At 43.3% G+C, this 144,179-nt stretch overlaps 4 protein-coding genes across 8 annotated transcripts in view; 1 reads left to right on the forward strand and 3 right to left on the reverse strand.

The window, feature by feature from the left end:
• Window positions 1-4,647: 4,647 nt before the first annotated feature.
• gnsa (glucosamine (N-acetyl)-6-sulfatase a) lies at window positions 4,648-16,000 on the reverse strand. The gene is made up of 14 exons (XM_034163160.1): window positions 15,699-16,000; window positions 13,493-13,552; window positions 13,093-13,299; window positions 12,740-12,805; window positions 12,435-12,533; window positions 12,094-12,261; window positions 11,898-11,980; window positions 11,683-11,801; window positions 11,393-11,496; window positions 11,216-11,317; window positions 10,413-10,523; window positions 10,073-10,183; window positions 9,816-9,976; window positions 4,648-5,716 (listed from the first exon to the last, which is right to left on the reverse strand). The coding sequence occupies exons 1-14, from the start codon at window positions 15,840-15,842 to the stop codon at window positions 5,650-5,652; spliced, it is 1,602 nt and encodes a 533-aa protein (XP_034019051.1). The 5' UTR covers window positions 15,843-16,000; the 3' UTR covers window positions 4,648-5,649.
• A 2,533-nt stretch (window positions 16,001-18,533) lies between these two features.
• tbc1d30 (TBC1 domain family, member 30) lies at window positions 18,534-79,990 on the forward strand. 5 transcript variants are annotated; one of them, XM_034163146.1, is made up of 15 exons: window positions 18,534-19,082; window positions 26,113-26,277; window positions 39,191-39,252; window positions 39,456-39,521; window positions 40,207-40,332; window positions 42,896-43,081; window positions 43,291-43,360; window positions 44,935-45,033; window positions 45,185-45,353; window positions 47,261-47,366; window positions 47,447-47,553; window positions 47,700-47,836; window positions 73,453-73,656; window positions 73,897-73,971; window positions 78,453-79,990. In XM_034163146.1, exons 1-15 carry the CDS (start codon window positions 18,659-18,661, stop codon window positions 79,619-79,621), a joined length of 3,165 nt encoding a protein of 1,054 aa, XP_034019037.1. In that variant the 5' UTR covers window positions 18,534-18,658; the 3' UTR covers window positions 79,622-79,990. The 5 variants fall into 5 exon arrangements, with proteins under 5 accessions (XP_034019037.1, XP_034019038.1, XP_034019039.1 ...); XM_034163147.1 differs by lacking the exon at window positions 73,897-73,971 and having other exon boundaries at window positions 18,537-19,082; XM_034163148.1 differs by lacking the exons at window positions 18,534-19,082; window positions 26,113-26,277 and adding an exon at window positions 31,646-32,021.
• Window positions 79,753-109,742, reverse strand: prkcq (protein kinase C, theta). Its single transcript, XM_034163158.1, is given in 18 exon segments — window positions 79,753-86,523; window positions 86,610-86,738; window positions 88,551-88,739; window positions 88,812-88,950; window positions 89,039-89,101; window positions 89,817-89,908; window positions 89,979-90,152; window positions 90,933-91,108; window positions 91,187-91,316; window positions 96,314-96,423; window positions 96,682-96,811; window positions 97,322-97,386; window positions 97,389-97,406; window positions 97,487-97,518; window positions 97,625-97,799; window positions 98,534-98,594; window positions 99,458-99,657; window positions 109,478-109,742. Coding segments are annotated over 18 exon segments (2,181 nt in total). The 5' UTR covers window positions 109,596-109,742; the 3' UTR covers window positions 79,753-86,343.
• Window positions 109,743-136,764: 27,022 nt separating this feature from the next.
• Window positions 136,765-144,179, reverse strand: part of sfmbt2 (Scm like with four mbt domains 2) — a 74,972-nt gene continuing 67,557 nt past the window's right edge. Inside the window, 6 exon segments of the mRNA XM_034163179.1 lie at window positions 136,765-137,620; window positions 138,819-138,941; window positions 139,108-139,359; window positions 139,520-139,689; window positions 139,823-139,998; window positions 140,586-140,695. Coding sequence (XP_034019070.1) covers window positions 137,480-137,620; window positions 138,819-138,941; window positions 139,108-139,359; window positions 139,520-139,689; window positions 139,823-139,998; window positions 140,586-140,695 — 972 coding nt within the window. The 3' untranslated portion in view covers window positions 136,765-137,479.

Below are 144,179 nucleotides of genomic sequence, written 5' to 3' on the forward strand. Positions count from 1 at the left end.
TTTAAGATTGTGGATTTTTTTTTTTTTTTGTTTAAGTATGATTATTTTTGTGTTGCCTGGAGCAAAAACATGTTCAAGGCCTTATCCCACTGGAGGGAAAATAGTTTACAGTTTTTTATGTTTAATTTCCGATCAAACACTGGCTGATATACGTAGTTTTAAAGTGATACAGATGTCTGTGTGAGGAAGCTGTCTGATGAGTCTTAAGTGTCTGATAATGATCCAGACACACACAGCAGGGCTTCGAACCACATTAGAGGTCTTCACAAGTCCAAAACTGTGGATCCATCCATCCTCCACAAAGATGTTTGTTCAGATAGATGTTCAGGAACCAAAGAACAGTTTAATCATAAATAACTTGACACTTAATTGGTCCAAATTCAAACGCGACCCAAGGACAGTTGGACCGGACCGGTAATGGACCCAAGACTAAGTAAGACCTGCTCCAAAAGGCCCAACAATGATCAGAGCCAACCCTCCAATAATTAGATAAGTAACACCTACTCTTAAAGGTGAAGCAGGTAACGAGGTAATCGGGTAAAGTTGGTAAAAGTGTTCAACTATGGTGCAGAAGGTTACTGGTTCAAATCCCACTTGGACATTGACTGAAAACCTCTCTGTCAACCCCGGAGCAAATGGGGACGTGGCCCTCTTTAGAGTTGGGAAGGTGGCGGACAGGTAAAGGAGATGGACATCACCCTTCATACATGGTGTCCTGCGAACGGTGGGACTTTAAACGTCCACCGCACCTACGACCATCAGGCTCTGGGACTGGACCACCTCACCCACCTGCTCTTAGAGACAGATAGCACTATGTAACAAATTTTTATTTTTGTTTTGTTCCTGGGTACACTGTGTTTTTCTAACCTGTTGTGCCTTAAATAAATAGAAAATAGCTGTTATTCCACAGAAACTTTGCTTCTGTGATCAGGACAATGATATTTTGAAATTTGTCTGTTTTCAAGAATATTCTCGATTCGCCTTCACTACTACTGAGTAGTCTTCTAGAATATTCTTGAACTACTAGAACTGTCCAGAATTTTCTAGAAGTTTCCAGAATTATCTAGAAATTTCAAGAAACTTTTAGAACTTTCTGGAATGTAAAAAAAAATAAAATCAAAGTTTGTGCTGAATGTAGTCATTTTTCCATAGACTTTAGACAGAAGCAGTTGAAATATAACACTTAGAAGCCAGGAACAAAAATTGTTACATAGTGTAATGATTAGAGGCAACTGGAGGAAAACTAGACCCGACTTAACGTGGACCTGCTTCAAAAGACCCAACTGAACCCAAAAGAGGGTTTGAGACTCGCTGAAACTCTGCGGTAACTAATTAAAAATCAAACCTAAGTGTGTCAAGTCCAGATTATGAACCAAGGACGAAGAGTGTCAGAAAGTCGCATGGAAATGATTGGACCTGACCTGATAAAGTCTTGACCCCGTTCAAAACAAACCTCGAGACTAAAACCCACCCAAAAGGGATCAAAGACCCGTCGAAGCCCACGAGAACCCAACCTACATACGTCTCTAATAAACACCTGAAACTGAATTAAACGGTCTACGACATGGATCTGAGGCAGCTTGGATCCTGGTGACCAGGAACCACTTGGACCTGTGAAGACCTCTAAACCAGATCAGTGGTATCAGTATATTTTGGGCACTTTATTTTGTGATTCAGGGAAGACGGGTTTTTGATTTTTCTTCTTGAGTTTCCGTGCATGTGCATATGTGCACGTGCACTCACACATACACACTATAATCCAGTCTTGGGTTGAAAGTTTTTCTGTTCCTGTTCAGTGTGACCGAAGTTTGTCTTTAATCTCACTTGATTTGATTTTTGTTTTTAGACTGTGAAGGTTTTTCCGTGTTCCAGTCTGTCTCGTGCTTCTCATTCACCTTCTGGCCTGTTTAATATTAATTTGTGTGATAATCGTGCGCGAACCCATCAGTCATGATAGAATTTGCAGATGTTGTAATAATAAATAATTCTTGGAGCCGCAGCCTGAGCGAGCTGCAGGATGAAAATGATGACATCATTCAACTTTGGACATCAGATTGGTCTGGAAGCAGAAAAAAAATTTTTTTTGCAAATCCTGTCAGTTTTTGTTCTAAAAGCTTTCAGGTCAGTTGTGTTTATAAAAGTTTTACCATGAAACCTGGTGTTTATTCAGATATTTAGCATTATCTATAATGTATATTTTCATCAAATCTATACAGTGTTCAAAAGTGCAAACTGGTGACTTAAGAGACCAAAGTTAAAAAATCTGATGTGATTAGTTTTTCTAACAGATAATCTGTCAGTAGACTTACACGTCCATCAGTTTGTTTTCCTCCTCTTCTTCTTTTTATACATTATTCAGTGAATCTGCTTGAGCTTAAACAAGAAAACCTAAATTCTAAATGTCAGACTTGTGACTTCAAAAAGTGATACATGCTGCAGTGCGTTTTCTCTTGTGGTTATAAAAGGTAAAATTTAATTTAAAGCTACAGCATGTAGGATTTAGAGCCATCTAGTGGTGACATGATGCTATCACGGCAATGATTTTGTTTCCCTTCCTGTTTTATCTTTGCCGAGCTTCAATCTCATCTTGTGATTTGATCCTGTTTCACAAAAATGAGGGTTCTCTGACTTGTTAGCTTTCGCTAGCAGTCAGAAGGTGGTGATTCCTATTTTTGTTTTTTATTCTTCAGAATTTCAGCTGTGCTTCCAAATCTGAAAGGCAAAGTAAATATGTCCCTTTTGGGCTACTGTATCAACATGGCAGCCTGTGTGAGGTGATATGAAGCGTTGGTTCTAAACTCATGAAGACGCGTTGATTTGGCGGTGTGAAGCTAATATATAATCCATTTAAGATAAATACCCTTAAATCCTACAGGCTGTAGCTTCAATTAATGACTTGTCGTTAGTTTAAGTTTTATTTGAGCTGTAATTCAACTTCAAATGAACACTGTTTCATCCCAAAGACGTTTGCTGGTTTTATTGATCTATTTTTTGGAGCGATTGATAACCTTGAAGTCCAAATAACGTTTTTTTTCATTTAAACTGACGTTTTCATCACATTTGGACACTGCTGTCAGTATCAATCACTTTGATCAGTTTTCAGGGGAAGATGATAAAGCTGAACTTTAGCCGTCAAAGGAACCAGAACCAGTCCATCGGGTCGGTTTCTTTATGAATAGTTACCAAATGTGGCCTTTTGTTGAAGCTGTGGCTATTAAAGGTTAAATTCAAACAAAACAAAGATGTTTTGTGTGTTTTCATGAATGTTTTACTACTTTTTAATTTTTTTCAGACTTTATTGATCCCAAAAAAGGACAATTATGTTTACACTCCAATTACCTCAGACAAGATACAGCAATTAATCCACAATTACTACTTGTTTACCGTAATAATGGCACACATCAAAATTAAAGACAACACATATACATTGACATTGTTTATGTGCACTGTACTTTTAAATTTTTTTTCTTTGATCAGTTACCTGAAGTTACACTGAACTAAAATATAAACACTTTTGTTTTTGATCCCATTTTTCATGAACTCAAAGATCTAAAACATTTTATCTATACACCAAAGACCTGTTTCTCACAAATATTCACAAATCTGTTTAAATCTGTGTTCATGAGCATTTTTCCTTTGCTGAGATAATCCATCCCACCTCACAGGTGTGGCAGATCAAGATGCTGATTAGACAGCATGACTATTGCACAGGTGTGCCTTAGGCTGGCCACTAATAAAAGGCCACTCTTGAAATGTTCAGTTTAATCACAGCACAATGACAGATGTCACAAGTTTTGAGGGAGCCTGCAGTCGGCTTGCTGACTGCAGGAATGTCCACCAGAAATAAGTCTTTGTGAGTTCAGCTCATGAAAAATGGGAGTGTTGCCTTTATATTTTTGTTCAGTGTATTAAACAGATTTTATTTATTCACATTTTAGGTTTTCTGAATTTAATCAAAATTTTACACTTTATTATTGTGAAAATGAAAAAAATGTCTTATGTAGATTGTTGTGCATTTTATAATATTTCTACAAATGTCTGCTTTCAGGCTGAAAGGTTCTGGTGACCCGTGCTGACGACCTGCCTCAGATCCAGGTGTGTTTACTGTGTCACCACAGCAGCCGACAGGTGTTTCTCGCTGTACGCTGATATGAACTTTAAGAACTCTGTGATCACTGAGGCTGTGGAGGAGCCAACAGGTCACAGGTTTGAGGACTGACGTGGTGAGATCATCATCATAACCCACTGTGGTTACTCTATACACACACACACACACACGTTGCTTAAAGGTGTCAGTTTGACGGGTTGGAGGTCGGCTGCTTTTTTGTCGAACCAGATTTTTCTCAAATTTACTAAGTAACTGAAATGTGTAGACGGTGACCAACAGGGGGCGCACTTGAGCTTTTTGGATGTGTGTGCCAAAAATTGCGGGCAACAACTTAAACTCTCACTCATCTTCCACCGCGTACTCCAATTGAGGGTTGTGGGGGGCGGAGCCTATCCCAGCAGTCACAGGGCGTGAGGCGGGTTCACCCTGGACAGGGTCACATACAAACACACACATTCACACCTACGGACAATTTAAAGTTTCCAGTCCATCTAACCTGCATGTCTTTAAATGTGGAAGGAAGCTGGAGCACCTGGAGAGAACCCACACAAACACGGGGAGAACACACAAACTCCACACAGAAAGGACACAGGTGGACCCATGACTTTCTCACTGTCAGGCAACAGTGCTAACCACTAAGCCACTGTGCTACCTACAACTTAAACAAACAAAAGGTAAAATTGATGTCAAATAATGAAACTGTTCATTTGAGAATCGCCTTGCTAAAGTTTCACCTCATTTAAATTAATTACTGTGTGTGAACGGGAGTGAACGGGCACGTTTCCTCATTTTTCTGTTTTAGTGCTGCGTGTACTCCCGTAGGATTTTCATGCTAAAATTGTTTTGTTGCTGTTTGGGTTTCAGACTGTCAGAAAGTAATGAGGTTCAAATTTTCAGACGCCTGGATACGAACAACTTGTCACCAGTTTCAACAAAATCAGAGCATCAGGTAATTTTAACCCCGGGATGACCTCGAACCATTGGGCTGTAACCGCTTGAACTGAAGATTGGAACAGAGGCAAATATATACTTTGTCCAACCCTTAAACGGAGACAAACACGTTAGTGTACATTAAAACACAATCTGACCTGATTTCACATATTCCTCTCTACTAACATTGTCCCCCCCCCCCCCCCCTTGAAGAAGGGGGGCAGCAGCTGAACCCCAGCTTCACAGTTAATACAAAAATACTTCTGTTTAAACAAACAAAATTTAAAAAGTGTGCAATCCATGCTCCACTCGACACAAACTGTTATTTTGATGTCATTCAGTGAAATTCTTGGGAGTTTGGTACTTTTTATTAAATTGGCACTGTAAACATCTAAATGTGTGTTTCTTGTTTTGTTTCAGTGCAGATGGAGAATAAAAGTGGATTTGAAGCTGTTAGTGTGAAATAAACTGCACATTTTCACAAACACACACGGGGCCCCACCCCCTTCAGTCTGACTCTGCCTTTTCCGCTTGAAATACAATGGCAGCAGTCAGGCGGAACACAAAATGCCATCCAGCTTCTGTTCCCTCGTCTGTGTGCAGACATGTGGTCACTTGGCTTGTCTGAGTCTGATGAGCCGCCGGCCAGAAAACATCTGACGAGGGTCAAACTTAAACCTGAGAAACAAACAAAAAAACTCCAAATCAACTCCTAAACACTCAAAGAGAATTTAGCATCAGTTTGCTCAGATAGACTATGGAACAGCACAGCCCCCCCAACATCACCACCACAAAGGACATTATCTAATGCAACTTTTTTCCTTTTATGCAGGATTTATCATTTTTAAAGGCTCTTTATATAATGAAGTGATGTAATTAATTATTTTTCCATTACTAATTAGTTTTCTGTCTAATTTATTGAATTTAAATTTACATAGTTCAGAAGAGAGGTGTCAATCGTTTCTTTGATGTTGTGGGAATTACAATTAAATGTATTTTTTGTATTAAAAAAAAAAAAAGAGCCAGTTGAGGTGGTTCGGGCACCTGGTGAGGATTCTCCCCGGTCATCTCCATAAGGAAGTCCAACTGGGATGAGGCCCCAGGGAAGACCCAGGACACACTGGAGGGATTATATTTCCCAGCTGGCTTAGAAACGCCTCTGAATGCCCTTGGAAGAGTTGCAGGACCTGGCTGAGGATAGGGAAGTGTAGGGTGAGCTGCTTGCTCTGGTGACACCATGTCCCAGACCCACGTAAGTGGTTAAAGATGATGATGATGACTTTATAAAAATTTAAGTTTCATAAGTTTAAAAAATCCTTGTTGCTCATTCATCTGTTTAACAGTAGGTTTAATTGGCAGAATGTTTACAAATTGCTGCTTTGAACCAAAACAGGAACTCTGGGCCACATGTGGCTCACAGGTCCCAAAGTGAGCAACTCTGGTCTACAAAACGAGTGGAAAAATTGGTCCTACAATTTCCCAAATAAACTGCAAATTATGTACAGTAAAACTCCAACATAATAGATTCAGGTGAACCTGTGAATTTTGTCCATTGTAATGAAAATTCCTCATAAGTATTTAACGGATTAGTTACAGTCAGGAGGCACTGAACGATCTTTGGGGAATTAGCCTTATGTATTTCTTTTATTAAAAGCCTGACCTTGAATCGGGACCTGCTTCATTTAATGGCCGGGTCAAAACTTTCATCTGAAAAAAAAAATTAACGCCTGCCTGAAATAAGCGCCAAACATTATGTGCATTAAAAATAAAACTACATTTGGCTGAGTCACTTTTTTTTTTTTTCAAAGTCCGCTGTGGAGTGTTACCTTAAAATCCTAAAGCCTGATCTTTGGCTGCTTTCAGTGATGCCGGTATTTGGTTAGACTCTTTCTCTCCGATTGTTCTGTCTGAGTTATTTTCATTAGTTACTTCATCCAAACCATCAACATGTTTATTAGACCCCATTCCTACCAGGCTGCTCAAGGAAGCCCTACCATTATTTAATGCTTCGATCTTAAATATGATCAATCTATCTTTGTTAGTTGGCTATGTACCACAGGCTTTTAAGGTGGCAGTAATTAAACCATTACTTAAAAAGCCATCACTTGACCCAGCTATCTTAGCTAATTATAGGCCAATCTCCAACCTTCCTTTTCTCTCAAAAATTCTTGAAAGGGTAGTTGTAAAACAGCTAACTGATCATCTGCAGAGGAATGGTCTATTTGAAGAGTTTCAGTCAGGTTTTAGAATTCATCATAGTACAGAAACAGCATTAGTGAAGGTTACAAATGATCTTCTTATGGCCTCGGACAGTGGACTCATCTCTGTGCTTGTTCTGTTAGACCTCAGTGCTGCTTTTGATACTGTTGACCATAAAATTTTATTACAGAGATTAGAGCATGTCATAGGTATTAAAGGCACTGCGCTGCGGTGGTTTGAATCATATTTGTCTAATAGATTACAATTTGTTCATGTAAATGACGGCATTGCTTAAATTTTCATTGTTACGCAGATGATACCCAGCTTTATCTATCCATGAAGCCAGAGGAAACACACCAATTAGCTAAACTGCAGGATTGTCTTACAGACATAAAGACATGGATGACCTCTAATTTCCTGCTTTTAAACTCAGATAAAACTGAAGTTATTGTACTTGGCCCCACAAATCTTAGAAACATGGTGTCTAACCAGATCCTTACTCTGGATGGCATTACCCTGACCTCTAGTAATACTGTGACAAATCTTGGAGTCATTTTTGATCAGGATATGTCATTCAAAGCGCATATTAAACAGATATGTAGGACTGCTTTTTTGCATTTGCGCAATATCTCTAAAATCAGAAAGGTCTTGTCTCAGAGTGATGCTGAAAAACTAATTCATGCATTTATTTCCTCTAGGCTGGACTATTGTAATTCATTATTATCAGGTTGTCCTAAAAGTTCCCTAAAAAGCCTTCAGTTAATTCAAAATGCTGCAGCTAGAGTACTGACGGGGACTAGAAGGAGAGAGCATATCTCACCCATATTGGCCTCTCTTCATTGGCTTCCTGTTAATTCTAGAATAGAATTTAAAATTCTTCTTCTTACTTATAAGGTTTTGAATAATCAGGTCCCATCTTATCTTAGGGACCTTGTAGTACCATATCACCCCAATAGAGCGCTTCGCTCTCAGACTGCAGGCTTACTTGTAGTTCCTAGGGTTTGTAAGAGTAGAATGGGAGGCAGAGCCTTCAGCTTTCAGGATCCTCTCCTGTGGAACCAGCTCCCAATTCAGATCAGGGAGACAGACACCCTCTCTACTTTTAAGATTAGGCTTAAAACTTTCCTTTTTGTTAAAGCTTATAGTTAGGATTGGGTCAGGTGACCCTGAACCATCCCTTAGTTATGCTGCTATAGACTTAGACTGCTGGGGGGTTCCCATGATGCACTGAGTGTTTCTTTCTCTTTTTGCTCTGTATGCACCACTCTGCATTTAATCATTAGTGATTGATCTCTGCTCTCTTCCACAGCATGTCTTTTTCCTGGTTCTCTCCCTCAGCCCCAACCAGTCCGAGCAGAAGACTGCCCCTCCCTGAGCCTGGTTCTGCTGGAGGTTTCTTCCTGTTAAAAGGGAGTTTTTCCTTCCCACTGTTGCCAAGTGCTTGCTCACAGGGGGTCGTTTTGACCGTTGGGGTTTTTCCGTAATTATCGTATGGCTTTGCCTTACAATATAAAGCGCCTTGGGGCAACTGTTTGTTGTGATTTGGCACTATATAAAAAAATTGATTGATTGATTGATTGATTTATGCTTCTGCAACTCCGTAACTCTGTGGACCTGCAATGACATCGACGTGCGCGTGACACCCTTTTCATGTTCTCTACCACGTCTTAATCCAATTTATAGCAGGAACAGCGGCTTTTTCTGGATCAATTTGTCCCTCAATAAGCTCCACCTCTTTATACAATCATCAACCTCCAAACCAGCAATATGGTATGAACAATTTCCTCCATGAATTCTGGGTTATTTGAGCGTCTTTCTTCAACTTCGTGTTGTGAAGGAAGGAGTGAAAACGTAAAAGTGAGAAATCGCAGCTCTTTGCAGCCTCTATCATTTAGCAGGTGCACGTCAGGCTAAGAGGAGGGTTCACAGCCCCACAGAGAGCGGTTCTCTGTGGGGCTGCGAACATATCCCACACCCAGGGATATGTGTGGAACTTAACACATATTACAGTGCAGGGAGCATTTTGTTAATAACTGTCAGCCTTGAATTAAGCCCTGCCTCGTTTAGGCACCGGATCTGAGTACAGTTTGAGGAAAAAAAAACTTTTAATCAAAGAAATACGGCCCCACTTTGCTGGAATTGACGAGTGTCAGTGCTGAACTTCATTTCATACCTCTGTTACTGGGCACGTCCAGACTCATCTGTCCGGTACAGGTGAGGGGTTTTTAAAGGAAATACATTATGATGCGGGGGGACGTTTTGTCCAATGTGAGCGAAAATCTGTTATAGAAAATCCAGTATATACGGTGTTTATCACATGGAAAACAAAACAAAAGCAGCGGGACTTTTGTTTTTGTCTGGTGAGTGTGAATATCCAGTTCATATGATGATGGTTTAGGTGACTTTTACTGTATTTTGTCCAAATAAACTTTGAATTCAGCCGAGCAGACAGTTCTAATTTGGCAGATCAGATTATGGACTTGGACCTGGCACAGGCCTGTGACAGTTTGAACAGTTGACTTCCTTTCCCACTTAAACAGCAGCCCCCACATTTATCTGTGCAGGAAATAATCTGCACCGTGCGTCGTAGGCGCCGGGTGTCCGACACGACTGTCCGGAGCACGACTGCAGCATCATCAGTCGGTGGTTCATCTTCTCCAGGACTTCCTTGTCGATGGTCTTTGCGATGTTGGTCAGCTGGTAAGGGTCGGCCGTTATATTGTAGACTTCAACAAACACCTACACAGACAAACAATATGTACACACAAGCTTATCAGAGTGGGGGGAGTCTGGAATCACTGTTATCGGAGTGGGAGGAGTCTCTAAAATAATTACTTCACTGTCGTCAAACTCGCAGTACTGCAGGTTGGCAGAGGGGGCGATGGTGCGCACACAGGCGTAGGTGTTGTTGTAGGCGTCCTCACACACGCAGTCCGGGAAGCACTCCTGCAGAGAGATGACAGACGCTAATGCCGTGTACGGGAGACGGCGAGAAACTTTAAGACATAACGTAAAATATGTCTCAGAGTACCATCGCTGACCTGCAAGAAAAAAGAAAATTACGAAAGACCTTTTAAAGCAAGTCTGATTATGAATTCTACGTTTCAGTATAAAAGACGAGTCGTGACAGATTAGACGTCATTTAAAGGAAACAGATGCTTTGGTGGCGTCTTACAGTTACTCCCGGGCCCAGCAGGGGGCAGGCTGGGTCAGACACGTTCCTTCCTTCACCTTCATACTCCACCAAGAGGTCGGTTCTCCAGCTGCTGATGTTGACTCCACCCTCCTGCAGACACAAAGTGCACATCCTGGATGGTGAACAATGGACACGCCCCCAGTGCCTCCACACACCGGTTTGTGCTGGAACGTTTCCTGATGAGATATCTGAGGCAGCGGTTGTTCATGATATTAAACATAACAATTTGGCTGCAGGTACAGCACACTTCCACACAGTGGCGCTCTGACACTGAGTGGCGACGAAAGAATCCTTTAGCGCCACGCAGTATTTATCTGTGTACTGCAGTAATGATCCATTATTTTTCTTATAAAAGAAACAAAAACTTGAATTTGTGCAGAAATCATGAGATCCAGAGATGATATGATCACCGCATGGCGCTACGGCAGCACTACGATAAACACACATTGTATTAGCGTGAAGCATGCCACGCCCAACATGTTAAAAAAAAAAAAAAGATGGTACACATATGAACCATAACCACATGCTGTAGCTAACTGTCTGAGCTAACCGCTAAGAAATAGAAGAACAGTTCAGACATCTGCTGCAGGCGCTAAAGTCTTAGAATTTACACTTTCGCTGATGTATGCACTTGGGGGCTCTTCGTTATTTATTTATTCAAATTAATAAATGAATTAATGGTTATTACTGAGTGAATTGAATTATTTCTTTAACATGTAAAGTGTTCCGTGAACTCGGGTCTCTGTGGAGATAAACTGTTTCTTTTAAAGGTGTGATCTCACCATGACGTTCAGGAAGGACATCCCGTCCATCTGGGTCTCGCTGACGTTGATGCTGGCGATGTCCAGGATGGTCGGGCCGAGGTCGACGTTGGCGACCAGCATCTAAACAGCACAAAGTTGAACTTGTGTCATGACACCGGTCCAGTTAAGCGGTCCAGATGTACCTCGGCCTCGTACCTGACTGGTCTGGTTGGGTTTAATCTTTGGCCCTCGGACCATCAGAGGAACTCTGATGTCAAACTCGTAGAGCTGCCTCTTGTCCAGCGGAAGTGAGAACTGACCTGTAACAAGAGGTCAAAAACCAGAAGGACTCAGCAGATGATTTGAATCCCTGTTAGAGAATCTGGGATTTTAACTCGTCCAACAATCATCAGCTCAGTGCGTCTGAAATCTGAACAGTTCATTTTATAAGACGATACGTTTAAGTTTGTGATATTTGGGGGGATATAAAATGTTTGTGAACACACCTGTGTGGTATCCGTTATCAGAGGTGAAAAAGATGTAGGTATTATCCAGTTCACCTCTGACCTCTAACCTTGTCACTAGCCTCTCCACTAGGTCATCTACGGACAGCAGAGTTCGCCACCTACAGGTAGTGAGGAAGAACAACAACCTGGCTGTTAACTTGTTCACCTGTCAGTCGCTGAAGCCAGACGTTGAGGTGAACGTGTGACGCACTGACCGCTTCCTGAACGCATCGTCCAGAAACTGGACCGATGAGTTGATCATCGGGGTTTTAGCCTGTCTGATCAACCAGTGTTTGTCCTGACGAACGAGACAAAGACACCCAGAGAGTCCAGACATCAACACTAGCTGGATGGAACGCTAACTATTCAGTCAAGAGTCCAGAACCTGGGATTTAAAAACTGAAGCCCCACCTTCCCGTGGATGTTAAAGTTGGGGTCGCGGGGCGCCTTGGTGGCGTTGAACCGGTCCTGGTACTGTGGGGCTGCGGTCCACGGGGAGTGGGGGGCTGGAGTGGACACCATCATGAAGAATGGCTGATAGCTGGATTTGTACTGCAGGAAGTCCAGAGACATGTTGGCCTGATGGAGAGAAAACCCCAAACCTGAGCTTTTCCCACCAGAACAGAAGCAGGTCAGTGGAGTCGGGTTACAATTAGATAAACAACTGGTTACAGCAAACTTTAACCAGGTTTGGGGGTTTTTCCCCCCCTTACAACAGAATAAGAGGAAAACAAAAATCTCAGGTTGCTCACCAGGATGTCTGTCAGATAATCTCTGCTGTAGTCGGCTCCGTGTTTCTGAGCGACTCCGTTCACAGACAGAGTGTAGTTGTAGTACTTTGAGTTCTTTTCCTGGTGCAAAGTTTAAAAAAAAAAAAAAAATCACAAAGTACCCATTTAAAGGCAGTAAAACTTCCTCATACCAGCACTGCGGTGTGAAGTACAAACAAGTTTATCTCTTTGAATCACTGCAAATTCTTCAAACCTGATGAAAACATTCAAACCAGTTCAACAGATAAAGTCCATGAGAAGTGGCTCAGATTCAAACCTGGTCTTACCAGTCCAACCCAGTAGTTCCAGCCAGGAGGAACATGTTCCACTCCGCCAGCAGCAGGGTGTCCATACTGAGGAAAAAAAAACAGGTTTTACATTTTAGACCTCGATCCATAACCAAACCTCAGGGATGGTACCACAGGCGTGCCAACTTCAACAAACAATTCAAAGTAACCCTTAGTTCTAATCTGATTATAATTTGAAAACAGTCCCTCTGCTGTTATGTGGGTTTGATTCCTGGTTTTGACTTCACATGATGATACAAACACAGGTGAATAATATTTTTTTTCCTCTGAATGGTAGTAAGACTGTATCCAGGTTAAAGTACTCTTGGTCTGGGATTCCCAGCGTGGCTCACTTGGTTCAGGTATTTCCCGGCGAAGAAGGTCTGGTATCCGGCGTAGGCCTTCAGCAGGGCGGGGAAGGTGTGGGCCTCCTGGCTCTTCTGCCAGGCCTTGCTGCTGCAGTTGCCCTCGAGGGTGTTGTTGATGACATGATGGTTGTGAGGGTATTTTCCAGTCAGGATACTGGCTCGGCTGGGGCAGCACAACGGACTGGCTACAAACTGCAGAAATGAGGGCAGGACACGGAACTTAACCAGCTGACCAGAGACAGAAAGTAGCTCAGATTTGTTATTTTTAAAGCGAGAACACTGACAAACTGTCTAGAACATCTTTGCAAGCTGCAAGGTTCTAAAGTTCTAGAAGTTTATACGTGTGTGTGTGTGTGTGTACAGGTTCTGAAAGCGGGAAACTTACTGCGTTAGTGAATGATATTCCTGCCCCACCAATGAGTTTTTTCGTCTTGTTCAGTGGACTCTGGAAGGAGCAGATTTTTTTTTCAACAACTTGTCAAATCCCATTTCAGGCAACTCTAATAGATCCTGACCAATATGGATTCCCACCCCCACCCCTGGGGGCCAGTACCGAGATTGGGGAGTAAAAAAAAATGTTCTGATAGAGATATATACATTTAAAAAAAAAAAAAATCAATGACTTAGAACATTTCTTGATCAAACCCTCTTTGAGTCTTTTGTTTTTACTGTGTAATATGGATGTTATAAATAACTACAAATATAACCAAAAACAGACAGACATCAGTCTGCCTTCAACTGAACTTTGTGTTGCATCACTCAGCATTTGCATTAACTTTTTGCCTATTTTGGCCCCCCCACCTAGTTGGCAGCATAGCAACCACGTGTCTGTCTCTGATCGAACATGAATGGCAGCTGGTCCCTTTGCCTCTGTTTCTTGTAATTAATGTGACCATGGGGTGACAGGGTCCCAGCCACGCTTAACAGCACTGTAAACAATGCAATTGGAATGTCCTCTACTGGACAAACTGTATTTTTTCTGCATTGTTTATTCAGTATTCATATCTTCAAAAATAATGCAGATGTGATGGAGGCCAGCAGGAGTCACTGTGCATGTGGTAATCAATAGACAACATGCACTGACATCACACGCAACATGTGGTTATGTTTAAGCAGCCATAATGGACGGCAAGCTCTGTGTACACCACAGCATGGCCGATGCAGGATCGTTAGTGGACGGTCAAGTTACTTTGCCTGATATAGCAAAAGCCCTCAATCCTGAATATCTGAAGAAGTATTTAGAGAAAATACAGAGAATGAATGTTGATCCCTACAATATTTCCCTCGAGAAGTTTGACAGTTTTACTGATTCTGAGCAGAAACCAGGTGTGTGGTATCCAGACATTTTCAACTACTTTATCAACACTCCATCACCCTACAGGAGAAGCCCTGAAGACAAATAAACATTTGGATGCCTACAGCTTCTTCCCGGCTGGATGGGTGCAGAACATGGTCCAAGGCTGAAATTCTACCTACTCACCCGATATGAAGTGTTTGCTGCATAGTCAGGAATACTGGGTCGGGTGCCAAGCCTCTCTTCTCACACTGCTCTTTATCAACGGGAAAACGATAAAGATGCCACTTTATTTATGCCACTCTGCATTTAATCATTAGTGATTGATCTCTGCTCCCCTCCACAGCATGTCTTTTTCCTGGTTCTCTCCCTCAGCCCCAACCAGTCCCAGCAGAAGACTGCCCCTCCCTGAGCCTGGTTCTGCTGGAGGTTTCTTCCTGTTAAAAGGGAGTTTTTCCTTCCCACTGTCGCCAAGTGCTTGCTCACAGGGGGTCGTTTTGACCGTTGGGGTTTTACATCATTATTGTATGGCCTTGCCTTACAATATAAAGCGCCTTGGGGCAACTGTTTGTTGTGATTTGGCGCTATATAAAAAAAAATTGATTGATTGATTGATTGATGTATCCCAGAGCCCTTCTTCTGACGGCTTGTGCGATCAGAAGCACAGCAATGAAACACCATGTTAATATAATTTGTCTAGACCGTCGTAAATAACGCAAAAAAGCAGAACTGATGAATATAAGGTTCAATCATTTTCTGTCCGGTTTGGCTGCATAAACACACATCACGTGATCCGTGACATCACCTGCACAGTATCTATAGGCCCCACTCCCCCACAGCCACTCGGGCCAGAACCCGGGTTTTAGCAGACTGGTCAGAGTATCCGCCTCCCGTGACGCTGTCAGCTCGTGTCCAGAGCCGCTACACAGACATGGAAAGGCCAATATTACTGCCCAGTCGATATATCGTATATATCAAAGTACCACAGCTTTTAAAGTTATTGGTCTGATCCTATGTGGTGGATTAAAGCGGCGCTGACGGATCTGGAACAGGAGCAAAGATTTTATTATTCCTGATCAATTCTTTCCTCCCACGCAGGTTTTCAGAGCTACCAGACGCAGGTTGACATCACGACTCATGAGTTTTGAAAAACGTTGGCACTGGTCAGAGGAATTGATAAGGTTTGAGTATAGATTTGAAACGGGTTCTTTTTGTAAATGGTCCTGAATAACGAACAGAATCAGAACTGGACTAATGTTCTCATTCTATGGAGACGAGATGGACAAAATCTACGTACCAGACCCCCGATTGTGACGTCCAGGTCATCGGTGAGGATCAGGACGATATTCGGTTTTCGGTTCGTTTCGGCAGAAACTCCGCTGAAAACCAAGATGACGCAGATAAAAAACCAGTCTGACACACGGAGGCCGGACCGGGCCATTTTTACACAGTTCTGTCACAAAACTTAAACTGTCCTCCGCGGACCTTAAAAAACATAAAAAGCCACAAAAATTATTATTTTTGGTTGTTGTTTTGTTTTATCTGCAGCCAAAGAAGTCACAGGCCGCCATGTTTGAAGCATCACTTCCGCTTTGACTGGTCATGTGACACTCTTGTACGTAAACATATTTTATATTAATACATTTTAACTGTCAGAACAATGAGTCATGCGTAAATATAACGCATAAAATAAATGTATACGTTTTAAAAAAGTGGATCACTTTGAGTTTTTTCTTTTTTAATTTCTCTACAAATTGTTTTCTAAATTTATCTCACATAGCTTTTGTGCATATGAATTCAATTTCAATTTATTTTTCCATTTATATAGCGCCAAATCACAACAAAGTTGCCTCAAGGCGCTTCACACAACTAAAGTCTAACCTTACCAACCCCCAGAGCAACAGTGGTAAGAAAAAACTCCCTCTGAGGAAGAAACCTCAAGCAGACCAGACTCAAAGGGGTGACCCTCTGCTTGGGCCATGATACAAACACAAATTACAAAACAATTCACAAAACAAATATACAGGAGATGTTGCCATGCACAGGACAAGAGGGTTAGAGAAAGAGACACCACACCCATCTCTGGATGAAGGTGCACCTCAAACAGAGAGGGAGAAAAAAATAATAATAATAAATGAATAATAATAATAAAATACATTAAAATCCATGATTTGCCTAAATATACCACTAGTTAAATTTTTTGTTGAAAATGACACTTTAAGTAATTTTTTTTTTTTTACATTTCTCACATTATTTTAATGAGTTTAAATAACTAAAGTAAATCCTGAAAATCTGACTACAAAAAAAAAGCAACCACTTTTAAATTTTATATTTAGTTTTACACTTAAAAGAGAAATCCTCAGTCAGCATAACTGTAGAAGATGATAATTCGCAAATAACCCAGGTGCCATTATGCAGGTGTGTCAGCAAAGTTATTCAGTTGGCGGGTGCTGCGATTGGTCAGCACAAACCCCGCCCCCACACACAACCAGTTTCTGTTTCATCTTGTAAACTGCTTTGCACACCTCTGGAAAAGAGCAGGTGTTGAATATGAGGACTCTTTGGTAGGATTTACACAGAAAACATTTTATGGTTTTACTTTAAATGTGAGCATGAAAAAGAGAAATTTGGATGTTGTCAGATGATCCCTAACATGTCCTTTAGTTGCAACTCAACAATGAGAAAATAAGTAAATGTTGTATGTTATGTGAGTGGTGGGAATTTACTCAGCTGATCCTATTGCACTTCATAAACAATAGCCTTGGTGTGCTATGGAAACTGAGGGTGCTGCAGAGCCACATCAGTCATAGAATGTTGTTTTTGATGCAAACTGAAGCTGAAAACATAAGATTTTGAAGGGCAAATATCAATTTTCTGGTGAGGTAATATTGAAGCAACTAAAAGTCTTGAGGGGGCATTTGAGGGACTTGCATTGTGAGGGACATTTTGGACATGTGGTGTGGTTATTTGTGCATGATTGAGCACATAGGTGCCTCAGTGTTGAGGACCCCAGTGACTGGAGACAGTCAAGGAAGTGCCCATGTTTCATCTTGCTGCGGCACACAAATAGCCTACTTTCAAGAGGTGGCACTGGATTGGTTGTCTGCTTATGTGGTTGCCATGCAGGACACAGGGTGGTTTCATGGTGTGGTGGGTGCAGTGATGCATGGCACGAGTGTATGTTCCAGGACTTGACTTGCAGTGAGCAGAGAGTATTGCTCTGTCACGGTGCAATGGGCCCTTCAACCACATAAGCACCAACTAACTTTGTGAAAATTTCCTCAAAAATTTCAACTATATTTGTATTGTCAAGTGTGTCAATAGCATGGCCCAAACAGACGGTCACCTGTCTGAGTCTGGTCTGCCTGAGTTTTCTTCCTCAAATCATCAGAGGGAGTTTTTCTTTACCACTGTTGCTTGTGTGCTCACTCTCAGGGTTGGTAAGGTTAGACCTTACTTGTGTGAAGTGCCCTGAGGCAGCTTTGTTGTGATTTGGTGCTATATAAATAAAATAAATTGAATAAAAATTGAAATTGAATTGTGAATCAAGCAGCAAAATGGCTTTAGTCACTTTGTTTAACCCAATCATGTCAGTTTTTTTTTGTTTTGTTTTTTTGGCCAGACCAATAAAATTCCTGGAAATCAGGGGGGCACAGCCCCTTTCAGTCCTACCCTGGAGCTGCCCATGACTGTACTGTAATCTTTATTTATTAATAATACAAACTTTACAGGATACTTTTTTATAACTATAACTAATATAATACAATATGCACAAATGTCACAAAACAAAAAAATATAGCAGTATTCAGGAAAATATTGTAATCAGTTTTATTTTTACATTTTGTAACACATTCCTGGTTTTATTGCTTTTTATATATTTAATTAAGGAAACATTTTTTAAAAAGCAACAGCAGCATGAAAAAGAAAAAAAAAAACATTTTGTCGAAATGGAAATAATGGTAAAATAAACAAATACGTAAATTGTAGCTGCTCTCTGATTGGTCAATCGCGCACCTGCTGCACCTGTCGCGCGAGCTGCAGAAAGTTGCTCATTGGACTGTTCCATTGTTCAGTGAGGGGGGGGGGGAGAAATCCAGACACCTCGAGGAAGGAAACGTGGAGCTACAGACAGGTTTCAACCTCCAGAGGAGAGGAATGGAACGCTCCAGGAACTCCATCCTCCTGCCGTGGAGCGAAGAAAAGTTTCTTAAAGCTGAGAAAAAGTCGGAAGAAATGACAGACATATTTTGAGTAATTATGGCGACGGCGGTCAGACTCAGAGGGAAGGAGCTGGGGGAAGTCGACATATGTGACGGCGCCGTGTTTGTCCACTCGGATGAGTTTTCGGGCTTCCAGCAGTGGACGAGTCCCTCTGAGCAGCTCCGCGGGGACACGTCCTCCCCTGCCGGCTCCTCCACGGCCGCCCGAAGGAGCGGCAGGGCCGAGTGGCCGGGGGATGACGTCACAGGTGGCCGCGCCTCCATCGTGGACTGTCTGCTGGTGGAACTTTATGAGACCTACAGCGGAGGCAGCAGGAGGAACCTGGACAGCTGGGACAGCTCCACGGAGGCGTCCGGCTCAGACGCCTTCCTGGGCCGGAGTAACTCCGGGTCCAGCTTCCTCCAGGAGCTCCAGGAGAAGCACACCAGGAGGCTCCAGGTCAACTACCTCGCCCAGAAAGGTGAGTTTCAGCCAGACTACTGGGGGCTCCAGGAGGAACCCCAGACAACATCAGCAATCGTTCCATCCGATTGCTGCATCAGTCAGGTTGGTGTTTGAGCCTCAGATCACTGGTGGATCTACAGCTGAGTTCTGTGAGCCTGTACCCCCCACGGGTTTACTTAATGCCCACCAGAAATTGGAGCCCCCACACATATCAGCTGACTAATAATATATCAGTCAATATGAGCCTATCTGCATTTTGTTTACTCAATAAACAATGCAGACAAACACTTTGACTGTTGGAAATTGTGTCATTACATTGTCTGTCCAGTTGAGGGTGTTACATTCCAGCTGCATTGTTTACAATGCTATCAAGCATGGCTGGGACCCTCATCACCCCTTGGTCACGTTAACTACAAGACAGCAGCTAATCAACCAGCTGCCAATCATGTTAACTGAGTTACCGTTTTACAGCAATAAGCGACAAGTGGTTGGTCACTGCATCACCAGTTAGGAGGGGCCAGAATAGAAGAGACATTTATTTTATGCAGTTGTGGTGCGATGCCACATGAAGGCAGCGTGACATACAGTGGTTGGTTATATTTGTCGTTTCTGATAATAATGTTCATGTTTCAACTATAAGACCTCGAATCTCCAATTACATTTCTTTGTCATAAGTTTTTAACACTGAAATGTGAGGAATCATTGGCATTTGTGTGTGTGTGTGTGTGTGTGTGTGTGTGTGTGTGTGTGTGTGTACATATCAGTATTGTAATGATTTATTTGTTTGACTCCCTATTTTTTTCAATTTATTTTCATTTATATAGCAAGAAAAACTCCCTCTGAGTAACAAACCTCAAGCAGACCAGACTCAAAGGGGTGGGCCAGGATGCAGACAAAAATTACAAAACACTTCACAATACAATACCCAGAAATTGTTGCCGGTGCACAGAACATCAGGTTTTCCAAAACAGATACCACACCCATCTCTGGATGGAGCTGCACCTCAAACAGACAGAACAAAAACAATCAGGCATCAGAAAGACAACAAATACAGTATAATTTGTCAGCATTAAACAACAAGAAAAGCAGAAGAAATACTAAGGTGATCATCGGCCGCCCTTTGTTAGATAAAGTTGAGGTCGCGGCCCGCTAAGGTTACTAATGAAATGAATTAAAAGAATCAAAAGCACAGTAACATACTATACCAGTATGCTGCCATACGAAAGGGAAAATAAGTGCGTCTTAAGTCTGGACTTGAAAGTCTCCACAGAATCTGTTTTGTTGACGCAGGGAGATCATTCCACAGAACAGGGGCACGATAAGAGAAAGCTCTATGACCCACAGACTTTTTATTCACCCTAGGGACACAAAGTAGTCCTGCACCCTGAGCACACAGAGGCCAGGACGGTACGTAAGGTTTAATTAGGTCAGGTTGGTAAGAAGGTGCCATTCTGTGAACAGTTTCATAGGTTAGTAGCAGAACCTTAAAATCTGATCTCACTGGGACATGAAGCCAGTGAAGAGATGCCAAAATGGGTGTAATGTGGTCAAACTTTGTGCTTCCTGTCAAAAGTCTGGCTGCAGCATTTTGAACCAATTAGAGAGCCCTAATGCTGGACTGTGGTAAACCAGAAAAATAGAACATTGCAGTAGTCCAATCTAGAAGAGATAAACACATGAACCAGAGTCTCAGCACCAGCCATAGACAGGATGGGACGAATCTTCACTATATTTCCCTAATATTTTATCAACCCCACAAAATTCCCAGTTGGTTGAACCGGTCCAGAAATTTGATCTGTGTCATTGAAAGTCCTGGTTTAAGCCTGATGCTGCATTCAAGATGACTCACAGCCCCCCCCCCAAAAGATAGATCTGCCCCTGGTTTATGCACCGCGGGGACTGACCACATTCACACCACTTACATAAAGTGCAAGATGAGCTTTTATTGTTTGTAATTTGTTTGAATGTCTTTGGTATGAAATGTGTCAGGAGGATTTTTGGGTAATACTTTGTGTCAAACAAACATCTATTTTCTCAGATTAATTAAACCAAAAGTCACTTACATGACCAGCACTACAACAGAGTTGAACTCTGTTTACAGAGACAAAACTACAAAAATCATCAGTCCAGTCACTTATGGGTCTGCTTGTATACCTAAAGGGAGGTTACATCCCCACTGTCCATGAGACCAGATCTGGTGCACCAGATAAGACACTATAATCTGTTTAAGTTGTTTGTGGTGTTATCGGTTAGTTTGCAGACCCTCCAGTTCAGGAACAGTCTTCCTGAGCAGCAGCCAGCTGTTTGGTTTTTTGACTCACCCGTAGAATCCAAACGTGAACTCTGAGACTGTTCTGTTTGCAGTAGAGTCCAGTTTAGAGGAGGAAACGGTGTTGGCGGAGTGTCGTAATCACATGCCATTCAAAACGCTGCAGCAACAGTGTGTGAGGAATCATCAATGAGTGAGCACAACATAACTACCCAGCATGCCTGGTTTTCTCTCCATATCTGACTGGCCCTGGTAAACGTGATTTATGTATTTTTAATTTAAAGAAGGCAAACATTCAGACTTATGGAAATGAGACATAAAAATGCATTTCTTTTTCTATGCTCTATTGTCAAACGTACACAAATTGACCGTGGAAGCCAAACAAGCGAGTAGTGCACATTGTGAAACATGAAGAGATGAGCACATCATTCTGCTAAGGCCAAAAACGCCTCAGATTTTGTCTTTGGAGTAAGAACGTTGTTACCTCCACCAATGAAGTTGGAGGAGCTTATGTTTTCACCCAAGTTTGTTTTTTGTTTGTCTGTTTTTGAACTGCCTGGAACCCACAGTTTTTCATGTATCATTATGAAATTTTTACAGAGGATTCATATCCTGATAGGCAAGAACTGATTCAGTTTTCAAGGCCATATGTCAAAGGTCAAAGTTGAGAAAATTGGAAAAATCCCTATCCTTTAACATTGAACAAATTTTATGAAGTTCATAACTCTGTCAAAAAAGATCAATTTCTTTTGTATTTGAAAGTGAGGTGCAGACTGGCACTCACTATCACCCGGCAAAGTTTGATCCAGATTATGGATTTTTATGGACATTTGAATTTAATCATGAAAACCCCATTTAATGTATATTTGACATTATATCTTAACCAAAAGTACCTCAATCACTCTCATTTTTATGGATTTACCTACACTGCCAAAATTGGACAGCGGTTCCAGTTTTATGCCTGTTTGTCTTCCAGTTATCAGTCGGGAACCAAGTGCCAAAAAGCAACGACAAACTGTGCACAGCAGAGAAAAACAATGTTCTGTGAAAATGATCTGAAAAAGAATTCAGAAACTGAAAAAGTTGAAAGGAAAAAAAAAAAACTGAGTATACTGCAAAAACTTTGATTCAAGTGCATGAACTAAATACATCCTGCTGATATTTGAAAGACGTCTAATTTAGCTTCTGAAAAGTCACTGACTTTGACCTTGAAATTTTTTTCCAAGGTAAAACATGGAATTAGAAACTAGTGTTGGCGGAGGTTTGTGCTCTACGAGCACGCCACTCTAGTTGTAGGTTACGTCTCTCGTGTTTACCACTCCACCAGATCTGGATTCTAATTCTGCACAATATCCAGATTTTTCACTTTGTCACAGGATGACTCCATCGAGGTCAGTGTAGTACGAGTACAGTTTTTATAGAATGAATCAAAATGATTAAAAGTAATCATTCTGTTAAAGTTTCTACATCTGGATGTTTCTTCCTGTAATTTTGACTGAGTTTGTCAGTTTGATCGTATCACCTCAGTGCTGCCTCTGTTCATTGGCCGTTTCCATGAGGGCCTAATTTAAACTTCTTTCACTGACTAAATAGATTTTGTTTTTTTGTGGTGTTGCATCGTCTCGTATCATTGTAGTTATAGTGGGTGTGGCCTTGTGTGCGGGCACGTACCATGTGATCCCTGAGGTTAGACCAAAAGAACAGCTACATCAGCCAGTCGATTATTGTGTTTATAACATTGGTGTCTTATTGTTTCATTACTTTTTTCATGTGAATCACTTTGTATGTGCAGTATATGTGGTGCTGAAGTACTGTATTATTAAATATGTTTTTGGAAGCTGGTCTGACTCCTGAATAATCCTCAGCATAAATTCCTGATCAGAGTAAAAATTGTAAACAAAGAAAGCAGATGTTACGGTACAAAATAGATCTACAAGTGAAGCTATGTGGGACCCGTCACTCAGGTTAGCTCTGGATCAAAGTCAGTGTTTCATTACATCACAAAAGTGAAAGTAATTTTGCAGTAGTTATTAAAGCTGCATGGCCTTTCAAATGTCACAAAAGTGACAACATTTAGTTTCTACTGAAATCCAAGCATTGTAATGTCATTTATTTTTGAAACATGTTGCAAAATTACAGCTCATTTAATGAAGAGAACATATTTATCTGGAGGGAATTCCATAATGAAAATTCTATTTCCCTTTTAGCGCCATCTACAGGAGGACGCGCATATGCGCATGCATGAGGTTTTGAGATTATCTTTGACCGTGCATGATGCACGTACACAGGGTGTGGATGCTAACATCCATAAGATGTCTGTTAATCTCTTCAGAGCTTTTATCTAGTTTTAAAAACAGAGTTTTTAGATTTAAAAGTGTTTCTTTCTCGCTAACTTTTTACAAATATATGAGAAATGGATTTATACAGAAATAAGATACTTTGAAGCATTTTCCGTCATCTTGGTTTATTTTATTCAAGTGAGCAGCCACCTGACGTCATTGGGCATCTCTACTCTGATTGGCTGTGATAGTGACATCATAGATCAAAACTCGCACGTGATCTATGATGTCACTGTTACAGCCTGTATGGGTCGCTATTGAATGTAGTTGAAGGGCGTTTGATCTTTTGAAATTTTCCCCTTCAGGGGAAATAATTATTAGGTTTTCCAGACAACGTGCACTGTGATCATATTATTAATGTCACATTAGTTAAAGACTAATAAATAAAATTATAGTGGTGCCAAAGAAAATTCTTTTCATGACTTAAGTCTTAAAAAAACCCAAAGGCTGTGCACCTTTAAATTAAACAATTTTTATGCATGCAAAGGTGCATCCCTGCAGTTTAATAACATTAAATCCTGAGTGATACTTTGGCAGTTCATAGATGTCACACTTGATGTCATCCAATGTTTCAAATTGTTAAATTTTCAGAGTAAGATTGAAGAAGACAATTTATTATCAACATAATTCAGGCTTATTTTTTTGAAAAAGAAAAGCAACAAAGCTGTGATCAGTTGTCTCTCAAATCTGTGACATTTTCTGTTTAAAAAAAAAAAACCTTGATTTTTAGATTGTGACTTTATTTGGGGCAGTGTGCTGGTTTTCATTTCCTATTTGCCTGCAGCCTGGAAAACAGATTAATGACGGAGATATTCTATGATCTACCAGTCAAGGACGGACAAATTTTAAAAAGTATTAGTTTAGAAGAGGACATGTTCGAAACTGATGAGAGTAAATGTCTGTGTGATAAGATCTGAAAAGCACAGATGTGGTAGGTGCATCATCGGGAGAAAAATGTCAGTTTCTTTAATCAAAGTTCAACTACTGTGTGTTTTTGCACTAACAGAACGGTGAGCAGCACTCAGATCAGAGCCAGAGGTCACCAACCCTGTTCCTGGAGAGCACCTGTCCTGCTGCATGTTTTCCACATCTACCTACTCAAGTCACACCTGATTTTTTTTTTTTTTTTTTTTTTTTTTTTTTTAAGTGATGCTTTCCAGTTCTTGATTGCAGTGAGCAGACGATCACTTTCGAGCTGGCAGTGAAATTTGTCTAAGTGCCCCCACGAGTGTGGTGTTGCAAAACAACATGTGTGGCATGCATGTGTATCGAGCCTTAACCCTATCCCCGCACCCTAACCCTAACCCCACATGTGGCGTGTGGGGGAGCACACTTGCATGACATGCTCATATGTATTTACAGCCATGATCACATGGGGGCCGGACAGCCATGTCTGAGCGCACACAGCTGGGCTGCAGCAGCTACACACAGCGCACGTTGACAGGCTGCTCCATGTGAAGCAGACCGTCAGATCACGCAGCAGGTGATCTGAATGTCACACGTGTCCGGCAAAACACGTGCCACAGGACTATGACAAGCCAACAGCGCCACAAATACACCACTTTCAGTCACGTATCATGAAAAATATGCCATTTGGTCAGTTATGATGTTGCTTTTTTCTCTTTTAAAAAAAATTACATTAATCTCCTTGTTGATTTTAGGCATTTTACGCTCCTGTTATAAGACAGTGATTGTAGCACAGTGGTAAAGTTTCCGTGTGATAATCTGAGCTTTTGTAATTGCAGGTTCATATCCTGTGAGTGGCTTTTTTTTTTCTTTTTTTTTACCAGGGTTATTTAACCATGGGGTTCTGTTTTGCGTCCCCTTTTATTTATTATTTATATCAACCCAGTGATAGTCACTAATTGTACAGCTGGTTTTTATTTTATTTTGTTCCACATCAGCGGTGCGATGTGGTCCAACATGTCCCAGCTGCTCGCATTGTGTTCGTGCACGTGCATGATGGTTCGTGGTTCCCCATTTTGTGTTTGGTTCATGGATTTTCTTCCGGTTTCTGCATCTTTCGTGTTGTGTGAAGGGGCCCGAAAGGACTATAAGTGGCATAAACACTTTGTTCATCACTTAAAACATTTCAGACAATTTAAACCAGTCTGTCCTCATGTTTCCACAATTTAAAGCCAGTTCAAACCAGTTTGTGCTTGGTTTAAAATCAGTTTGTTAATATTTAAAAAAGAAAAGGGCCTTATTATCAGATCTGAGAACATGCAGCAATTCAAAAAATATATTTTTTTATTGATAAATAACTTAATTGGTTATTGAAGTAGATGGTTATGTCTCTAAGATTAAATTTGTGGAACCAATCTTTCAGTATTTGTACCCCCACCCCGCCAACCCCAACACATTATGTTTTATATGAAGAACATAGGAAATGAGACCAAACTTTTTTGTGTGTTTTGTGTTTGTATTTGCTCTTTCAGCGCCCGAGGAGCTGCGGTCAATCATCCAGGAGGTCCGATACCGCACGGCCCTGCAGTCGGCAAAGCTAATACGGCATCTGAAGAGACGAGACCGACTCTGCCACAAACTGCAGAAGAATTATGACATTATCACAGCGTGTCTTCAGGCGGTCTCACAAAAACGACGTAAGAATAATGAGTTCTTGTTTTACGTTGACAGCTGATAGACTCATAGATGTTTGACGTCTGGTCAATACTGCAATGAAAATGTGCCCAAATGCACCTCATAACTCAGACAAACTGGGGGCAGTGCCTACGTCCTGTGAAAGGTTTTTCTGGGTGGGTGGGATTTGGTGTTCTGGCTCTTGATGCTGTTATCGAGGCAAATCCGGCTTTAGTATCTGGACCAGACGTGCCAGCTACACACAGGTCAAGGACTTTTTTTTTCTTCCCCCAGCAGTTTAGCCAAATTGGGGTTGACATCTTCTGATTGAGATGGAAATCAGGAGATTTTTGTGTGTGTGGGGGGGCACAGCTCAGTCCTGACTGTGCATGTCCTGGTTTTGTCTTTGTCTAGAAGGAGTCCGTATGGGTTCAACTCTTAACATTACACTAAATGGTGCAGAGTGAAATAGACTCTTAGTGTTAAATCAACTTGTTAAATTTTAGTGTCATTACAGTTCAAGGTTCCTTTTTGGCATTTACATGTTTAACATGAAAATGAAATTTGTCCTCAGGACCAGTGGCATTATGTCCTAATAAATTGTTAATACTAAAATCAATAATAAAATCATTTCTGTGCTAAAAAATATGAATGACACTTAATAAATTTCGTAATGAAAATATTACCAATATAAAGTCCACCTTCACTCTGTCGCAACATTAAAGAAGCAACAAGTTGTAAAAAGGCGGCTCAGCGGGTCACAGCAGTGGTTGTTCTTCCCCTGATGCTCCGCAGCCTGCTGCCCGAGGAGAGCGCTTCAAACATCCCCCATGATGCACTGCTCCTGCACCCACTGATGTAGATGTCCTTAGTGGAACGAAGGCTGCAGCGAGTGATCTTTTGGGCGGTGACCACCACCTTCTGCAACGTCTTCCTGTCAACAGCAGAGCGGTTCCTGTCCAGGTGGTGATGGAGAAGGTGAGCGTGCTCTCCACCACGCAGTGGGACTGAGGGGGCCTGCTTCAGCCTCCTCAGGAAACGCAGACATAGGTGGACCTTCTCAGTGATGTTAGTGGAGTTAATGGTCCGTGTCAGGTGCCTGGAAATAGGGAGTCTAAGGTATTTCAAACTTTGGACCATTTCCACCACTGTGAGGTGGCTGCTTCTCCTAAAATCCACAACCAGCTTCTTTGTCTTCCCCACACTGATGCACCAGATCTTCCACCTCCTGCTGATACGAGGGCTCATCACTGTGGGATGTCAGTCCCACCACCACCGTGTGGTCTGCAGACTTCACGATCTAGTGCAGTAGATGACAGAATATTTACAGAGGAATCCTTCAAATGGTGATGCAAGCACTAGATGTGGCACAAATCCTCCTTGACATTCCTCTTTTAAAAAGCAGAGTGTCCACTTGAATTTTCAGTAGGAGGCCAGGTAGGGGTCACTTGAAGAATTACACAGAGGTCAAAATTTAAAAATGCTCTAGTCCTATTGAAAACTGTACCACATTATTGTCTGATCATAAAGATTCCAAAAAGGTATAGTTTTTGATTGTTTCAGTTATCTGCTGCACTAATACGGTTGCCTTGAGTGTTGAGCTGTGCAGTTGAATTGTGTGAACAGCAGGGGGCTCAGTACACAGCCCTGGGGGAGCCGGTGTTGAGGGTGATGGAAAGTCCAGTACCTAATTTGGAAGGTGCTGGTCTGAGCAGCAGTAGTTTGTTGAATGATCGTATTAAAAGCAGAACTGAAGTCTAGGAGCAGCAGCCTGACAGAAGAGACTCCACTCTCAGGCTGAGTGAGCGCAGACTGGATGACTGATGACACCGCGCCCGATACAGAGCGGTTTTTCCTGTCAGCTTACTGATGTGGGTCCAAGTTGGCATCAGTGGTCTTTCAAAGCATTTCATGATTATCAGAGTAAGAGCTACCAGATGATAATTATTCATGCTTTTTACTGCTGCACCTTTGGACACAGGGGCAATGTTGGATGTCTTAAGACACACCAACACCACAGCATGGGAGAGGGGGGTGAGTTTACACATGCAGTCCCTTAGAACCCCCAGGAATGGTTCTAAGGGCTATGATGGGATTGACTTAACACTATGATAGAGTTTAACTCTACTTGAAGTGGGACTAAATGTAATCCTGACAGTCTGTTTTACTCTGCATTATTTACTCTAATGATCCACTTTAAGGAGGTGCAGCTTTTTGTGGCCAAGAAATTTAAATGTTCCCTCAAAAGTCTGCAGCAGGATGCTGTTGGTGGATTTTGATTGTACTTAAAGAAATGGAAAAATATGTTGTCATGAAACAAATTCAGCAACTTGTTAGGTATATACTGCTAAGACTTTATCCATTTTTCTACATTTCCCTGGGGGACAAAAACAGAGATGGATGTATGGAATAATTGTATAGTGTTATTAATTTCAAGACATTGACACAAGACCAAAATAAAAAACACTTCTATTTTGCAGCATTTTTTTAAACTGTAAATCAAAATGGATTGTAAATGCTAATAGATCCGTTTTCATGGAGTAACAAAAGAGAGAATAGAATAAAATAAACTGCAGAATATACTTTGCTGATGTACTTGTACTGTTACTGAATAAGGGAACAAAGTATTATTATTTTACAATAAGTGGCAAATTCCTCACATGGAATCTTAAAGATGAGTCATTGCTGAATATGGAAGCATATTTCAGTTAAATTTTCTTTTGACTTGTTCTGCCACTGAAATTAAATTTTGAAATGTAATTAATGGGGCTTGATTTCAGATTTGTGGAATTTAGTCCAAACAAAGGTGTCTTTGGTGAACCAGTTTCACATTGGACTATTCTGACAGACAGAAGCAGAACCATCCAGTGAAGTAAAACATAATGGGTCACAAAAAGTTATTATTTTAATCGGCTCTTTTTCTGTCGTCATGCAGCACGTTGGATCACAAGGGAGGTAGGTTGTAAAAACACAAAACATTTCAGTGCCATTACATTTACCTATCTGTCATGTAGTAAAACATAATATTTTTCATATATCTAAAAACTCTGGAGCAGTTGTTAATTTGCTGTCTTATGGAAGGCATCTGTGAAATTGTCCTGAATTTGTTGGCAATTTAAACATTATTCAGGACAAACTTAGACTGTTGTTAAAACACACTCTAAGAAATTTATTTAATCTAGTTATATCAGCTAGACCTCCAAAACCTGGTTGTTTTTAAAATGGAAATATAAAATTTATTGTAACAGTTTTGTTACAAATGTATGTTATGATTAGCATTTCAACCAACCAAGTTTTGTAGGCTTAGTTAACTAAGTTAAGCCACTAAATCATTTGAGCTGCAACAGTTAATCGATTGCTGCTTTTTGCCTCTCTGGCAGTAAACTAAATACACAAAACAAGGCATTTGAAGACGTCACCTTGGGCTCCAGATAACTGATCAGTATTTTTCACAATTTTCATTTATTTGTTTGTTTATTTGATGTTTTGTGGACATAACAATTTTGAATTAATTGAGAAAGTGATGAGTTGCAACCCCACACTTTTTTCTTTTTTTTTTTAAGTTTATAAAGACTCGTATTTAATCCATATGGTGGTGTGACATTTTGTAACAGAATCTACCTGAGATGAATGAAATGTCAACTTAGAAATGACATAAGTGTCAGGTGGTATCAATAATTGGGACAGCACTTAAGTGCTTGAGTCATCTCTAACATCTGACAACAGAAACTCAAAAATATGAGCTTCACATTTTGCAGTTTGCTTTTAGATCTGTTGAATTAGTCCAAACATTCCTCTCACTTCGTGTGTGTGTGTGTAAGTAAAAATCTAACCAGGAAAATCCCATTGAGCTAAAGAACCTGTTTTTCAATGGAGACCTGGCCAAGACAGGCAGCAGCAAATATAAAAGCACAGTTACACACACACACACAACGAAAAGACAATTAAAAAGATTAAAATTACAAGTACATTATAAAAAGCAAGTGCATGGTGTAGAGTTGGCCTCAATGAGTCTCAATTTATGCTGTTAATTTCCACTCAATGACTGATGCCTCTGGTGGCCAGAGGAGGCCCCCCACCCTGACAGTGTAACTCACAGTGGGGTGTCAACACTTTGCAGTTTGTAATGAACCTCAGAGAAGCTTGGTAAGCAGTGTCTCCTGTCAATCAGTGTAGATGTACGCACATCACCAGGTGCAAGGCTACTGCAGTGAACATGAAGCGATAAAAAGCCTCCACACTTTGTAAGAGGAAGGTCCAGTGGGATCGAAACGTGACGTAACAAAGGAGTAAGTGTGCAGCAGTGTCTACTGTGCCAAGACACTGAGTAGAAGCATTCATATATAAAAGATCTAGTTTCTCCACATGCGGCTTGAAAGTGAGGCAGTCATCAATCGAGACACCAGGTATTTATACCTGTGAACTGGGGGGGGTCACCGAGGGAATCGTTTGTGCCCACTTCTTAGAATTGGAAAGCATCTTAAGTTTAGTCTAATCCGCATTGAGAACTAGTTTCAGTTGGAATGATGTGTGCTGAATATATATTATAAAGTTGGCCCTGTTTTCATGATTAGATTAGCTTTGATTGATTGTTCCTGAAGGATCATTCAGCCACCTGCATCTTAACCAAAAGTGGGATAAAGTTGTTATTTTATGATATTGGAGCAGCCAAATAAGCACGTTTCATTGTAATACATGACTGCTCTTTGTACATTATCATCCAGCTGTGCAGATATTGATTGAAGCATTATGATGGAGTTTGTATCCTTTCAGGAAGCGCTTACTGCTCCTCTAAGATGGATTGGTAACATCGAGCTTCACTGCTTTGCAAAGCCTCTTCGAGCAATCAGTCCCTATTGGACTGGGTTGCTTGACACAAGGACATTTCGCTTCTAATTGCAGAATATTCCTCAGCTTCATCTGAAAGTCCAAATTCACTGAGACGTCATCAGTGACTTGAAGCAAAGTGTTTTTTCAACATTAAGGGTCTTCTAGGGTTTTTTTTTCGGACTGGGGGGCATCTTCTTATTTCCAGGTTGAAGTGTTTAATTTAGTGGTTTAGTGGTTTGCACTAGCAAGCAAGAAGACGGTGGGATCGATTCCCACCGGGGTCCTTTCTGTGTGGAGTTTGTGTGTTCTCCCCGTGTTTGTGTGGGGTCCCTCGGCTCCGCCCACTTAAGTTGTCTGTAGGTGTGAATGTGCTTGTCTGTAAGGGTTGGAGATTGGTAAGTGAAGTGTTAAGAAATACACGTTTTCTAAAATATTTAGTGTATGAAATCGGCCTTCCATCCCTCCAGCCTTGCGCCTCCTCCTGGTGACGTCATTCCGGAGGAGGAGGAGGACGCAGAGGAGGTGATGCAAAACCGTGTAGATGTTCTCGCGCCTCTGTGCTTTATTCTTCTTCCGTTAAATGATTTATCACCGTGTACTGTACGATTTCGACAAGTCGCCCTTGAACGGCAGCATCCGGTTGAATCGATCGTCGTGTTTTCTGAGGGAGTCTCCGCGGCCGTGGGGATGGTCGGCCCTCCGCGACCAGGGCGTGGATGAGGACCGTTTCTCCGGGACAAAAGGACGGAGATGAATCAGCGGGTTTGATCCCCGATGAGACAGGAGCGGTTCTCCTCCTCCGCGAGGAGGCCGAGGGCGGGCGGCAAGCAGCGGCAACAAGGTGCTGGAGGAGTGGGCAACATCATCAGCAACGTCCTGAAGAAACGCAACGGCATCTCCAGGAGTGCGCCCCGGCTGCTGTGCACCTTAGAGCCAGGTGACGCGCACGGAGGGCAAACCCCTCCGTGACAGAATATGATAAGATTCATTGCTTATTAATTAATGATTAATCAAATAGCATCTATAAAATGACAGGAAAAAAAAATTTAAATCATCATCATCAAACTTTATTTCAGACACAAGGTCCATAGTAACACAAAAGAACATACAAAAAAAAAAAACAACAATAATAAAAAGACCAATTTCATCCATGGCCATATAAACTGATACGCCAATGTTTCCACAGCCTAGAAGAAAACCTGACCGAGCTCTGTACAGGACTGGTCAGGATATGAATGATACTGTTTACACTATCTGTAAATCTGCACATACAGCTGTACATGAAGTTTCTGAGCACAGCAGCACAAGTTGGAACACTAACATTTACAAACATCTGACTGGCACTACTCCATCTCGGCACCTTAAGCAGTATTCTCATGCCATCATTGTATGCAACCTGAAGTTTGTGCATACTGCTTTGTTTGAAATGCCGCCACAAATGGGCTGTGTACATTGATGCTTTAAAGAGTGAAATTTTAACAGATACAGAGCACATAGAGAACTTACAAGGAAGCATATTTGCTTGTGCATATTGAATACACCGCTGCCTGTACATATCTCTATCATCAGACAGGTCAGCAGTTATGTAATGTCCCAAGTATTTTACTTCATCACACACTTGGAGAATGCTGCCTGACAGAAAGAAAGCAGGAAAACACGATTTCGAGTTCTCCTTACTTCTGGCAATCATGATGTTGCTCTTTTTTGCATTATATTTAATGTCAAAATCCAAACCATACTGTGAGCAAACCTTCAACAACTGCTGCAGCCCAGCACTACATGGGGAGAAAATTACAAGATCATCAGCGTACATTAGGTGGTTTATGGTTGTATGACCAACCCCACAGCCCGTCCTACACTGATTCAGCAGATTAGATAGATCATCCATATAAATGTTCATAATATTCTTGGTTTGGTCTGCTTGGTCATCCAAGGACAAGCGAAGGGCTGAAACTAATTAATATTACTTTTTTAATCTATTAAAAATGCCTATCTGTTTTTGATAACCTAAATGATACATCGTCATATTATTTAGGGCTATTTTAATGTATAATTTTGATATTCAGTCAAAAACTTAATCTTGAACATGTTACTACTAGTTTCAAGCTAATTAAAGCCAATTAAAGGTATTTCTAACTATTCAAACTATTTCAAACCCATTTAGAACATTTTAAAAGCATTTTAAACCAAGTTCAAATCAGATTAAAAGAGATTTTACTGGTAGTTTGCAGGTGCTTAAAGTGAAGAAAACAAGGATGATGTAACCAGTTTCCTTCTTTGCAAAACACCAAGAAAAACTGAAAAGGAAAAAATTCCGTGACAAATATTTGTCTTCTGAGAAATTATTAACCTTTGAATCAGTTATTTGTGTGTTCAGCACGTTTTGTCATATATTCTGTTATGTGTTCTGTTAATGTACATACAATATGTTATTCAACACGTTTATTTTTTTTTCTATTATTCCTTTATTTTCTTGTTCCTTTTGTTTTTCATTGCTTCTCTGTGTGCCCTTCTGGTCATTGCTTCTTTACATCCTTCCCTTGTTCCCTCTATTTCTTCAGCCTTCCTTTATTCATCATGCTTTTATTTCTGTCCCATTAATCTCACTCATCCTTCACAATCCCCTACTCTCTTTTCCATGGCATCCTTCAGTATGTCTTTTATTTCTTACTGGATTTTTTTCCCCTCCATCCTCCTCCTCTCGTTTCCTTTGGTTTCCTCTTTTCTTCCTAAAATTTCTTTCATTTCTCTTCAAAATAAATTTTCCTTGACTTTCCTCTCCATTAACATTGTCCCTGACTGCTCTTATTTTCACTCTTTTCTTTCACTTCCTCAGTTTCAAGTGTCTTCATCACTCTTTTTGCACCACACTTCGTCCTTGTCTTCCTCTTCGCCCCATCTCCTCTTTCTTTTGTTCACTTTCTTTCCATACTTCCTCAGTTCTTTCTTTTTAATATAACATTTTTCTTCCTGTCTTAATGAGCATTTTCTTGCTCTTTTTCTTAATTCTTTCCCTCAGCCCCTTCCTCTTGAGCATGATCGGTCAGTGCAATCCCTTCTTTCTTCCTTCCATCGTTGTCTTAAACTTCATCCCTCCCTTGTCTCCAACTATTCATCTTTTATTTCTGCTTTAAAATATTGCTCATTTGTACTGTTTTTCCTTAAATTCATTTCTTTCATCTTTTTGTCCTACATTTCTTCCTTTATTCATTACTCCTTTACGTCATTCCGTATTCTTTCGTTTTGGTTCATTCCTTCTCTGTTTGACTTAAACATGTCTTACTCTTTTCTTTCTATTCTTTTTTTTAATTTTCCATCTTTCCACCTGACTTTCCATCCCTACAATGTTTTCCTTCCTTTCCTCCTTCCCTCCACCTGTTTCTTCCTCACTAATTAAAAAAATTAAGAAATTCAGAACCGTTCCTACTTCTCCTTTCTTCCTTAGTGTCCTCTCGTCTTTAATCACGCGCCCATTAATTGGGTTAATTTGATCTCTGAGTAATGAAACTTTCTTTTCTTTTCTTTTTTTTTTCTTCTAACTTTCTTTTAACCCTAACTCAGCCACATGGGGTGTGCAGCCAGTACATTCTGAGTGCCGGTCCCAAGCCCGGATAAATGAGGGTTGCGTCAGGAAGGGCATCCGGCGTAAAACAATCCAACCCAACTATGCAGACTCAGAATCGAATTCCCATACCGGATCGGTCGCAGCCCGGGTTAACAACGTCCGCCACCGGTGCTATTGCCCAACAGGGTGCCGGTGGAAATTGGGCTACTGCTGGGCGAAGAGGAGGAAAACATTGCCACGAACAGCGGGAGAAGAAGAAAACTAGAAGGGTGGAAATGAGAGTGGGGACTTTGAATGTTGGTAGTATGACTGGTAAAGGGAGAGAGCTGGCTGATATGATGGAGAGGAGAAAGGTAGACATATTGTGTGTGCAAGAGACCAAGTGGAAGGGAAGTAAGAGCAGGAGCATCGGCGGTGGGTACAAGTTGTTGTACCATGGTGAGGACAGGAAGAGAAATGGTGTTGGGGTCATTTTAAAGGAAGAGTATGTTAAAAGTGTGTTGGAGGTTAAGCGAGTGTCTGACAGGGTGATGAGTGTGAAGTTGGAAATTGAAGGGGTGATGATGAATATCATCAGTGCATATGCCCCACAGGTAGGTTGTGAGATGAAGGAGAAAGAAGATTTCTGGAGTGTGTTAGATGAGGTGGTGGAGAGTGTGCCCAAGCATGAACGAGTGGTGATAGGAGCAGACTTCAATGGGCATGTTGGTGAAGGGAACAGAGGTGGTGAGGAAGTAATGGGTAGATATGGTATCAAGGATAGGAATGGGGAAGGACAGATGGTAGTTGATTTTGCAAAAAGGATGGAAATGGCTGTGGTGAATACCTACTTTAAGAAAAGGGAGGAGCACAGGGTAACATATAAGAGTGGAGGAAGGTGCACACAGGTGGACTACATTCTTTATAGGAGATGCAAGCTAAAAGAAATCACAGACTGTAAGGTGGTAGCAGGAGAGAGTGTCACTAGACAGCATAGGATGGTTGTTTGTAGGATGACTTTAGAGGTAAAGAAGAAGAAGAGAGTGAGAGCTCAACAAAGGATCAGATGGTGGAAGCTGAAGGAGGAAGACTGTTGTGTGAAATTTATTGAGCAGGTGAGAGAAGCACTTGTTGGAGGGGAAGCAATTTTGGACAGCTGGAAAAGTACTGCAGATGTGGTGAGGGAGACAGTTAGGGCAGTACTGGGTATGACATCTGGACAGTGGAAGGAAGACAAGGAGACTTGGTGGTGGGATGAAGAGGTCCAGGAAAGCATAAGGAGAAAGAGGTTGTCGAAAAAGTTTTGGGATAGTCGGAAAGATGAAGAAAGTAGACAAGAGTACAAGGAGATGCGGTGTAAGGTGAAAGAGAAGTGGCAAAAGCAAAGGAAAAGGCATATTGCGAGCTGTACAAGAAGTTGAATAGTAAGGAAGGAGAAAAGGACTTGTACCGATTGGCCAGACAAAGGGACAGAGCTGGAAAGGATGTGCAGCAGGTTAGGGTGGTAAAAGATGCACATGGTAATGTGCTGACAAGTGAGGAGTGTGTGCTGAGAAGGTGGAGGGAATATTTTTGAAGAGTTGATGAATAAAGAAAATGAGCGAGAGAAAAGGCTGGATGATGTGGTGAGAGTAAATCAGGAAGTAAGAGATTAGCAAGGAAGAAGTGAGGGCTGCTATGAAGAGGATGAAGAGTGGAAAGGCAGTTGGTCCAGATGACATTCCAATGGAGGCATGGAAATGTCTAGGAGAGATGGCAGTAGAGTTTCTAACCAGATTGTTTAATAAAATCTTGGAAAGTGAGAGGATGCCTGAGGAGTGGAGACGAAGTGTGCTGGTTCCTATTTTCAAGAACAAGGGTGATGTGCAGAGCTGCAGTAACTACAGAGGCATAAAGCTGATCAGCCACAGCATGAAGTTATGGGAAAGAGTAGTAGAAGCTAGGCTTAGGAAACAGGTGAAGATCTGTGAGCAGCAATATGGTTTCATGCCGAGAAAGAGCACTACAGATGCAATGTTTGCTCTGAGAATACTGTTGGAAAAGTACAGAGAAGGACAGAAAGAGTTACATTGTGTGTTTGTGGACTTAGAAAAAGCTTATGATAGGGTGCCAAGAGAAGAGTTGTGGCATTGTATGAGGAAGTCTGGAGTGGCAGAGAAGTATGTTAGGGTAGTGCAGGACATGTACAAGAATAGTGTGACAGCGGTGAGATGCGCAGTCAGAATGACAGACTCATTCAAGGTGGAGGTGGGATTACACCAAGGATCAGCTCTGAGTCCTTTCTTGTTTGCAGTGGTGATGGACAGGTTGACAGATGAGATCAGACAGGAGTCCCCATGGACTGATGTTTGCAGATGACATTGTGATCTGTAGTGAGAGTAGAGTAGTCAGTCTAGTCTGGAGAAGTGGAGATATGCTTTGGAGAGAAGGGGAATGAAAGTCAGTAGAAGCAAGACTGAGTACATGTGTGTGAACGAGAGGGAGCCCAGTGGAATAGTGCAGTTACAAGGAGTAGAAGTGGTGAAAGTAGATGAGTTTAAATATTTGGGGTCAACTGTTCAAAGTAATGGAGAGTGTGGTAGAGAGGTGAAGAAGAGAGTGCAGGCAGGGTGGAGTGGGTGGAGAAAGGTGGCAGGAGTGATTTATGACCGAAGAATATCAGCAAGAGTGAAGGAGAAAGTTTACAAAACAGTAGTGAGACCAGCTATGTTGTACGGTTTAGAGACAGTGGCACTAACAAAAAGACAGGAGGCAGAGCTGGAGGTGGCACAGCTGAAGATGTTGAGATTCTCTTTGGGAGTGACAAGAATGGACAAGATTTGGAATGAACATAACAGAGGGACAGCTCAGGTGGGACGGTTTGGAGACAAAGTCAGAGAGGCGAGATTGAGATGGTTTGGACATGTGCAGATGAGGGACCCAGAGTATATAGGGAGAAGGATGCTGAGGATGGAGCCACCAGGCAGGAGGAGAAGAGGGAAGACAAAGAGGAGGTTCATGGATGTGCTGAGAGAGGACATGCAGGTGGTTGGTGTGACAGAGGAAGATACAGAAGACAGGGTGAGATGGAAACAATTGATCTGCTGTGGCGACCCCTAACGGGAACAGCCGAAAGACGAGAAGAAGAAGTAATGAAACTTTCTTTCTATGCCATAGCTTCTGGACCTCGGTGATCCTACTGACCTCAGATAAAGGCCAATCTGATTAAAATCCACATTTTAGCTCGGCGTGTTTGAATAATGTGTGACGGGGAAGTGGGAGGTCCCCCCGTGTTAATCCTCACAAAGCTCCGTGCGCGCGGCGGGATGGCGCAGGAAACCACCGACACTGACCAAACAGGTTGAACGCACGTTTTCACTAACACTTTATTGTAGAAGAATGTGACTGATCATGATTATATGATCGACTGCCGTTTGAGAGTTTGATCGAGCCTCCAGAAATTCGGTCGGAGGATTAAATAAAAATGGCGCAGAATTGATTCATGCGCGTCCGCGTAGCGGCGTCAGGAAAACGGGCGGAAGTTTAAAGGAAAACGCTGAATTGAATTTTGTCTGCTGCTTCCCATGTGGCTTTGAGCCCCCTGCATTTCATAGTTTCCAAAAAGTCAGAAAAAGTGACCCGATTTTCTGTGGAGACTGAAAGTCGGAATCAGCACCACGCGGAAGTGGACAGCGACACTGACCTCAGGCTCTGAAAACATATTTAGGGTCAAACTGAACGAACGTTACTTTGTGTATGTGTTTAGCGTATCGCATTAAAACAGCCAGTCTTTCCCACTGTTTTTACGTTCAGCATTTACATTTTAACAGCGCATCTACAGGGGCGTGGCCAGAAGTATTCTGATGGGTGGGGCTTGCTCATAATAACCAATAACAATATAAATTAAAACTGAGGCAAGCACTCGGGAATGTCCTAAGACTGAAATTCAGTATATCTGATTTAACTTCAAAAATATAAATGTTTTTAGTATGAAACAGTTTAGTTCCCGATCCAGATGTGTTGTCAACAGTGTGTCAACCCTCCACATAACCCTCAGGAGTGTGTGTGTGTGTATATATACACAGAAATGCATCACTTCCAAAGCACAGAAGAACAGTCAAGAGTGCTGTTGATGCCCCAAAACACCCCATCACACAAGCAAAAATACATATAAAAAAAAAAAATCTGAACTAACTGACCCCTAAATGGCAGTCATCTCCAGGACATTCTCCATAAATGTAGATATTGTTGCACAATGTGTGATGAGATCATATTCTGCATCTGTTTAGCAGTGCAGCAGCAATAGAAATGCGCTCTACCTGTGGCCTTTGCTGCATGACTTCTCAACTCTAAATTGTCATAGACCCAAATTATTGGTACATAAGATCATTGCTCAACCGTCTCACATGATGTCAATGGGCACAGTACTTGATTTTCTCTTTCCTGGTAAAATCAGGGATGACTGAAATGTCAGTGAGTGCTTGAATGTCTGTCGCTGTATTCCACAGTCCAAGTTTGGTGGGAGCTTGTGGTTCTCCAGAACAGATATCTTGTTCTAACGGAGTTTCTCTGTGTGTTTGTAGGAGTTGACACGAGGCTGAAGTTTACTATTGAGCCATCGCTGGGAAAAAATGGATTCCAGCAGGTGAGAAATCTGAACCTAGTGAGATGGCTTTCAGTTTGACTTTTCTGTTATTTGACAGTTATTGTAGGTGTGGCCTCCATAGTATTGCTACACACATTTGTGAAAGCCATTTTTTTTTCAAATAAACAAATGTTAATGATGTCACGGCTGTACTTCTGCTGTGCTAGTCAACTAATTAGCATATAAATAACTTTTCTTTACAGTGGTATGATGCCCTTAAAGCAGTTGCTAGACTCCCTACAGGAATCCCTAAAGAGTGGAGGAAGAGGGTGCGTATCTTTAACCCGACTTAAACATGTGGCATTATTTGGACTATTCCTTCTTGTCAAAGTTTTTTACATCCAGTACCTTTTCTACTCCCTGATCCTACACACGTAGGGAATAGAACTACAGATTCTGTCTGGACCTTTAAAAAAAAAAAAAAAATGCATCACCAGCCTTTATTTGTTAGTTTTAAAAGTGCAACAGTGCCATTGCCTTGTTGTTTAGGAAACAGTTGTCAGTTGTGTTACATTGCCTTTGTTTGAGCATTTGAATAATTTTTATGAATGCGGCCTTTGCTGTGTCTGTACAAAGTCAAGAGGTCTTAAGAAAGCAATGACTCAAACAGGCTTTGCAGTAAATTTTAGTTTATTCCTTCTTATAATCTGACTTCCTGTAAGAACAAACTACAGAAGCACTTTATTGACATCACTCTGCTGATCCCACATCATAACTGGATCTCTTGAAAGGAAGTGGAAGTAATTATCTCTGTGGAGAAGTTGAACAGTGAAAGCTTACCTCATGTAACAGCTCACAAAACCTAATGAAGCACTGAGAAACGTGATAAAATACTTGAAGGCAAAAAAGGAAATATGTTTAGATGGAGTGTGTGAAAAATGCTGCAGTGTCTGAAAAGCTGAATGTCTTCATCACATCTCATTTATTTGTCTTCACTTGATTCTGTTGTTGTAGGTGTGGTTAACGCTAGCCGACCACTATCTCCACAGTATCTCTATTGACTGGGAGAAGACACTTCGCTTTGCGTTTAATGAACGCAGCAATCCAGATGATGACTCCCTCGGCATCCAAATCGTCAAGGTAACATGACTGCTCCTGTGTTTGGAGTGTGGAACGCTTATGTGCAGGAGATTTTAGTGTTGCATTTTATTTTATTTTATTTTTTTCTCTCTCTCTGTCCACATATTTTGAGGGTCTTTGTTTTAGTACAGTGAAGACGTGTTACTCATGTGGAGCATTGAACCTGGAGACATGATCATTGCCTGAATTCACCAGCACACCAGGTTTTGTTTTTTTTAAAAAAGGTGTAAAATCAGTGTAGCAGAAAGCCTCCCAGCAAGAATTCAGGATTTTTATGTTACTTACTTGCTTTTGAAGACAAAGAGAAACAAAAAGCATGAAAGCAAAATATTTAAAAAAATTGAAAAATTATGACAGCTAAAATATTTTAGGATGCTGCAGCTCCTGGTGTACTCCCCCACGTATCCTACCTTGTCAAGGTTGGGGGGCCTTGTGTGCCTCTGTGACCCGGAGAGTTATGCCAGCAGGAGCTTGGGCTCCTGGTAGGGTCTCCCATCCCATGTTGGACAGGTCAAAGGGTAGAGGCCTGATGAACAGGATCACCTCTCCTCAAGGTTAAAGGAGCTGGCATAGGGCTAACAACCCTATCTATATATAAAAAAAATCTGTTATAGAAACATTAACAACTTCAAGGCATCAAGACTTCAGAGAGGAAGAACCTTTAGACCAAGGGAATATGATTCAGTGAAAGCCGTCCAGAAGCTGTATTGCCGACTCCCCTTCTAACACCCAGGAGAATCACCAAGACAGCCATCTGGATGATGACAGCTCCTGGTGGGCTGCAAAGGTACTGCAGGTAGGCAGCGACTTCCATTATGGGGTGTGAAGGTACTGCAGGTCAACTTTTGGTCATTATTAAAAAAAAAAAAAAATTACCTGTTTCATTTTAAATTTGTAGTAAAGCTTAAATTTGCCTAAAATATTTAATTATTTCAACTATTTAACAAAGTCAAGGGACTGAATTTGCATGATGATCATATTTTTTTATGACCTAGTTTGACATAATGCATGAATGGAAGTACTTTGTCTTGGTCTCGTGTGTCAATCAAACATGAAATTAGAGCTTTGAGGAGGGGCCCAGGTAAGTTTCAGATTTTAAAGTGGGCCACCGGCAGCGTTCTTAAGTCTTAGAATAGCCGTCCTGGAATATTGTCTGAAGATGTAAGAGCATGCCTCCCTTATGGGTCGGTTTTAAGATCACGCTATGCATCAAATTACGGGATGGTATGATCAGGTTTCCCTCATACAGGTGTAAAATAAAAATACTTACACATCATTAAAAAGCTGGAATCACCTGAAATGTTCAACAATTTGTCTTTTTCATTGTTGTCTTTTTTTTTTAATTACATTTTGCATCATCATTTCTTAAAACAAGAATCTGAACATGATAAATATAAAGTCATTAGTCGGCGCTAATTCAGCCAATAAATATGAACACAAAAAAGTTCATTTACAATCCTATTTTCCCAGATCTCAGCATTAAGTGGAATGTTTTCCAACAGTCCTGATTCATGCCTGATTCTGTTTTTTCTCTCTGTTTAAGGTGCAGCTCCATCCAGAGATGGGAGTTGTGTTCGTGTTGGCGATCCTCCTGTCCTGTGCACCAACAGCATTTCTTGTATATTAGTCCATGAATTGTTCTGTGAACTGTTCTGTAATTTGTGTCTGTATCATGGCCCAAGCAGAGGGTCACCCCTTTGAGTCTGGTCTGCTTGAGGTTTCTTCCTCAGAGGGAGTTTTTCCCCTTACCACTGTTGCTCTGAGGGTTGGTAAGGTTAGACCTTACCTGTGTGAAGCGCCTTGAGGCAACTCTGTTGTGATTTGGCGCTATATAAAGGAAAATAAATTGAAATTGAAGTCTAAAATCTAAAGATGATAAATTTGAATGGACATAAAACAGAAAAGCAGCCGTTCCTTAAAATCTGATTTGTAGCTTAATGACTAACAACATACTGTATTTATTACACAAATGTCTATCAATGAATAATCTGTTTAATAATAATTTGGTGAAAAAAGTACTCTTAATACATTACTACTCAAAGTATATTGTAAAAATGTAACTATAAGGATATTTATTATGGTTACCATGATTAGGTTCAGAATAACAACACTGTCCTGTAGATAAAAATGACAGTCGGTGTATCAAATGCTGAATTATGTGTAGTTACACTTTTTTATATGTCATTTGGAGTTTATCATTTTCTCCTGGTGGGGGTTCATGACTATCTTTAGTTTCTTTAAACAAAACACTTTTGTTTTAAAGTTGTTATGCCTTGTGCTTTTTTAAGTGTTTTTTGGACACTGCAACTTTTTTTTTCCCAATTTTTTTTCCAATTTTTTTGTGAGCAGTGACAATTTACAGGATGTTTACACACTCTGAGAGACTGCATCACAGAATCCTGACATCTCATAGTTTATCATCCTGTTTCTGTTAACCGAGGAAGAAGTCCAAACATTTACTCATCTTCATTTGCGCGCCTCAAACTGTCTGAAAATTCAGAGAACTTAAATTATGTTGATTCCTCTGAGTGGTAAAGATTCTGTGTGTCCTTCTCATTCCCAGGACCTGCACAGGACAGGCTGCAGTTCTTACTGTGGCCAAGAGGGGGAGCAAGACAGGGTGGTGCTTAAGCGAGTGCTTCTGGCGTATGCCCGCTGGAATAAAACTGTGGGATACTGTCAAGGATTCAACGTGCTGGCTGCACTCATACTGGAGGTTACAGAAGGCAGTGAGAGCGACGCACTGAAGGTACAAAAAGAGCAAACTGCTGCCTGACCAGTTTAATGATGAATGACACGTTTAATAAATGAACGCACTAAAAAATCTCAAGTGCTTTAAATATTGTTTTCATATGACAGACCTGTAACTGTTGAGATGAACATTTTATTCCCTGTTTTTGGAGTTCCCATGTTGCTGTGGCAGATGTGACTATCTGATTGACAGCTCCTTTTGTTCAGGTGATGATCTACCTGATTGATAAAGTTCTGCCGGAGAGTTACTTTGCCAACAATCTGCGAGCGCTGTCAGGTAAACACAAGCTGGTTGAGGCAGTTTGAGATTTAAAATAATCCTGTCAAAAGATTACAAAACATGCAACTGTATATTATAGCTTTAATTTAAAAACACTGTGAATATCTTACTTTTGTCTATACCATATTTTTTGGAGTGTAAGTGGCTGCAAATTATTATTATTATTATTATTATTTATTAGGAGGTCCTGCAACTTGTCCTCTGTGACTTGTAGCTATACAGAAAAATCACATTCATTATTGATGCTGATGTTTCTCCATGTAATGTGGAGTTGCGTCAGGAAGGTGAGTCCGGCATAAAACTTGTGCCAAATCAACATGCAGATCCACGTGGGATCTGCTGTGGCCACCGTTGGTGCAAACAAGAGAACAGCCAAAGGGACTTTTTATTATTAATAATGATAATAGCGCATTTATGTTGGACTTTCTCAGGAATCAATGCACTAAACAAAATAAACTCTGATAATAAAAGAATAAATGGCAATAATAAAATTACACCAATGCACAAAAATCTCTTACAAAAAAAAATTTAGTGGGGTTAGATTTCTATTGTAGTGTTTCCACTGCTGTGGGCCAGCAATCAGCATTTATCTGTATCAAATAACATCCACTATGTTGTCCATCACATATTTACTTGTGCATGTTGCTTATTTTTAGAATTTAAAAGTCGTTGTGGTACACACCACAGGCTGAGGGCTTCCTGCAAAAAAGTCCACTGTTTACTTCTTTAGCTATGTCCATCGGACTACTTTTAATCAAACTGTTTCAAATAATATCACATATGTTGTCCGTCACGTGTTTGTCTATTTTGTTTTTTTGGGGGGCTTTAGAAGTCCTTATGTTAGCAGCACACGCTATGGTGTGCACATGTGCTACACTGAGTTCCTGTTCATTGTTAAATTGGTCCCCAGGGAAACGCTGTTAAAACCTGAGTCCTGCATACAAATCAAATCAAATCAATTTTATTTATATAGCACCGCATCACAACAAACAGTTGCCCCAAGGCGCTTTATATTGTAAGGCAAAAGCCATACAATAATTACAGAAAAACCCCAACGGTCAAAACGACCCCCTATGAGCAAGCATTTGGCGACAGTGGGAAGGAAAAACTCCCTTTTAACAGGAAGAAACCTCCAGCAGAACCAGGCTCAGGGAGGGGCAGTCTTCTGCTGGGACTGGTTGGGGCTGAAGGGAGAGAATCAGGAAAAAGACATGCTGTGGAACATACAGATAAAACAATGTGACTTATACTCCACTATGACATGTTTTTATTTATTTTCATCTCTCTTCAAGAGGCATTTTTTTGACAAGTGCCACATAAACTATGGAAAATATGTTAAACTCACTGGACTTCTTTGCAGGATTATTGCAGTAAAATTTTTAATTAATTAATCTGATGTCTGTAACAAAATTTATCATTTTAGAAAGGTCATTATCTGATCAGAAGGCCAGTTTGCATTTAAATGGTAGTGAGGCCACATTTTATTGATACCACTGATTATTTATTGAGTCTTGTGCCTGAGGTTCGATGGGAGAATGTAGCTTTTTATGTCAGTCCTTGTCTTCTGCCAGTGGACATGGCTGTGTTTAGAGACCTGCTGAGGCTGAAGCTGCCCAGACTGTCCCAGCACCTCCACCACCTGCAGAAAGCTGCCAACAGGGAGGCCGGAGGTAACCAGCTGGTGTAAATGCTTGAATTTGATTCGATCCCGCACCGCACCAGTCTCCACCATCCAGACTCTAAGAGCTCAGAATAAGTAAAATAAATACTGCACATGCTAAGGTCACTATGTGCTGCTATGATGGTGTTTTTGTCTTTCAGGCAGCTATGAGCCTCCGCTGATAAACGTCTTCACTATGCAGTGGTTCTTGACCATGTTCGCCACCTGCCTGCCGGCGCCAACTGTGCTTAAGATCTGGGACTCTGTTTTCTTTGAAGGGTCAGAGGTGCTGTTTCGGGTTGGCCTTGCCATATGGGAGAGACTGGGAGAGTAAGCAGGCTGTGACTTGCAAAGGCTAAAGCAGCTGTCATTAGAACCCATAACCTCACAGAACACCAGCAGTCAGCTGGAGCTGTGAAGTTTCGGGAAAAATAAGACTAAAAATAATCAAATTTATTTCTGTGAATATTGTAACACATGACTCCAGGTTAGGCTTGGGCAATATGACCTAAAATTCATATTGCAGGATAAATTGAATCCCTTCACAGTTAACAGTATATATCGCAATAAAAACTTAAGTATAAATATTATAATGGTAGTGTTTCTGAATGGGTTATGTAGTCCCTTAGCAAAGCTAAATTAATAAAAAATAAATAAAGCAACAACAAAAAACATAATGTAATTTTGGGAACATTTATTGTGCAGATCTCAAAACTCAAAATTAAAACTCAGCACTCTATGGTGCAAAATAGTGCAAATGAACACAAACACTATTTTTATAGTTTAGAATGCAAATATAACTTGTAAATAAAAAAAACATGAACAAATGTAGCAAAAAAAATAAGTTTTATATACAACTATTTACATTAAAATGCAGGAAATGCCACAGGTTTTTTGTAAGACTATGTACATGCAATAAGATGCCACACACATTATATTTCTGCCCCTCAGAAGAATAATTCCTGTCCAAAACAAGACCTCTCCAACTTGTGTTGGACATGTAATTTTGGACATTGGAATGACCTCACACTTTGTCATTCCTGCTTCTGTCCAGCTGGAGGCAGTGTTACCACTTTTATTTGCCTTTGGTGGCATTTTGTCCAGAAAGTCCTGAGAGCCCACCCCACTTGAGTTGATGATCCTGATTGGCTTAGGTTGTGTGTTTCCACAGGGGAAGGTGTGGGTTTTTTTTTTTTTTTTTTTTTCTCTGCTTCTCCTGCCCCAAGATGGAACTGAATAAGGAAATGAGACTTTTTGCTGTGGCTTTCTGCCAATACGCGCACTAAATGACGGTAAAATTAATGAAAAAACATGGCGGAAATTACTAATCTTCTTCCTGGCATCTGTCCATCTGTGGGAGACAATGGTGTAGTGTCCAGTTTGTTTTTTTGCTCTTTGTTTGTTTTTTGTTATATAGTTTTCAATTAAATTTCAATTCATTTAATTCATAGAGTGAATCGCTATAATTCATGTTATAGTTGGCCTATTAACAGAATTTAAAAACGGGTATAGAGCTTGAAATGCGCACTGTTTTTTTTTTAATCAGCTCCTCTTGCTCAGTGGTCTCTGTGCTTGCATCAACAAGCGTTATTGCGATTGGTCAGTGGAGTCCAAATCTCCATTGTAGGCCAAATTTATATCATTTATGCCATCTACCTACTGCATATACCATGTGCCCCTACTCTAGATTAAAAATATATTCCAATGACCAGATCTGGACTTCTAAATTAATGTAGTAAATTGAATTAATCCATTAAATTAATTAATATCTAATTGCACGCAGAACATTATTCTTTTTTCAGCCTATAATTATTGAGCTTTTGACAACATTGTTAAAGAAAAATGTCTTTGGTAAGAAAGTGTTTTTTTTTAAGTCTTTGTTCTGTTTTTGAATAGCTATTAAAATTAAGCCATTTTGTGCCACATTTCATAAAGCATTGGTAGATGACTGTGTTGTCTTGTTGGTAAATAAGAGACTCGCAATAAAATAAATAAGTAAAGACGAATTTGAATAAAACTTGGCTTGAAATTACATTTATCAATCATTTTGATCATTTTCATGCTGAAATATTTTAAAAGTTGTTGCTTGTGCTACAGAGTTCTACTTAAAGTCAAGAAACAGACTTGGACCACAGGACATTACGAGCAACATTGAAACTGTTTTTGATTGGGTGGAAAAAAAAAAAGCGTGTTCCTTTATTTGATGTGTTGAGTTTTAAGCTCCATGTCCTGTCCAGGAGAATTGAGTACTGTCAGACAGCAGATGAGTTCTACAGCACCATGGGCTGTCTGACACAGGAGATGCTGGAGCACAGCCTCATCGATCCAGCTGATCTCATGCAGGTAGTGGACAGAAAAATAACACTTTGACCTTTTTGAAATAAAAAAAGTCTAAACGTCATTTTCTTTCCTCACGCCATCAGGAAGTTTACTCCATGGCGGTGTTTCCGTTCCCCCAGCTGGCTGAGCTGAGAGAGAAGTACACCTACAACATCACGCCGTTCCCTACCTCAATCAAATCGAACGGAAGGTCAGTCACACATCCAGGAAGATGTTCATGGACAGAAATGCATTTACTTCAGGATTCAGGAGAGTTGTTCTCTGAGATGAGCCGTCTGTATATATGCGTGCCCGCTTGTCTGAGATCACGGTGGTGACGTTGTGTTGTTCCATCAGTGGTATCGGCAGCTGGGAGAGCGATGACGATGCTGAAATGGACGATGAAGACTCGTTTGTGACGGCGCTCGGGTGTCTGGGGCCCCTCGGTGGCCTGCTGGCCCCTGAGCTGCAGAGATACCAGAAACATCTCAAAGGTCAGTGCACACGTCCAGTCTGACCCCCTGCGGTCCTCTTGAAGTCACTCCTCTTTTTAGATATTATAACACAATTATGTTGTGCATATTTATATTTTTCTGACAGTTTTATTTTGACTTTGACTCCCAACCATTGTTCTCTGATTCATCTGGTTAGTTGTATCTTAGAAACGCTGGCCCTCTTGTTTTTGGCAAAAAAAAATTATATATATGTGTGTGTGTGTGTGTGTGTGTGTGTACCTCACTCACTCATCGTCAACTTCGTCAACGGCTTAGTCCAGTTAAGGGTTGCAGGGGACTGGAGCCTATCCCAGCAGTCGTACAGTGGGACGCGGGGTTCACCCCGGACAGGACGCCGTCTGTCATAGGGTCAAACACATTCACACCTACTAACAATTTAAAGTTTCCAGTCCATCTAACCTGCATGTCTCTGGATGTGGGAGGAAGCCGGAGCACCCAGAGGGAACCCACACAAACACGGGGAGAACACTCAAATTCTACACAGAAAGGCCACAGGTGGGAATCAAACCTGTGACCTTCTTGCTGTGAGGCAACAGTGCTATCTATATGTATATGTGTGTGTGTGTGTGTGTGTGTGTGTGTGTGTGTGTGTGTGTGTGTAAAAATTGAGCATATACGAGGTCTATTAGAAAAGTATCCTACCTTTTTTATTTTAAAAAAAAAACTATATGGATTTGATTCATATGTTTTTACGTCAGACATGCTTGAACCTTCGTGCGCATGCGTGAGTTTTTCCACGCCTGTCGGTGACGTCATTCACCTGTGAGCACTCCTTGTGGGAGGAGTGGTCCAGCCCCCTTGTCGGAATTCCTTTGTCTGAGAAGTTGCTGAGAGACTGGCGCTGTGCTTCATCAAATTTTTTTCCAAAACTGTGAGGCACATCCGAGTGGACACCATTCGACAAATTAAGCTGGTTTTCTGTGAAAATTTTAATGGCTGATGAGAGATTTTGGATTGTTTCTATCGCTGTAAGGACTTCCCACGGAGTGGGACGTCGCACAGCGCTCCGAGGTGACGTCGTCATCCTGTTTCAAGCTGAAAACCTCCAATTTAAGCCTCTGTTGACCCAGGACGTCGTGAGAGAACAAAGAACTTTCAGAAGAAGTCGGGATCAGCAGTTTATCTGGACATTCCACTGTTAAAGGAGATTTTTTTTAATGAAAGACGTGCAGACGGATTGGCGCGTCGGCTCGCAGCAGGCGCGGCGCGCCCGCCACAGGAAAAACACCTCCGTGTTGATAACCATTTGTAAAATCCAGGCGGCTTTTGGTGGCTTTCAGTTGAGTGAGTATCTGAGAAATTGTTTAACAGCTGGGCATGTTCCAACTTGTCCTTAAGGCTTCCAACGGAGGTGTTTTTCCTGTGGCGGGCGCGCTGCGCCGGCTGCAAGCCGACGCGCCAATCCGTCTGCAGGTCTTTCATTAAAAAAATCTCCTTTAACAGTGGAATGTCCGGATAAACTGCTGATCCCGACTTCTTCTGAAAGTTCTCTGTTCTCTCACGATGTCCTGGGTCTACAGAGGCTTAAATTTGGAGGTTTTCAGCTTGAAACAGGATGACGTTGCCTCAGAGCGTGGCGCAACGTCCCGCTCCGTGGGAAGTCCTTACAGCGATAGAAACAATCCAAAATCTCTCATCAGCTGTTAAAATTTTCACCGAAAACCAGCTTAATTTGTCGAATGGTGTCCACTCGGATGTGCCTCACAGTTTTGGAAAAAATTTTGATGAAGCACAGCGCCAGTCTCTCAGCAACTTCTCAGACAAAGGAATTCTGACGAGGGGGCTGGACCACTCCTTCCACAAGGCGTGCTCACAGGCGAATGATGTCACCGACAGGCATGAAAAAACTCTTGCATGCCCACGAGGGTTCAAGCTTGGCTGATGTAATCACACGTGATTCAAATCCATATGGTTTTTTTAAAAAAATAATAAGGTCGGATACTTTTCTCACAGACCTCGTATATAATTTTATTTTAAGTTTATTTCTGTTTTTCATTAGTTCATTCAAAAATAAATGGAGTTTGTTAATTAGTTTTGATTGTGCAGTAACTGTGTTATGACTTCATTTGACGTGTGCTTCTGTTTTTGATGCACTCAGAGGAGATGAAACCTTGTACCCCCTGCAGTCAGAGATTGTCAGTGTCAGGCTGAGAGGTAGTGAGGCACAGACAGAGGCTGGATACAACTTACAGACTCACAGGCTGGACGTAATAGTCTAAAAGGCTGCGTCTTTAATGCAGACATGGGTACAGTACACAGGCAAATAGTCCACGGTGCAACAGTACAGTTAAGGGCGAGGCGATACGTCGAGGCCCAAAACAAGCAGGTTTCAGTAAAAGAGCAAACAGGGCAATTGGAGCAAAGGCAAAAACAGGTTCCAAAAAACAGAGCAGGGGTCAGAAAACAGGACTCGGCAAACAACAGAACCATGACAAGAGCTGGTAAGTGACAAAGTCGACAAGCGAGCAGCGAGGAAGTGAACAGAAGTAGTTTAAATAAGAACAGGTGGTAATTGGATAACGAGATGCACGTGGTGGGAGAAGGACCTGGAAAGGAGGTGAGGTCAGGTGAATCCACGAAGGGAAAAGAGGCAAGAAAAGGCAGTGACAAGTGGGCAAGGAAATGACAAACAAAACGGGGTGTGGCCAACAGAGATGAGGAAGTACAGGTCAAGAGAGTGCAGTGATCAGAGGGAGACAACTGGGTATGAACACATGAGAACAGAGAGGAGACACGGGACAGACGAAGACGGGATGAGACAGACAGGTGTAAGTGAGCACTGTAAGAATACGGACGATGACAACTAATGACTACACAAATGAAACACAAACTGGTAATAAAAACTAGAACAGGACTGAAAAGCAAACATCTGAAAATAGTACTGAAACAAAATTATATGAGAACTGATAAGAGAACAACAAACACTAAAACAAAACCAAACTGGAACTAAGACTAATAAAACAAAGTGGTAACCAAACAATAAGTAAAACAGGGACTAAGTGATGAACAGAAAACAAAACCCGATACTGCAACATTACTGATAACATGAAAAATATAAACAAGTGATACGCTAATGATAAGCAATGAAAACACAGACTGGCTGAACAAAACCACAACGGAACTGAATCATGGCTCAAGAATGAAAAGTAATAAAGAAGCAAAGTGGCAAAACAAAACAGAGCAGAAAATAAACAAGTTTCAAAAAATAAAACCCAAATAAATCAAGGCTGGGGCAAACAGAGGGCATAAGAAAGGTGGGAAAAATCCCGACAGTCAGGGTATGCAAACAACTCTGTCATGAAAATAAAGGTTTCAACATAAAGGTTTTTCAAAATTATTCTCCAAAATTTTCATAATAAAGGATGCATATCATCGTACCACATGCAAGCCATAGCTGAAAGCTAAGGTCGATCTGACAGTCTGACAGGAGAGGAGATGGTCTAGTGGTTAAGCGTTGGACTTGAGACCAGAGAATCCTTGTTTCAAATCCCAACCTGACTGGAAAATCACTAAGGGCCCTTGGGCAAGGTCCTAGTTGCTCCCGGTGTGTAGGGAGCACCTTGTATGGCAGCAGCCTGACATCAGGGTGAATGTGAGGCATTATTGTAAAGCGCTTTGAGTGTCTGATGCAGATGGAAAAGCGCTATATAAATGCAGTCCATTAGATTACATTATGTGGTGTTTAGCAAATAAATCAGATTGAGTGTGAATCAGTGGAATGAAGGTGCCATCAGGTGAGGAAATCCAGACAGATAAACCTTCACAAAGTTCAGTTCCTGATTTTTGTCTAAGCTCTCAGTCCTCCAGATGTAGAAGTAAATCCTTCATCGGTGATTCATTGACTAACTATGACCTCTTTGCACTCAGATCGTGCACCATGTAAATAGCAAAGTGGACTTTGACACGCCCCAAAATGCACTTCCACAGTGCACCATCCAGTTGTTAAGTGTGACGTAACACATCATGTGATTTTCAACTTCCGGCTCCAAACAAAAAAGGCGCACTGTCATTAACATTGAGAACTGCACTGAGACGCTCTGATCAGGCTGCACACGGACAACAGCATTAACATCGCAACATAAAACTCTTTGTATATTGTGCCTAAAACTCTCCTGGATATATTAACTGGGTTTTTAGATGGTGTTACTGCGTTTGTTTTATGTAAAAATGTCAGACCCTCAGGTCGTTTCTCCGTTATTTTCAGTGGGAGTTGCTACGAACTGCGATTGCTTCCTGTTCATGTCACTTTCTAGGGAGAAAGTGAAGTTTGCAGTATAAAGTCCTGTTTATTGTTTATTAACAAACATACATGTATATTTTACCTGTGCATAATAAAATATGCAAAGTAAAAGATAAAGTTTTATTAAGTGTTCTGACCATAGAATCAGACGAATGCGGAAAACAGAGGTGGAGACGGAGAAGGGAAGGATGGAGGTTTGCGCACAATGTAAACACAAACTAAACTTAAACTGTAAATCCTTAAAATGATCAGACGTAACTTTAATTGTAAACTTGGAGGTCTTTGGACCCGGAAACAGATTTATCACGTGATGCGTTACGTCAGAGCTTAAAGGAGACCTGCATTGAAGTAAATGTGGTCAGATTTCAGAAAAGAAATAGCTTATATGTATTTATAAGTCCTTTGTGAATGCAGTAAAGTAAATCTGTAAGCCCAAATTTGTAATTCAGCGGAGAAATATTCATTTAAAAATGACACATTTGCAGCTAACATTTAGCCCTCTGTGAAAACAGTTTGTACATCCGGATCATTTCCATGACGTCGGTGACAAGACGACACGTTCCCGCCTTCAGTCTGATCCCACATTGAAATTGATTTTATCTCTTAGTAATGTTACTGTTATTTATACACATCCTGGTTTCAACATCCAAAAGTAAGCTGCAATGAATGTGAGATACAGCTCTGCTTGCTCAGATCTGGGGATCAGATCAGCGGCGGCATCGACAGCGGGCGACATTCCTGGACGCCTCGCTCTCACTGCCCCCGATACGCTTACCGAGTGCATGCGCTCGTTAAATGCTACCGCGGCACTCACTCCCCCGTGTCTGCTGTGCAGCCAGAACCACCTCTCTCTCTCTACTGAATGGAGTTGCAGCCAACTTGGCACAAGTCCAGAGACTACGCTCGCCGTTTTAATGCAGTGTGCGCGGTGACAACTGTTGCTCGCAAGGACAGATTTCTTGCTGCAAAATTCGCAGCACCGCACGTCTCGGTAATCGGAGCCACAGAGCTCCGTGGCCGCTGAGAGAGGTTTATATATTTTTAATGACTTGAATTCTTTGCGGGTCTCACCTCCGTAGCCCGCGACGGTACACCGGAGGTGAAAAACAGTAGATTTTCAATGCGACAACCACTCAATCAAACGGGCGTATGAGAAAGTCCACAAAAATAATTTTCAAGCACAAATAAAAGAAATGTGTACTCACCAAGCGTACCGCAAGACAATATGAAGTTTTAAAAAGTAGATCCTTCCGTATAAGACAAGAAAAAGGTGCAGATGCAAACTGACGTAAATCCACAAATTACAGTTGGCGCGCGCAATGCATGCTGGGAGAGAGTCTTTTCCCTGATGTCTCGGCAGCGTCCAGGATGTGATGACAATTTGCGGAGGGCTAAATGTTAGCTGTAAATTTGTCATTTTTAAATGAAGATTTCTCCGTTGAATGACAGATCTGGGATGCAGATTTACTTTACTACATTCAGAAGGATCTTATGTGTAAATATGTCATTTTTTGGTCCAAAGATCTGACTTCATTTATTTCAATGCAGGTCTACTTTAACAACCGGATAGAACCTCAAAATGGCATCATTTGCCTTCAGCAGCAGCATAAATGAGGCAAAATCTTCGAATTGGGCTTCCGATTCTGCTGCTCATGGAGTAAAGGGCCTTTCACACTGAATATGTCGGATGCATTAAAAACGCATCTTGACGGATTGGCCTGAAGTATGCAGTGTGAAAGGCCCATAAGACGCATGTGACTTGAGCTCCCACAATAACTTTTACTTCTTGACCCATTATCTATCACTTTAAGCCTGTTTACATGAGTTGTGCCCCCTCTGCTTTGTTGTGGAAGCGCAGTGTTGGAAAATGCCTCCGAAACCGACTAAAGTGGGTGAAAAGATGGATGGAGACGGTACTATCAACAAAGCGGACTCATTAGCCGCGCTAGCTGAAAACAAAAATGCGCTCTTAGTGGAGCTGAATGCCTCTATCGACGAACTCCATCGGAAACTAGACGGGTTTCAAGACTCTCTCGACAACCACGATGTGTGCCTGTTATCTTTGGAGGAAGGGGCAGTGGCTGTGGATCATCGTTTGGATAAGCTAGAAACCTCCTGTGCTAAGCTACGAGATGCTAATGAGAAGCTACGCTCTAAAGTTGTGGCTTTGGAAGGCCGGAGCAGGAGGTCTAATATCAGAATCATTGGTCTGGATGAGGACATTGAAGGGCCACAACCTAGCATTTTCTTTGCCAAAATGCTTCAGAAAGTTTTCGGCCCAAATGCTTTCCCGTCTTCACCAGAAATAGATCGTGCTCACTGCGGACCGGGTCCTAAGCCGGGGCCTGGTGGTAGGCTGCGCCATGTTATCCTTTGTTTTCACCGCTTTAAAAACAAGGAGAAGGTGATTCGTGAGGCTCGCAGCAAGAAGCAGTTTGACTACAGGGGCACACTTTCAGACTGTACAAGGACTATTCCCCCTGAGGTCGTCACTCAGCGGAGGGAGGACATGACTGTTATGACTGTTATACCGCATGGGGCTGAGACCAGCTCTACTCTACCCGGCATGGCTCCGTATTACTCAAGCAGACGGTAAACGTACGTGGTTCGGCTCAGTTGCAGAGGCAGAGAAGTACGTGGAGCGGGCTGTCAGTTCGTCATAATCTATCTGTCAGTACTCTGACTTAAAAGAAATGTGCATGGTTGGGCCAGGTCGGCGCTTGCTTTGCTGCTGGTCAGCTACAGTAACTCTCTTATACAAGCAACTTGGCCCTGTCTACTCATACCATACTTACAACAAGGTAACTTTTTTAATTTGAGATATTTCTATTTTTGCATAAGGCTTACTGAAGCCATTTTTCTTTATATACGAGGTCTGTCCGAAAAGTATCGGACCATTGGCTGGGAAAAAAAAAAATTGGCTTACCTGGAGGGTTGGAAACCTAATCACCCTCGAAGTACTCTCCTTGGGACTCCACACACTTCTCCCAGCGTTGTCGCCACTGTTGGAAGCATTCCAAAAATGCCTTTTTCGGGATGGCGCGCAGCTCCGCCGTCGTCGCAGCCATAATGTCCTCTCTTGTCTCAAATCGGGTTCCTTTTAATGGTATTTTAAGTTTTGGGAAGAGCCAAAAGTCACAAGGGGCCATGTCAGGGGAGTAAGGCGCCTGTTGAACCACCGGAGTCTGGTTTTTGGTCAAATAAGTCTGAATTAAATGAGAGGAATGAGCTGGCGCGTTGTCGTGGTGGAGGCGCCAATTTCCTCCGGCCCACAACTCCGGTCTCTTGCGCCGCACACTATCACGTAGACGACGGAGGACATCCCTGTAATACTCCTTTGTTACTGTTTGACCCTGTGGTGCGTAGTCGTGGTGTACCACACCACGGGAGTAAAAAAAAAAACAGTCAGCATTACCTTGATGTTGCTGCGCACTTGGCGCGCCTTCTTCGGTCTTGGCGACGTGGAATGCTTCCACTGTGACGACTGAAATTTGGTTTCCGGGTCGTACCCGTACACCCAGGACTCATCTCCGGTGATTATGGTGTCCATAAAGCTGGGATCAATGTCAATGGAGTCCAGCATGTCCTGTGAGACTTCCACACGGAGGTGCTTTTGCTCCGCCGTCAGCAACCTCGGCACGAACTTCGCCGCCACTCGTTTCATGCCCAAATCGTCCGTTATGATGGAATGTGCCGAAGTCTTGCCAATGTCCACTTCCTCAGCAATTTCTCGGACAGTCAAGCGACGATCCCGCATAACCACAGCGTGCACTTTGGAAACGATCTCGTCATTTCGGCTCGTTGATGGCCGACCGGAGCGCGGCTCGCTCTCCACCGTTACGCGCCCGTCTTTAAACCGGTTGTACCACTCCTTAATCCGTGTGCTGCTCATGGCTTCATCTCCGAAAGCTGTTTGGATTTTTCGAATAGTTTCTGCCTGGCTGTCGCCAAGTTTCTGGCAGAATTTAATGCAGTAACGCTGCTCCACGCGTTCAGCCATTTTCTCACAACAAAAAAATCCGATGAGGGGGGTGGAGCGCTCCTCCCACAAGCTGTGCCCACAGGCGAATGACGTCACCGACAGGCGTGGGGAAACTCACGCATGCGCACGAGGGTTCAACCTTGGCTGATGCAATCACACGTGATTCAAATCCATATGGTTTTTGCAAAAAATAAAAAGGACCTATAGTTTACGGACAGACCTCGTATATATATATGAAGAGCTCTTTTCCAAAACGCGATAAACGCCAATTAAAAAAAAAATGAGTTCACCACGCTATTCTGCTATGTACTGAGCATATTCACTGCCCCATTAATGTTTCATGCCAAATCACTATATTTCCTTGTTTATATGTGCTGCAAATTGTTGTTTCTTTCCAAACCGCGATTGTCGCTGCACACGGTTTTTGGCTGAGTGCGACATTTCCTCTCGACCAATCAGAGTTCCGTTAGCGATATCAAACATGGCAGCGATCTGAAGCGGGGAGTTTTGTTGCTGTGTAAGTTCTTGTGCCCAAACAACTTTCGGGAATGTTTGTTGTGAATACTTTTGATGGTTCCGACGAACCTGTGAGACCTACATCAGGTGGTAGAAGACGTCGTTTAAACGAAGACAACCATGAACGAGAGAAAATGAAGAAAATCCGCCATTCTGGTGGCGGGCTGATTCCCTCCGTTGGATATAAACACACTGCTGCCAAAAACTTTTGCCATGCAGATACATTAACACCGGATGACATCGTAATGAATTTTCAGAAGTTTTATGATAAGCCTGGTAAGGTTGAACAGGACAGGGCTCTACTTCATCTGATGACAATAACAGAAGTTAAACGGCAGCGTCAAAAGGTTGACGATGAAGACCGAAGAAAGGACAGGAACATCTCTGTGAAATACAGTCTGCTGTGTAATGACCATCCGCATAAAGTACCAGTTTGCAAACCAACATTCCTCACAGTGTTGGGTAAGTACAATTTTGTACCTCTTTGAATCAAGCAATCTCAAAGAAAGCGACCATCAACTCCACTCTCAGCCAGCCATCCACCACAAACGCAAGTAACTAATAATTTGTCATCATATTATTTTCGCTTCTTACCTTGTGTTCGTCTTTTGGAACTTTAAAACACGTCGAATCCGGCCATAAGTGGGCTTATTTGTTCGTGACACTCCACAGAAAAATAATATCCAGTTGTATTTCCCATAAAGTAATGCTGTATGTTGTTATAATCCATCAACGTCCATTTTTATTCCATGAAAAAGTAAAAATATGATGATAAAAACGCGTCTTTCCCGTGTTTCCGATACTTTCGGATTTTCCATGTGACTTGGCCTTATTCACTAACCTGTTTATAAATCCAGCATAAGCTCCGTTCTTGGTACGCGCATTCTTCTGGTGGACGCTTTGGAGTAAAACGTGCGTTCCAAGGCAGTTACGCATTGAAGATTTTGGCCATTCAGAGCTAACAAACCCAGTGACGTAATATAATAATGTTGATATTTACTGTAGAAATAGGAATGTCCCTTGTTTCCAAGAAAAATTCAGGGAAATTAGTTTTTTTTTAATTAATTGTGCTCGTAAGTTTCTTGTGTGGAAATGGTGTGTTTTGTATTGGTTTCAAAGTTGAAGTTAGTAAGTAAGTCTAAGCAAGGTAGATGACTGACAACCTAAATAATTTCCTTTTAATTTACTACAGGCATCAGGAAAGACCGTGCCTCCCGGGTTGCCCAGTATTATGCTGAGACACGTCTAGAGAGAAGAGGTGGTGCACGAAATATTCAGGAGAACAAACAGCGAAGGCAATTAATTGTTGAACACATACAGTCCTTCACATGCAGGGCCAGCCACTATGGACGGAGAGGAGCACCAGGCCGCAAGTATCTCCCTTGTGATCTGAATGTACGCAAGATGCATGAGCTCTTTGAGGCTCTCAACCACACACACACGAGCTACTCCCTGTACTATTCTGTGTTTGCCAATGACTTCAATCTTGGCTTTGGCCACCCAGCTACGGACACATGTTCTGATTGTGCCAAATACAAAATCAGAATTTCTGATCCAAACTTGACTGAAAGAGAGAATCAAATAGAATCTGCATCATTCATTTTGCATCGTCGCAGAGCTCGCATGTTCTATGACCTTTTAAATAGGGTTGCTAATGATTATGTAACAGTCTGCTTTGATATGATGCAAAACTTGATTCTTCCGAAAACTCCAATAGGACAGGCTTACTACTCACGTCAGCTGTATCTGTACTTATTTGGTGTTGTTAGACACTATGGAGAAAACAGTCACCAGAGAAAAGAGGATGTCCACCTCTACGTGTGGCAGGAAAATGAAAGCAGCAAGAACAGCAATATGATTGCATCTGCATTAAATGATTGCTTCAAGGTTCGCCTTGAGGGTGAAATCTGTAAATCCAAGGGGCTTCGGCTGTTTAGCGACTCTTGTTTTGGGCAAAACAAAAATCTGACTTTGGTGTCCATGCTCATGGAACTTAAACAGTTTTTTCCCAACCTTGGCATTGAGCACACCTTTCCAGTTAGAGGGCACAGTTATCTCCCAGCTGACTGTGTTTTTGGTAGGATTGAACAGAAGATCAGGAAAATTGACTCAATTCTGCTACCACAACAATATCATACTCTCCTGCAGCAGTTTGGCAATGTTTACATTTATGGCACAGACTGGAAGGCATTTGATTATAGGTCAGCCACAAAAGAATGTGTGAAGGCTCAGAGAAGCTTTAAGATCAGTGATGCACGTATGCTTGACTTGAGCACCAACAAGGTTGGCTTCAAGACGGTGTACAACGGGGAGTACTGCTTTCACAGTGTGTTGAAACGGGGCAAGCAGTGGGCTGACCTGAAACCTGCCATACTTCCAAAGCAGTCCACAGTGAAAGTCTCAAAGAAGCATGATGTGCTGGCACTTCTGGAAGCAATAGGTGTGTCTGATGGAGTGAGGGCTTTTTATAATGAGGCATTATCTGAGGTGAATGAAAATGCATACCAGAGTGATGAGGATGCACAGTAAATGCAGAAACACACGCGCGCACACACACACACACACACTGTGGTCTGTCAGACTTGTCAGACATCCTCCTTACCCCTCTGAGGATGGTGCACACACAAACAATCCCACTCAGTTTTTGGTCTGGCAAAGTTGTAAAATCATCCCTCTTACCTCTCTCAGAATAACACACACACACACCTGTGGTCTAGCAGAGTTGTCAAACATACAATTTACCCTAACCTCTCTCAGGATGGCGAGCACACACACAAATACGTACAGGTTCAACACTAAACTTACTACTGAATGTATTGATTATTGTTTTTAAATGGTGTTTTTGTCATGCAAATTTAGGTGGCACTTCAGTAGGTTCAAGATGTAAGAATTAATTTAATATTGAGCACTAAAGTAATTTCTGTGTGTTAATTTTTGTTTTATGTAGCAGGTAAATTGCTACTTTTCCTTTTCATAGGTTCAGCATTTTACTGAATAACTTGAATAACTCGACTACGTTCATAATAGTTTGCTGTTACAGGTTCAGCACTTTACTGAATAACTTGAATAACTCTACTGAATGTATTTTTTTTTATCAAAGTTCATAATAGTTTGGCGTTACAGGTTCAACACACTATTGAATGTATTTTGTATCAATATTGATTATTGTTATTTAACACACACACACACTTGAGAGTTGTCAGACATCCCCCTTACCTCTCTCAGGATGCCGCACACACACATACAGGTTCAGCACTTAACTGACTACTGAATGTAATCTTATCAATGATTATTGTTTTTAAATTGTGGTTTTGTTATGCTATTTAGGGTTGCGCATTGAATGGATTGCATTTAAAAAATGAACTGACTGTTTAGTTGTTTTCCATGGTGGATAGTCTTATAACGTAAGATTAAGCATGTGGGAATGAATGTTATGAAGTGTTACTTTATTATTGCTTTTATTACAAATTGTTTGATGAAATTTCCTGATATCTACAACATGTTCTCTTGTTTTAAAATCAGAAAGACAGAAAAACATGGATGGATTTATTGCATTTTGCATTGCATTTTGAAAAAAGAATGAGTGGATTTATAGCGTTTTGGAAAAAATAAAATAAACTTTGGATTATAAACAATAACATTATTGTTAGATTTGTCAATTATTGTTGAAAATGTTCAGACTGAACCAACCATCTATTACAACAGGACAAACTAAATATTTGCAAAATTTGTTGATCTGGATAAATAAGTCATTTTTCTCAAAACAATCAAAATGGATTTAAAGCATTTTGGAAAAGAGCTCTTCATATATATATATATATATATATATATATATATATATATATGTGTGTGTATGTATATATATAAGAAAAATAATATAGCACCTTCAACTGCACCACAGACTAAAACAGTTAAATGTGGTCTATTAAACATTAGATCTCTCTCTTCTAAGTCCCTGTTGGTAAATTTCTCTGTTTTGAGAAATGTGAAGTTAGCGACACCAGCAACCATTGTCAATTGTCTTCCGGGGGCCAGAGCAGGCGACATCGAAGGACATTTGAAATTGCTGGCTAAGGCTAAGCGTAAATTTGGTAAGATTGTAATTCACGTCGGCAGTAATGACACTCGGTTACGCCAATCGGAGGTCACTAAAATTAACATTGAATCGGTGTGTAACTTTGCAAAAACAATGTCGGACTCTGTAGTTTTCTCTGGGCCCCTCCCCAATCAGACCGGGAGTGACATGTTTAGCCGCATGTTCTCCTTGAATTGCTGGCTGTCTGAGTGGTGTCCAAAAAATGAGGTGGGCTTCATTGATAATTGGCAAAGCTTCTGGGGAAAACCTGGTCTTGTTAGGAGAGACGGCATCCATCCCACTTTAGAGGGAGCAGCTCTCATTTCTAGAAATCTGGCCAATTTTTTGGGATCCTCCAAACTGTGACTGTCTAGCGTTGGGACCAGGAGGCAGAGCTGTGGTCTTATACACCTCTCTGCAGCTTCTCTCCCCCTGCCATCCCCTCATTACCCCATCCCCTTAGAGACGGTGCCTGCTCCCAGACCACCAATAACTAGCAAAAATCTATTTAAGCATAAAAATTCAAAAAGAAAAAATAATATAGCACCTTCAATTGCACCACAGACTAAAACAGTTAAATGTGGTCTATTAAACATTAGGTCTCTCTCTTCTAAGTCCCTGTTGGTAAATGATATAATAATTGATCAACGTATTGATTTATTCTGCCTTACAGAAACCTGGTTACAGCAGGATGAATATGTTAGTTTAAATGAGTCAACACCCCCGAGTCACACTAACTGTCAGAATGCTCGTAGCACGGGCCGGGGCGGAGGATTAGCAGCAATCTTCCATTCCAGCTTATTAATTAATCAAAAACCTAGACAGAGCTTTAATTCATTTGAAAGCTTGTCTCTTAGTCTTGTCCATCCAAATTGGAAGTCTCAAAAACCAGTTTTATTTGTTATTATCTATCGTCCTCCTGGTCGTTACTGTGAGTTTCTCTGTGAATTTTCAGACCTTTTGTCTGACTTAGTGCTTAGCTCAGATAAGATAATTATAGTGGGGGATTTTAACATCCACACAGATGCTGAGAATGACAGCCTCAACACTGCATTTAATCTATTATTAGACTCTATCGGCTTTGCTCAAAAAGTAAATGAGTCCACCCACCACTTTAATCATATTTTAGATCTTGTTCTGACTTATGGTATGGAAATAGAAGACTTAACAGTATTCCCTGAAAACTCCCTTTTGTCTGATCATTTTTTAATAACATTTACATTTACCCTGATGGACTACCCTGCAGTGGGGAATAAGTTTCATTACACTAGAAGTCTTTCAGAAAGCGCTGTAACTAGGTTTAAGGATATGATTCCTTCTTTATGTTCTCTAATGTCATATACCAACACAGAGCAGAGTAGCTACCTAAACTCTGTAAGGGAGATAGAGTATCTCGTCAATAGTTTTACATCCTTATTGAAGACAACTTTGGATGCTGTAGCTCCTCTGAAAAAGAGAGCTTTAAATCAGAAGTGTCTGACTCCGTGGTATAACTCACAAACTCGTAGCTTAAAGCAGATAACCCGTAAGTTGGAGAGGAAATGGCGTCTCACTAATTTAGAAGATCTTCACTTAGCCTGGAAAAAGAGTTTGTTGCTCTATAAGAAAGCCCTTCGTGAAGCTAGGACATCTTTCTACTCATCACTAATTGAAGAAAATAAGAACAACCCCAGGTTTCTTTTCAGCACTGTAGCCAGGCTGACAAAGAGTCAGAGCTCTATTGAGCTGAGTATTCCATTAACTTTAACTAGTAATGACTTCATGACTTTCTTTGCTAACAAAATTTTGACTATTAGAGAAAAAATTACTCATAACCATCCCAAAGATGTATCGTTATCTTTGGCTGCTTTCAGTGATGCCGGTATTTGGTTAGACTCTTTCTCTCCGATTGTTCTGTCTGAGTTATTTTCATTAGTTACTTCATCCAAACCATCAACATGCTTATTAGACCCCATTCCTGCCAGGCTGCTCAAGGAAGTCCTACCATTATTTAATGCTTCAATCTTAAATATGATCAATCTATCTTTGTTAGTTGGTTATGTACCACAGGCCTTTAAGGTGGCAGTAATTAAACCATTACTTAAAAAGCCATCACTTGACCCAGCTATCTTAGCTAATTATAGGCCAATCTCCAACCTTCCTTTTCTCTCAAAGATTCTTGAGAGGGTAGTTGTAAAACAGCTAACTGATCACCTGCAGAGGAATGGTCTATTTGAAGAGTTTCAGTCAGGTTTTAGAATTCATCATAGTACAGAAACAGCATTAGTGAAGGTTACAAATGATCTTCTTATGGCTTCGGACAGTGGACTTATCTCTGTGCTTGTTCTGTTGGACCTCAGTGCTGCTTTTGATACTGTTGACCATAAAATTTTATTACAGAGATTAGAGCATGTCATAGGTATTAAAGGCATTGCGCTGCGGTGGTTTGAATCATATTTGTCTAATAGATTACAGTTTGTTCATGTAAATGGGGAATCTTCTTCACAGACTAAAGTTAATTATGGAGTTCCACAAGGTTCTGTGCTAGGACCAATTTTATTCACTTTATACATGCTTCCCTTAGGCAGTATTATTAGACGGTATTGCTTAAATTTTCATTGTTACGCAGATGATACCCAGCTTTATCTATCCATGAAGCCAGAGGATACGCACCAATTAGCTAAACTGCAGGATTGTCTTACAGACATAAAGACATGGATGACCTCTAATTTCCTGCTTTTAAACTCAGATAAAACTGAAGTTATTGTACTTGGCCCCACAAATCTTAGAAGCATGGTGTCTAACCAGATCGTTACTCTGGATGGCATTTCCCTGATCTCTAGTAATACTGTGAGAAATCTTGGAGTTATTTTTGATCAGGATATGTCATTCAAAGCGCATATTAAACAAATATGTAGGACTGCCTTTTTGCATTTACGCAATATCTCTAAAATCAGAAAGGTCTTGTCTCAGAGTGATGCTGAAAAACTAATTCATGCATTTGTTTCCTCTAGGCTGGACTATTGTAATTCATTATTATCAGGTTGTCCTAAAAGTTCCCTAAAAAGCCTTCAGTTGGTTCAGAATGCTGCAGCTAGAGTACTGACGGGGACTAGAAGGAGAGAGCATATCTCACCCGTGTTGGCCTCCCTTCATTGGCTTCCTGTTAATGCTAGAATAGAATTTAAAATTCTTCTTCTTACTTATAAGGTTTTGAATAATCAGGTCCCATCTTATCTTAGGGACCTCATAGTACCATATTACCCCATTAGAGCGCTTCGCTCTCAGACTGCGGGCTTACTTGTAGTTCCTAGGGTTTGTAAGAGTAGAATGGGAGGCAGAGCCTTCAGCTTTCAGGCTCCTCTCCTGTGGAACCAGCTCCCAATTCAGATCAGGGAGACAGATACCCTCTCTACTTTTAAGATTAGGCTTAAAACTTTCCTTTTCGCTAAGGCTTATAGTTAGGACTGGATCGGGTGACCCTGGACCATCCCTTGGTTATGTTGCTTTAGACGTAGACTGTGTTTCATAATTATTGTATGGCCTTGCCTTGCAATGTGGAGCGCCTTGGGGCAACTGTTTGTTGTGATTTGGCGCTATACAAGAAAAAAGTTGATTGATTGATTGATACTTATAAGGTTTTGAATAATCAGGTCCCATCTTATCTTAGGGACCTCGTAGTACCATATCACCCCAATAGAGCGCTTCGCTCTCAGACTGCAGGCTTACTTGTAGTTCCTAGGGTTTGTAAGAGTAGAATGGGAGGCAGAGCCTTCAGCTTTCAGGCTCCTCTCCTGTGGAACCAGCTCCCAATTCAGATCGGGGAGACAGACACCCTCTCTACTTTTAAGATTAGGCTTAAAACTTTCCTTTTTGCTAAAGCTTATAGTTAGGGCTGGATCGGGTGACCCTGAACCATCCCGTGGTTATGCTGCTATAGACTTAGACTGCTGGGGGGTTCCCATGATGCACTGTTTCTTTCTCTTTTTGCTCTGTATGCACCACTCTGCATTTAATCATTAGTGATCGATCTCTGCTCCCCTCCACAGCATGTCTTTTTCCTGGTTCTCTCCCTCAGCCCCAACCAGTCCCAGCAGAAGACTGCCCCTCCCTGAGCCTGGTTCTGCTGGAGGTTTCTTCCTGTTAAAAGGGAGTTTTTCCTTCCCACTGTAGCCAAGTGCTTGCTCACAGGGGGTCGTTTTGACCGTTGGGGTTTTACATAATTATTGTATGGCCTTGCCTTACAATATAAAGCGCCTTGGGGCAACTGTTTGTTGTGATTTGGCGCTATATAAAAAAATTGATTGATTGATTGATTGATATATATGTATGTATGTGTATGTATGTATGTGTATGTATATATATGTATGTGTGTGTATGTATGTGTGTGTATATATATGTGTGTGCGTGCGTGTGTGCGTACGCGTGTGCGTACGCGTGCGTGTACGCGTGTGTGTGTGTGCGTACGCGTGTGTGTACGCGTGCGTGTGTGTACGCGTGTGTACGTGTGTGCGTACGTGTACGTGTACGCGTGTGTACGTGTGTGTGCGTGCGTACGTGTACGTGTGTGTGCGTGCGTACGTGTACGTGTGTGTGCGTGCGTACGTGTACGTGTGTGTGTACGTGTGTGCACGTGTGTGTGTAATATGAGGTCTGTTAGAAAAGTATCCAACCTTTTTAATTTTTTCAAAAACTATATGGATTTGTGTGCTTCATGTGCGCTTGCATCAGACAAGCTTGAACCTTCGTGCGCATGCGTGAGTTTTTTCACGCCTGTCAGTTGCGTCATTTGCCTGTGGGCAGGCTTTGAGTGAGCACTGGTCCACCCCCCTTGTCGGATTTTCATTGTCAGTGAAATGGCTGAGCAACTGCCGCTTTGCTCCATGAAAATTTTTTCAGAAACTCTGCCAGACAGCCAGCTGGAAACCATTTGGAAGATTCAGGTGGCTTTTGGTGAAGATTGTATCGGTGTCACACAGATTAAGGACCATTAAAACTCGATTAAAAACGGCCCACAGCGCCGGAGGGCGCACTGTGCCCCGAGCGGCCATCGACAGGCTGAAACGAGCAGATCATTAACAAGTTTAAGGCTCTGTTGATGCAGGACGTCGTGTGACTAGCAGAGAAGTTTCACAAGAGGTCGGGATCAGCACTTTATTGGCACATTCCACTGTTAAAGGAGATTTTGTAATGAAAGACGTGCGGACGGATTCGCGCGTCGGGATGCAGCCACTCATGGCGCGGGACAAACAACACCTCCGTGTTGGAAGTCTCACAAGACAAGTTGGAACATGCCCAGCTGTTAAACAATTTCTCGGATACTCACTCGACTGAAAAACCATCGAAAGCTGTCTGAATCTTACGAATGGTTTCCAACACGGAGGTGTTTTTTGGCCCGCCACGCCATGAGCGGCTGCGTTGGGACGCGCGAATCCGTCCGCACGTCTTTCATTACAAAATCTCCTTTAACAGTGGAATGTGCCGATAAATTGCTGATCCTGACCTCTTCTGAAACTTCTCTGCTAGTCACACGACGTCCTGCATCAACAGAGCCTTAAATTTGTTAGTGATCTGCTCGTTTCAGCCTGTCGATGGCCGTTCAGGGCGCTGTGGGCCGTTTTTAATCCAGTTTTAATGGTCCTTAATCCGTGTGATACCGATACAATCTTCACCGAAAGCCACCTGAATCTTCCAAATGGTTTCCAGCTGGCTGTCTGGCAGAGTTTCTGAAAAAAATTTCATGGAGCAAAGCGGCATTCGCTCAGCTGTTTGCTGAGAATGAAAATCCGCCGAGGGGGCTGGACCACTCCTCCCACAAAGCCTGCCCACAGGCGAATGACGCAACCGACAGGCGTGAAAAAACTCACGCATGTGCACGAAGGTTCAAGCTTGTCTGATGCAAGCGCACGTGATTCAAATCCATATAGTTTTTGAAAAAAATAAAAAGGTCGGATAGTTTTCTCACAGCTTGACATTCAGCTGGAATGTTAAGGGCTTAAACCACCCAATTAAACGCAAGAAGGTCATGACCCATCTCAAGCAATTAAAAGCTAATATAGCGTTTCTCCAGGAAACTCACCTAAAAAAACTCAGATCAATTGCGATTAAGAACTGGATGGGCTGGTCAATATTTCACATCTACTGTACCTTTTAAGCCAAGTTGAGAGGCATGGCCATAAGTATAAGTAAGGATACACATTTCGTGCACTCTAGCTCACGGTCTGATGCCAACGGACAATATTTGGTGGTTACTGGTTTCCTATGTGGCATGAAGGTTGCACTGGTTAATATATATATGCACCCAATTTTGATTGTTCTTTGTTTTTTCAAGGAGTTGTCACATTGATTCCTGACCTAAATTCGCACTTGCTCATATTCGGTGGAGATTTTAACTTTTGTATGGACCTGGTGCTGGACAGATCCTCCTGTAGACAGGGCAGCAGGCAGTCAAATTCAGCTATCTGCATGCAAGCCTTTCTTTTGGAATATGGAATTTCTGATGTATGGTGCTTTTTACATCCATACAACAAAGAATACTCATTTTTCTCGCATGTCCATAACTCCTACAGCCGGATAGATTATTTTTTCCATTGATGGCAATCTCACCCAGTATGTGCAAGCTTGTGAATACAAAACTATCTTAATCTCGGATCATGCCCCATTAGTGTTGACCCTGAGGTTGCCCGGTGGTAGCAGCATTAAAAAGTGTTGGAGGTTCAACCCTTTGCTTTTGTCAGATGAAAAATTTGTTAAGTTTATTACAGCGGAAATAACCTCGTCTTTGGAGTTTAATGTGACCCCAGGGGTGTCCATCTCAATTGTCTGGGAAACATTGAAAGCCTTTTTAAGAGGCCAAATAATTTCATATGTAGCTAGTAAAAGGAAAAGCACTTTGACACAACAAGAAATACTGGATAAATAAATTTCACAGATTGACATTATAAACACCCAGACCCCATCTCAGAAGATGGAGAAACAGCGTCTTAAACTTAAGACTGAGTATGATTTGCTTTCCTCTCATTATATTGAAAATCTCCTAATTAAAAATAGAAGCACGGTGTACGAACATGGAGACAAAGCTGGAGAAATTTTGGCCAGACAATTGAAAGGAGCAAGGGCAAAGCAGCTTATAAATGGGGTACAGGCACAAGATGGGACAGTCCATACAGATCAACAGGGAATAAACAATGCCTTTAAGGATTTTTATACAAATTTATACACTTCTTGTAACCCAGATCTGAATCTAATTGCATCTTTTTTCAAAACTTAGACTTGCCTACACTCTCTGTAGATCAGATCGCTACTATGGATAGACCAATAACTCAGAAAGAGATCTGCTTGGCCATTAACTTGCTGAAAACTAAAATGGCTCCAGGCCTTGATGGTTTTACAAATGAATTTTATCAGACCTTTAGTGAACAACTATCCCCGTTTTTGACAAAGGTTTATGCTGAAGCCTACTCGTCTGGTCAACTTCCTCCTACTCTCAACCAGGTGTGCATTTCGCTTTTGTTAAAAAAAAAAAAGAAAAAGGGAAAGATCCAGTAGAATGTGGTTGCTACAGGCCAATCTCCTTGCTAAACTCCGATTATAAAATACTGGCAAAAATTCTTTCACTCCGCTTAGAAAAGATTCTACCTTGCATCATCTCGGATGATCAGTCTGGCTTTATAAAAAAAAAAGCCCCTTTTCTTTAATAATCGACGTCTGTTAAACATTATGTATTCCCCTTGTGATTCTGCCTGCCTTCTTTCTATGGATGCAGAGAAGGCATTCGACAGGGTTGAATGGGACGTCCTTTTCCAGACCCTGGTCAAATTTGGATTTGGAGCATCTTTCACTGCATGGGTTCGGCTGCTGTATTCATCTCCCTCTGCTAGGGTGTTGACTAATAATCTATATTCTGAGCCTTTTTTGTTAGAGCGTGGGACTAAACAAGGCTGTCCCCTTAGCCCACTTTTATTTGTTCTGGCTATAGAGCCACTCGCGGTTGCTATAAGGGCGAATCACTCTATTTCGGGTATCCTCAGGGGAAATCTAGTACATAAGATCTCTTTGTATGCTGACGACCTCCTTTTATATGTATCAAATGCTGAGTTTACAATCCCTCAAATTATTGATACTTTACATCGATTTGGGGAGGTCTCTGGGTATAAGTTAAATTTGCAAAAAAGTGAGTTAATGCCTCTAAATTTAGCGGATTCAAGTCCCATTTAAAGTTACCTGAGAATACTTCACTTACCTTGGTATTGTAATGACAAAGAATTTTTCTGACCTATTTGAAAAAGGTTTTGGGAAGCTTTTAAACAAAACTAAGCGGGACCTTTTAACCTGGTCTGCCCTTCCTATTTCACTTATAGGTAGGATTAATTCGATTAACATGACTATACTTCCAAAATACCTATACTTGTTTTAGTGTTTGTCCTTATTTATTCCTGGGAGTTACTTTAAAAAACTGGATTCAGCTTTATCATGGTTTATTTGGAATGGCAAGAATCCTCGTCTACGTAAGGTTTTTTTGCAAAAAAAAACAAAAACAAACAAAATGGAGGTCTAGCTCTTGCAAATTTCAGACAATACTATTGAGCTGCAAATTTGCATTCTATGATGTTTTTGGGTGCACTGCAAATTAGATGAGAATTGCCCCTTGTGGGTATCCATGGAAAAGCATTCATGTATTATGGTAAATTTATCTGCCTTTTTAGCTTCACCCATCAATCAATCAATCAATCAATTTTATTTATATAGTTCTTATGGATCAGCTCACTAAAGAGATGGCTGTTTTGGCTCCCAAGTGGTTCCTCAGATTTTGTTTGGTGCTTGAATTTATTTCTTATCAAAAATAATGTAAAATTATGTGTAAAATGAATTACTAATGTACAAAACATAAATCAAATCAATTTGATTTATATAGCGCCAAATCACAACAAACAGTTGCCCCAAGGCGCTTTAGATTGTAAGGCAAAAGCCATACAATAATTACGGAAAAACCCCAACGGTCAAAACGACCCCCTGTGAGCAAGCATTTGGCGACGGTGGGAAGGAAAAACTCGCTTTTAACAGGAAGAAACCTCCAGCAGAACCAGGCTCAGGGAGGGGCAGTCTTCTGCTGGGAGTGGTTGGGGCTGAGGGAGAGAACCAGGAAAAAGACATGCTGTGGAAGAGAGCAGAGATCAATCACTAATGATTAAATGCAGAGTGGTGCATACAGAGCAAAAAGAGAAAGAAACACTCAGTGCATCATGGGAACCCCCCAGCAGTCTAAGTCTATAGCGGCATAACTAAGGGATGGTTCAGGGTCACCTGACCCAATCCTAACTATAAGCTTTAACAAAAAGGAAAGTTTTAAGCCTAATCTTAAAAGTAGAGAGGGTGTCTGTCTCCCTGATCTGAATTGGGAGCTGGTTCCACAGGAGAGGATCCTGAAAGCTGAAGGCTCTGCCTCCCATTCTACTCTTACAAACCCTAGGAACTACAAGTAAGCCTGCAGTCTGAGAGCGAAGCGCTCTATTGGGGTGATATGGTACTATGAGGTCCCTAAGATAAGATGGGACCTGATTATTCAAAACCTTATAAGTAAGAAGAAGAATTTTAAATTATATTCTAGAATTAACAGGAAGCCAATGAAGAGAGGCCAATATGGGTGAGATATGCTCTCTCCTTCTAGTCCCCGTCAGTACTCTAGCTGCAGCATTTTGAATTAACTGAAGGCTTTTTAGGGAACTTTTAGGACAACCTGAAAATAATGAATTACAATAGTCCAGCCTAGAGGAAATAAATGCATGAATTAGTTTTTCAGCATCACTCTGAGACAAGACCTTTCTGATTTTAGAGATATTGCGTAAATGCAAAAAGGCAGTCCTACATATTTAATATGCGCTTTGAATGACATATCCTGATCAAAAATGACTCCAAGATTTCTCACAGTATTACTAGAGGTCAGGGTAATGCCATCCAGAGTAAGGATCTGGTTAGACACCATGTTTCTAAGATTTGTGGCGCCAAGTACAATAACTTCAGTTTTATCTGAGTTTAAAAGCAGGAAATTAGAGGTCATCCATGTCTTTATGTCTGTAAGACAATCCTGCAGTTTAGCTAACTGGTGTGTGTCCTCTGGCTTCATGGATAGATAAAGCTGGGTATCATCTGCGTAACAATGAAAATTTAAGCAATGCCGTCTAATAATACTGCCTAAGGGAAGCATGTATAAAGTGAATAAAATTGGTCCTAGCACAGAACCTTGTGGAACTCCATAAGTAACCTTAGTCTGTGAAGATTCCCCATTTACATGAACAAATTGTAATCTATTAGATAAATATGATATAAATACACCCATGCCAGTAAATTTGCCTAGTATTCCAGACGTAAAATCCATAGTTATGCATTCATGTAAAATCTACGTACAATTTAGAAAGCATTACAAATTACAGCAAGGTGCACTGTTTGGTTCAATAGCACAAAATCATCTTTTCCAGCCCTCACTGCTTGACAATACTTTCACAATCTGGCACAAAAAGGGCATTAAAACTCTAGCCGATTTTTATATAGAAGGGAAGTTTGCATCTTTCGAACAACTATCCCAGAAATTTACTTTACCTGCATCTAACTTTTTTAGATACCTACAGGCTAGAGACTATGTGAAGGAGACTGTATCAGAGTTTCCACACAGACCATCCATCCATCCATTAATTTTCTTCCGCTTTATCCGGAGTCGGGTCGCGGGGGCAGGCAGCTCAAGCAAAGCCGCCCAGATCTCCCGATCCCACACACCTCCCCCAGCTCCTCCGGGGGAACCCCAAGGCGTTCCCAAGCCAGCCGAGAGATGTAATCCTTCCAGCGTGTCCTGGGTCTTCCCCGGGGCCTCCTCCCAATGGGACGTGCCCGGAACACCTCTCCAGCGAGGCGTCCAGGGGGCATCCGGAAATCTTTTCCACACAAACCAATTAAAGGTATTTTGGATCATATTTTCAATTTTGGTGTCGAAAAGAAAGGGGCAATTTCTTTTATCATTAAGCAACTGGACTCTGTGTCCTCTAGTGACTCTAAAATTCAACATTCTTGGGGCAGAGACCTTCAGATACCAATTGATGATAATGTGTGGGCTGACATATTAAAACAGGTCAATTCTTCATCCATGTGTGCACGCCATTCACTGATCCAGTTTAAGGTTGTACATCGAGTTCACATATCCAAATCTAATTTAGCAAAAATGTTTCCGCAAACGGACGCTACATGTGATAGGTGCAAAGTTAGTCAGGCTACCCTCCTCCACATGTTTTGGGTCTGCTCCTGTCTTGAAAGATTCTGGAGGGACATATTTGAAGCATTGTCCATGGTACTGGGAGTCAGGATACCACTTAATCCTCTAATTGCACTATTTGGGGTCACTTCAGGTGGGGTACTGCCTGGGGAAGTACGGCTCCCAGCGGGTGGTCATAAGGTAATAACTTTTACCACTTTGGTGGCACGTCGCCTCATTGTTTTAAAGTGGAAAGACCCCGCGCCACCTTTATTGACACACTGGATAAGAGAGGTCCTAGTAAATCTTCGTCTCGATTAGATTAGATATGTATTACGTGGGTCAGAGCAAAAAATTTTAAAAGTGTGGAAATCCTTTTTTATCTTCTTTGATAACCAAACGACATCGGTATAGTCCTTGATGGCTGTTTTTTTTAATTTCTTTTTCTGTATGTTAATTTACTTTTCAACGTACAATCTGTTTTTGGAACACTTATCACTGTTGTATGTGATTTGACCTATCGGTGCAATATCTCTATATGTTTTTGTGGTGACAGCTGGGGAGGGTGGGTTTTGGGGTGTTATTATTGTTTTATTTTGTAATCATTCCTTGTATAATTATTCACTTCTCTGTTTTGGTACTGTTTTGTGATAACTAATGAAAATTAGAATTAAAAATATTTAAACACAAAAAAATCTTTGAATTGGTATGAAAACAGTTTCAAAGTTAACCATCAGATTAAATGAACTTTGATCTAAACAGCAAACTGCCATCAAAGACAGACTGATGTGGAGTCTGCTTACATCAAAGTGTTCCTGTGGCCTCTAAGTTGCTGTCTGACGTGGTCCCCTGAAATAAAAGCCAAATGTTCATCCTGTAACATCTTGGAAGCATCAAGAAGATTTTTCCCATTTGGCCTTCAGTGGTCACTTCAGCTTGTTTAGAGGATGAAAGTCCAGCTGGGTGAGCAAATCTGTACCCAAAGAAGCTTAAAGACTTGCAGTGGATTTGTTCTGATTTGTGTTATTCTGGAAAGTTTTTAAGTCAAAGCCCTTTACTGTAATCTTTTGAGGCTGCTCTTTTACGTCTGTGTCATTCTGTGTGTCTTGAAGCAAACAGCGTGACAGAACGAACCGAAGCAGGAAAAGAACGGCATTTTACATCCAAAAAAAAAAAAAACCACAACGATGGTTTAATGTTAAGTGAGACAACAGAACATTGAAAACCAAATGGAAGACCTCAGTACAAAAAACTGTTGGGAGTCTTTGGGTCCTGGTACCATCCCAGGGGAACTACTCACACTGTCTTCAAATCATAGAATTATCAGCTGTTATTGACTTTAATCCTTCCATTTCGCTCACACGAGGTCACTGTTGTCAGACTGCAACACGTCTTCTGGACCACCAATGAATCCTCATCAATGCTCCAGAACTCCTGCTGCCACAGCGAACTGCATCCTAACAATCTGACTCATTCACCGCACCCCGGACACCCGCGGAGGGGGCGTGTCTCATAACTGTGGGACTGAGACCATGCATGTGCTTTCTCACTTTTTCAAATCCAGATCAGAGAGGCGAGCAGGGGAACATTGCAGAGCTGAGCCCAGGAGCCGTGGGAGCTGTCGGAAGTGCAAAGGCGGAGCACCAAGCAGCCATCAACAGCATGATGATGGAGAGGATGAGCACCGACATCAGCGCGCTGAAGAAGCAGTACGCTCGCATCAAGAGGCGGCAGCAGCAGCAGGCTATGCAGCTCTACATCCACACAGGTGAGAGAAACCCTCAGCCAGGTGTGCGAGTCGATCTGACAGCGTCAGGATGCTGCTGTGGAAACCTTATCAGTAACCAGTGGAGGTGAAGTCCTAATAGTAACACGTGTGTCGTCTCTCACTCACACTCACACACACACACACACACTGGAGGAATGTTTCAAAGTGATAACAGATGAGCTTGTTCCCGTTTCATCCAAACACAAACCTCCATGTCTGACGGTCGTGTGTAACTTGTAGGACACAGACCTGAAGTGGCAACAAGTCCAGAAGTTCTTCAGGACCGTCGCATCAAGCACCAAGACAACGCTGATGGTACTGGGTTCAGACCAGCTGGCCTCTCAAACCAGTTGTTCTGGGGCCGACTTTAAACTTCTTACTGAGTCTTTCCTGTCTGAAAAATGTAATCAGATTACTTAAAGTCGGTGATGGTTTTCTCTAACGGTGATTTCTGGCCTGAAACCAACTTCCTACTTACACCATCGGTTCCCAAAGCAGATGGAGCTGACCTCATTTTTTGAGTATAAAGCACGAAAATCAGTCGTCACATGACTAATTTTCATGTTCAAGAATGTAATGTTGAAAATTTTTTTTGTTTAATATGGCTAACTTTAGTTTCACAGTTCCTATGTTAATGAACATGTTATACTGAAGAAAAAAGAAATCCTTAATTTACTGTATTCTTGAATAAATCACTTTAATTTCATATAATAATAATAATAATAATATATAAAATCTGGTGCTTTAAGTATTAAGTTTGAGGGAATCGATGGCTTCAGAAAATTACAGTCTGTCTATAGTTTGGCTCTTGCTTGAATTTGTACAATGCTCACAAGACGATGGACAAACGTGCATGCTAAATTAAATTCTAAACGAGCAATCTGGGATTTCTGACATCCGCCAAGGGTTAACGAGAAAACAAAATAAAAGATACATGATTCACAACGTGACCCGGACTTTACCTGGATCCGGATTCCACAATGTAATATCTGCGTACTCCTTAAAGGCCTATAAAGTGAAATCCTGAGCCAGAATGTGGACCCGGATCACCTCCAACATTCAGTGGAGACTTTCATGGCTTAATATCTATCTGTGGTGAAAATTACTTCAAAATTTGTGCAGTATTTTTGACGTAATCCTGCTAAAGCTCTGGTCCCACCAAATAATGAAGGATGAATAATGAACCATGCAACAATTTTTTTGTTTTTTGGTATGAGTCCGGTTATTCAACCATCGTGGGAGAATAGAGGCTCTTAGAGGCAGAATATTCAGCTAACGAGGCTCATCTCTGAGTGTGGCGCTAATTTGAAGAAGGTCAAAATTTAGCAACAGCGTGGGGCAGTTTGTGTACGAGGTACTGCGAGGACAAATGAGGATTTTAGAGGCGTGTGTGGTGAGGACGAGGCTGTTAGAAGCCCATTATCTGAGCACCTGGCAGCTACGAGGACAGGACAGGCTATTTTGGCTCCACCTTCTTACGCACTTCGTCATGACAATCCCACCCACTTACTGTGCTGGACTCGGTATATAAATTAATTATTTTGTAGTGGATTAATAATTTTCTCTGACTTTGGCTGATGAAAACACCTCTAATGGTTTCAGAAATCACAGAGGGCCGTTTAAGCCTTCTTGCTCTCGCTCTCTCGCTCACTCACTCTCTAGCTCGCAGCAGGAGAACATTTTTGGAACAAAAGGTAACTATTTGTAATGTTTATATTGTAATAGCTTGGTAAAACAGTTGCATGTTCATTCCTTTTTTATGAGCAGCTGTAAAAACATATTTATGATGGATTTAACATCTTGTAATCGATCAGATGAGCTGCGCTGTGTGTGCTGACGCACTCACTCAGTGTTTTTAATTGTTTGCACAATGTTATACGTGGCTCATTATTCTTGGCTTTATTATTCAGTGGGACCAGGGCTTAACAGACAGACAAATACATAAACACAATGGTTTTATTACATCCTTGGTGGATGTAAAAACCTGCATGGGTTGAAGAAAATTAAAACCTGATCAATTCAAATGATAATAGCAAATAAAGGACTGATCAGCTGCAGCATTTGGTGGCTTCTGGCATTTTGCTTGCAGGAGTTATTTTGAGAGCATTGTCATATGAGTGTTAAATTCTGTCTTAATGAAAGTTTTAGGTTTTTGCCCATATCTGTACTTTAAAGAATCCTGTATGTGACTAGTGAGGAATCCAGGTCGAATGTACTCGGAATAACGGTCTCCGTTTTGTGGATCTTATTCCCATCTTCATGTCTGAAGATTAATATTTGAGATTCTTACTCCTTCAGATAATGTGGTTGGAGGACCACAGTTTAAAGTATTGCACTGACTCTGGGCGCTCCAGTGACTACAGGAGAAGTCCTGCTGACAGCTGGACCTCAAGTCAGAATCCTTTTGGGGGCCAGTAAGACCAGCGAGTCAGTTTTGTCTGGGGTGGACAACTAGCTACGTCCCCTGCTGACTTAGTGGGGGGGGGCATAGTTATTAATAATTAGTAATTACTTGTCCTTATGATTTACACTGCAGCTGCAGTTAAGTGCATATATATATATATATATATATATATATATATATATATATATATATACATACAACCCTGGCAAAAATTATGGAGTCACTGGCCTCGGAGGATGTTCATTCAGTTGTTTAATTTTATAGGAAAAAAAGCAGATCACAGACATGACACAAAACTAAAGTCGTTTCAAATGGCAACTTTCTGGCTTTAAGAAACACTATAAGAAATCAAGAAAAAAAGATTGTGGCAGTCAGTAACGGTTACTTTTTTAGACCAAGCAGAGGAAAAAATTATGGACTCACTCAATTCTGAGGAAAAAATTATGGAATCACCCTGTAAATTTTCATCCCCAAAACTAACACCTGCATCAAATCAGATCTGCTCGCTAGTCTGCATCTAAAAAGGAGTGAACACACCTTGGAGAGCTGTTGCACCAAGTGGACTGACATGAATCATGGCTCCAACACAAGAGATGTCAATTGAAACAAAGGAGAGGATTATCAAACTCTTAAAAGAGAGTAAATCATCACGCAATGTTGCAAAAGATGTTGGTTGTTCACAGTCAGCTGTGTCTAAACTCTGGACCAAATACAAACAACATGGGAAGGTTGTTAAAGGCAAACATACTGGTAGACCAAGGAAGACATCAAAGCGTCAAGACAGAAAACTTAAAGCAATATGTCTCAAAAATCGAAAATGCACAACAAAACAAATGAGGAACGAATGGGAGGAAACTGGAGTCAACGTCTGTGACCGAACTGTAAGAAACCGCCTAAAGGAAATGGGATTTACATACAGAAAAGCTAAACGAAAGCCATCAACACCTAAACAGAAAAAAACAAGGTTACAATGGGCTAAGGAAAAGCAATCGTTGACTGTGGATGACTGGATGAAAGTCATATTCAGTGATGAATCTCGAATCTGCATTGGGCAAGGTGATGATGCTGGAACTTTTGTTTGGTGCCGTTCCAATGAGATTTATAAAGATGACTGCCTGAAGAGAACATGTAAATTTCCACAGTCATTGATGATATGGGGCTGCATGTCAGGTAAAGGCACTGGGGAGATGGCTGTCATTACATCATCAATAAATGCACAAGTTTACATTGATATTTTGGACACTTTTCTTATCCCATCAATTGAAAGGATGTTTGGGGATGATGAAATCATTTTTCAAGATGATAATGCATCTTGCCATAGAGCAAAAACTGTGAAAACATTCCTTGCAAAAAGACACATAGGGTCAATGTCATGGCCTGCAAATAGTCCGGATCTTAATCCAATTGAAAATCTTTGGTGGAAGTTGAAGAAAATGGTCCATGACAAGGCTCCAACCTGCAGAGCTGATCTGGCAACAGCAATCAGAGAAAGTTGGAGCCAGATTGATGAAGAGTACTGTTTGTCACTCATTAAGTCCATGCCTCAGAGACTGCAAGCTGTTACAAAAGCCAGAGGTGGTGCAACAAAATACTAGTGATGTGTTGGAGCGTTCTTTTGGTTTTCATGATTCCATCATTTTTTTTCCTCAGAATTGAGTGATTCCATATTTTTTTTTTTTCCTCTGCTTGGTCTAAAAAAGTAACTGTTACTGACTGCCACAATTTTTTTTTCCTGATTTCTTATAGTGTTTCTTAAAGCCAGAAAGTTGCCATTTGAAATGACTTTAGTTTTGTGTCATGTCTGTGATCTGCTTTTTTCTACAAAATTAAACAACTGAATGAACATCCTCCGAGGCCGGTGATTCCATCATTTTTGCCAGGAGTTGTATGTATGTGTGTGTGTGTGTGTGTGTGTGTGTGTGTGTGTATATATATATATATATATATATATATATAATCTTTTGTAGAGAAGTGTGGTTTTGTTAGCTTATTTTTATTTAAATATAGTAGATTTACATTTAAAGTCAGCTGTGCAGAAGCATCAACTCAGTTTCAGGGCTTGCAGGTTTTTCCTTTTTTTTTTTTTTTTTTGGAAGTTTGTGGGTCTTCACCTGGGCAGAGCTGTAAGACTGTCTGGAGTCAGAGACAGGCTGGTGTGGTGGAGGCGTGCACGCTCAGTGCCTCCTCTCTGGTTTGTATTCTGTGTTGTTGGACAGTTAAGTGTGGAATGTAATTAAAGTGTTGATTATTGTGAGGAGCTGGAGGCGGCCTGTTTGCCTGTGTGTGGAAGTGACTCTGTTTCCACAGATGATTCTTTCTCGTGTCACGTGGACACGGATGTGTTGGACCAGTGGAGGTGAGATAATGTTTGCTTTTGTCTGATCCCCTCCAGATAAGTGCCCTGCCACACGTGTGCTGGCCTCCCAGCTCAACCCTTCCAACACGGTCATCAACCACCTCCTCCTTGGTCGGAAGCCCCGCGGTGCTCCCGCCACTTCCAGACCCACGTTTGCATCTCCGTCGTCTCTCTCAGGGGCCCGAGCCGCTGCTTTCCCACACGCCCAGGGCTCCCCAGCCAGGCAGTGCACCGGTTCGGTGTCCTCCAACACCGGGCCACCGAGGAGCTCCGGAGGAAGCGCGGGATCACCCTGGCGTGCTTATGTCCGGGTTCACTGCCAGAATGTCGCCAGGGCCCGAGCCCAACTGGGCTTTGGAGGTCCTGAGGGAGCAGAAGAAGAGGAAGGATCTGTGATAATGAAGACTGGAGAGGAAGCAGAAGAGAAGAAAGAGGGTGAAAACCAAAATCGAGGCAGAAGTGACGCGTCGCTGTCACGTGGTTCGTCTCTTACGGGGTCAGCTTCTGAAGAACCTTCTCCAGAGGAAGAAGATGAAGCCATGAAGCGTTTGGGCTCTCTGGATCTTGATGCTGAGTCGGGCCTCACCTCCTCAAACTCTTCAGCATCCTCTCCACCGGCGCACCGGGTTCCTCTCCTCCTCCCTCCACCGCCATCTTCACACAGAAACCAAGAGTCCAACACGTCCGGTTCTGAAACAAACTCTGCCTCTGACGGACTGTGTCCCATCACTGCTCCGTCGTCCTGTCACTCCTGCATCATGTCTCCCTCTCAGTCCACCACCAGCCCGTCCCCGCTTCCCTCATCTGTTAGCCCCTCCTCCTCACCAACTCCGCCCTCCTCCTCAGCCCCAGAATCCACTTCCTGCCTCCAGACATCTGGATCAGCCAATGATGCCTTGACTCTTTCTCTCCCCTCCTCCTCCGCCTTACACATCCTGTCTTCACCCTCTGTTCCCTCACTCTCCTCATCCTGCAGTAAATCCTGCCTTGCCTCCTCTCAGTCCACTCCGGTGTCGTTGTCGTGCTCCTCCCCTCAGCAGCAGCAGCTCTTCTCACCGTTCCCGTGCATAAAGCAGCCCAAGAAGTCTGCAGCGGCGAGGAACCTCGGCCTGTACGGGCCCACGTCCAGAACCCCCACTGTGCACTTCCCTCAGCTCAGCCGCAGCCTCCACCGCAGTGGTGCCGCCGCCACCGGGAGGCGCTGAAACCCTGCAGCTGTATCTACAGTTGTGTCCATAAGTATTCGGACAGAAGTTACTGTTACTTTAGCTGCACATCATAGGAACATAAGAAGGTTGTCCTCAGAGTTGACTGTGTGTTTTTTTGGACCGACAGAGTTGAAACAGTAAAATGGCGTCGAATCAGAAATGTGTTAAAGCACAGTCATCAAAAACACTGTTCAGCCATCTTGACCACGCTCCGTTCATTTATACCTTCAAGTAGAGTTGACTTTAAATGATGATGCAGCTGATTTGATACTGTTTATTCATGGTCCATTCACTGATTTGACACTCTGTTCAGAGTTGATATAACACTGTTCTGAAATCACCAAATACAGTTTTTCTCCTTTTGAAGCTCTGACAGATTTCCACTGCAGCTGACATCACTTCCTGTTTGTTCTCCAAGTCCAGGTCAAGGGCATCCTCCCAGCTCCTATTATTAGTTTCTACCAAACTCTGTATTTCAGTGAAAGCAGGGTCACCAGAGGTCACTCACTGGGGTCAAATGTCAGACTGCTTCCTGAAGTTAAACCCTGCGTGTGAAAGTTTTCACTACTTACTCCTAACAGTAACTTCAGTAACTTTTGTTGCTGTGCAGGTCTTGCGCACGGACTGTAGGTGTTGCATGAAAATCTTAATGACCCCATGTTGCCTCCTGCATATAAAAACGCACATCCTGTCTGATGTTGGCTGAACGTTCCTGAAACGTAAAGATCTGCAGCAGAAAATGTTTGACTCAAGATGTGGAGATTTTTATTGACTCGATGAAGAACTTTAAAGGCGTTACTCACGCGCCCACGTGTGTAAGAACGGGTTCTGTCGAATGTGTCAGCTGCTGGTTTACTGTTCAAGTGCAGCCGGAGGGAAAATAAGACTTTGAGTGCAGGTTTCAGCTTTTCACAGTGAACTTTTATCAGCGGTTGTGGAGATAATAAAATGTGGAGCTGAACCGTTGGTTTTCTCTGCACCGTTTGATTCTTTGTTGTTTTGTCTGTTGAAAGTCTGGAATCCAGTTAATCAACCACTTTAGGCACATTATCAAACCGTGTTACCTCATAATTAAGACGTGCTGAGTCATAGTTACCAAAGCAATTTATGGAAGCAGTAACTATGAGATGCTGAGTCATTTATTTCAATAAGGTTTTGATCATCTTGGTTCGGGCAGTGATGTAGAAATGATGCAAAAAAAAGTGTTAAAAGAAAGTTGTACCACATACATGATGTGGTTACCATGACAACACAACACACTAAAAACATTTAGACGGAACCTGATTATTTGTGCTTAAATTAACCTCATAGTGTTTACATTTTAGTTGTGGTGACACTTTTATGCCGTTACCTCACAGGTTTGTTTCACCGCGTCAAATTCACCAGCAGCATCCAGTCTGCAGGACCGACCTGAATGTGACCATATGAAACACTCCGCAGCTTCATAATGAGATATATCAACTAAATGTAGCACGCTAAACATTGTATTCTCCCCTAGTTTAATTTGACTTTGTTTAGAAGTTGTTCTCTGATTCCTGCAAAAGGTATCTATTTAAATCTATTTATGTCCCCGGTGAACGAGTCCTCTGGTCCCCCTTTAGGACAAATACAGATTTTGTGTTTATCTTTAATAGTTTCTGCACAGAATAACGTAGGAATTCAGTCTTCTGTTCATCTGTTTGTTCACTTTGACACGTAAATGAACAAACACAACAGCCTTCAAAAATTTTTAATTTTTTTACTGTACAGGTCAGGACCGTGACATCACTAAAAGCTGTTCCACACAGTATGTTACCACATTATGTTAAAGAATGACAGGGTACAATAGGGAGAAAAAAAATGTTAACAAAATATGTCCTCTGCTACACATCTACAAATATCATTACATTTATTTACACAAAATGAGGTAAAATAAGTTCATTATGAGCACAAATTCAGTGACTAACATTCTGATGTACAAAGTTTAGTGGAGCATCTGCAGTGATCAGTGTACCAACACAAACAGTATGAGTCATATGTTTGCTGACTCATGAGGTACTAAGTCATCGTGAAAAAAAATACCATTGTAATTAGAGAAGCTAAATCACAGAAGAGGCTGAGTCATAATTGAGATGCTATGTAACAAAAACATGAAATGCTAGTTCGGAATTACAAAATACTGTCTTTTAATTGAGTTACTGTCTTAAATAAAAGCTGTAATATCACAATGATGATAAATCACTGAAAAAACTTGTAATTCCAAGTTGCTGTCTTAATTACAAGTTGTAATATGAGATGCTAAATTATAGTTACACAAAAACTAATTATTAGTTACTCTTAATTACAAGATGTTATGTCACAACAAGATGTTAAATTATAGAAAGGAACATCCCACAAGTCTGAAGGTACACTAGGCCAAAGGTTCAGGTCAATAAATGAATACATTTTGATGCCACGTTTGAGTAGGCTGCACAACTAGCTGTGTACTTACATCTGCATTTCATTACAATTAAAGACATTTCTTTCATCTGTGATGTGACAGTAAATTATTTTAATATAAAAAAAACATGTCAATTTATAACTTCGCTGGTTATAAAGATGCACCGTACAGTGTAAATGTCATAGGCAATAAGCAGTGTATATTTTGCCGGATACGGCAAATACGCACCTAGAGTTATTGACCGGATCTCCTCGCTGATTGACTAGTTCAAATGACGTCATCATAGAGTTTATTTCAACATGGTGGCGCCCTCTGCAAAGTTGAACTGGACAATATTTCGCCGTACACGGCACCAGCAAAACAGTGCAACCCGCCGTTTTGCTGGCTGTCTAAATTTATTGACGATGGAACGGAATGGCAGTGCTCAGCCGGGAACTTGAAGGCGATCGGAGTTTAAGATCTCCTTGTTTCACTTTCATGATAGTAGCTCGATATTGGTGATTTTCATTATTGAAAATTGGCATATTTTACCATTCACTATTTTCAGGGGTGGACTGATCGAAGGTTTTGCAGACATGACACTGACAGAATAAACAGGATAAACACACGTGCCGACTTCTGTATTTTTGTTTTTATTCTGTCTTGAATTTGCAGGTTTTGTAAATCACAAATCTAAGAGATTATTTCTGTTTACCATGGCATTTTGAATGTTTTAAAATGTTAGCTACACAAATTGAGGCCACTTAAGGCCAAATAAAAAATAAGTTGTTTATCATCCCCTTCTGACACAGAAAATTACCAAGACTGCAAAAAAACTTAATGGTGTCATTCTTGGGCACAGCTATGCCACGTTTTTGAGCTGCTTTTAGCGTCCGAGAATCCTCCGCCAGTAGGTGATTTTCTGTTCCGATTCAAACGACTTTATGGCACCTAAAACATTAAAAGAAGAAAAAGCACCAACACGCAATGCTAAGGGGCACCGCCATGTTGAAATACCCTCTACAATGACATCAATCCCTCCACCAGTCGGTGATTTTCTGTTCTGATTCAAATGACTTTATGACCCAAAATGGCATTAAAAGATGAAAAATTAGCACCAACACTCAATGCCGCGATGCTGAAATACCCTCTACAATGACGTCATTTGAACTATAGCCAATCAGCGAGGAGATCCAGTCAAATATTGCTGCGTGTTTGCCGTATCCGGCAAAATTTACGCTATGTACACAATATTACAGAATTAAGACTTTGGAATTTAATTCAAATGCCAATTATCCAACCTTCAGGATTGAGTCAGAATTGTGACAGCTTAAGTTGGAGTAAATACATACAGACTAGTGAACCTTTGGACGAGAAGATGCTAAGAGTTAATTACGTTATGCTGACTTTATTATTTTTTTAACATTTTTTTTTTCAATAGGCTAAGTGTTTTTTAACAATATGCTGTTTTTTAATGATATGCTAAGGGTTTTTTTTTTACAATATGCTAACGTTTTTTTTTTTTACATGCTAAGTTTTGCCTTTTTTTTTTTCCATATGCTAAGTCATCAGTACAAAGTGGAACAAGATGCTAAGACATGGAGGATGCAAAGTCATAACTGCAGTATGCTGAATCAATGAGAGTAAGTCAATTAGGAAATAAAGTGAATTGTATTTATGAACTACTATTAAAGAATTCTGTTGTATTGCAGTATGCAAAGTCATAATTACAAGCTAGCTCTAATTAGCAACTGCTAAATGTCATAAGATAGCGCTAATTAGCAACTGCTAAAAAGTCATAATTATAAGCTAGCTCTAATTAGCAAATGCTAAAGGCATAATTACAAGCTAGCTCTAATTAACAAATGCTAAAAAGGCATAATTACAAGCTAGCTCTAATTAGTAACTGCTAAATGTCATCATAATTACAAGCTAGCTCTAATTAGTAACTGCTAAATGTCATAATTACAAGCTAGCTCTAATTAGTAACTGCTAAATGTCATAATTACAAGCTAGCTCTAATTAGTAACTGCTAAATGTCATAATTACAAGCTAGCTCTAATTAGTAACTGCTAAATGTCATCATAATTACAAGCCAGCTCTAATTAGTAACTGCTAAATGTCATAATTACAAGCTAGCTCTAATTAGTAACTGCTAAATGTCATAATTACAAGCTAGCTCTAATTAGTAACTGCTAAATGTCATCATTAGTAACTGCTAAATGTCATAATTACAAGCTGGCTCTAATTAACAAATGCTAAAAAGGCATAATTACAAGCTAGCTCTAATTAGTAACTGCTAAATGTCGTCATAATTAAAAGCTAGCTCTAATTAGTAACTGCTAAATGTCATAATTAAAAGCTAGCTCTAATTAGTAACTGCTAAATGTCATCATAATTAAAAGCTAGCTCTAATTAGTAACTGCTAAATGTCATAATTACAAGCTAGCTCTAATTAGTAACTACTAAATGTCATAATTACAAGCTAGCTCTAATTAGCGACTGCTAAATGTCAAGTAATAATTATGTTAGCTCTAATTAGCAACTGCTAAATGTCAAATCATAATATAAGCTAGCTCTAATTAGCAACTGCTAAAGTCATAATTACAAGCTAGCTCTAATTAGCAACTGCTAAATTTCAAGTCATAATTACAAGCTAGCTCTAATTAGCAACTGCTAAAAAGTCATAATTACAAGCTAGCTCTAATTAGCAACTGCTAAATTTCAAGTCATATTTACAAGCTAGCTCTAATTAGCAACTGCTAAAAAGTCATAATTACAAGCTAGCTCTAATTAGCAACTGCTAAATTTCAAGTCATAATTACAAGCTAGCTCTAATTAGCAACTGCTAAAAAGTCATAATTACAAGCTAGCTCTAATTAGCAACTGCTAAATTTCAAGTCATAATTACAAGCTAGCGCTAATTAGTAACTGCTAAATGTCATCATAATTACAAGCTAGCTCTAATTAGTAACTGCTAAAAAGTCATAATTATAAGCTAGCTCTAATTAGCAACTGCTAAATGTCAAATCATAATTATAAGCTAGCTCTAATTAGCAACTGCTAAATGTCAAATCATAATTACAAGATAGCTCTAATTAGCAACTGCTAAATTTAAAGTCAATTACAAGGTGTAAAGTCATAAGTAAGTGATGCTAAGGCAAAGTCATAATATAAAGTCTGAGACATAATTACAAGGTAAGTACAAAAAGAAATTATAGTTATGAAATGAAGTTGTCATTAACAGTGACAAGTGCAAGATGCCAAACAAGATAGTAACTCATAATTAAAGATTGTAACTCCTAAAAATGAGATAAATGTCTGAATTAGGAAATGTTGACTGAGTCATATTTATGAGATGCTACGTCATAGTTCGAAGCTAATAATAATTACAAGATCTTAATAGCAGACCTGAAATCCTGCTTTTCCTGTTGGAAATGAAGGCTAAAGATGCATCAGGAGTGATTTTGTAAGAATATTTTAGTTTTTTTTTTTAAGCAGAAAACGGAGAATGGCAGCAGAGATGAAGCGAAGAGCCGGTTGCCGTTTGGGCCCGTTTAGTTGTAAAGTTGAAGATGTTTGGCGACTGTTAATCGGGTCGTGCCCGGGTTAATGGAGAAGGTGAGGTTGCTTGGCGACGGTTATTCGGGTCGCGTCCGGGTTAATGGAGGAGAAGTTGAGGTTGCTTGGCGACGGTTATTCGGGTCGTGTCCGGGTTAATGGAGGAGAAGTTGAAGTTGCTTGGCGACGGTTATTCGGGTCGTGTCCGGGTTAATGGAGGAGAAGTTGAAGTTGCTTGGCGACGGTTATTCGGGTCGCGTCCGGGTTAATGGAGGAGAAGGTGAGGTTGCTTGGCGACGGTTATTCGGGTCGCGTCCGGGTTAATGGAGGAGAAGTTGAGGTTGCTTGGCGACGGTTATTCGGGTCGTGTCCGGGTTAATGGAGGAGAAGTTGAAGTTGCTTGGCGACGGTTATTCGGGTCGCGTCCGGGTTAATGGAGGAGAAGGTGAGGTTGCTTGGCGACGGTTATTCGGGTCGCGTCCGGGTTAATGGAGGAGAAGTTGAGGTTGCTTGGCGACGGTTATTCGGGTCGTGTCCGGGTTAATGGAGGAGAAGTTGAAGTTGCTTGGCGACGGTTATTCGGGTCGTGTCCGGGTTAATGGAGGAGAAGGTGAGGTTGCTTGGCGACGGTTATTCGGGTCGTGTCCGGGTTAATGGAGGAGAAGGTGAGGTTGCTTGGCGACGGTTATTCGGGTCGTGTCCGGGTTAATGGAGGAGAAGGTGAGGTTGCTTGGCGACGGTTATTTGGGTCGTGTCCGGGTTAATGGAGAAGGTGAGGTTGCTTGGCGACGGTTATTCGGGTCGTGTCCGGGTTAATGAAGGAGAAGTTACTAAACATTGTCTGGTCGACGCTGTTGATGAGTGTCCGGTCGGCACATGACAGTCGAGGCTTCTCGTTGATGAACTCTTTATCGAAGTTGCTGCAGTCGCTGGGTGACGTCTGTGGGAGTGGAAGAGAAAATATTTATGTCAAGTGTGCGGATGGACGACATCATGCCGGCGCCTGGTGCTTCTGCTGGGACTTACTAAGGTTGGCCTGAAGGGTGGCTCCACCTGTCGTTTCTCTGTGGCGGTCCAGTTGGTGCCACTGAAGAAGCTGTGCTCCCTGATGTTGCCCTTCACTCCGAGACGCTCCTCGGGCTCCCTGACGAAGAGCTGCAGCACAAACAGCAAACACTTTAATCACCACCAAAGCAAAAACCTCATTTTCTTCTCTGCGCCAGTTTCTGGTTCCCAAATGTTCCACTGCTGAGACTCGACACTCAGTACGGTTGGTTTGTTGGTTTTTCATCCATTCCCTTAAAATATGAGTGTGACATCTCATTACTAATTTGTGAATTTGATTTAATAGGTATTTATGATCATAAATTGCTAACTAGTGCACTCAGATTACTCACTTTATGTCCCCAAATTAATAAATTTGCTCAGTCAAATGATTGATTTGTGCCATAGAAGTAATCATTCAAAACTTTGGGTTAGGATCAGCTTCAGGTCCCTGCAGGGGCCAAAGACCATCCAAATGGGATTGGATTAGAATACTTAATTCATGCTCTAAAATGAATAAATCTACTGTCAAATTATTGATTAGTGTCCTTGAATTAATAGTTTGCTTTTATGATCATAAATTACTAATTGCTTCACTAAAATAAGTTTATGTCTTCAAATCATTACATTTTCACAGTCAAATAACTTTCTTCTGTCTACTTATTGAAATCGGTGCCTTTGGAATAATAGTTTATTATTATTTTGTGTGCCATGAATTTACTGATTTGTTCATTATTGTGCTATTTGTGTCCTTGAATTAGTAATTTGTACCCTCAAATTATTAATAAAGTCTAGAGTTAAAAACTCTTTAGACTTTAAATCTTTAGTCTCTTAATTCAAATCCTCTAAATAGCCATTTCTTGCTCCTCATTAGTAGATCATTAATAATATTTTTACTTCAAGGTATGTAATTTATGCCCACCAACTAATCAACTCATGTACGTCAGGACTGGGCTTTGTTTGCTGTGCTTCTTGTCTTGGTTTGTTGGTTCTGTTATGTTTAGTCTCTTGTTGGGGGTTTTCCTGTTGGTTCTGTCTGTCCCTTTCTCTCTTGTCTGTCTCTGCTGACTCTTGGTGGTGGGTGTTTCTCTCTCCCTCTGGTCACGCCCTCCTCCTGGTTCATTCCACGCACACCTGTTCCTAATCAGCACCTCATCACCTGGGTTTATTTCAGCTCCTCCGTTCCTCTTGTCATTTGCCAGATTGATGCACCTCGTGCCTTCTCTCCAGCTCTGTTTGTATTCTCGACCTGCTTGCCTTTCGTGTGTTCTGACTACCTGCCTGTATCCTCGACCACGCCTTTGCCTGATGTTTTTGACTTTGATATTCTTGTTGGACTGCTTCACTGTGTACCGGACCCCATTTACTGTTTCAGTAAACAACTTTTACCTACAGAGCTTGTTGTCAGAGTCCTGCATTTGTGTCCAGCTGAACCAGTTATCCAGACCTGATAGTGTACTCAGATTTCTAACAAGTTCAGTCACATTACTTAGTTCCCTTTATTACCAACTGTTGATTAGTAACCTTTAATTGCAGATTAGTTCCCTGTAATTATTTCATTCTTTCAGCATTCTTGGTTCCCTTAAAGGACTTTTTGTGCTCTGTAATTACTAATATGTGCCATTAAATGATAACGTATCTCCCTTAAATCGATCAATTGATTAGTTAAATGACTGATCGTTGTTGTTGTCTGTCTGTGTTGATGGACAATTTTTCATTTAACACTGGGTTGGTTGGTTTGTTCGTTCGTTCGTTGCCGTGCACGCTCATTATCTTTCTGGTGTTCCATTTGCACGTTACACAGTTACAGATTAAAACTTTGACAGAATGTTGACATTGTGGACGACATGTAGTTTATGATCTCATGACTTCAACCACGCGTCACTTTGTGCAACACAGGAAAACGAGCATGTGACCTCTGACCTTGACCAGAATGTCTATGGTGTCTTTGGTGAGCCAGCGGGGGTAGAAGGGGTTGTCTGTTCGTATGGACTGAAAGAGCTGCTCCTCATCGCGGCCGTGGAACGGAGACTGTCCAATTAGCATCTCGTAGAGCAGCACGCCAAACGACCACCAGTCCACAGAGGCGTTGTACTTCTGACCCAGCAGAATCTGAGACGCAAACACATGATAAGAACCGTGTTCCTATGCAGCTACAGCTGTTAGCGTGGAGGTGGTGTTCACCTCTGGGGCAATGTAGTCAGGCGTCCCACAGAACGTGGAGGTCCGTGAGTCTTCCTGCATGTTCTCTTTGCACATGCCGAAGTCTGCGAGCTTGATGTGACCCTCAGTGTCCAGCAGAACGTTGTCCAGTTTCAGGTCCCTGCAGGAGCCAAAGACAAAAAAACAGTGTTTGTCTCTTTGGAACCTTCACTGTTCATGACAACGTGTGGTTCCTGCTCAGGCGGTACCTGTAAATGATTCCCTTCGTGTGCAGGAACTGAAGTCCACAGATGATCTCAGCGGCGTAGAAGCTGCATGGAGAAAGATGAACGCAGCAGATCAGGATTCTACAACAAACCAACTCGTCGATTTCTCCTGAACTCAAAACTGCAAAGCAGAAGTTTAAAAAGGCACAAACAAGGATTTTTTTTTTTTTTTTAGCAAAGGTCAAGGTCTTTAGGTCAAAGGTCAACATTCACCAACTTTGGCACACGTGTAGGTGCGGTCCAGAATCACCCAGGTGAGGTCGAGTGAAAGTGAACATCATTGGGTGAAAGGTCAACATATTAATTTACAGTCTTGTGTCCACCAAATCTGACACAGTTAAGAGAGGTCAAAGGTCAATCATTGGGGTCAAGCTCATGTCTGTATGATTGTTGGCTGACGCCTCCCAGGGCCTCTGGCTCATACTAAATTTGATATGTGGATGAAGGTTGACCTCAAAACTGACCTTGAAAGGTTAATTTTGGCAAAAGTCAAGGTCAGCAGATTCATCAGCAAGGAATTCGATCTTCATCTTGATTTAGACTCAACTGGAATTGCCCTAGCAAGGTTAGCCAAAGGTCTGTTTTAGGGGTGAGTATCACCGAGGTCAGACTGTACCAGGATCCTGAACAAGGTGGCCCCTGTGACCTCTGTCATCACCGTCCTCATGGATGGTGTTTGTGTCGTGTTTTAAGTGTGACACCAGCTGAAACCTCACGTGCAGCTCGTGTCTGATGGCGTGTCTGTGCACTGGATACCCACATGGATCTGTGCAAGTCAAACTTTTGGCAGTTCTGGATGTGGAACATGAGATCGCCCCCGTTGAGGTACTCCATCACGAAGAAGAGGTTCTCCTGGATCCAGACACACAGAGGTCAGAGGAGGAGGCGCGTGCAGATGACAGCTGAACATCTGAACCTTTACCTTAGTCTGAAAGGTGCAGTAAAGGTGGGTCAGGAAAGGGTTTTCCCAGGCCAAGGAGAGGACCCTCCGCTCTACCATGGTGCACTCAACATCATCGTCCATCAGGACCACGTCCTTCTTTAGCACCTTCACCGCAAAAAACTGCCCTGTCTTCTTCAGCTCGGCTAAAAACACCTGCAACCACAGAGAAAACAAACAAAAGCTTTTGTGCCTCTGCTTGTTGTCTGTAGTGCCCCCTGGGCCCTGTGGTTTTATGTGAAAACCGGCACCAATAAAAAAAAAAATGCGAGGACAAACATCTACAACAAGACAACAAGGGCACGGAGGCTGGTTACAAACGGAAACAGGTCTGCCCGTGTCTTAACATCGACATGCACCAAGAAATCACATCTATTTAATCTTATTTCTGTGTAAATCTCTGTCATCTATAACCTTTCTTTTTATTTGTATTTATAACTATGAATTATTCAGTGTATAAAATTAATCAGTCAAGTAGTCTTATTTCTGTCTGTCATCTCCATAAAATAAAATGTATTTCTATATGTAATATTTATTGATTAGAAACCTTTTAAAATTAGATGAATTTTTTCCTATGCAATTTCATTTTGAGTTTCTTTCTATACTTTTACACATGGATATAGTTCTAAGTAAAGAGATTTGAACAGAAATAAAAGAACAAATGTATAAATCCATTTTTTGCTGTTTTATTTTCCTATGTTTAAACAAGTATTATGCATTTTTTTATTCTTTAGGTTTTCAGCTCTAATTAAGAAAATGTCATCATTACAAAAGTTATGTTTGTTTTATTTCTGTACGTATAAATTCTTTATTAGTTTTTTATTATTATTTAAAAGACATACATTAATGATGTTTTTGTTGCATTTGCTCTTTTCTGTGATAAACGCGGCATTCTCTGTCACAAAACATGAAACAGTTTGTGGGTTTTTTTTGTACTTTTCCAAAGCTACCCTTCCCGAGCATCTTGTGGAGGGTGAAGTCCTCCAAGGTGAATCTGTGGGGGCGGTCCTTCCTGGGAACAGCGTACACAGGCTCCTCCTCCTCCCCCACCGCTGCCTCACTGATGGGCCGGATCAGGGCTGTTGGACCTTCCCATGAAACACCCTGCAGGTCTGAGGGTGGAACCGGATCAGGATTAAGGAACCAGGAGTTGGACAAAGAACCTTAAAAAGTCTTTGGACGGTGTGTACCTTTGTTTGCAGGTGTAACCGAGGCTGGTAAACCCACCGCTAATCCCGATGGAGCTCGAACCACTCCTGGTTGCCCGATACCAACGGGACCTTCTCGACCAATGGAGTCAGTTTCTTTGGTGCTTCTGGCCTAAAAGTAAATGATGACCCACATGTCAAACCCATGAGGTTAGAAGTTCTGGAACAAACGGGAAGTGTTTGAGTATCAAGTAAATAATTTGTTGGAATCTTAATTTTCAACATCTTGAAGCACATTAAAATCCAGTAACGGCTGCAGGTTAGGGCTCAGATTCATGTTAAAATTACTTCTGTAATTGTGCAAAGGCATTGGGCACTATAGGAAGTTTGTGATGTGTGCAAGATGGCTGCTCAATTCTACAAGCGCCCAAGTGCAGTTCAAAAGATGGACCTTATTGGAAGCATTGTTTATGTTTCAGAGGCTTCAAAATTTTCATCAAAGCCTTTGTGATCATTTCTGGTCAAATCAACCTGAACATTGAAGAGAGAAAGAGATTTTGAAGGTCATCCAATCGTTTGAGCTTGGTTCTGCTTCTGAAGGTGTGCAGCATTCTTCTGAAAGTAGCAGTCAGATTCAGAAACGGAAGAGTTCAGCTTTTGATATTGGTGCTAACATGCACATTAAACCTAAATTGGCTATAAAGTATTTTAATGAAACGCATTATTTTTGTGCATCTGTTTTTTAAAAATGGTTTAAAAAGACATTCTCTTTTATTTGCTGTGTGACTTCTTTGTGTGGGCCATTGGAGCTCCTCTCTGATTGGTTGTTTTCGATTGCCACGCCCACGAGAAGGTGTGAACAGGTGACGACACTGAATCCAGGCATTTGATTCCAGCTTTACAATAAAAAAAAAACTTTACAATCAAATTTCGACTGATAAACGTAAAAATCAACCCGCTGAGTTAATGTGTTTTTGTTCAGGCATGTTTGAGGACAGACCCGTGGTGCTGAAGGACCAGATTCAACTTCACAAACCTGCAAAATAAAGTTTGTCTTCTTTGATTGTATTGTTTGATAAATGTTTGGTTCAGCTTATATTTTGAGTTTGTGACGTGAAAAAGAGACAAACTTGACTAATTGCAGTGAGGTCAGCGCTAATATTAGCAAATGCGCTAACAGCAGAATAATCAAACACACTAATATAGCTGCCACCTTATCGTGGTGGGGGAGTTTGCGTACCCGGATGATCCTAGGAGCTATGTTGTCAGGGGCTTTGTGTTCCCTGTAGGGTCTCCCAAGGCAAACAGGTCCTAGGTGACGGGTCAGACTAAGGGCAGCTCAGAACCTCCATGACCAGTGAAAGATCAAGGACCGACATGTCGCCCGGTATGGCGGAGCCGGGGTCCCACCCTGGAGCCAGGCCTGGGGTTGGGGCTCGCGCGTGAGCGCCAGGTGGTCGGGCCTTAGCCCATGGGGCCCGGCTGGGCTCAGCCCGAAGGAGCAACGTGGGCCCGCCCTCCTGTGGGTTCACCACCTGCAGAGGGGGCCATGGGGGTCAGGTGCAGAGAGGATTGGGTGGCGGTCGAGGGCGGGTGGCCCGGCGGCCCGGTCTATGCTCACAGCCCCTGGCTGTTGGGATGTGGAATGTCACCTCGCTGGGGGGCAGGGAGCCTGAGCTTGTGCAGGAGGTTGAGAGATACCGACTAGAGATAGTCGGGCTCACCTCCGCGCACAGCATGGGCTCTGGTACCCAACTCCTGGAGAGGGGCTGGACACTTCATTTTTCTGGCGTTGCCCACGGGGAGAGGCGGACAGCTGGGGTTGCATTGCTTATTGCTCCCCAGCTCAGTCGCCATGTATTGGAGTTCACTCCGGTGAACGAGAGGGTCGCGTCCCTACGCCTCTGGGTCGGGGACAGGTCTCTCAGCGTTGTCTCGGCCTACAGGCCAAGCGGCAGTGCAGAGTACCCGACCTTCCTGGAGTCCCTGGGAGGGGTACTAGATAGCGCTCCGACTGGGGACTCCATTGTTCTCCTGGGGGATTTCAACGCCCACGTGGGCAGCGACAGTGAGACCTGGAGGGGGGTGATCGGGAAGCACGGCCTCCCCGATCTGAACCCGAGTGGTGTTCAGTTGTTGGACTTCTGTGCTAGTCACAGTTTGTCCATCACGAACACCATGTTCGAGGACAAGGGTGTCCATAAATGCACGTGGCACCAGTACACCCTGAGCCGGAGGTCGATGATCGACTTTGTAGTCGTATCATCTGACCTTCGGCCACGTGTCTCGGACACTCGGGTAAAGAGAGGGGCAGAGCTGTCGACCGATCACCACTTGGTGGTGAGTTGGATCCGCTGGGAGGGGAGGAAGCCGGTCAGACCTGGCAGGCCCAAACGTATCGTGAGGGTCTGCTGGGAACGACTGGCGGAACCCTCTGTCAGGGAGGTCTTCAACTCCCACCTCCGGGAGAGCTTCTTCCAGATCCCGGGGGAGGTTGGAGACATGGAGTCCGAGTGGACCACGTTCTCCACCTCCATTGTTGATGCGGCCGCTCGTAGCTGTGGTCGCAAGGTTTCTGGTGCCTGTCACAGCGGCAATCCCCGAACCCGGTGGTGGACACCGGAAGTAAGGGATGCCGTCAAGCTGAAGAAGGAGTCATACTTATCTTTGTTGGTAGGTGGGACCCCAGAGGCAGCTGACAGGTACCAGCAGGCCAAGCGTGCCGCAGCCCATGCAGTCACAGAGGCAAAAACTCGGGTCTGGGAGGAGTTTGGGGAGGCTATGGAGGAGGACTATCAGTCGGCCTCGAAGAGATTCTGGCAAACCGTCCGACGCCTCAGGAGGTGGAAGCAGCTCTCCACCGGCACTGTTTACGGTGCGGGTGGGGAGCTGTTGACCCTGACTGGGGATGTTGTTGGGTGGTGGAAGGATCTCCTCAATCCCATCATCACGTCTTCCGAAGAGGAAGCAGAGACTGGGGGCCCAGAGGCGGACTCATCCATTACCCAGGCAGAAGTCACCGAGGTGGTTAGAAAGCTCCTCGGTGGCAAGGCTCCTGGGGTGGATGAAATCCGTCCTGAGTACCTTAAGTCTCTGGATGTTGTGCGACTGTCTTGGCTGACACGCCTCTGCAACATCGCGTGGTGATTGGGGACAGTGCCTCTGGATTGGCAGACCGGGGTGGTGGTCCCTCTGTTTAAGAAGGGGGACCGGAGGGTGTGTTCCAACTATAGGGGGATCACACTGCTCAGCCTCCCCGGTAAGGTCTATTCCAGAGTACTGGAGAGGAGAATTCGACCGATGGTCGAACCTCGGATTCAGGAGGAGCAGTGTGGTTTTCGTCCTGGTCGCAGCACACTGGACCAGCTCTACACGCTCCATCGGGTGCTCCAGGGTTCATGGGAGTTCGCCCAACCAGCCCACATGTGTTTTGTGGATCTGGAGAAGGCGTTCGACCGTGTCCCTCGGGGCACCCTGTGGGGAGTGCTCTGGGAGTATGGGGTCCGGGGTCCTTTGCTAAGGGCTATCCGGTCCCTGTACGACCGCAGCAGGAGCTTGGTTCGCATTGCCGGTAGTAAGTCAAACCTGTTTCCAGTGCACGATGGCCTCCGCCAGGGCTGCCCTTTGTCATCGGTTCTGTTCATTATTTTTATGGACAGAATTTCTAGGTGCAGCCAGGGTGTAGAGGGGGTCTGGTTTGGGAACCACAGAATTTCATCTCTGCTGTTTGCGGACGATGTGGTTCTGTTGGCTTCATCAAATCAGGACCTTCAGCGTGCACTGGGGCGGTTTGCAGCCAAGTGTGAGGCATCCGGGATGAAAATCAGCACCTCCAAATCCGAGGCCATGGTTCTCAACCGGAAAAAGGTGCTTTGCCCTCTTCAGGTCGGTGGAGTGTCCTTGCCTCAAGTGGAGGAGTTTAAGTATCTCGGGGTCTTGTTCACGAGTGAGGGATGGATGGAGCGTGAGATCGATAGACGGATCGGTGCAGCATCTGCAGTGATGCGGTCGCTGTATCGGACCGATCCTCACCTATGGTCATGAGATTTGGCTCATGACCGAAAGAACGAGATCGCGGGTACAAGCGGCCGAGATGAGTTTCCTCCGCAGGGTGGCTGGGCGCTCCCTTAGAGATAGGGTGAGGAGCTCGGTCACTCGGGAGGAGCTCGGAGTTGAGCCGCTGCTCCTCCACATCGAAAGGAGTCAGTTGAGGTGGACATCTTTTCCGGATGCCCCCTGGACGCCTCGCTGGAGAGGTGTTCCGGGCACGTCCCATTGGGAGGAGGCCCCGGGGAAGACCCAGGACACGCTGGAAGGATTATATCTCTCGGCTGCCTTGGGAACGCCTTGGGGTTCCCCCGGAGGAGCTGGGGGAGGTGTGTGTGGATCGGGAGGTCTGGGTGGCTTTGCTTGAGCTGCTGCCCCCGCGACCCAACTCCGGATAAAGTGGAAGAAAATGGATGGATGGATGGATGGATGGATGGACTAATTATAATAATAATAATAATAACTCTTGGATCTTCTTTCAGGATAAAAGGAAAACGTACTGAGGATGATCCGGATGAAGATGATCGACATCGGTGAGTACAGAAAAAAATAAAATTTTCTTCACTAAAAAGTCGACAAACTGATGGTTTGGTTGATAACTGCAGAGATAAAGAGAAAATGCTGACCTGTGACCTTTCGCATACACAGCTGGTGTGTGTCAGTTGAAAGTGGTTGTGGGCCTTTAATGCACTTTTTGTATTTTGTTGTGTAGGGTTAGGGTTAGACTTTGTGTAGCAGATTGTGGATTTATGAAATGTGCTTCGTTTGTATTTACTGAGGATTTTTGGTCAAAAGTGCAAAAAATGTGTGACTTTCATTGAAATGAAACTGTGCCAAGTGACTTTTAGAGTTGCGGTTGTGCTTCCTGTCACGTCATCTGAGACACCTGATTAGAGCCTCGTTCTGATTCTGGAAGCACGTGACACTCTTCCACAAGTGCCAGATAGTTTTTTTTTTTTTTTTGTCAGCACAAAAAGATCTGATTTGAGCCAGCTTTCAGTGCTGCACAGAACCTTTTCAAAGTGAGGCAGACTTGTTGGGTCACAGGTGAGTGAAGGAGACAAATGTCATCAGGTGACAAACAAGGATGGCTTGATTTTTTTCTCTCTCTCTCTCTCTGACCTGCTGTTTACTCCCGATGATGGCCAGAGCTTCAGCCATCAGTTTTTGGTTGATTCCACAGAGGTTGGCCACTTTCATCTGGCATTTATGGTGGACATTCATGCTGCATTCTGCAGAGAAAGTCAATGTTACTGCAAAGTAACACAAAACAAGGCATTTCTGACTTTAACACAGTAACTTGACGGTAAGAGGATTTAGTGAACTGATTATTTGCTTTAAACAGTTAAAGACAACTTATTTGGTGTATTGGACAAAAATTCAAAAACAGACCCAAAATTCAAAATGTGTTTCAGTCTGAAGGCCTCTTTCTCATTACATCATAAATGCATAAAAGCAGAAGGATGGAGAAAGTTGTTGTTGCGTCTGACCGTCACATTTGAGGCCCTGCCTGGCGAGTCCCCACAGCAGCGTTCCACAGTGTTCACAGAACGTGGGGCTTTTGTAGTTATAGACTTTAAACCTGTGCGGCATGTCGATCTTGAAGCGCTCCTTATGGATCTGCAACACAGAAGATGCCACTCAGAACACTCAACAACCAACTGGAGGAAGAACGCGTCCTGAACACCAGCTGGTTCCCTGTTTGTGTTTCTGTGTCAATGTCAGCTGTCACTGTTTGAGAAAATCAATCAGTCGCTGTTTGATTGATTACTGCAGCCCAGAAGAAGAAGAAGAAAAAAAAACTTTATTATTATGACAACTTTTCTAAAAACATGTCATTCAATTTGGAATTATTTATTTTACTTTTTATTCTGCAAAGTACTGACAAATTCAAACATTTCAGTACACTTTCTCATGTATAACCTGATGGGTCATAAATTGTAATAATTAAATAATTGTGATTTCTAGTCCATTTCTGCTACAGAAAAATAATGAAAAGCTGACAAGTATGGAATGATATAAAAGAAATTCCCAAAGTGTTCAGGTCAAATTTAATATTAGAATCATCACAGAGGTTTAAATTTGGTCTCTGGTCAGAGGATGTTTGGGGGAACGTTTGAAAGGACACACCATTGTTTCGTTGCTGTTGATGGCGGATCCAGTGCATTTGGCGATAACTTTGTCAATGCACTTTTGTGGATGGCTGCATTGCATTCTGGGGAGAAAAAAACCTAGATGGCTGAAGACGAACAAGAAGAAGCTAAAATGTTGATGCTGGCGAAAGTCAACACTTACGTCTGCATTGGTAACCCTGTTTGTTCAGTCCCCTGTGGACGGGAAAACGGGTGAAATTAGATTACTGACTGACTTAAGTCAGTGAGTCAGTCAGTGACCGACTGAGTCAGTGACATTGCATCTCGCTCAGGTGCCTACCAGACGAACTCCTTGCAGACGGAGCAGAAGGTCGGCTGAGGGAAGAATGTGGCGCTGAACTCGTGACATTTGACCAAATGGATTTTGGCTTGCTTGATGGCGCCGCGACGCTGATGGAGCGTGAACAAACCGTCCATTTCCCTCTCTGCATCTCCCTCATTTTGACCTGGAGAATCTGGTTGGCATACAAAATGAAAACATTTTGAAGATTTCTAAATTTCCATGAAAGTGTGTGTGATACATACAGCAGCATATCTACATCTCACCCGTGTTGTTGATCTGGTGACTAATTTTATTTTTCCAGCAGAAATTTTCATCCAATATTCAAACACGTGCATGTTTGGTTGGTTGGTTTTGAGTGCTTCAGTGAAGAAAAATGTAAAATTTAAACAGCAAAAGCCCAGGAATAGACCCTTGAGGCACTCCCTAACATATTTTTAAGAAGGCAGATAGTTGTGTATTTTATATAATTGTGTTACTTGTTTGAATAATGTTTGGAGACGAGTAACTTTAGACACATGTTCCTTGCTGGACTTTCTCTCTCTGCTGGAGACTTAAAGCTGCCTCTCACACACTGTTACAGCATTTATAGAACTTTAAGGGTCTCTCCCTTTAAGGAGATTCATCATCAATGACATGGAAAGATTTGGAAACGTTTTTGTTGAAAATCTTCTGATTAATTTTTGAGTAATCCTGCCAACACAACAAACACACAACAAAATCTAACATCCTCGACCGTTTCCATCGTGCACTTTTGCCCCTTGTCTCATCAGACTGTTGATTTTAATGAGGTGTTTCTCCACAGATGATCTTGCAATAGAGTCCTGTAGGCTGCAGTCCAGGTTCACTGGACTTACTCTGAGTGACCTGGCAGCAGTGGGTTGAGTTACGGAGATTCGAACCACTCACCGCTTTTCTCCAGATAATATCTGGCTTCCATTAGCAGGCGGCCCTGTGGCTTCAGCTCCAACTGAGGCAAAAACAGAAGAAATAACAGGGGGAAATAAAAATACATTCATTTTTAAGACTTCATTTCAGAATTTCAATTTTTTTTTTAATTCTGAATTAAATTTCTTGTAATCATTGAACAACTGCACCACTTTCATAAAGCAGTTAGCTTGAACAATATTTACTACACAATTATGGCAAAAGTCAACCTGGACCATGAAGTGTCCACATACACACACAGACATTAAAATGTAACATACTGTCTCTAAAAGAACCATTTTTCAATGTAACTGAAAACCAACTTGGAGTTGCTTCCACCCTCCACCATGTGGCACCACTAATGTTGGAATAGGGCACAGGAAGGTCTGTGTGAGTGAGTCACATCTTAGAGATGTTTGATGCTGGGTGATTGCTGGAGACACAGTTACCCAGAAGCTCTGAGCTTCACATTGATGCTGTTGTTGTGTGAACTGACTGAGTAGAAGCTTTGCTTCCCAAAACTGTGTGTTTCTAAAGTTAAGCGGTCAAACTTTGAGCTACAACAGCGTGACAGATATTAGTCCATGATCTTCTCAAGTAAAGGAAACAGGGTGGTTTTTTTGGTTTGTGTTTTTTTTTTTTTTTTAATGAGCAGATGTTTTCTGTTATCTCACCAACAGGGTCATCAGCTTAAAAATACAACTTGCGTTGGGGAACAATTTAATATTTATCGGGTACGAGTGAACCTTTAATGCCGTGTCTTTGTATTTCCTGCACTCTGTAGTTTAAAGTTAGTCTGTCTTCTGTATTAGTGTTATTACACCATCAAACATTTGGTCTTGTGACCTCAGTGTGAGTCTGGCAATCTGGACCTTCAGGAACGGCCCACCAGCTGGCTGCACTGACCCAGATCTCCAGCTTGCCGTTCTCCTTCTTGCATCGCGTTGCCAGGGAGTCCAGCGCCACCGTGGCCTCAGACTTCAGCTCTGCCGTCCGGTCCTTCACCATGATGTGCATGATGCGGCCGCGGTGGATGTGAGCGTCAAAGGTGGTGCTCCACGGCGGGTACATGGTCGGTTTCTTCTGTTTGTACATTTGGCCCTTTTCTAAAGAGGCAGAGAGAGGGGGAAAAAGTTTTTTTTTTTTCTTATTTCCATGAGGACAGTTGTCGTCTTTATCAGTGAGGCACGTTTTCCTTTAGGGGAGGAGGATATTTGTTTGACACTTTGAGTTGAAAAGTGTATTTATTCACCGAGTAGTTGATTAAAGACAGGAAAAGTGAATCAGTAGATACTGACGGTTCCACTATCTATATTGTATCGGACTGGAATTGTATCATCCCCGCCTTTGGTTGGACCAAAAAAAGATTATCGTATGAAACATCAAGATGGAAGTTATTTTTCAGTTTTTTCTCAACTAAATGATGATTGAGCTAACATGTATCAATTGTTATTTTTTTCAATTGGACCTTTATACTGTCTATTGATGCTGCTAAATGTTGTAATGGCGCCTTTTGAATTTGGATGATAGAAATTGTGAATATTTGACCAGCTAATCTTTATAATTATCTTTGGAAGTATCACCAGAAAAACCTGCTGCTTGGGGTCAACCTATGATGTGGATTGTCTTATAATCAGGGCCGTCTTATGATGTGGGTCGTCTTATGATCGGGGTCGTCTTATGATGTGGGTTGTCTTGTAATTGTGGTTGTCTTGTGATGTAGTTCATCTTATACTCGGGGTCATCCTACGATGTGCGCTGTCTTATAATCGGGGTCGTCTTATGATGTGGTTTGTCTTATACTTGGGGTCATCCTACGATGTGCACTGTCTTATAATCGGGGTCGTCTTATGATGTGGGTCGTCTTATGATGTGGGTTGTCTTGTAATTGGGGTTGTCTTGTGATGTAGTTCATCTTATACTCGGGGTCATCCTACGATGTGCGCTGTCTTATAATCGGGGTCGTCTTATGATGTGGTTTGTCTTATACTTGGGGTCATCCTACGATGTGCGCTGTCTTATAATCGGGGTCGTCTTATGATGCGGGTCGTCTTATGATGTGGTTTGTCTTATACTCGGGGTCATCCTACGATGTGCACTGTCTTATAATCAGGGTCGTTTTATGATGTGGGTTGTCGTATGATGTAGTTTGTCTTATACTCGGGGTCATCCTACGATGTGCACTGTCTTATAATCGGGGTCGTTTTATGATGTGGGTCGTCTTATGATGTAGTTTGTCTTATACTCGGGGTCATCCTACGATGTGCACTGTCTTATAATCGGGGTCGTTTTATGATGTGGGTCGTCTTATGATGTAGTTTGTCTTATACTCGGGGTCATCCTACGATGTGCACTGTCTTATAATCGGGGTTGTTTTATGATGTGGGTCGTCTTATGATGTAGTTTGTCTTATACTCGGGGTCATCCTACGATGTGCACTGTCTTATAATCGGGGTTGTCTTATGATGTAGTTTGTCTTATACTCGGGGTCATCCTACGATGTGCACTGTCTTATAATCGGGGTTGTCTTATGATGTGGTTTGTCTTATACTTGGGGTCGTGTTATAATCGGGGCCGTCTTATGATGTGGGTCGTCTTATGATCGGGGTCGTCTTATCATGTGGGTCGTCTTATGATCGGGGTCGTCTTATGATGTGGGTTGTCTTGTAATTGGGGTTGTCTTATGATGTGGGTTGTCTTGTACTCGGTTGTCTTATGATGTGGGTCATCTTATAATCAGGGTCGTCATGATGTGGGTTGTCTTGTAATTGGGGTTGTCTTGTGATGTAGTTCGTCTTATACTCGGGGTCATCCTACGATGTGCACTGTCTTATAATTGGGGTCATTGTTGGGAAAGTGTAGGAACACGGACCCACAACAGGGGGCGCAAATGAACGGACAATGGAGTAAGTCAAAATAACAACACTTTACTGTTGTGAATGTGCACAACGAATACAACCAATCACAGCAATGGACAACAGTCAATTCACAAAAGTGTCGTGTGGGCAGGCTCGAAGATAGGAGACGCCTCTCCAAGGTAAGACCGGAACCACACGGCTTCCTCCGCCACAGGACCCCGGGAATACTGGAGCCGCCAAGTCCCGAACTCCCAGGTGGCCACTGCCTCCGCGTGTCGGACCTGGTACTGCTGGCGAGGAGCAAAGAACAGTTAGATGGGGGCGCGTATGCACCCAGGACTCCGAACAGCAGGAAAGGTACCTCCACCTCTCGTTGGAACAGTAATCCAAAAAACTAGCTCAATCCAAAAGATGCACTCTATTTGCTTTGATACGTTACCTCTCTGGTAGAAACGATATCTCGGCAAATGAGGTGGAGATGCCGTCCTGCTGATATACCTCCGTAGTGATTGGGATCAGCTGTCTCCGGTGATGGGTGACAGCTGTCATCCTGGCTGCTCCTGTAAGGCGGCAGCGCCCTCTGGTGCCTGGAGCCCGCACTCCAGGCAGGGCGCCCTCTAGTGGTGGTGGGCCAGCAGTACCTCCTCTTCAGCGGCCCACACAACAGGACCCCCCCCCTCAACGGGCGCCTCCTGGTGCACGACCAGGTTTGTCAGGGTGGCGACGGTAGAAGTCGGCCAGGAGGGCCGGGTCCAGGATGAAGCCCTTCTTCACCCAGGAGCGTTCTTCGGGGCCGTACCCCTCCCAGTCCACCAGATACTGAAAACCCCGGCCCATTCGTCGGACGTCGAGGAGCCGGCGCACGGTCCAAGCCGGCTCTCCGTCGATGATCCGGGCAGGAGGTGGCGCCGGACCCGGAGTGCAGAGGGGTGAGGTGTGATGGGGTTTAATCCTTGACACATGGAATACCGGGTGAATCCGCAGTGAGGCCGGAAGCCGGAGCCTCACTGCGGCGGGATTGATGACCTTGAGTATTTTGTAGGGGCCGATGTATCGTTCTTGCAGTTTCGGGGAGTCCACTTGAAGGGGAATGTCTTTGGTGGACAACCAGACCTCCTGCCCTGGACGATACGTGGGAGCCGGGGCCCGCCGCCGGTCTGCATGGTTCTTCGCCCTCGTCCGGGCCTTCAACAAAGCAGAACGGGCGGCACGCCACACCCGACGGCACTTCCGTAGGTGGGCCTGGACCGAGGGCACACCGACCTCCCCCTCAACCACCGGAAACAACGGGGGTTGATACCCCAAACACACCTCAAAGGGGGAGAGGCCGGTGGCGGACGACACTTGACTGTTGTGCGCGTACTCGATCCAGGCCAGGTGGGTACTCCAGGCCGTCGGGTGCGCGGCTGTCACACAGCGCAAGGTTTGCTCCATCTCCTGGTTTGCCCGTTCTGCTTGTCCGTTGGTCTGGGGGTGGTACCCGGACGAGAGACTGACCGTGGCCCCCAGTTCCCGGCAAAAGCTCCTCCAAACCTGCGAGGAGAACTGGGGACCGCGATCGGAGACGATGTCTGATGGTATCCCATGCAGACGGACGACGTGGTGGACTAGGAGGTCCGCTGTCTCCTGGGCCGTTGGGAGCTTCGGGAGGGCCACGAAGTGGGCCGCCTTGGAGAATCGGTCCACTATCGTGAGGACGACGGTGTTTCCCTGGGACGGCGGGAGACCCGTGACAAAATCCAGGCCGATGTGGGACCAGGGGCGATGAGGCACGGGCAGCGGCTGTAGCAATCCCGGTGTCTTACGGTGATCCGCCTTGCCCCTGGCACAGGTGGTACAGGCCTGGATGTAACCCCGGACGTCGGCCTCCAGGGACGCCCACCAGAAGCGCTGCCGGACGACTGCCACGGTTCTTCGCACCCCAGGGTGACAGGAGAGCTTAGAACCGTGACAGAAGTCCAGAACTGCAGCCCTGGCTTCTGGTGGGACGTAGAGTTTGTTCTTCGGTCCGGTTCCGGGGTCCGGGTCTCGTGTCAGGGCCTCCCGGACGGTTTTCTCCACGTCCCAGGTGAGGGCGGCCACGATAGCGGACTCCGGGATGATGGGTTCCGGGGGATCCGACGGCTCCGTTTTGACCTCATCTTCGTGTACCCGGGACAAGGCATCCGATCTTTGGTTTTTGGTCCCGGGACGGTAGGTGATCCGGAAGTCAAAACGGCCGAAGAACAGTGACCAGCGGGCTTGCCTGGGGTTTGGTCGCTTGGCGGTCCTGATATACTCCAGGTTCCGGTGGTCAGTGAAAACCGTGAATGGCACGGACGTTCCCTCCAACAGATGTCTCCACTCCTCAAGAGCCTCTTTCACCGCAAGGAGCTCTCGATTGCCGACGTCATAGTTCCGTTCGGCTGGGGTCAACCTGCGGGAAAAATAGGCACACGGGTGAAGGACCTTATCGGTCTTCCCGCTCTGGGACAGCACGGCTCCTATCCCTGAGTCTGAGGCGTCCACTTCAACCACTAACTGGCGACTAGGATCGGGCTGCACCAGAACGAGTGCAGACGAGAAGCGCCGTTTCAACTCCTTAAACGCGGCATCGCACCGATTCGACCAGGTGAAGGGAACTTTTGGTGAGGTCAGGGCTGTCAGGGGGCTAACTACCTGACTGTAGCCCTTAATGAACCTCCTGTAGAAATTAGCAAAGCCTAGGAACTGTTGCAACTTCCTACGGCTTGTTGGTTGGGGCCAGTCTCTCACCGTCGCAACCTTGGCCGGATCAGGAGCGACGGAGTTGGAGGAGATGATGAACCCCAGGAAGGACAAAGAAGTGCGGTGGAACTCACACTTCTCGCCCTTCACAAACAGCCGGTTCTCTAACAACCGCTGCAGGACCTGACGTACATGCCGGACATGAGTCTCAGGATCCGGAGAAAAGATGAGTATATCGTCTAGATATACGAAGACGAACCGGTGCAGGAAGTCCCGCAATACGTCGTTAACCAAGGCTTGGAACGTCGCGGGGGCGTTTGTGAGGCCGAACGGCATGACCAGGTACTCAAAGTGACCTAAGGGGGTGTTGAATGCCGTCTTCCACTCGTCTCCCTTCCGGATCCGAACCAGATGATACGCGTTTCTAAGATCAAGCTTGGTAAAAATCTTGGCTCCATGCAGGGGCGTGAACACCGAATCCAACAGGGGTAAGGGGTATCGGTTGCGAACCGTGATTTCGTTCAGCCCCCTATAATCGATGCATGGACGAAGTCCGCCATCTTTTTTACCCACGAAAAAGAAACCTGCGCCCATCGGGGAGGTGGAATTTCGGATCAACCCGGCAGCTAACGAGTCCCGGATGTAGGTCTCCATTGATTCGCGCTCAGGCCGTGAGAGGTTGTACAGTCTACTGGACGGGAACCCACTGCCTGGAACCAAATCGATGGCACAATCGTACGGACGGTGGGGGGGGGAGTGTGAGCGCCAGATCCTTGCTGAACACGTCGACAAGGTCGTGGTACTCCACCGGCACCGTCCCCAGATTGGGCGGGACTCTGACCTCCTCCTTAGCTTGGGAGCCGGGAGGAACCGAGGAACCTAGACACACCCGATGGCAGGTCTTGCTCCACTGAACCACTACCCCGGACGGCCAATCAATCCGGGGATTGTGCTTCAACATCCAGGGAAAGCCTAAAACCACACGGGAAGTGGCCTGAGTCACAAAAAACTCGATCACCTCCCGGTGGTTTCCTGACACCACCAGCGTTACAGGTGGTGTCTTATGTGTGATCGGAGGGAGCAGGGAGCCATCTAGTGCTCGAACCTGCACAGGCGAGGTAAGCGCCACCAGAGGGAGCCCTATCTCCCTGGCCCATCTGCAGTCCAACAGATTCCCCTCAGAGCCCGTGTCCACCAGTGCTGGGGCCTTCAGGGTTAAATCCTCATACAGGATCGTGACTGGGAGTCGTGTAGCAATGTGGGTGTGTCCCACGTGAATGTCTCGGCCCACCCCTAGCCCAGTCTCTAGGGGCGGGCGTTGGTGTTGTAACCGCTCGGGGCAGTCTCTCACATGGTGCTCTAGTGCACCACAAACAAAACAAGCTCCATGGGCCCGTCTCCTCTGTGCAGCTGGTGCCCTAAATGTTGCCCTACTCGTGTCCATAGCTTCGTCAGTAGGGGGAGCTGTGGCCCCACAGAGCGCAGGGGCCGTGGAGCGTGGGGAAGGCGGAGCGCGGTCGGGACCGGAAGGGAGAGGGACGGCACGTGCCCGGCCACGCCCTTCGTCTCTTTCCCGCCGACGTTCTTCTAACCGGTTGTCCAACCGTATGACAAGATCGATAAGCCCGTCTAAATCCCGCGGTTCGTCCTTAGCCACCAGGTGCTCCTTGAGAACCAAAGACAGTCCGTTTACAAAGGCGGCGCGGAGGGCAGCGTTATTCCAGCCGGATCTCGCAGCCGCGATGCGGAAGTCGACTGCATAAACAGCTGCGCTCCGGCGCCCCTGTCTCATTGACAGTAGCACGGTTGAAGCGGTTTCTCCTCTATTAGGGTGATCGAACACGGTTCTGAGCCCCCTCACAAACCCATCGTATGTCAGAAGGAGCTGTGAATTCTGCTCCCAGAGCGCTGTAGCCCAAGCGCGTGCCTCACTGCGAAGCAGGTTTATGACATAAGCTACTTTACTAGCATCGGTCGCGTACATAACGGGACGCTGTGCGATGACGAGCGAACACTGCATCAGAAAATCCGCGCACGTCTCCACACAGCCTCCGTACGGCTCTGGAGGGCTTATGTATGCTTCCGGGGAAGGAGGGAGAGGTCGTTGAACAACCAGTGGAATGTCAACGTTACGCACAGGATCTACGGGAGGGAGAGCCGCAGCGGCGCCCGGAGGGCGCGCTTCCACCTGCGCGGCGAGAGCCTCCACCCTGCGGTTCAGGAGGACGTTCTGCTCGGTCATGAAATCCAACCGAGTTGTGAAAGCAGTGAGGATCCGCTGCAACTCACCGATTACCCCTCCCGCGGACGCCTGCGCGTCCTGTTCTTCCATTGGCCGTTCAACAGCCGGTTGACGCCCCTCGGGATCCATGACGCTGGCCGAGATATCCTGTTGGGAAAGTGTAGGAACACGGACCCACAACAGGGGGCGCAAATGAACGGACAATGGAGTAAGTCAAAATAACAACGCTTTACTGTTGTGAATGTGCACACCGAATACAACCAATCACAGCAATGGACAACAGTCAATTCACAAAAGTGTCGTGTGGGCAGGCTCGAAGATAGGAGACGCCTCTCCAAGGTAAGACCGGAACCACACGGCTTCCTCCGCCACAGGACCCCGGGAATACTGGAGCCGCCAAGTCCTGAACTCCCAGGTGGCCACTGCCTCCGCGTGTCGGACCTGGTACTGCTGGCGAGGAGCAAAGAACAGTTAGATGGGGGCGCGTATGCACCCAGGACTCCGAACAGCAGGAAAGGTACCTCCACCTCTCGTTGGAACAGTAATCCAAAAAACTAGCTCAATCCAAAAGATGCACTCTATTTGCTTTGATACGTTACCTCTCTGGTAGAAACGATATCTCGGCAAATGAGGTGGAGATGCCGTCCTGCTGATATACCTCCGTAGTGATTGGGATCAGCTGTCTCCGGTGATGGGTGACAGCTGTCATCCTGGCTGCTCCTGTAAGGCGGCAGCGCCCTCCGGTGCCTGGAGCCCGCACTCCAGGCAGGGCGCCCTCTAGTGGTGGTGGGCCAGCAGTACCTCCTCTTCAGCGGCCCACACAACAGTCATCTTATGACGTGTGTGGTCTTATAATCGTGGTTGTCTTATATCCAGAACCGTATGGTCATTTTTATAATTTTGTTCTCACTTTAGCAAGAATTGCATCAAAATGTCTTGAAGTTCAGTAACTTTTCATAGAAAGTCTGTTCTCTGTGAGTTCCTTGATTCTGCTGAGTTTTGAGGTGACGTTTACTGTCTCGTGTAAATGTGGTGTTTTTTTTGTTTGTTTTTTTAAAGGTTTTTAAGTGAAGTGAAACTAAGTAACCTTCCAGTGAGTCAGTGTGTAAATGTCTCACTGCGTCTCGTCTTGTGGTTTATCGTCATTTTTCTTTTCCTCCCAGTGTTGCTGTTTTTAGCTCAGTTCTATGCTCATAAACTCCAGCTGTTAAACAGAAGCCGAACAAAGACTGAGTCCGTCTGTGCTTTGTGACCTTGAATGCTGTGACACTGACTAAAAATCAGCCGTTGTAAAAATGATCTGAGCTGCAGCAACACTTATCAGAGTGCAGAACCAACAGCCAGTCAGTCAGTCGACAAAAAGTATTTATGTATTTGATCCTCCAAGCAGGAAAATATATCTAATTTTGACTTGTTCAAAGTCAAATGTGAGGACTTTCTCCTTTTATCCTACTTAGGCACCCATAGATTAGATTAATAAACAAGTACATCTTTTCCAGTTTGTTAACATGGTAACTAAAAAACAATAAATGCTATTAACTTTTAATTTGCTAAATTAAAAGGGCATATAATGAGGATGAAGTCATTCAAAACAGGTTAACTTTGATGCACCGGATTAATCAAAATAGGCTGTTTTATTTTGCTTATGCAGTATTCCATAGATATGGTCGATGGAAAATTAGGAGCAGATGGGGTTGTTGATGACAGAGATGCAGAAATGTAATCAATCAGAGAAGCAAACACTTATTTTCTAATTGTTTCCCAGTGGTTTTGTTCTCAATTTGAAATAACACAGTTAAAACATTTTAAATGGTTCCAGTGCAGGGATGATGGCATGTTTGAACTACTATTAAATTGTTTTAAGCAGGGCTTACGATCTTTCAGTAGTTTAAATGACTCTAAACCAACAGGAAATTAAACTGTTTTTAATGTGATTAAAAGATCAAGTGGTTTTAAACAGCTTTACGTTATGCCATACCAGGAGCAGTACCCCATTTTAAAATGCTTTGAATGCTTCATAGGTTTAACCTGGGTGTAAATCACTGGAAGCAAATTGTCTGCGGGTTTAACCTGAACCCCTCAATCCGCTCGATCCTCGGGCACATTGATCCCACAGTGTTGAACCTACATGAGCATTAAGAGTGGCAGGAAAACCGTGGATACTCACGATATCACAATATTTAACTTTACAGCATGAAAACCACGCCCAGGTACCGTACTGCAGTTGTAAGTTGTAGTTTAGTGTTCACTCAGTGTTTCTGTCTTTTACAGTCCTTCTGTTGGACTTTTACTTCTTTAAAGAAGGCTCTTATATATTTTTTTAATACTTCATAAATCACAAATTTTGACTTATTTCAAACATGCACATTGTTGTAAAGAAAGTACTGTAATAAGAATACTGTACATAAAAATGAAAATGAATTAGAATTGATATTTTACTCTGCTTAAAGTGTGAAATATATATTTTTTTAATGCTGGATAAAAATGTCTAATATGCAAGTGAAGGCAAAATGTTTCAGAAGATAAACAGAATCACCTCTGCAGGTTTCAGACATGTGACAGGAGTCAGGACTCACTGATGGGGAATTTTTTACACACTTGATTTTTGGGGCCACAATACCTTTTTTAAGCATATATATATATATATATATATATATATATATATATATATATATATATATCTTGTATCTCAAAAAGTTAAGTTTGTAAGAAGCCAGAAATTTTGTACAGCAAATGTTGGGTTCAGTGACATAATTTATGTGGCACATGAAGCAAGATGTCAGTTGAGAAACACTTCTAAAATCTGCTGAGTTGACATAGAATTATTTAAATTAAACATAAGCATATATATATATATGTGTGTGTGTGTGTGTGTGTGTGTGTGTTTTCTCCAGAAAGGAGACAAACTTTTGTGCACCAAACTTTGAGTTAGAACAAAGACTAAAACCGCTGTGTTCAGGCTAAAACATGACCTCCTGTGCTGAGTAATGATCTGAAACTGCCTAAAATAAAGGTTCTCTGCTTTAAAAATAAATAAATGAACTACTCGGTGAAACTACGTATCCATGGTCTGTGTGTTCTTCCTCAAACTTGAATCCGCTGACAAATAATGTTGCTCACCTGTGTTGACGGCCTCCTTCATGTAGACGGCACAGTACGGGTTCAGCACCTCCTCAAAGTAGGCCAGACCAGGATCAATCTCAAAGTTGGAGAAGCCGATCCGCAGGAAGGGTGACATGTCTGCAGATTTTCACTCACTGATCCACATGAAAATATCTGAAGAAGAGGATGGTGAGGATGGTGCAGCTGTAAAAATGGAGCCCGGAGGAGAGAAGATCTCCAAGGACAGCAAAGAAAGTTTGCTGTCGTCAGCCTTCGATGTGGTGAGAAACCTGTGGAAGAAAGAAAAGCAGCGATCAGCTCCGAGACCGTAACCACAGGAGCTTCAAAGCCAGGACACTGAATGGTGCTCGCCTCCAACCTGCTCCCTCTCTCTCTCACACACACCAGCCGCCACTCATAAGAGCTCTGAAGCACCGTGTAACCACTAGAACCAATCAGAATCTGTCCACTTCTGCTTTGTGTCATGGACAGTGACCCGAGGTCCCGCTGCCTTGGCTGCAGTTTGCACTCAGTGACGGTCAATGTGATATTTGAGGCGTGCCAGATGTCGTGTGTGTGAGTCCCAGTGCTGGACTGGAGGTCAGGAGGTGACTATTAATAGAGCTGAAACTCTAAACGCTGATGAAGATGCCTCAGTGAGAGTCTGCAGTCATCACCTGCAACAAGTCACCTTCTTTACCGTCACCCTCACACACCCTGAGTGGACACACACACATCTATACACACACACACGTGTCTGCAGAACAAACGGCGCTTATGATCATTTTCTAAAAGAAAAACACCATTGTGACTTAAACAAATACCGATGTCAGGGTGATGACACACAAGGAGCGACTCTGGGATTAAGGACCTTGTGCAAGGGCCCTTAGTGACTTTCGGGTCAGGCTGTGGTTTGAATTGAGGATCCTCTGGTGTGAAGCCAGACACTAAAGCACTTAGACCATCACCTCCCCATTTGTCTCAAATTATGATTGACATTATCGATGACTTCTGGCGTCTTATGACTGAATGATTAAAAATAACCAGTGGAAATAATGGTGAGTTTCGAATTACTGACAGCACTTTTAATTTGATGCCTGAATTGTGCAATGATTCTGATCTTTCAGGAGATTTTTTTTTGTTGAAAGTAAAACAACTTTTTGACATTTAATGAGGCACTAAAACACTTGAGGCTTTGCACACAAAATAAATTACTTTTAATAGACCCGAACATGTCACAAATGAGATGTTTTTCCAAAACTTTAATTTTATAGATGGTTACTTAAATTATGAGTACTTTCATCTTTTTGCAGCATGTTGGTATTTTTCAAGGCCTCTGTTAGAGGATCAGAATGAAAACTGAAGCCAGCCGGAGGCAGGAAGTGCGGTTACAGCATCGTTGGGTCGTCTGCCGGAAGTTTTACTCCTCCTGCACAAATGCAGCATCACACTTTCCTCTCAGTGCTGCATGATTTAAAGATACAAATCAGTTTTAGGTGTTTGAAGGCGGGTTTCTTTCTGCGGTTTACTGAGGATTTTAATGTCTGAGTCCAAATCTGTCCAGTCCAAATATTTGTAATAAGCTTATATTCCTAATGAGACGGCGTGATTCACAAACACAAAGCAAAAGCGGTTACGTCCTTGGATGGTGAAATCAGTTTCAGTAGATTTATTCAGATCGGACAGAATTGGTTAGGAAAGTACAAGTCTGCACAAAAATCCTTAAAATGTGCACTTTTTGTTTTCTCGATGAAATGAACTCAAATCAATGAGCTGATGGATGCAGACATTATATTATGTCCTCCACCCCTTTGACCACATGTCGGTAGGACCTGTGGTCAAAGGGGTGGAAAATGGTTTGGTTGGAGTTTTGTCGTGGGGATCATTTGTGACAGACCTTGGACATGAATACAGAGATGCATGCCTTCTGGCTATTACGGAGTCGTGATGTGGATGCGGTTCTGGATATAGACGGTTTTGGAGGGCCTTTCCGCCTCAACCGGGAGGTTGGGGTTACTGGCAAATCACTGGGAGGGGGTGTGTGCCTCTACGTGAACGAGCGCTGGTGCAAAAATGTTCTTGTCAGAGACAGTTGCTGTACAAAGGACGTTGAGCTGCTGGCTGTCTCCCTTCGCCCCCATTACCTTCCCCGGGAATTCCCACAAATATTTGTCATGGTGGTATATGTCCACCCCAGAGCAAATGTGGACAAAGCATCCGAGGCTATACTGAATGAGACTCAGAAGCTGCAGTCTAAATGTCCTGATGCGCCCATTTTTGTCCTTGGTGATTTTAATAAATGCTCTCTTAAACAAGTGCTGAGGAATTTTTACCAGTGTGTGACATGTTCAACCAGACATAACAAAATACTGGACATGTGCTATGGCTCAGTGAAAGGAGCATATAGATCTCTCTCTCTTCCCCCATTGGGCGGGGCTGATCATAACTGCGTGCAGCTCATCCCGGTGTATCACACCATGTTGGGGCTGCTATGATTGCACGGACTGGGAAATATTCAAGGAGTCGTCTGCTGATATTGATGAACTGACTGATGTTGTCAGCAGTTATGTTACTTTTTGTGAAGATTCTGTGATTCCCAAAAAGACGGTTAAAATCTACCCAAACGTTAAACCTTGGGTCTCAAGAGCACTGAAAGTCCTATTCAATCAATCAATCAATCAATCAATCAATTTTTTTATATAGCGCCAAATCACAACAAACAGTTGCCCCAAGGCGCTTTATATTGTAAGGCAAGGCCATACAATAATTATGTAAAACCCCAACGGTCAAAACGACCCCCTGTGAGCAAGCACTTGGCTACAGTGGGAAGGAAAAACTCCCTTTTAACAGGAAGAAACCTCCAGCAGAACCAGGCTCAGGGAGGGGCAGTCTTCTGCTGGGACTGGTTGGGGCTGAGGGAGAGAACCAGGAAAAAGACATGCTGTGGAGGGGAGCAGAGATCGATCACTAATGATTAAATGCAGAGTGGTGCATACAGAGCAAAAAGAAAAAGAAACAGTGCATCATGGGAACCCCCCAGCAGTCTACGTCTATAGCAGCATAACTAAGGGATGGTTCAGGGTCACCTGATCCAGCCCTAACTATAAGCTTTAGCAAAAAGGAAAGTTTTAAGCCTAATCTTAAAAGTAGAGAGGGTGTCTGTCTCCCTGATCTGAATTGGGAGCTGGTTCCACAGGAGAGGAGCCTGAAAGCTGAAGGCTCTGCCTCCCATTCTACTCTTACAAACCCTAGGAACTACAAGTAAGCCTGCAGTCTGAGAGCGAAGCGCTCTATTGGGGTAATATGGTACTACGAGGTCCCTAAGATAAGATGGGACCTGATTATTCAAAACCTTATAAGTAAGAAGAAGAATTTTAAATTCTATTCTAGAATTAACAGGAAGCCAATGAAGAGAGGCCAATATGGGTGAGATATGCTCTCTCCTTCTAGTCCCCGTCAGTACTCTAGCTGCAGCATTTTGAATTAACTGAAGGCTTTTTAGGGAACTTTTAGGACAACCTGATAATAATGAATTACAATAGTCCAGCCTAGAGGAAATAAATGCATGAATTAGTTTTCAACAAAAGAAAAAAGGCATTCCGTGAGGGAGATCTCCCAGAGCTAAACAGATTAAAGAGGGAGATCAAATGTGAAATTAGGAGAGCAAAATACAACTACACAGCCAGGATCGAGAAACAATTTAGCCAAAATAAGTTAGGCTGTGCTTGGGATGGCCTAAATACCATTCTAGGGAAAAATAGTAAAAGTCTAGAGTCATCCTGGCTGGGGCTAAATCGGACAAACAACTCGCCCAGGATTTTAATCAGTTTTATAGTAGATTTGATACATTAGATTTTAGTGATGAACTGTCTAAACTAAAAAATGATTTGCGCTGTCCTGGTTCTCCACCTTTTGATGAACGTTCCATGATCAGTTTCTTTAAACGCACTAAAGTTAAAAAAAAGTCCAGGACCTGACAATATTTGTGGTCGTTTGCTGTCTTCTTGTGTGGAGCAACTAGGCCCTATTTTCTTTTATATTTTTAAACTGTTGCTTGCTCAACAAAAGGTTCCAAAGAACTGGAAACAGAGCATAATAATACCTGTGGCTAAAAACAAGCATCCCAAAGATTTAAATGACTTTAGACCGGTAGCCCCAACATCTCTTGTTATGAAGGCATTTGAAAGACTTATGAAACATGAATTGCTTTCACATGTAGAGTCATTACTAGATCCCTTCCAGTTTGCCTATAGGGCTGGCTGTGGAGTGGAGGATGCTACTTCCACACTTTTAAATCTTGTTTTTAAACACCTTGAGGGCAACAAAGCTCATGCCAAACTTTTATTTCTTGACTTTTCATCTGCTTTTAATACTATCCAACCTCACATCTTAATCGACAAACTTGTGAATAATTTTTCTGTAGATTTTAATATTGTTGGTTGGATTTTAGATTTTTTAACAGACCGATCACAGAGAGTCAGAGTAAATGGGTGCATGTCAGACACCCTTTTGTCCTCAACAGGATCTCCTCAGGGCTGTGTCCTTTCGCCACTTCTGTACATATTGTACACTAATGATTGTCAAAGCCATCACAAAAATTGTTTTATTTTGAAATTTGCAGACGATACTGTCATTGTTAGTCTCTTACAAAATCATGAGAATAATCATGGCCCGGTGGTGGAAGATTTTGTAAAGTGGTGTGATGAGTCATATTTACAACTAAATGTGGCTAAAACTAAAGATATGTCTGTGGACGTCCGACGACAGCTCACACCAGCTCAGGCTACCTTCATTAAGGGCCAGCAGGTGGAGTCTGTGGAAACTTATATGTATCTGGGGACTATAATTGACCACAAGCTAAATTTTAATGTTAATACTGACATGTTGTGTAAAAAGGGTCAACAATATCTGTTCTGTCTTTGTAAATTGTCTTATTTTCAAGTGGATAAGACTATTATGATTCTTTTTTACAAATCTTGTATTGAGTCTGTTTTAACCTTTTCTATGTTGTGCTGGTATGGGAATCTCAGTCTTAAGGCTAAAAATTCACTGGTTAAAATAGTGAAGGCCTGTAGAAAGGTACTGGGAGTACCACAGAGTACGTTGTCTGACCTATACCACAGACAAGTAAAGAGGAAAGCATTGAGTATACTGTCGAACTCTGCTCACCCCCTTTTTAGTGACTTTCAATATTTACCTTCTGGCTCATGGCTCAGGTTTCCCTCTGTGAAGGGCAACAGATTTAAGTTCTCTTTTGTTCCTGCAGCCATTACTGTTCTGAACACAGACCAAGGAAGGAGTTAAAACTGTGGAAGCATTTTAATGGACTGTATGTTTTAATGTTTGGACTGTGTAATTGTTTGTGATGCTGCACCACGGTACTGATAAGTGTTCTGTGTGTCATGTGCTTTTAATGTATTCTCAAGCTGCAAAACTAATTGCCCCATGGGGGACACAAATAAAGTGAAGTGATGATGGAGAAGGAGCTACAGAAGTTTAAACAATAGTTTGATTCAAACTAATTATCGCTCCACTTTGGTAAAACAAAGTGCATCATATTTGGAAACAAGTCCAGGAATTTCTGCAGAAATTTGTCATTAAACAATATTGAAATTGTAACTGATAGTAAATTTCTTTGTGTTGTGATTGATGATAAACTGAGCTGGAAAACACATTAATTTTGTTCAATCTAAAATGTCAAAAGCCATTGCAATCTTGCATAAAGCACGAGATTTCATTTCCCAACACTCATTAACTGTTTTTATATCATTCATTGCTCGTTCTGTATTGAGGTTTGGGGAAATACATATAAAACTAATACTAATCCAATATTTTTGCTGCAAAAAAAAGCCATAAGAATGATCTGTAACAAATCATAATAGGCCACAACATGTCCAGGATCTGTTTAAGCTGAGGGACTCCAGTTATAATTTGAGAGGAACATTATTTTTTGAGAAATTAAGGATCCGAAGTACTGCAAAAAAATGGTTTCTGTTAAAGGTGTTAACATCTGGAATAACTGTCCTGACAATATTAAAGTACTTGGTGCTTTAGTTGGTTTTAAAAGGCTTTACAAGAGTAATAAAAATTGCTTGCTGTAGTTTGAAGACTAAGGTTTGTTGATTTTGTTATTGCTTTTGGGTTTGTGTGTTGTGTACCAGTGTCTGTCTGGTTGTGTTTTGTAAATTTGACTTCATTGACTAATTTTGCACACTTTTTTGGTATTCGTCGTCATGGGTGTATACATCTATGTATGTGTATATTTGCATTTATTAAATTGTGTTTATGTGTGCATGTATGTATGTATGTGTGTGTGTGTGTGTGTGTGTGTGACTACATTTCTTATTTTTTAGTATAAGGGGTGGGTATTTATAAGCTTTGCTTCTGCCCTCAACCTTTCGGTCATACCGGTTCATTGTAGAGTTGTTTTGTTATGAGTTTTTTGTTATTGTTGATTTCTGTGCCGAATAAATTAATTCAAGAACCCGTTACACCCTGGCTAAAGAATGTGCTCCACTAGTTTAAGAACAGGGTTGGACGTGGTGGAGGAGCACAGCTGGAAATTTACATTCATGTGCAGGACTGGTTTAGCATGAGATAAATGGATGAATTTTAATAATGAACTGAAAATATGAATAATTAAAAACATAAGATGTGTTGTATTAAGGTGAAGGGATTAGAACCTGTGCACTGTTTCTCCTGCAGTGGATTTAGGTCAGAGGTCACTGCTAGAACATAAAAGCAGTATTCTGTGTGTTGAAGTTTAGCGCTGGATTAAAGGCCCGTCTGTGCTGTGCATGAGGGCGGCGTGGCTGCAACCACCCGCAGGTTTGAAAATGCCAAGGCCACGCCCCCACAAACACAAACAAATCCATGGTGAAGGTGAAGTACCAGCGTGTCGAAATGATGACCTTTCAGGAAGCTTTCATCATCACACGTCGCGCGAGTGACCTCTGAACTCTGCACCATCAAAGCGTTTATGTGCACCAAAGGTGTTTTTATTTTTTTAAGTAGTCCAGACAGAAGGCTGAGCTTTTGTTAACATGATCTGTCGGCACAAGAATCCACTATTTTGATAAGCTATTAATTATTTTTTAATATTATGAAACACTGACTATTAGAATCTGTCAAATCAGATACTTTTTTTCTATAACCTTTATGTTTTTTGGGTTTTGGATGGTTTGTTGCACAAGATAAATAATTTGAGATCGTCTGCTTGCTCTGCATGAAAATGAAAATTTTAGAGACATTAAAAACAGTACTTTTTAAAAAAAATTAAAATCACTTAGCAAGTCAAAGGAATGAACCTGTTGTTTTTCATCCACAGATGTGTGTTAATATGTTTTAACCAGATACCATTTTGACATAAAACAGATTTCACAACCTCAGAAGTAAAATGTCTATAAAGATGTTTCAGAGACTGTTTGAGACAGATAATGGAAACACTTGTTCATAGGGTCAATAACAGATCAATGGACAGAAATCGAACAGATATCTGTTTTGTTGATTAATCATTTTTGTAATAAAAAAAGAAGCTAAAATAGGCAGCAGTTATTTTGCTGCAGCTTCTCAAATATGAAGATTTGCTGCTTTTTCTATAACTCACATGTTCCTAAAATGTGCTTAACTGTGATTTCTAATAATATCCTCATCCATCCTTATTCTGTATATAACCCCTCAAAATGAGAGAAGTCCATCTGACCCCTGATCGGCTGCTCCGCCTTTAACAAATTGTGCTCACAAAGGCCGATCAGAGATTTTCCTGAGATGACATCATCTGGGGAAATGACACCTCCTCTAGGTGGGTGACACGCCCCAGCCAGTTGTTCGATCCACTAAGTCCAGCCTCCCACTGTCTGAAATCAAGCAAACCTGGAAGTGGAAAACCTTGCAGTTTCTTGAATGGCCACTTGAGGTTTGTTTCAAAGGGGAATGACTTCCCATAGAAGCTCATGTTAAAATGTCCAACTTTACAGCAGAAATGAACATATTCACAGCCCGGTGCAAAAAGTGGTTTTCTCTATAGCTAGTTTTCCCCTCCGTGATAACAATACGAGGGTGACTTATTTTTATAACCCATCAGTTTAACATGTTAAGCCATGAAGTGATAAATGATTTTTGACTCTTGTTGTTTGAGTGACTGCTAGTTTGAGCTGTGAACAGAGTGCGGAGCCCCGCTAGCAGAGGCTGCTCGCTGTTGTGCACCGACTGTGTCTGCCCTTTCTGAGCATTTTATTATAAATATCTGTAATATTTGCATGGCTTGTTGCATGGTTAATTGTTCCAGTGGACCATCTAAGAAGTCTGTGCTCCAGTATTTCTGTTGAGTGAAATTTTCACGTCATTTAATGTGTATGTTGGCACTGTTAGCAGGTAGCGGTAGCTGGTGATGTTAGCTCCACTGGTCATAATTTTTAATAATTAATTATGTTGTTCGTTCGACTGCTCCTGTTTTTTTGTTTTGTTTTTTTTGTTCAGGGTCGCCACAGCAGATACAGTCAGATCCACAATGGTATTTGGCACAAGTTCTACGCCGGATGCCCTTCCTGACGCAACTCCAGTTTCAAATGAATCAAGAAAGAAACTTTTTTCTTTTTCCTGGAACAGCAGAGGACTGTTCATCAGCAAAACCACGCGTGCGGCCGCGGGGTCGAGGCTCATGTGGCTGAAGGTCCTGCTGAGTGCCGTTCTGGTCTAATTCTACACAGAATGTCTTAAAGTGCTTTCACACTACTTTAAACATTTTATAGACTACATTATTAATTATAGTTTGCAATCAGTCAGAAACTGTTTATTTTAAATGACTGATAAATAATAGTTTTATTATATGATAACTGATAAGATGGTAAATGTTCTGCTCCACAAAGGCGACGATTTCCTGCTTCTTTCTGTTTAAGTGTCGCTGTAAATTCAATTATTTAGTTTTTCAGGGAAATGTCACAATGATTTTTGGAATCTTTAACAGCATCAGAATAACTTCAGTCCACACGCAGAATTAAAAAGAAAACCCGGCACCTTCTGACCGTTTAGATCATCAGAGATCAAAAAATGTTTCTTCATTTTATAAACATCATAAAAGCGGAGAAGATAAAACTTTACTGACCTGCTGGAGGCTCTTGAGAAGTCTGACACACACACACACACACACACACTGCATTAAGGACCGCCCACAAAAACACAGTGTGAATTTTTTTAAAAGCACAGAGGAAGTGTGTGTGTGTGTGTGTGTGTGTGTGTGTGTGTGTGTGTGTGTGTGTGTGTGTGTGTGTTTTTCTGTGGCACATGTGACGTTTTGAGGAGGCGGAGAGCAGAACGCCACTCAGGATGCTCACAGCTGAGAAACAAACACCCCCCCTCCCCTTTTTTTTATTTATTTATGCAGAAGATAATAGATCAAGATGAAATGTCAGCTGTCCTTTATTTATTTTGCTAATTTTTGTTAATAGCAGCGTGATGACCAGGCGCCTAATGCGCTTGTTTCCAGACCGCTGTGTCAGGAAGGACATCTGGTGTGAAACTTGTGCCAAATCTACATCCAGATCCACCTCTGATCTCCTCTGGTGACCCCAAGTGATAAATAGGAGAAACTGAAAGAACTTACTCTTACTTTTTTTTTTTTCCATTAATTGTGTTCGATCTGAAAAGAAAAAATGTTGTGCAGACTGAATGAGTTATATAATATAACAGCCAAGTGGCCTGTGTGCGTGCGTGTGCGTGTGCATGGCTTTGATCACACAAAAACTGCGGAGAGCTGACATCTGCCATTTGGTATGTTTAGGTATTTTGGGTCAAGGATGAACGGCACCAAAACAGAATGTTGATAAGACTAATATTTTTAGACAAGCTACATATATTAGCTAACAACACAGAACAATGGACATTGATATTTACATTCTGGACTCACACGCCAATCCAGCAGGGGGCGGTAAATCATCTATATATTAAAAGCATGGGTGCATTTTATTTAGTAAGTTCAATAATATAATAGTAAATACATTAAAAATTAATGGATGATGCAAGAAAGTGAAAATACTTATTTCCATTGTGGTCCACAAATCAAATGTTAAAATAGAACTAAAAAGAAAATATAATAGTAATAATAAGTGTGTATATGATAACAATTTATGAATACATTAAGGCAGTAAATTAACATTAGAAAATTACAAAAATAACAGGAAGTAAAAGGGCTGAGCTCTTCTTCTAAAAACTGTTGAGGTCTAAGGTTCTAAAAACATTCTGGACTCGCACACCATTCCAACTCATATTTCTCTGGCATCCTTCGGTCTCAGAAGTCCATGGAAATGCGCCAGGTAAGTGTCCATATGAGGTCAGTTGGAGCTGAAGCAGCTCCTGGTGTGGCTGTAGAGACCGATACGGGAGTGGCAGTCTCTGCCACAGTGGCTGCACTTGAAGGTTGTCAGATCACTGGGGCGTGTAGCCTGGCGGGGCTTGCGAGGAGCACGCTTGTTGTTGGCTGCCTGCTGGAGTTTAGTTTTGCCTGCCTGGAGACACTGGTGCAGCTCCTTCCTCCACTTGTCTCTATCTGTGGCAACCTGCTCCCAGTTGTTGGGGTCCAACTCAGGCGCCTTCATGTCTCCTTTGCATGCGTCCTTGAAACGCAGATGGGGGGCATCCCTGCACACGGCTGCCAGAGGTAAGCTCGCCATAGAGCAGATCCTCCCATCAGGCATATGGGAAACATGTCCGAGCCAGCGGAGACGACGCTGCCGAAACAGTGTGTAAAGACTGGACAGTCCAGTGTGGACAAACAACTCATTGTTGGTCACCTTGTCTGACCACTTGATGTCCAGGATGCACCACAGGCAGCACATATGGAAGGTGTTGAGTCTCTGCTCTTGCCTGGAGTACAGGGTCAAAGACTCACTGCCATACAGCAAGGCGCTGAGGACACAGGCCCTGTAGATGGCAGCCTTGGTGTGTGCTGTCAGCTTGTGGTTTTCCCATGCACACTTTGATAGTCTGGCAAAGGTGATCGATGTTTGCCCGATCCGTCTGCCAATCTCAGGGTCCATGGAGAGGTTGTCAGTCACAGTGGAACCAAGGTAAGTGAACTCCTGGATCACCTGCAACTCATAGTCACTGATGCTGACTTGTTGGGCAGGGTCAACGCCCTGGGCCACCACGTTGGTCTTTTTCAGGCTGATTGTCAGACCAAATCTCGAACTGGCACTTGAGAAGCTGTCCATGAGGCACTGCAACTGTTCCTTAGAGTCTGCCAGTAGGGCAGCGTCGTCAGCGAAAAGCATGTCTCTGATGAGAACCTCGCAGACTTTGGTCTTTGCTTTGAGTCGGGACAGGCTGAACAGCTTGCCATCTGACCTGGTGCGGAGATAGATTCCGTCGGTTGACAAGCCAAAGGCCTGCTTCAGCATCACTGTGAAGTAGATGCTGAATAATGTTGGAGCGAGGACACACCCCTGTTTCACACTGCTGTTGATGGGAAAGGTCTCAGACGACGAGCCGTCAAACTGGACGCCTTTCATGCCTGTGTGGAAAGACTGGATCAAGCTAAGGAGCTTGGGAGGGCATCCAGTCTTACCAAGAACTTTAAAGAGGCTGTTGCAGTTCACGAGGTCAAGCGCCTTGATTAGATCAATAAAGGCGATGTAAAGGGGCTGCGTCTGCTCTCAGCACTTCTCCTGCAGCTATCTCAGCGAGAAGATCATGTAGATCATGGAGCGTTGGGATCTGAAGCCGCACTGTGCCTCTGGGTACACTCTGTCAGCCAGCTGCTGTAGGCGGTTCAAGAGGACCCGGGCAAAGAGCTTGCCGACGATGCTGAGGAGGGAGATACCTCGGTAATTGTTGCAGTCACCACTGTCCCCCTTTGTTCTTGTAAAGGGTGATGATGTTGCAGTCTCTCATGTCCTGAGGTACCTCGCCTTCCTCCTAACACTGACAGAGGAGTTCATACAGCTGGTCAAGCAGAGCGTCTTTGCCACACTTGATGATTTCGGGTGGGATTCCGTCCATGTCTGGTGCTTTTCCAGTGGGTAGCCTTACTCTGGACTTGCACATCATTCCAACTCATTATAGAAACTTTGCATAATTTATTACCACCCCTGAAAAATGTCAGCTACCTATTTTATGAACACGACCCAATCTAGAGCCCGCGGATCCCCACGGACAACACGCCAGTTTATTCTATATTTCTGATAAACTATTTTCTCAGTGAGTGTTCCCAACTTAAAAAGAACAGGATGGAAAAAATAAATAATTTATCTTTGTAAATATATTTGAAATCCCCCCATTGGTAGCTATAGAAATAAATAAATGCATATTAATTCCTGCATCTTGCTTGCCTATAGTGTTATTTTAAATTGGCAATCTAGCTGAAATTTGACTGATTTGGATTTCCAAACCATCCTGTGATAATTATTGCTTTGCCATCAGTTTCTGTGATTTATGAATCTCTGTGTGAATAAAATATGACTTTATGTCCCCTTTACTTTACTTTTTCCCTTCTGATGATCTGCTTTATGATAAATGGACTGCGTCTATATCGCGTTTTTCCATCTGCATCAGAAGCTCAAAGCGCTTTACAATGATGCCTCACATTCACCCTCACTACACACTGGGAGCAACTCTGGGGTTTAAGGACCTTGCCCGATGGCCGTTAGTGATTTTCTGATCTGGCTGGGTTTTGAACTGAGCATCCTTTGGTCTGAAGCCCAACGCTTAACCACTAGACCATCACCTACCCCATTTATGTAAAATATGATTTATATAAAATATTTAGGACAAATGACACCAGAACAGCAAACACTGAGTAAATCTACACTTAAAGTTTGCACTAAATTCTATTATTTAAGTGAAGGTTAAAAAACAAACAACCAGCTGGTTGCTGCAGGTTTTTACTCTCAGCTGGAGGTTGGTGTCATTGTCTCAGAATGTTTTTATGCCACAAACACTGAGCTCCAATTTTTTTTATTTGATAACTGTCATTCATTGTTTTTTTTTTGTTGTTGTTGTTGTTGTTTTTTTTCATATATTAGTATGTATTATTAGCCACAGGGGGGCACAACCTCACACAAATTGATTTCTAATAAATAAAAGATGATTACAGAGTTTTAAAGCAGTAATGTCATGTATTCTGAGACATAACTTTTTATGACACCTGCTGTGTTTCTGATGTTCATGTTTCATGGTGAACTGTTTGAATTTCCAAAATAAGTCAGCAACAACGATACCAAAATGAAGCATCTTTTAAATGTAATACTTAATATTTTATGCAATATAACTGCTGTTGTACATAATAATAATAATGTGAACGAGTTGACCACTAAACATTCCCTGTTTATTCAAACTTGTTGTTGACAGTGTTTTTGAAGAATTAAGGGTTTCAGTAAAATTTAAACTTTCAAGAGCTAAGTTGTAAAGTATTTTATAATTACAATAGAAAGAATAAGTACAAGCAGAGAACGAAGTGGGGGGAAAAAACAGAAAATAAATAAATGAAAATTAAAACCCACCAAGTAAATCTGCCAATTCTGAGAGATTTGCTAAAATGAATAAATAATAGTTTTCTAATAATGAAATGTTTTTACTCTTGAAAATGATTTAAATATTTTGACATTTATTTCAATAGTTTCATAAAATGTCTCTAAACTGACACGTATTAGACCTTTTTTGCCACAAGGAGGTGCCAGTGTTCACTGAATGATCTGACATCATAAAGGGAAGAAGGACTTCACCTTCAGAGGTTCCATCCGGCTCCACCCGGAATCCTTTCATAGAGGAAACTCTTCAGCTGCTTCCGGTGGACAGAACTGACCCTTTGGTTCCCGAACCTCAGAACTAAGATCCACAAAAACCTAAAAATAATTGGAGATTATCTGGGTTTTCAGAAGGCACACAAAAAAAATGTACTATAATGTTGACGTGTCCAGACGGGGGATGTTGCTGACTGAAGGTGCTGCACTTCTTTCATAACTGATTATTATCTCCCAGTGCTGCAGTGCCAGAACCTTAAAAATGGGCTCTGTCCATATGTATGTCCATCTGCATTTCTGTGGCCTTTACTGCACAGTCAGTTACTTTTACAATCCTCTCACCTGAGTTCAGAGTGCACCAACCTTGACCTACTTTTTCAAGGTCAAGTTGGGGACGGTTCCCACATGAGGGGCCTGGTACCCGTCCTTCTGCACGACCAGTTCAGGGTGAGCAGCTGGTCCTCCAGGAGGGTTAACCTGGGTCTGTGCGTGCTCACGGCACACAGCTCCCGAATTATTATTATTATAATAATAATAATCATAATAACCTGGGTCTGTGCATGCTCACGGCACACAGCTCCCGAATTATTATTATTATTATTATTATAATAATAATCATAATAATCTGGGTCTGTGCGCGCTCACGGCACACAGCGCCCGGATTATTATTATAATAATAATAATCATAATAACCTGGGTCTGTGCGCGCTCACGGCACACAGCGCCCGGATTATTATTGATTATAATAATAATATTGAAGTTTGGGGAACCACCTACAAAACTAATACAAATCCTATATTTTTACTTCAAAAGAAAGATGTAAGAATTATTTGTAAGAAACCTTATCATAAGACAACTAATCCATTGTTTGTCTCTTTGCATATTTTAAATTTTTGGGACTTGATTGATTATATCATAATACAAATTATGTTTAAAGTAAAAACGTAAACTTCTACCACAACATGTTCAGGACCTGTTTAAAATGAGGGACTCCAGTTATAATTTATGAGGAACATTAATATTTCAGAAATCAAAGATTCGAACTACAGTAAAAAGTCATTGTGTTTCTGTTAAAGGTGTTAATATTTGGAATAATTGTCCAGATAATATAAAATCACTCTGTAGTTTGGTCGGCTTTAAAAGGCTCTGTAAAAATTATTTGATTACTTGCTATAGCATAATGAATTTGATTGATTTTGTTTTGTTCTTGGTGCACTGTTGTTTACATGTTTGTGTTTTTGAAATTTTAGTTCAGGGTTTAATTTATACTCTGTATTAGTTATCATGGGTATATGTATAATTTTATATACATAAGTATAATTTTTATTCTTTGGTTAAATGGGTGGGCATTTACAAGCTTTTAGAAGCTTTTTCTTCTGCCTACACCCTTTTGGGCGCATAGTGTGTTGTTGGATTATTTTCTTTGTAAGTTTCTTCTAGTTTTGGATCTGTGTGTGCCAAATAAATTGATTTATTCTTTCATTCATTCTTACCCACCAGTGAGAACAAATGCAAAACTGATCAGATGACTGTTTGACCCGGTTCAAGTGGGATCTGAGGATAATTATCTCTGATGGGGATAAACGGTAAATGGACTGCATTTATATAGCGGTTTTCCATCTGCATCAGAAACTCAAAATGTTTACAATAATGTCTCACATTCCCCAAGGCGCCCACGACACACTGGGAGCAACTGGGGGATTAAGGACCTTGCTCAAGGGCCCTTAGTGATTTTCCAGTCAGACTGGGATTTGAACCAAGGATCCTCTGGTCTCAAGCCCAACGCTTAACCACTAGACCATCACCTCCCCATAAAAGTACCAGAGAATTAATAGACTCAATGCAACAAAGACCTGAAGATGAATAGACCTGATTAAAAAAGAAAGAAAGCAGCCAGAGTATGATTAGACCCCTCCCATAACAAATCCAAGGATTATTATTTAGACCAGACCAAAATCTGATCCAAGGGTTATTAGGTCTGAACCTAATGACATCTGAGCATGATTAGGCCTCAAACCAAATGGGGGTCAACAGGATGATCTGTGGTGGGATCAGAATTTTCAGATAAACACATCGACCCTGGAATTTGTCTTTAAGGTGATTGACCAGTGAAGATGCTGAGAGACGAGTTGACAGATCTGACCTCAGCTTCTTCATGTTTGATCCTCTCTCTCTCTCTCCCCCTCCCCTGTTTAGGTGTTTGACTTTTATGTATTCAACTGTAAACAGAAGAGAGAGAGATGTGTGGTTAACTGTATAACACACACACAGAAGTCAGAATGCTGACTTTTACGAGATCTATTAGATAAGAACCCAACACTTTTATTTTTTTTTTAACTATATGGATTTGATTGACATGCAATTACACCAATCATGCTTGAACCCTCGTGCACATACGTGAGTTTTTTCACGCGTCGGTGACATCATTTCCCTGTGGGCAGGCCTTGAGTGAGATGTGGTCCCGCCCTCTCGGCTGAATTCCTTTGTTTCACACGCTGCTCGAGACGGCGCACGTTGCTTTATCAAAATTTTTTCTGGACCTGTGAGGAATATCCAAGTGGACACTATTCGAGAAATTAAGATGGTTTTCGGTGAAAAGTTTAACGGCTGATGAGAGATTATGGGGTGTTTCTGTCGGTGTAAGGACTTCCCACAGAGCGGGACGTCCTGCAGTGCTTCCAGGTGCCGTCGTCGGCCTGTTTTGACCTGAAAACATCCTAATTTAAGGCTTAATTCACCCAGGACGTCGTGAGAGAACAGAGAAGATTCAGAAGAGGCCGGCATGAGGACTTTATGCGGACATTCCACTGTTTAAGGACATTTTTTAATGAAAGACGTGCGCACAAATTCGCCAAGTCGTTTCAGTGACGATTCGGCGAATCTGTCTGCGCCGCGACAGGAAAAACACCTCCGTGTTGAAAACCATTTGTAAAATTCAGGCGGCTTTTGATGGCTTTCAACAAGTGAGTAACTGAGAAATTGTTTAACAGCTTGAGCATGTTCCAACTTGTCCGTTAAGGTTTCCAACACGGAGGTGTTTTTCCTGTCGCGACCCCCCGCGGTCGGGTCCGGCCCGACATGCGACTCTGCCCACACGTTCTTTCATTACAAAATGTCCGTTAAGAATGGAATGTCCAAATAAACTCCTCATGCCGACTTCTTCTGAAAGTTCTCTGACGACTTCCTGGGTCAACAGAGCCTGAAATGTGGAAGTTTTCAACTTGAAACGGTGAGATGCTGCCGCCTCGAAGCGCAGATCGCCGTCAGGTGCCGTGGGCCGTCCTTAAAGCGACACTACCAGACCAAAATCTCTCATCAGCTGTTAAAATTTTTACCGAAAACCAGCTGAATTTATCGAATAGTGTCCACTCAGTTGTGCCTTAAAGTTTTGAAAAAATTTTGATCAAACAAAGCAGCAGTCTCTGAGCCATTCCTAAACAATGAAAAAACGACGAGAGGGTGGGCCACTCCTCACTCAAAGACTGCCCACAGGCGAATGAAGTAACCGACAGGCGTGAAAAAACTCTCGCATGCCCACGAGGGTTCAAGCATGTCTGATGTAATCACACGAAAAAAATAATAAGGTCGGATACTTTTCTAATAGACCTCGTATGTCCATCAGTCCTTTGTAATGTCATAAGGTGAGAATACCAGAGTGTAAGAAGCTGAAGACTGATGCAGACACTGAGTGCTCTCGTAGTTCTTTTCTGTTTTAACTCATCACTGTATTAAATATATTTTAGATATTCCTGTAGTTTTGCTTCAGTGTGCGAGACATCAAAGTTTAACATCTGTTTAATTTAGTCATTGTGAAAAACTGTAAGTAGGTTTGTTCTTTATGTTGAAGCTATAAAAATAAAATGATCAATTCAATCTTTGCATTCTTTAAAAAAAACAATTCCTCTTATACTTCAGACAACTCAAACAGAATAATCACCTTTACATTTAGTATTTACCTTGATTTATTTTAACAGTCGTGTGCGCCTCCTCACTCCTCCCCCTCACTCCTCCCTCCCTCCCTCCTCACTCCGCCTCCCCACTCCTCCCTCCCTCACTCCTCCTCCCTCACTCTGCCTCCCTCACTCCTCACTCCTCCCTCCCTCACTCCTGCTCATTCCTCCTCCCTCTCTCCTCCTCCCTCCTCCTCCTCCCTCACTCCTCACTCGTCCCTCCCTCACTCCGCCTCCCTCACTCCTCCTCCCTCACTCCTCACTCCTCCCTCCTCCTCACTCCTCCTCCCTCACTCCTGCTCATTCCACCTCCCTCCATTACCTCCCTCCCTCACCACTCCTCCCTCAGAAGTTCCGCCTCCCTCACTTCCTCCTCCTCACGTCCTCCTCCCTCTCGTCCGCCTCCCTCACTCTCCTCCCTCATCCCCTCCCTCACTCCTCACTATCCGCCTCCTCCACTCGCTCCTCCCTCACCCACTTCCTCCCTCTCTCCACCCCCCTCGCCCACCACTCCTCTCTCATCTGCCTCCCTCTCTCCGCCTCCCTCACCACTCCTCTCGTCATCCGCCTGCCCTCACATCCTCCTCCCTCACTCCTTCTCCCTCTCTCTCCCGTCCTCTCTCCTCTTCCTCCCTCACTTCTCAGTTCCGCCGCCCTCACTACTCCTCCATACCTCACCACTCCTCCCTCTCATCCGCCTCCCTCACCACTTCTCTCTCAATCTGCCTCCCTCTCTCCGCCTCCCTCACCACTCCTCTCTCAATCCGCCTCCCTCACTCCTCCTCCCTCTCTCCTCCTCCCTCTCTCCGCCTCCCTCTCTCCTCCTCCCTCACTCCTCACTCCGCCTCCCTCACTCCTTCCTCCCTCACCACTCCTCCCTCTCTCTGCCTCCCTCACCACTCCTCTCTCAATCTGCCTCCCTCTCTCCTCACTCCGCCTCCCTCACTCCTCACTCCGCCTCCCTCACTCCTCCTCCCTCACCACTCCTCCCTCTCTCTGCCTCCCTCACCACTCCTCTCTCAATCCGCCTCCCTCACTCCTCCTCCCTCTCTCCGCCTCCCTCTCTCCTCCTCCCTCTCTCCGCCTCCCTCACTCCGCCTCCCTCTGTCCTCCTCCCTCACTCCTCACTCCTCCCTCCCTCACCACTCCTCCCTCTCTCCGCCTCCCTCACCACTCCTCTCTCAATCCGCCTCCCTCACTCCTCCTCCCTCACTCCTCCTCCCTCTCTCCGCCTCCCTCACTCCTCCTCCCTCTCTCCTCCTCCCTCACTCCGCCTCCCTCTCTCCTCCTCCCTCACTCCTCACTCCTCCCTCTCTCCGCCTCCCTCACCCTGCCTCTCTCACTCCGCCTCCCTCTCTCCGCCTCCCTCACTCCTCCTCCCTCTCTCCGCCTCCCTCTCTCCGCCTCCCTCTCTCCGCCTCCCTCACTCCGCCTCCCTCTCTCCTCCTCCCTCACTCCTCACTCCGCCTCCCTCTCTCCTCCTCCCTCACTCCTCACTCTGCCTCCCTCTCTCTCCGCCTCCCTCTCTCCTCCTCCCTCACTCCTCACTCCGCCTCCCTCACTCCTCCCTCCCTCACCACTCCTCCCTCACTCCTCACTCCACCTCCCTCACTCCTCCTCCCTCTCTCCGCCTCCCTCTCTCCGCCTCCCTCACCACTCCTCTCTCAATCCGCCTCCCTCACTCCTCCTCCCTCTCTCCGCCTCCCTCTCCTCCCTCACTCCTCACTCCGCCTCCCTCACCCCTCCTCCCTCTCTCCGCCTCCCTCACCACTCCTCCCTCTCTCCGCCTCCCTCTCCTCCTCCTCTCTCCGCCTCCCTCACTCCGCCTCCCTCTCTCCTCCTCCCTCACTCCTCACTCCGCCTCCCTCACTCCTCCCTCCCTCACCACTCCTCCCTCTCTCCGCCTCCCTCACCACTCCTCTCTCAATCCGCCTCCCTCACCACTCCTCCCTCTCTCCGCCTCCCTCTCTCCTCCTCCCTCCTCTCCGCCTCCCTCACTCCGCCTCCCCTCTCTCCTCCTCCCTCACTCCTCACTCCGCCTCCCTCACTCCTCCCTCACCACTCCTCCCTCTCTCCGCCTCCCTCACTCCTCCCTCACTCCTCCCTCCCTCACCACTCCTCCCTCTCTCCGCCTCCCTCACCACTCCTCCCTCTCTCCGCCCCCTCTCCTCCTCCCTCTCTCCGCCTCCCTCTCTCCTCCTCCCTCACTCCTCACTCCGCCCCCCTCACTCCTCCCTCCCTCACCACTCCTCCCTCTCTCCGCCTCCCTCACCACTCCTCTCTCAATCCGCCTCCCTCACCACTCCTCCCTCTCTCCGCCTCCCTCACCACTCCTCTCTCAATCCGCCTCCCTCACCACTCCTCCCTCTCTCCGCCTCCCTCACCACTCCTCTCTCAATCCGCCTCCCTCACCACTCCTCCCTCTCTCCGCCTCCCTCTCTCCTCCTCCCTCACTCCTCACTCCGCCTCCCTCACTCCTCCCTCCCTCACCACTCCTCCCTCTCTCCGCCTCCCTCACCACTCCTCTCTCAATCCGCCTCCCTCACCACTCCTCCCTCTCTCCGCCTCCCTCACCACTCCTCTCTCAATCCGCCTCCCTCACCACTCCTCCCTCTCTCCGCCTCCCTCTCTCCTCCTCCCTCACTCCTCACTCTGCCTCCCTCACTCCTCCCTCCCTCACCACTCCTCCCTCTCTCCGCCTCCCTCACCACTCCTCTCTCAATCCGCCTCCCTCACCACTCCTCCCTCTCTCCGCCTCCCTCTCTCCTCCTCCCTCACTCCTCACTCCGCCTCCCTCACTCCTCCCTCCCCTCACCACTCCTCCCTCTCTCCACCTCCCTCACCACTCCTCTCTCAATCTGCCTCCCTCTCTCCGCCTCCCTCACCACTCCTCTCTCAATCCGCCTCCCTCTCTCCTCCTCCCTCTCTCCGCCTCCCTCTCTCCGCCTCCCTCACTCCTCATTCCGCCTCCCTCACTCCTCCATCCCTCACCACTCCTCCCTCTCTCCGCCTCCCTCACCACTCCTCTCTCAATCTGCCTCCCTCTCTCCGCCTCCCTCACCACTCCTCTCTCAATCTGCCTCCCTCACTCCTCCTCCCTCATTCCTCCTCCCTCTCTCCGCCTCCCTCTCTCCTCCTCCCTCTCTCCGCCTCCCTCACTCCGCCTCCCTCACTCCTCACTCCGCCTCCCTCACTCCTCCCTCCCTCACCACTCCTCCCTCTCTCCGCCTCCCTCTCTCCTCCTCCCACACTCCTCACTCCGCCTCCCTCACTCCTCCCTCCCTCACCACTCCTCCCTCTCTCCACCTCCCTCACCACTCCTCTCTCAATCTGCCTCCCTCTCTCCGCCTCCCTCACCACTCCTCTCTCAATCCGCCTCCCTCACTCCTCCACCCTCACTCCTCCTCCCTGTCTCCGCCTCCCTCTCTCCTCCTCCCTCACTCCTCATTCCGCCTCCCTCACTCCTCCATCCCTCACCACTCCTCCCTCTCTCCGCCTCCCTCACCACTCCTCTCTCAATCTGCCTCCCTCTCTCCGCCTCCCTCACCACTCCTCTCTCAATCCGCCTCCCTCACCACTCCTCCCTCTCTCCGCCTCCCTCTCTCCTCCTCCCTCACTCCTCACTCCGCCTCCCTCACTCCTCCCTCCCTCACCACTCCTCCCTCTCTCCGCCTCCCTCACCACTCCTCTCTCAATCCGCCTCCCTCACCACTCCTCCCTCTCTCCGCCTCCCTCACCACTCCTCTCTCAATCCGCCTCCCTCTCTCCTCCTCCCTCACTCCTCACTCTGCCTCCCTCACTCCTCCCTCCCTCACCACTCCTCCCTCTCTCCGCCTCCCTCATCACTCCTCTCTCAATCCGCCTCCCTCACCACTCTTCCCTCTCTCCGCCTCCCTCTCTCCTCCTCCCTCACTCGTCACTCCGCCTCCCTCACTCCTCCCTCCGTCACCACTCCTCCCTCTCTCCACCTCCCTCACCACTCCTCTCTCAATCTGCCTCCCTCTCTCCGCCTCCCTCACCACTCCTCTCTCAATCCGCCTCCCTCTCTCCTCCTCCCTCTCTCCGCCTCCCTCACTCCTCATTCCGCCTCCCTCACTCCTCCATCCCTCACCACTCCTCCCTCTCTCCGCCTCCCTCACCACTCCTCTCTCAATCTGCCTCCCTCTCTCCGCCTCCCTCACCACTCCTCTCTCAATCTGCCTCCCTCACTCCTCCTCCCTCATTCCTCCTCCCTCTCTCCGCCTCCCTCTCTCCTCCTCCCTCTCTCCGCCTCCCTCACTCCGCCTCCCTCACTCCTCACTCCGCCTCCCTCACTCCTCCCTCCCTCACCACTCCTCCCTCTCTCCTCCTCCCTCACTCCTCACTCCGCCTCCCTCACTCCTCCCTCCCTCACCACTCCTCCCTCTCTCCACCTCCCTCACCACTCCTCTCTCAATCTGCCTCCCTCTCTCCGCCTCCTTCACCACTCCTCTCTCAATCCGCCTCCCTCACTCCTCCACCCTCACTCCTCCTCCCTGTCTCCGCCTCCTTCTCTCCTCCTCCCTCACTCCTCATTCCGCCTCCCTCACTCCTCCATCCCTCACCACTCCTCCCTCTCTCCGCCTCCCTCACCACTCCTCTCTCAATCTGCCTCCCTAACCCAGTCCAGCTGGAGCGAGATTAATCCGAACACACACCTCAGACAGACGCTAGTTTCCTGGAGCAGCAGCTTCATGCAGATCTGCTCAGGAGGCTTCTGCTGGTCTTAACAATTAAAATCTCCTAAAAACTACCACACAGACATCAGCGAGCCACCGTCTCAGAGTCGGACTCCGTTCCACTCCAGTCGACCAACATCTCAGCCCGATGACACAACTGATGAACATCTGACTGTCGGCGTCGTCAAGCAGAACTTCAGCAGCTGCATGTTAGACTGAAAGTTCTGGAATAAGATGTTATGTGTATGAAGTTACTGGCAAGAGGACAAAATCATGCAAAGTGCACTTTTGATGAGAGGTTGCCAGGCAACAGAATGAGATGGCAGCTTTTTACAGTGACTCAATACGAAGTGTTGGGATTGTGTGTGAAACAGAAAGAAAGCTGTTCAATGAGTTGAGCTGCAGCCGTACTGAATGAGAGCGAGTGAATCATCTCTGCAGGCCCTGTGACCATCGCGTGACCTCTCATGATGCTTCTGCTGCAGACATCATCACCACACAGAGCTTTGGCTGTCAGCAGGACCTCTTTGGCTCACATCTCTGTCATGTTGGAGAAGATGTTGATGGATTTCTTTAGTAGCATCTCTTTGATACGCTTCATCCTTTGCGTTCTTTAGCTTTGTTGTGGTCGGGTTATCAAACTGGCAGTCCGAGGGCCAGACGCAGCCAGTTTTCCTGAAGATTACGGCCACAGCACCATTCACTATGGGTTTGCATTGTAATTTTCTTCCTGAGTTGTACTTTTAACCCCGTGCTAACATCTGCTAAACTTTTCAAATTAAAAGGGGACAAACTGAGGATTTAAAAAAAAAACAACAAAAAAAAAACACGTCGATTACCTTCTGATACACATATACAAAAAATACAAAAAATTCTATTTGGTTCCTTTATGTAATATACCATAGACTTGTCTGCCACCTGCTGGACATGCCTGGGTTTGCTGCAGGGAATAATCCATCCATCCATTTTCTTCCGCTTTATCAGGGATCGGGTCGTGGGGGCAGCAGCTCAAGCAAAGCCGCCCAGACCTCCCGATCCACACACACCTCCCCCAGCTCCTCCGGGGGAACCCCAAGGCGTTCCCAAACCAGCTGAGAGACGTAGTCCCTCCAGCGTGTCCTGGGTCTTCCCCAGGGCCTCCTCCCGGTGGGACGTGCCCGGATCACCTCTCCAGCGAGGCATCCAGGGGGCATCCTGAAAAGATGCCCGAGCCACCTCAGCTGGCTCCTTTCGATGTGGAGGAGCAGCGGCTCGACTCCGAGTTCGCACCCAGCCACCCTGCGGAGGAAACTCATCTCGGCCGCTTGAACTCGCGATCTCATTCTTTCCATCATGAGCCAAATCTCATGACCATAGGTGAGGGTTGGAACGTAGATCGATCGGTAAATCGAGAGCTTTGCCCCCTACTCAGCTCTCTCTTCACCTTGACGGTCCGATGCAGCGACTGCATCACTGCAGATGCTGCACCGATCCGACTGTCGATCTCACGCTCCATCCATCCCTCGCTTGTGAACAAGACCCCGAGATACTTAAACTCCTCCACTTGAGGCAAGGACACTCCACCGACCTGAAGAAGGCAAAGCACCTTTTTCCGGTCGAGAACCATGGCCTCGGATTTGGGGGTGCTGATTTTCATCCCGGACGCTTCACAGTCGGCTGCAAACTGCTCCAGTGCACGCTGAAGGTCCTGATTTGACGACGCCAACAGAACCACATCGTCCACAAACAGCAGAGACAAGATTCTGTGGTTCCCAAACCGGACCCCCTCTACACCCTGACTGTGCCTAGAAATTCTGTCCATAAAGGTAATGAACAGAACCAGTGACAAAGGGCAGTCCTGGCGGAGGTTTGACTTACTACAACCCCTGGCAAAAATGATGGAATCACCAGCCTCGGAGGATGTTCATTCAGTTGTTTAATTTTGTAGAAAAAAAGCAGATCACAGACATGGCACAAAACTAAAGTCATTTCAAATGGCAACTTTCTGGCTTTAAGAAACACTATAAGAAATCAAGAAAAAAAAATTGTGGCAGTCAGTAACGGTTACTTTTTAGACCAAGCAGAGGAAAAAAATATGGAATCATTCAATTCTGAGGAAAAAATGATGGAATCATGAAAAACAAAAGAACGCTCCAACACATCACTAGTATTTTGTTGCACCACCTCTGGCTTTTCTAACAGCTTGCAGTCTCTGAGGCATGGACTTAATGAGTGACAAACAGTACTCTTCATCAATCTGGCTCCAACTTTCTCTGATTGCTGTTGCCAGATCAGCTTTGCAGGTTGGAGCCTTGTCATGGACCATTTTCTTCAACTTCCACCAAAGATTTTCAATTGGATTAAGATCCGGACTATTTGCAGGCCATGACATTGACCCTGTGTGTCTTTTTGCAAGGAATGTTTTCACAGTTTTTGCTCTATGGCAAGATGCATTATCATCTTGAAAAATGATTTCATCATCCCCAAACATCCTTTCAATTGATGGGATAAGAAAAGTGTCCAAAATATCAACGTAAACTTGTGCATTTATTGATGATGTAATGACAGCCATCTCCCCAGTGCCTTTACCTGACATGCAGCCCCATATCATCAATGACTGTGGAAATTTACATGTTCTTTTCAGGCAGTCATCTTTATAAATCTCATTGGAATGGCACCAAACAAAAGTTCCAGCATCATCACCTTTCCCAATGCAGATTTGAGATTCATCACTGAATATGACTTTCATCCAGTCATCCACAGTCCACGATTGCTTTTCCTTAGCCCATTGTAACCTTGTTTTTTCTGTTTAGGTGTTAATGATGGCTTTTGTTTAGCTTTTCTGTATGTAAATCCCATTTCCTTTAGGTGGTTTCTTACAGTTCGGTCACAGACGTTGACTCCAGTTTCCTCCCATTCGTTCATTTGTTTTGTTGTGCATTTTCGATTTTTGAGACATATTGCTTTAAGTTTTCTGTCTTGACGCTTTGATGTCTTCTTGGCCTACCAGTATGTTTGCCTTTAACAACCTTCCCATGTTGTTTGTATTTGGTCCAGAGTTTAGACACAGCTGACTGTGAACAACCAACATCTTTTGCAACATTGCGTGATGATTTACCCTCTTTTAAGAGTTTGATAATCCTCTCCTTTGTTTCAATTGACATTTCTCATGTTGGAGCCATGATTCATGTCAGTCCACTTGGTGCAACAGCTCTCCAAGGTGTGATCACTCCTTTTTAGATGCAGACTAACAAGCAGATCTGATTTGATGCAGGTGTTAGTTTTGGGGATGAAAATTTACAGGGTGATTCCATAATTTATTCCTCAGAATTGAGTGAGTCCATATTTTTTTCCTCTGCTTGGTCTAAAAAAGTAGCCGATACTGACTGCCACAATTATTTTTCCTGATTTCTTATAGTGTTTCTTAAAGCCAGAAAGTTGCCATTTGAAATAACTTTAGTTTTGTGTCATGTCTGTGATCTGCTTTTTTTCTACAAAATTAAACAACTGAATGAACATCCTCCAAGGCCAGTGATTCCATAATTTTTGCCAGGGGTTGTACTGGCAATGCGAACCAAGCTCCTGCTGCGGTCGTACAGGGACCGGATAGCCCTTAGCAAAGGACCCCGGACCCCGTACTCCCGGAGCACCCCCCACAGGGTGCCCCGAGGGACACGGTCGAACGCCTTCTCCAGATCCACAAAACACATGTGGACTGGTCGGGCGAACTCCCATGAACCCTTGAGCACCCGATGGAGGGTGTAGAGCTGGTCCAGTGTGCCACGACCAGGATGAAAACCACACTGCTCTTCCTGAATCCGAGGTTCGACTATGGGTCGAATTCTCCTCTCTAGTACTCTGGAATAGACCTTACCGGGGAGGCTGAGGATTGTGATCCCCCTGTAGTTGGAACACACCCTCCGGTCCCCCTTCTTAAACAGAGGGATCACAACCCCTATCTGCCAATCCAGAGGCACTGTTCCTGACCACCACGCAATGTTGCAGAGACATGTCAACCAAGACAGTCCCACAACATCCACAGATTTAAGGTACTCCGGACGGATTTCATCCACCCCAGGAGCCTTGCCACCAAGGAGCTTTCTGACCACCTCTGTGACTTCGGCCTGGGTGATGGATGACTCCGCCTCTGAGTCCCCAGTCTCTGCTTCCTCTTTGGAAGACGTGACGATGGGATTGAGGAGATCCTCGAAGTATTCCTTCCACCGCCCAACAACATCCCCAGTCAGGGTCATCCCCTGGCGGTCGAGGGAATAATCTTCTCCCATATATGATGAACATTAGGAGCAGGTGCAGCTGAAGTTGTGACAAAACTTGAAGTGAGCTTTTTTTTTTTCAGTTTTTCATTTCCAGAGCTGGTCTGTTTTCACCGAGGCCAACACTGCTTCTTTTCTTTTTTTTTAACAACAGTGGGGAGAAAACTTACCATTTTGGATTCTTCATAACCAGGTGGAAGAGAAAATATGGTCCGCCCTCCATCAGTTCACTGCCATGTTCTCCAGGAAACTCTAGTTATTTGTCTTGTAATGCATAAATAACAGAATCTAAGCATTTACAGCACTGCCAGCTTTGTGTTTATGATCTGCTATCTTAAAATGTTCCGGAATCTTTTTGTTAAAGATGCTGCTCTGATTTCAGGCAGCATTCAGACAACTTTTTAAAAGATGTGTGTGTGTGTGTGTGTGTAAAATTGACAGTACCTTACACTCTTGGGTGGGGTGGAGCTGGTAAATTTTAAACTAATTTAAAACAGTGTAGCGTCAATGGACTCGTGCAGAAGCATCGTGATGGAAACTTTGGAGCGAGTCTTGCTGAAGTTTTGATCCTAAAAGTGGGAGCTGAGCACAGTGTGTCACATTATGACTGTAAAATTATATTAAAAACATTCAGTATGCATATTTTACTGAAACAAAACCATAAAAAACAGGTACAAATCAATACAAATTTATTCCATATATCAAAAATACATTTGCATAGATGAAAAAATATTTGACATGACTGATCTCTTTTGTCAGGAAAAATAAAGAGGGGATTGTTTACGTATGAACACAAGGGGGCGTCTTTGCCCCCTCAACAAACACGAGCTTAAATGTCAATCTAAATAGATTCAGAAATTTAAAAATCTTAACAAAAAAGGTTTGAGAAAATGATTAAATTCTTTACATCCAAACAGTCAAATTAATCTTCACATATTCTGACAATAATAAATAATCCAAATATATTAAATCATTGATCATATTTAATAATATGAATAGGAATGAATAAATGGGGAATATGTGATGATGAGCAATAATTACTGAGAAAGTATATACTTTCTCCTCTATCACACAAAAGAAAAAAGAAATAAAATCAGCTGAAGAAACGAATCCATCTAAAAAAATAAAATCACAGATCTGTAAAGCACTTGGATGGACTTGTTTAATTCTGTTGGACTCGACAGCGGGAGTTTCTCCATCTGCTGCATTGCATCATTGTGCCAACAGTGTCCCAGAAGTAAATCCTTCTCTTCCATCGCTTCTTTAAGAGGAAAAAACAATTCCCATTTCAGAACTTCCCAAACCAGTCTTCTATCAGGATGCAGCGTTTTCCATCTGTCCGTCTCTCTGGACTGAGTGGACTTCACTTCCTGTGCGTGTGCCAATGTCAGTTAGCAAACTGTCTGTAAAAGGCGACCTTGACGCGCTCAATTTGGTGGCACAGTTTTATGGCGGGTCCGAGCTTCAGGTCCATACACTCCTGCACAGTGGGAAGAGTCAGCAGCAGTAGAGCCTGACCGTCAATGTCCTACACACACACACACACACACACACACAAATCTGTAAATAAAAAAACAGCATGTTCAACAGAGTCATTGTGTGTGTGTGTGTGTGTCTGTCCCATTTATATTAAATAAGACAAAATATATAGATTTTTGGAAAGTGATTCCTTATGTATTGATAGAGATCAGTTGTCCTTATTGAAGTCATAGCTGGAACGTGGAACATCCTGGTCAATTAATAGTGACCAGCCTCAGCTAACCCTAACCCAACCCCAACTTCAACTGGGTTAGGGTTGGGTTGTATTGTTAGCAGTGTTGCCACAGTTACTTTGAAAAAGTAATCCAATTACTGATTACTGATTACTCCTTGAAAAAGTAACTTAGTTACTTTACTGATTACTCAATTGTAAAAGTAACTAAGTTAGATTACTCGTTACTAAAAAAAGTGGTCAGATTAGAGTAATGTGTTACTAAGTAACGCGTTACCGGCATCACTGATTGTTAGAACGACATTACTAACATCAACTGATCCTCAATCAGACAGTTGGCTTCTACCAACAGTTTTCTGTTGACTGAAAGGTTGTTTGAATTGAGTAACCATCGACTGATTGGTCAATATAATAAACCACCTATCCAACCCTACCATTGATAGTTTTCTAACCTAACTCTCACATTGACATTACAAACGTTACCAACATTGACGCTGACATTGATGATTGTCAATTGAGCAATTTTGATTGAAGATCCTATTTTGAAGGAAGGAATTGAATGGAGATGCTAGAGATCATAGATGAGTTTAGGGATCATCTATTGATTATTCAAATGGAATAACCACTGATCAGTCAGTGGTCTCAGTTGATACCAGCAGAGACCACCCTCAGTTGACCTACCCAACAGTCATTGCAAAAAAGGATCCTGCTCTCGACATGGACCTCAGCTAAGTGTTGCTGGACACATGAGGTTTATCAGTCAATCTCTTTGAAAACTGATGACTACATGTCCAGGGTTAGGGTCTACGGTAAATACTGGTTTGTATCATCTGCACTACAGATGTTTGAAAATTAGATTTACATCTCCTTTAGAGACATAACCTGTAATATCTGGGATCCAAAAGAAGAAGAAACCACTGATATAAACCTCAGGGGTCCATGGAGCCCTGAGGAGCTAAAGCCAATTAAAACGATAATAAAATAATCAGCATAGTCTTGGTGTGAGGGTGCGAACCTGCTCCTGGAAGATGCTGGCCATCGACACACAGTCCGTCGAACTGATGAACTGGACAACTTCTTCGACACTCCACTCCAGAGGGTTCCTGTCCAGAACCAGCTGACCCTCCTCTCCCTCAGCCTGAGACACACACACACACACACACACACACACACACACACACACACACACACACACACACACACACACACACACACACACACACACACACACACACACACACACACAGAGTAAGTCAGCTCATCAACCTAGCCACTGCTGCGAGTGTGACACTCGTCCATCTCACCTCCTCATCCTGTCGGTTGGGCGGCTGGTAGTCAGCGTCCTGCTTGTAGGCTGACAGAGACCGAGTTGTCCTCCTGCGGCCCTCGAGACCCACCCGGCTGGCTGTTGCAGCGCCCATGCTGGCTGCCCTGCGCAGCCTTACAGCACGGCGTGGACGGCTACTGGTCACCTCTTCTGGTGGGTCATCTCGTGGCTCTGAGCTGCTGCCGTCCTCGCTGCTAGACTGCAACATGACCTCTGCTTCATCGCTGTCCTGAGAGATGGAAGGGGATTTTATTTATCTATTTAGTTTAAACGTTGAGCATCATCATTGCGACATTAAGACCGGAATCTTGTGATTCCGGTCTTAATGCCGTACCTAGAGTCTCTGGCACAGTGGGGCCTTTGTGTTGTGGACTTGGAGTGCGTCTAACCTGTGGCGAGCCAGCGTGGGTGTAGTCCATGGTGGAGGAGCGGCGTTTCTTCTGCACAAAGATGGCTTTTCTCTTCTTCCTGCGGCGTGTTGGCTTGGCCAGCTCTCCCTCTGCGGCGTCCTCTTCTGCCGTCGGCTTGGACAACTTCCTCTTCTTCCCATAGTAACAAGCTGCAGAACGCAACAAAAACAACGCACCTCAAACAAAATAAAAACGTAACCAATCAGCGCCGGTAATTGCACAGGCTGACACTTTGATTTGGGACTTTCTTGGTGACTGTGGTGTGTAATTACAGACACTCACTGTACTTGGTTTTGGTCTGTATGGAGCAGTTCTCCGGGCACTTGTCTGTGATGAGAGCGGGGCTGAGGAGGTTGGGGCAGCATTGAAGCTTGACACAAATCTTGTGGCAGAAGTCTGGGATTTGGTCTGCAAAGCGGACGATTCGGATGGTGGAGCGGTAGGTTTTCCCTTTGTATCTGAGCAGGTGGGGACAACACCACACTGTCAGCCAGAGGCCACTTTTATTCATGAGAACAAAGGATAATTAAATGCCGTGTCATCCGTCACCGTGGCCCACGATGAATGATGACTGCCCGCCGCCGTTATGACATGAGAGCCGGCTGCTTGAGGACAGCCGAGATTCCAAGGGTGATGCTGACGTTGCGTCATTTCAATCTACCATCTACACATTCTGGTCCAGAGATGTGAGACATTGTCCTCAGAGCTCAAGGACAAGTTGGACCTGTTCAGTTATGTGACTAAACAAGAGGGTCGTCTCATAGATCAGGACCCCTCAAAGACTCAGACGCCTATTAGTGCTGATTGTGACTGAAGAACAGAAAAGCCCAAGGACAGGTGATGGATGAACCTGTGGCCTCGAGACATTTTTTAATGTGCAGTTAAACTGTTGATATTGCAGTCAGCTGTCAGCATTGATTTCCACCACAGAGGAAGGAGGACATTTTGTAATCATTTGGTTCATTGTTGGTTATGTTCCACATGATATTTTCCTCTAGAGAAACAAACCGAAACATATATCAATGTGTCTACACGCTGTCCTTACTTGGCTTTGAGGGTTTCCTCCTGGCAGTCCCAGCTCTGGTCCTCCAGCTCCTGCAGCTCCTTCAGGACTCGTCCGGGCTTGTAAGCGGCATTGATCAGCATGCTCAGCATCTGAAGCCAATCAAGGATTTTGATTTAAGAAAACATTCACCTGAAAAATGCTGATGCCAGATAGCCTCCACCCTACTGGGGAAGGCGCCGCCATCTTGTCTGCGAACATAGACAGAGCTCTACAGGGAGGGTAACATTAGAAATTTACAGCAGGCCACGGAGCAGGTGATTAGAGACCCTGCAAGGCTTATGACAAATATGGGTGTGGAATCCATTAGCTTAGCAGGGAAATTAGTGCAGAAAATCCACTATGGTGATAGTACAGTTTATCTGCCAGGGAGGGAAATTCAACAAGTTGAGACTGTGGCCTGCTTCTGTAGAAGTGTCCATAAAAATCACAGAGGGATATGCTTTGCAAACTTAATACCCGTTACTACATTGGATGATGTAGAAATTGAGGGTGGCCCAATGGTTGTTCCAGCAATATCAAAGATTTCATGTCTGCTACCTACAACGCGCATGGAATGTCTCAAACCTAAACCTACTTCCAGGCACCTTATATATGCTACTCTGGAACCACCCCTAAACCCAAACAGTCCAACTGTCAACCCCACTGAGGTCCTTAGTCTGGGTCTCATTAACATAAGATCACTATCCTCAAAATCACTGTTGGTTAATGATCTAATTATTGATCATCATTTAGATATGATTGGGCTATGTGAAACCTGGCTTAAACCTACAGCTGTTCTCCCCTTAAATGAGGCCTGCCCACTGGCGTACACATTTAGTCACATCCCTCATGATACAAAGTAAGGCGGGGGTGTTGCTCTTATTTATAAATCTAGGTTTAACTTATTAGCTGTTGAGGGTCACAAATATAACTCATATGAGCATCTGATTCTCCGCTCTGCTCAGGATATTATGCATTGCCAAGATCAGAAGAATAAAAATCAGCGTTATTACTTTGTCACTGTATATAGGCCTCCTGGCCCATATTCTGAATTGTTAGATGAATTTGGTGTGTTCATCTCTAACTTGTCAACTAGTGCAGATAACATTCTGATCATTGGAGACTTTAACATTCATATAAATAAGCTTTCTGATTCCCTCTGTAAATCATTTATGGAAATTGTGGATGCATTAGGATTTTGGAAAATGCATTTGGGACTCGATGCACATTAGTGGAAATACCCTGGATTTGGTTCTCGCACATGGTATTGCTGTCACAATTATTGACATCATGCCTCTTACATCAGTGATCACTCACTTATTAAGTTTACAGTTTTGCTGCTGTGTTTAGTGGAACAACAACCTTATATATCATTATGGCGATGCATCAACTCCTCAACTAACACTGAACTTGAAGCGAGGCTGTCTGATGTCTGAGCTTCACATTTGGCAAAATCAGTAGACAGTCTTGTGGATATGATAAACTCGGCACTCAAAACTACACTCAACATGATTGTGCCACCTTTGTTAAAACCGCGCTCCCCCAAATCACAGTCACCTTGGCTCAATGATTACCTGCGTGACCTCGAGCATAACGCTAGAGGTCGAGAACGGAAATGGCGTCATTCAAAATTAGAAGTATTCCACCTTGCATGGCGTGATACTATCTTACACTATAAACATGCATTATTGGCTACAAAGTGGACCTATTACTCTGATTTGATCAACAAAAACAAGCATAACTCAAACTTCTTGTTCGACACGGTGGCAACACTTATTCATGGACAACTACCTGTAGCTCGCTCTCCTTTTTACAGCACAAGATTTCCTGGATTACTTTGAGAAGAAAATAGAAGACATTAGGTTAAACATATCCCAGCATGCCTTCACCCAGCCACTACACCCTGCTATTGAGGTGGGTGCCATTACTGAGGTACAACCTAGATTTACAGAATTTGATAGTATCTCACTAGATGTGCTGACAAAACTCGTAATGGCTACAAAAAGCACAACCTGCTTATTTGATCCTATACCAACAAAACTGTTTAAGGACCTGTGGTCCACTCTTGGGCCGACTGTGCTGGAAATTATTAATCTTTCTTTAACTTCTGGATCTGTTCCTAAATGTTTCAAATCTGCAGTGATTAAACCATTACTTAAGAAACTAATCTTGACCCTAGTGTATTGAAAAACTATCGGCCGATATCAAATCTATCATTTTTCTCTAAAATTCTGGAAAAAGTGGTGTCATGGCAGCTCGTAGACTATCTTACTGAGAATAATCTCTTTGAGCCACTGCAGTCTGCTTTTAGAAAATATCATTCCACAGAGACGGCTCTCACTAAAGTGGTGAATGATCTTCTGCTTACAATGGATTCAGACACCACAACGGTTCTGGTGCTGTAGATCTCAGTGCTGCATTTGATACCGTGGATCATCATATTCTACTTGATAGGTTGGAGAATCATTACGGGATTAATGGGAGTGCCCTTGCATGACTGACATCCTACCTGACCAGTCGTTCTCACTGTGTTTTGTACAGTAACACTACCTATAATCTTAGTGACATGAAATTTGGGGTTCCACAGGGTTCTGCCTTAGGCCCCCTGCTTTTCTCCCTTTATATAGCACCCCTTGGGCACATATTGCGGCGTTTTGGGATTACCTTTCACAGCTATGCAGATGATACTCAGTTATACATGCCGATAACTGCTGGTGATCTCATTCACATAAAATCCTTAGAGGATTGCCTTGCATCAGTGAGAAGTTGGATGTCTAGAAACTTAGTAGAGAAGCTTGAATCTTCGACTGGACTGGGTTGCTTGATGTGAGGACATTTCGCTTCAAATCGCAGAAGCTTCCTCAGCTAAAATTCTTGCTCTGGTAATCTGACTTCCGTCTTGACTCTTGTAGAGAAGAACAAAATGTGTGAACTTGATATTGGAACACATGTGAGGATTCCAGAAACAACCATTTAGCCTTCTTGGACTGTGATGTTACGATTGGAGAGAACAGGCAGCTCCAGACAGGGGTTTACAGAAAACCCACTCACACTGACCAATATCTGCTCTTTGGCTCAAACCACCCCCTTGAACACAAGCTCGGGGTGATCAGGACTCTTCAACACAGAGCCCTACAGGTGCCCACAACTGCAGAGGGAAGGGCTAAAGAACAACAACTTGTACGGAAAGCCCTCACAGTATGTAGGTACCCACGATGGTCCCTGGACAAAGTGCAGAAGTCCCAGAAAACAAAGAGACCAGATAGACAGGAGACGGAGACAAGAAGAAGAGGAGTGTCTCTCCTTTATTTAGCAGGAGTAGAGGAAAAACTACAGAGGATCTTCAGACAGCACAAAATCCCAGTTTACTTTAAACCGGTTAACACCTTGAGACAGAAATGAGTTCACCCTAAGGACAGGATCCCTAGTTACAAACAGAGCAATGTAGTGTATTCTATCAGATGTCAGGAAAACTGTAACGAACACTACATAGGTGAGACTAAGCAACCTTTACACAAAAGGCTAAATGGTTTGAGAGAGGTGTCAAGGAAGCATTCTTTGTAAAACAGTTGAAACCCAGCCTTAACCGGGGAG

Source organism: Thalassophryne amazonica, chromosome 22, assembly GCF_902500255.1.
Source record: "Thalassophryne amazonica chromosome 22, fThaAma1.1, whole genome shotgun sequence".
Classification (NCBI taxonomy): Eukaryota; Metazoa; Chordata; class Actinopteri; order Batrachoidiformes; family Batrachoididae; genus Thalassophryne; species Thalassophryne amazonica.

Excerpts from the sequence above, each read along its gene's own strand:
- tbc1d30 (XM_034163146.1), top strand. The coding sequence starts at position 18,659 with ATGGCGACGGCGGTCAGACTCAGAGGGAAGGAGCTGGGGGAAGTCGAC. Across the intron at positions 43,082-43,290 it reads GTGAGAGCGACGCACTGAAG|GTGATGATCTACCTGATTGA; the intron begins GTACAAAAAGAG and ends CCTTTTGTTCAG. Across the intron at positions 73,972-78,452 it reads GCACCAAGACAACGCTGATG|ATAAGTGCCCTGCCACACGT; the intron begins GTACTGGGTTCA and ends GATCCCCTCCAG.
- gnsa (XM_034163160.1), bottom strand. The coding sequence starts at position 15,842 with ATGGCCCGGTCCGGCCTCCGTGTGTCAGACTGGTTTTTTATCTGCGTC. Across the intron at positions 13,553-15,698 it reads ACGTCACAATCGGGGGTCTG|AGTCCACTGAACAAGACGAA; the intron begins GTACGTAGATTT and ends TGCTCCTTCCAG. Across the intron at positions 11,497-11,682 it reads TGATAACGGATACCACACAG|GTCAGTTCTCACTTCCGCTG; the intron begins GTGTGTTCACAA and ends CTCTTGTTACAG.